Raw genomic sequence first — 110,632 nt, forward strand, 5'->3', positions numbered from 1 at the left:
CTCTTCAGTAACCTCCTTCAGAACTTTGGGATGTAGTCCATTTTGTTCAGGTGACTTGTCCACCTTAAGACCTTTCAGTTTGCCTAGCACTTTTTTCCTTTGTAATAGCAATGGCACTCACTCCTGCTCCCTGACACTCACAGACCTCTGGCACACTGCTCATGTCTTCTACAGTGAAGACTAATGCAAAGTACCCATTAAGTTCATCTGCCATTTCTTTGTCCCCATATTACCTCACCAGCACCATTTTCCAGTGGTCCAATATCAACTCTCAGCTCCCTTTTACTCTTTATATAACTGAAAAACTCCTAGTATCCTGCTTTATGTTACTGGCCATCTTGCCCTCATATTTCATCTTTTCCCTTCTTATGACTTTTTTTTAGTTGGAACTTAAAAACTTCCCAATCATTCAACTTCCCACTCAATTTTGCTACATTCAATGCCCTTTCCTTGGCTTTTATGCCATCCTCAATTTCCCTCGTCAGCCACAGTTGCCTACTCCTACCATTTGAGAACAACTTCTTTCGTGAGACATATCTATCCTGCGCCTTGTGAACTATTGCCAGAAACTTCAGCCATTGCTGCTCTGCTGACATCCCCACCAGAATCCCTCTCAAATCCACCTGGGCAAGATCCTCTCTCATACCTCTGTAATTCCCTTTATTGCACTGCGATACTGATACATGTGACTTACACTTCTGCCTCACAAATTGCAGTATGAATTTAATCACTTTATGATCACTGCCTCCCAGGGGTTCCTTTATCTTAAGCTCCCTAATGAAATCTGGATTACTACACAACACCCAATCTAAGATAGCCTTTCCCCGAGTAGGCTCAAGCACAAGCTGAATCTTGTAGGCATTCAACAAATTCCCTCTCTTGTGATCTGACACCAATCTGATTTTCCCAATCCCCCTGCATACTGAAGTCCCCCATTACAATTGTGACATTCCCCTTATTACATGCCCCTTCCAGCTCCCTCTGCGATCTCAACCCCACATCTTGGATACTATTTGGAGCCTAAAAATGATTCCCTTAATGGTTTTTTTTACCCTTGCAACTTCTTAACTCCACCCACAACAATTCAACATTCTCTGACTCTATGTCACCTCTTTCTAAAGACATAATTCCATCTCTTACCAACAGAGCCACACCAGTGCCTGTGCCTTCCTGCCAGTCCTTTTAATACTAGCAACACTTACAGTACGCTGGATGAACTCAGCAGGTCGGGCAGCATCAGTGGAAACGACGAGTCGACATTTCGGGCTGGAACCCTTCGTCCAGAAACGTCGACTCATTGTTTCCACTGATGCTGCCCGACCTGCTGAGTTCATCCAGCATACTGTAAGTGTTGCTTTGATCACAACATCTGCAGATTATTTTATGTTTACCTTTTAATACTAAGTATATCCTTTGATATTAAGCTCCCAACTATGTCCTTCTTTCAGCCATGTCTCAGTGATGCCCACTGAGGTCAGCACAACATCATGGGCCAAAGTGCTTGTACTTCCTTATGTTCGAACAAACGAACCTACAGATGCCTGAAATCTAATATGAAAGCAGGAAATGCTGGAAATACTCGGTAGGTCAGGCCACATTGAGGGAAGAGAAACAGGGTTAATGCTTCAGGTCTAAGAATCTTTGTCAGAACCGGGAAGGAGACAAACAGCTTGTTAAATTGCAAAAATTGCTGGAAGGAGATGTCTCTGATGGAGTAAAACTAGGTGACCATGGGGATAAACTGTAAACAAGGTTATCCTGTAAATGAACTAGAGAGTGAGAACATAAAACAGTGAAGTATACAGTGGCATGCAAAAGTTTGGGCACCCCTGGTCAAAATTTCTGTTACTGTGAATAGCTAAGTGAGTAAAAGATGACCTGATTTCCAAAAGGCATAAAATTAAAGGTGACACATTTCTTTAATATTTTAAGCAAGATTACTTTTTTTTATTTCCATCTTTTACAGTTTCAAAATAACAAAAAAGGAAAAGGGCCTGAAGCAAAAGTTTGGGCACCCTGCATGGGCAGTACTTAGTAACACCCCATTTTTGGCAAGTATCATAGCTTGTAAATGCTTTCTGTAGCCAGCCAAGAGTCTTCCAATTCTTGTTTGGGGGATTTTTGCCCAGTCTTCCTTGCAAAAGACTTCTAGTTCTGTGAGATTCTTGGGCCGTCTTGCATGGGCTGTTCTTTTGAGGTCTATCCACAGATTTTCGATGATATTTAGGTCGGGGGACTGTGAGGACCATGGAAAAACCTTCAGCTTGTGCCTCTTGAGGTAGTCCATTGTGGATTTTGAGGTGTGTTTAGGATCATTATCCTGTTGTAGAAGCCATCCTCTTTTCACCTTCGGCTTTTTTACAGACGGTGTGATGTTTGCTTCCAGAATTTGCTGGTATTTAATTGAATTCATTCTTCCCTCTACCAGTGAAATGTTCCCTGTGCCACTGGCTGCAACACAAGCCCAAAGCATGATCGATCCACCTCCACGCTTAACAATTGGAAAGGTGTACTTTTCATGAAATTCTGCACCGTTTTTTCTCCAAACATACCACAGATGTTGTCTGATCCACTGAGTATCTGTAGTCTCTTTGTCTCATTCCCAGATTTAACAAAGTCTCAACCTGGACCATTAAGTCTAGTTTCTCTTCCCACAGACATAGCCTGGCCTGCTGAATGTTTCCACCATATTCTGTTTTTATTTTTCTTACCTTGTGATCTTTATTTTACAATAAATTCCCCTTCAGTATTATACAGAGATGTTGATGGTTTACTCCTTTAGAGGAGGGCAGGAGCCCTAGGACACAGATTTAAGGCATTTAGGGAGACATGGGAAATGAGATTTTTTTTTTGAAAACACACCAATTACAATGATCTGATCCACTTCCCCGGAGTGTCTATCATTAGAGAATTAAAATGCATACTTAAAAACAAAGTAATTACAAGCCCTGGGGAAAGACTGAGGGGGACATAGAATGACCTTAACAGGGTTTTCTCAGTAGATATAATGGGCCAAATGGCCTCTTCTAATGAAGTACCATGGATCAATTAGTGAAAGCAGAGGAAGATTTTTACTGGAATGAAATGCTAGTAACTTCAAACATTAAGTGTTGATGAAGTGTGACATTATTTTCATACAACTGAATACTTGTATCATGTTGTTCATAAATAAAACAAGGTGATTACTCCTACTTAGCTCCAGCAATTATCACTTTTCCAGTGATGATTATTGCATGGTTACACATGGAGAAGATGAGATATGTAGAAAAGGAGATTAATTAGCACCTGCTCCTTTAAGATGTCACCTCACAAACCAGGGCAGGCATCGCTTGAAAGACTCCCCTGCCATTTTTGACGCAAGGCTCTCAAGACCCACATGAGTTATTACTAAGTAGCATCATGCTACAAGAAATGTAACCAATGAGTCATTACCAAATAGAATCATGCAAGATGAACGACTTCCTCTGCTCTCTCACATGCAATACAGAAGAACTTCCATTTTGGAGGTGTTTTCGTTCAGACAAGACATTAAACAAAGGCCCTGCCTCTTCTCACGAGTGCACATGAAAAGATCCCACAGCACTATTTTGCGAGAATGGGGAGATTCTTCCCAATATTGCAAATGTTTACTCCTTACACAGAAGGTACAAAACTTTGAGAACATGTACCCACCAGGCTCTAAGAGAGCTTCCATCCCAGTGTTATGAGTCTTGAATGGACCTCTTAAAAGAAAAAGTTGAACTCACAATCTATTTCATCATGGTCCTTGTGTGTTATTGTCTACCTGCACTGCATTTGCTCTGTAATTGTAACACTATATTCGGCATTCTCTATTGCCTTCCCCTTGAACTATCTTGATGTTGTAATGTGAATGGCATGAGAAATAGACTTTCAGTGTAAGTCAGTGTAACAAAAATAAAGCAATTACTCAGCTACAAGTACTTCCTTACCTGTTAAACTCTCTTGCACTGCCTGGAAGTGCAATATAAATGGAAGCACTTTTCTAATATTGTGGCTTCCTACTCTTGGAAACATGTTGGTTTCACTAGTGTTCCAGCTTCCCTAAATTGACTTGTTTTTTAAAAGAAAGAGGCAGAAAATAAAAGTTGTTTAGACAGAAACAGTGGGAGTTAAGAAGCTGGACTCAGGCAAGGCAGGTGTGAGAGGAACTTGTACAGGTAATCCACCACAGCATTGCAACACCAGCTGCATGCAGCACACCTGGTACCAGGGAGAACCTGCTCACAAAGGCACATGAACGACTCGAGGAATATCCTGATCAAAATCACAATCAGCAGATGTGCACATCAAGATCGGAGAGATGAGAACCCAGTGACTGATGAATGTATCGAACTGCCGAGTGGATGCCTGGAATGCCCTGGCAGAGGTGATGGTGGAAGCAGACACAATAGTGATGTCTAACAGCCATTTAGACAGTCATACAGGAACTGGAGGGATAGATCACATGCTGGCAGATAGATTTAGTTTAATTTGATATCACATTTGGGATAGACGTCATCGACCAAAGGGACTATTCCTAGGTTCAATGCTTCATTGGAACACTATTGGCCAAAGTCTGAAACTGAGCCACAAGCACTTGGATATACCAACAGGTTTCATGATGCATCTAAGAGCGATGCAAAGAAGCAGACATATTTAGGGAGGGAATTCCAGAGCTTAGAAGTTGGGTCGCTCATGACCTGGATGTCAAATTAGAATAAATTAAATTTAGGGATGATGAGAGCCCAGTACTGTGATAACAAAGATCTTGAGCAAAATTCATAATTTTGCTTGGCCTTAGTGAAGTTATTGAATTCTGTAACAATCCTAATGGCTACTGTCACAGGAGTAAATTGTCACAATCATCTCCCCCTCCTTTCCCACAGAAGAACATCGAGGATTACCTTGTATCAAAGTGATGCTAAAGATCCCATCGACGTGGCTTCGAGTATGTTTAATCAAAATTGCTGCTGCAATCATAGATATTGTTGAGATAATTACACACACCTGTGCATGCAGAAACACACACAGTATTCTGTAAGACAATCAAAATAAGCCCTAAACACAAATCTCTCTAAAACATTCTTGCTGAAAGAATTGAACAGGTGCATGTACTTTTTACATTTTAAGCTCTGGTGTGATTATTAACAAATGCACTTTGAGGTTTACAACCTGCTATCCAAACCATAAATGGTAGATGCAAATCCATTTGCAATTTTCAAGGAAGAGATATATATATATATATATATATATTCTACACATATAAATCATTTCTTCCCCAACAATAATAAATGCTGAATACACATCATGTTTATTTTGTCATGGAGAGCACTTTCTCTGTAAGCCAATTTAATCAACGAATATTCCAAGCAACAAATCAAAAATATTTTACATATCTTTACCAGACTTGAGTCTGTAAACACGCATCTTCCTCCTATGCCTATTAATTTGGAGTTATCTGAGGGCATTGTTACCTTGCTCTTTTTCTTTAAACTCACATTACTAAATGAGCAGGATAACATGTGCTCCAAATACAACTCTGTTTGTAATTTCTACTCAAACAATTTCAGCAGAATACTTGGAAATTTGCTTACCCAGTCTGGAAAGGTTTCTAGATTGTAAAGGGAGCAGAGTGATCCAGTTACAACTTTTACTTTGCTAAGAACTGGTATCGTTTAAATACTACACTTATATTAAATCATGCAACTGGGAAATCAGTCTGCTTTCTTTTTAAGACTGTTCTGAGATCATTCTTATGCATTATTACTAATCACATGGCAATGCCACCAACTTAGCAGTTCTTAAGTTCCTTTTATGGCATGGAACCAATAGCACAATGTTCCACAACTTTCAAAAAGTTCCTATGCTAGAAAATACTAAACACAAAAGTGAGAGTCAAGTTAGTAATAATGACCGTAATGTCTTTGTTAATTTTTATTCTTTAGCTAACATCACTCAAGAAATAGGACATTTTATTTAATACTTGTGGGAGCTTTGTGTATACAAGTAAGCTACTGCATTTTTCTATGTAACAATAATGGTCACATTTCAGAATTAATATATTGGTTGCAAATCTCTTTGGCTCATCCTGAGATTAAAACAGTTTAAACAATTTTTTTTTAATTTTAAGAACTACTTAATAAGGTTATTCGTTCCACAACGAAGGGACTTTGAAAAACACAAGGAGGATAACATTCTGATTTTTAGAGTTTATGTTCTTCCTTTAGAAACATGACATTCTAGATTTAAAGACCAGACTTTTAGCGCCAATGGGAAACATCTCGTCATCCCCTGCTTCACTCCTTCATACATCAAAACTCCAACCAAACTAAACAATAGTATTCAAACTCAGAAAAAAAGAAACAACAAATGCTGGGATCTAGAAAAACACAATGCAGGAAGAACTCAGTGGGTCAATCAGCATCTGTGGAGACAAATGGTGCAAGTCAACTCTTCAGGTTGATACTCTACATCAGGACCCCAGGACTGCATCAGATCCTAATGCATGGTCTTAACTCAAATGGTCAGCTTTTTGCCTCATCTAAGAAAGGATGTGCTGGCATTGGGGAGGAGTGGATGTTCCTGAAAATGATCCCGGGAAGGAAAGGGTTAACATATGAGGAGCGTTTGATGGTTCCCAGCCCGTACTCACTGAGGTTTAGAAGAATGAGCAGGGATCTCATTGAAATCTATCAAATATTGAAAGCCTAGATTGAATGGATGTTCCCTATAGTGGGGGAGTCCAGGACCAGAAAGCACATCCTCAGGAAAGAGGGACATCCATTTAGAACAAAGGTGAGAAGATATTTCTACAGCCAGAGGGTAGTGAATCTGTGCAATTCATTGCCACAGACGGCTGTGGAGTCCAAGTCATTTAGTATATTTAAAGTGAAGTTTGATAGTTTCTTGATTCTCAAAGACATCAAACGTTAGTGGGAGAAGGCAGGAGAATGGGGCTGAGGGGGACAGTAAATCAGCCATGATGGAATGGCCAAATTCTGCTCCTATATGATTTTATTGTCCATGAATGCTAATTTAAATGCTGAGTTCGTGTTCAAACTCATTCTGACTCAGAGCATAACATCACATTTGGAACAGGCTCCCAACATTCTCCATCCTAAAACATTTATTCGTATTAGCTATAGAACTTACGGCCACAATTGACCCTCTTGACTAGAAGGTTCTGGGTTCAGGTCATACTCCAGAGATTCCAACAAAATTCCTGGCAGACATCCAGATGAGCTGCTCAGCCAGATCTGCTTTCTCAGGTGAAGGGACAAATTCATATTGTAATATTTGTTAATGAGCAGGAGAACTGCCTTCTACCCTTGGCAATGCTGATCACTCAATCAAAAATAAAGACTGCATTGCTGTTTTATGGGAACTCCACGCTCACAAATGATCTGATATGTATCTTACAAGAGTAGTTTACTTCTAAACTACTTAACTAGTTGGAAATTGCTTTGGGATGAAAGGTGCTATTAAAATGTGAGTCTTTCCTTAGTGAAAGGCTTTGCTCTGTAGCGCAGAGGCTCGAAGGAAATTCCTGAGGCCAAGATCAAACATCAACAGCTGATCAATGTGCAGTACATCCCACCGGCATTTTGTGTCAAGTCTGAGAACAGACAGTCTCTGCAGGAGTTTGGCAAAACTTCCTTCGCTCTGTTTATGGTTTACTGAATTAGACCTCTATTCTAACTTTGGGTATGGGACATCTCTATATTAGCAGAAGTCTATTTATTTGTGTGTGTTTCTCCTTCCACAGATATTACCTGATCAACTGAGTGCTGGCAACATTTTCCATATTTACTTCAGATTTCAGACATCTGCAGTTTTTTGTTTATTTTGCCCTCTGAAAGTGTTGGGATCTTCATGAGCAAAGCACTCTCATTTTTGAATATTCCAGTACTGGGGATAAGCTACAAGTTTCAATAAAGATGAATTATTGAGGTGACCCAGGTTGAGTTGTTGACCCAGACAGACATATCCTGCTCAATTGACTTGTTGCTGGGCACAAATCCCTGAATGTTTGGGAAACCAGTGAGACATCCGCATTAACACTCCTGCAAGATGTGCTTTTTTTTTAAAAAAAGAAATAATATCATAAGAATAAAACTAGAAACAGGAGATGACCAAACAGTCCTCTGTTGTGCAATTTAATATAACAGGATTATTCCTCTGCTGCACTTTAATCATCCAATCATTTTACCTACTAATTCAGCTAGTGTTAAAAGAAATTATGTATTACATAAACTTAAAAATTAAGAAACCATGTCCCCCAGAGGTTGAGGATTTCAGAATTCTATACCCCAGAGGGATGTGAAGTTAGATTATTTGGGTTATTTAACAGGAAACATACAGAACATTTTTTTTAAAGCGTAAGATTAATAAATTGAAGACTCTTAAGTTATTGGCCCATAAAAGGAGATGGGGCTTGGAGCAGGTCAGCCTTGATCATACTAAAAGTGGTGGGGCAGACTTGAGGGGCCAGATGGCCTACTCCTGCTCGTATTTTCTGGTCATCCAAGTACAGTGCAAACCAGAACAAAGGGACCATAACGATGCACTGTGAAGGGGGATCACATGCTCTCCACCAGGAAATAACACTGATTGTGGCAACTGGTGTTTATCAAGTCACAAGTGCACGCATAAAGTCCAAGGCACAAGAGTTGCTTCCTGAAATAAACCCAATTTTAAACAATGCAAAAAAAAAAGCCACAACATTTACAAGTATATCATGACCAGCAAGAACAACATTAAAACTAGACACAAATCAACTGAAAATACAAAATACTGAGTCAGAGTGGGTGGGGCTTTAAGAGAGGCAAGAGGTAGCAACCCCATGGGACAAGTTCCAGTAGGTACTTTTCCCCAGGATGATACATAGCTGAGAACAGGTGGAATAATTCATCGCAGAGGGTTGACAATGGTATGTAGCCATCTAGTATGTTTGGGGTCAAGACTGATAAGATCTTTGGATGCTCAGAGCTTTACGGAAAATGCTTTTGAGCCTAGGAAGTGGAGTTAGGAGAAAGGGCCAGCCATGATCATAAAAGGAAGACAGAGCAAGCTCACCTACTCTTTGTTTTTTTTTCTGCTCTTACAGTTATATCCCATAGTGGGCAGTGGTGAGTCAATTTCAACTTTAATTCTACAGGACAACCATCCTCAGGCAGTCCTATTGAACATTTTTGTGAGATTGTGTTCCTCTTCTCCTGATTTCTTTGTCCCTCCTGTACTTCAAATGGATGCTCAGTCCTGTTTTAAGAGCTCTGGTTTCCCAAGGACTCTTGGTGCACAAGTCTTGACCATCTGGCTATGCTAGGCATCATTTTTCCCCCTTATTCACATGGATGGGCAGATTTTAAGCAGAGGCATAGACTCTAGGTTACACCAAGGGTCTGGAATCCCGTCTACCTAGGGATGCCACCATGCTTATTCCGATTCCCACCAAGACAGCTACCTTCCATGCTAAAAGCCCAGAAACTGAACTTAAAAATGAATAGGCTTTTTAAAAGAAACCATTTATTAACTTTCCAAAAACTGTTAGTTTAGAAACATCTTGCATTTGTAAATAACACCCAAAATGGTATTGCAATGTAGAACAAATCCAAAATTTTAAGATTTTATTTACAAAGCTTTTGACTTACATAAAGATCAATGCTATAACCTCTCTGTAACAGGCAGCCATTTTACAAACATGACTATCCAAATCACTTCATCTGTTCTTGTTGCTATGGTAATAGTCTTAGCAGGAAACCTAAGAAACCCCAACATCATAAAAGCACTGGACCAAATTCTACCCAGTTTTACTACTCCATGGAATATCGATTAACTGCATTATAAATACATGGAATGTCAAGACAGTGACAACTGCTGGCTCAGTGATATTCAGTGCTGTGACGATACCCAGCAATTGCCAATCTGGGGTAGGGCTCAAGAGGGGCAGGAAGGGCAGTAGAGCCCATTGAGTACTAAATAGTCTTTCAGGTCACTTGGATTCCTAATCATCATCTTCTTCCCCTTCATCGTCTGTGTCTCGTTTTCTTTTCTGCCCTTTTGCACATTCATCTTCATCTGTAAAATGACAGCAAATTATTTCAGCCATGAGTTTTAGGTCAATGTATTTTACTGAATACCTGCATAGCATTTTAACTGTATATTCTGTATTCTGATATTGCTTTCCCCTTGTTGGAACTTAGTGTACTGGTGCGATGAACTGATCTGTATGGATGGCATGCAAAACAGTTGTTCACTGTACCTCAGTGCATGTGACAATAATAAACCTATTTATCATTTGTCACAACATATCTCACAATATGGGGTGGCACGGTAGTGTAGTTGGGTTGCACAACACTTTACAGTACCAGCGACTCGGGTTCAATTCCCACCGCTCCCTGTAAGAAGTTTGTATGTTCTCCCCGTGACTGCTCGAGTTTCCTCCCACATTCCAAAGACATTCCGGCTCAGAGTTTAGTTGAGCACTGTAAATTGTCCTGCGTTGGGCTAGGATTAAAATCGGCGGTTGCTGGGCAGTACCAATTGAAGGGGAGGGAGGGAGGGAGGGAGACAGGGATGGATGAATATCTCAGCTTGCTGCTTCAAACAGCTATCTGTTGAAATGTGACTTAGCTACTTTCACAAAGCAAATGTTAGCCCTCAACTAGGTTATCATCACAGCACAGATCCTGGAATGGTGTCAGGGTCAAGACTTGGGGTAAAAGTTAAAATAAACTGAATGGTATCAGGGTTGAAAGGCTCAAGGGCAGCACATTGGTATGATCAGGAGGACTGCTGCCTCATTGAACGTATTCTGCCTACAGGTCCGTGAGCAGTGGTGCTCCACAGGTATCTGTTCTGGGTCTCCTACTCTTTATTATTTTATAAGATGACTTAGAAAATGGAAGGGTGAGTTAGAAAGTTTATGGATGACAAAGGCTGGTGGTACTGTACGTAGTGCAGAAAGTTGTCGTAGGCTGCAATAGGACATTGACAGGATGCAGGGCTGCATTGAGAAGTATCAAACGGTGTTCAATCTGGAAAAGTGTGAAGTGATACAGGCACTCTCTGGAAGGTCAAACTTGATGACAGAGCACAAAGTTTATGGAAGGATTCTTAACAGTGGGAAGGAACAGAGGGATATTGGGGTTCATGCCCATAGATCCTTCAGAGCTGCCGTACAAGTTGACAGAATAGTTAAGAAGGTCTTCGTTAGTCAGGGATTGAGTTCAAAAGCCATGAGGTAATGTTGCAGCTCCATAAAACCATGGTTAGTCCACACTTAGAATATTGTTTTCAGTTCTGGTTGCCTCATTATAGGACTGGGTGCTGAGGAGGTTCACTGGGATGCTGCATGGATTAGAGAGCATGGTTTATGAGGAAATGATGAGCGAGCTAGGGCTTTGCTCTTTGGAGTGAAGGAGGATGAGAAGTTTCTTGGTAAGATGATAAGAGGCATAGATTCTTGAATCTGAGGCTAAAACTGATAGAACTTTGAATTCAAATGCAAGTATTAGTTAGAAAGTGAACAAGGACGAAAATTACCCAAGAAGGGTGGAGTTGGCACAAGGAGACGTGATTGGATTTGGGAACCAGGTACAACATTAACATTCAGAGAGCTGGGGAATAACTGAGGAGAAGTCTGCAGGGTTACAATGGAAAAGAAAAGCAGGTGTGTTTGGACTAAGTGGAGAAATTCAACAAGAACTGACATAGTGGGGTGAATGACTTCCTTTTTGTTGTATATGGTCTACAGGTGAAGAAAAAGAAGTGTGGTCAATACCTTCATCCTCATCCTCCTCCTCTTCATCCTCCTCTTCATCAATTTCTCCATCTTGTCCATATCCCTCCTGCAAAACACACAGCAGTATTTCAATTACAAAGCGTCTCAGCTGGGCCTACAACGAGTAACCTTATGGGTCCCACCTTCAACCCTATCCAGTCCCTTCCTACTCCTTTGAACATGATACCCCCTGGACTTGGTTACTAAGAACAGGGAAGTCCTTCACTCTGCCTTGGTTCGTATCTTCTATAAAATTAGCATCAAAAGAGGTCATTGCCACATTGCTATATGCGAGACCACGCTGTGCATATATTAGTTTCCAAGCTGCAAAGTCCTTTACTGTCCAGAGTGCACGGGAACGCAAGAAATTTAACTCTCTCTCCTTTAAGGCTCTGGAAGCAGCAATAAGCACCAAATAATAATACAGCTTTGTTGTCTGGCAGTTCCTGAGCATTGTTTCAAACGTGCAAGGATGCTCAGCAATTAAATAAATCATCTCAGAGTAAAAAAAAACATACTGGCTCGCTGTGGATCAATTTCAAGATCTGGTTACCCAAAAACTACTCATGTTTGCTGATGACACCATTGTCGTAGGCTGAATCACAGATGGTGATGAATCAGCATATAGGAGGAGACTGAAAATTTTGCTGAGTGATGCATAACAACAGCTTCTTACTCAATGTCAGCAAGACCAAGGAGCTGATTATTGACTTCAGGAGGAAACCATAGGTCCATGAGCAAGTCCTTATTGGACGATCAGAGGTGGAGAGGGTCAGTAACTTTAAATTACTTGGTGTTATTATTTTGGAAAAGCTGTTCTAGGCCCAGCAAGTAAGTGCAATTACGATAAAGAATAGCAGTGCCTCTACTTTCTCAGGAGTTTCTGAATATTCAGTACGAGATCTAAAACTTCAGTAGGTGTGTAGTGGAGAGGATATTGACTGGTTGCATCACAACCTGGTATGGAAACACCAATGCCTTGAACAGAAAATCCTACAATAAGCAATGGATATAGCCTAGTCCATCACGGGTAAAGCCCTCCCCACCATTGCGTACATCTGCATGAAATACAGTCACAGGAAAGCAGCATCCATCGTCGGAGACCCTCACCACCCAGGTTATGTGGTTATGTTCTCTTCTCTCCGCTGCCATCAAGAAGGTGGTGCAGGAGCCTCGGGCCTCGCACTATCAGGGTCAAGAATAGTTATTGCCTCTCAACCATCAGGCTCTTGAACTAAAGGGGACAACTTCACTCACTCCATCACTGAAATGTTCCCACAACCTATGGGCTCAGTTTCAAAGACTCTTCATTTCACGTTCCTGGTATTTATAGCTTATTTATTTATTTAATTTATTATTTCTTTCTTTTTGTATTTGTACAGTTTGTTGTCTTTTGCAAACTGGTTGAACTCCCAAGTTGGGCGGTCTTTCATTGATTTTGTTATGGTTATTATTCTATGGATTTTTTGAGTATGCTCGTAGGGCAATTAATCTCAGGGCTGTATATGGTGACATACATGTACTTTGATAATAAATTTATTTTGAACTTTGCAGTTGGTGTGGAAACAATACTGAAATGTACAGGCTTCCCTCTCTCCAAAATTACTGAAGGAATTTTCCCTTTGAGCAGCCAAGCTCAGTAAATAATGTTGATTGAAAACACACACTGCTCAGATACATCCATGAGGTGGCCCTGTAGAAATAGCAGACATTCCACTCTGGGCCAAGGAATGTTTCTCTGCCCTGATTTACCAATAATATGGAATTGGTTTGCAATGTCTGAGACAATAAGGCCCACTACACATGTACCACCTACTGGTTATGCCTCTCTATTTCTGGGCAGCCGCAGATATTTTCTTCAACCCTCTGTTGGAGGTCAGTATGCTGTCTGCTCCCCAATGCCCTACCGGATCAGAACATCAGCTGTGCAAAACAGTTCTCAAAACTCTTGGTGGAGGGCATGTGGGTGAATGTCTCTTCCTCCTACCATTGGAGACACAATAACCCCATCTCCTCCCACTTTGGGAAAGACAGCAGCACTCTTATCTAGAGTACAGAGTTATTAGTAACAAGCAACAGGCAGATGGCAAAGGAAATTCCATAGCTGGCTATTGATCCTCACCAATTTTCACAAATGCACCATAGAAAGCACCCAATCTGAATGCACCACTGCTTACTATAGCAACTGCTCTGCCCAAGGCAGCAAGAAATTGCACAGTTGTGGACACAGGCCAGTCTGTCATGAAAACCAGCTGTCTCTCCATGGACCTTCTACTGGTTCATCCAACATAATCAAAGACACCCTCCACCCCAATCATTTCCTTTTCTTCCCACTTCCAGAGGGTAAAAGATTTTTAAAAATTGCTTGAAAACAAACACTTCCAGGTGCAAGGACAGCTTCCATCCCACCGTTGCAATTCACTTGAACGAACCTCTTCTATGATAAAGATGAATTCTCAATCGTTCAGTCTACTTTGTTGTGGCCTTGCACCTCGTCTATCTACACTGCATTTTCTTTGTAATTGCAACACTATATTTTGCTTGTTATTGCTTTCCCCTGTACTACTGTGATTTACTAATAACTGATCTGTTTGGATGGTATGAAAAAACATTTTCACTGTATTTTAACACATGTGGCAATAATAAACCAGTTATCAAAGTAAGAGTTGCAGCCACAAACTTATTCAAATGGTAGGGGCAATTGGGAGGGATCAAGTGGTCTACTTCTGGCTTCTGCTCATGTTCAACTTTATTGCTCACTACTGATTAGGAAGACTACTCAAACTCAGGAGGCTTCATCCACTTTTCCTTCAGCTAGCAAATAGATAACAGACTTCCCCAAAGTCCATTCCCTCAGTCTGCACGTAGATCCTTAAAAAGATCTCCTTGGCAATTCCGTGATAGACAGCTTGTTTGCAGTACTCATGCAAAAGAAAAAGCATTCTTCCTGCAAAATATGATTATTTAGGTCCAGCAACATCGGATCACCCAAGAGCTCTTTTCCACTTCACTCCCATTGCTGTACTGTATGTTAAATTAGTGGCATTTCCGACAGATGGAAGAGCACTGCTTGTATACGCCTTCAGGAGTTAGCTAAGAATGGTGAGATCTTCCAGCACTGCAATGATTGCAACACTGTCAGTTTCAGCAGATAATTACACAGGAAAGCCCAGCACACTGCTGATGAACTTTGCCATATGAATACATGTTATCTTCACAAACAGCATTAGAGTTACCCACAAAGCTGCTAAAAGAATAGTCTAGGCTGAGGAGTTTGGTCTTCTAAAACTTGGAAGTGCAAATGTTTACACTGATCTGTGGGATGTACTGGAAGTGGCACTTTGGAAAGATGCCTTCTCTGACCGTTTCTCTTTAACCACTAGCTGGTGTGCATTGGTTAAACTTCCAGTGACCAAAGTCATGGAAAGTGCAAAAGTTTCCTTTACTTCCAATAATTTTTGACAAGGTTTATTGGCTCGTTAAATGATAAAAACATTGAAAATACAATCAAACACTTGAGACTTTAAAAAAGCTATGATAACATAGAAAATACTAAAAGCCAAGCATATAGGAATCTGAATTTCACACTGTTGAATCCTTACCTCTTCCTCTGCACTGATTTCATCTTCGTCATCTTCCCCTTCTTCATCTTCATCCTCCTCATCATCAAGCTCTTCCTCTCCATCTTCCTCCTCATCGTCTTCCTCCTCTTCCTCACCTTCTGTAAACGATAATTTCAAAGCAAATTCCCTCAGGAATATTCCATGCAAACATTTATTTTGAACCTTGGGTCTTTCTAACCCATCCACAATAGGCAATGTATTCTTACTTCAACTTCCCTGAAAGTAGATTATCCAAAACATCTCATAGGCATTTTAATCCCTCCATTTTCACACAATGCTCGCCACTAGTTAGATTTGGAGAACGGAGAGGTCATCGAGAGAGGGAGAGGTACAGCATGGATTCAAGTCTTTTGGCCATCAAGTCGAAGCCAATCATCATCTATCCATGTTACTTGGAGCAGCAAAGATTAAACAGAAAGTACAACAGAGTTGTTTAAATTATGAAGCCCAACACAATCCAACACAAAGTATCCCATGTGAATTGGTGGAGTTTACTGATAGTCTAATTTCTGGGTGAAACTGTCAGGAAACAAAGAGCAGATCCTGCAAAAGAACGAAAGGGAATATTAAGAGAATTTTTTGTTAATAAAGAACCTTGTGATTTGGAACGCACTGTCTAAAAGGGCAACTGGTGCTAATTCGCTAAGATCTTTACCAAAGGGAGTTAGATTTTTTGAATTTGGAAAAAGAAGTGTTACAGGGAAAGGACAGGTGACATGGGACTAATTGAAAGCATTTTCAAAGAGGCAGCACAAGTACTGTGGGCTGAATAGCCTTACTATGTAATACTATTAAATAATCTTTTGGAAGTTTATTTCTGCATTAGATTTTCCCATCACAGTGTGGCTGCAGGATTTCCTCCCAGAAGAACAGCACCTCATAATGCACCTGGTAGTCTACGACCTAACAGCATGAACACTGAACTCTCCAATTTCAGTCCCACTGCTCTTTTTCTCTCTACTCCCAATTTACCCAGTAGGAACTGACCTACCGCAACGTGCCATTACTCTGTTTCTTTTCCCTCCTTCACCCATTTCATCTGCCCATTACATACATACCACTCCCTTAATCAGTTCCATGCTCCACCTTCCTTTCCCATCACCCCAGCTAAAATCTGTCAGCTTCTGTCAATACTTCCACTCTTGTCTCCTCCAACTGCCTATCACTCCGCGTGGCCTCGGTCACAGCAAAGACCAGGGCTCAAGCCACAGTGCTATCTTTATCAACCGCCCAGGGAGAGGAGTCCAGAGTCGGGCACTCCACCAGAGTATCGGTGGTGGGGTGGCATGGCATCCATGCTGGAGTCGGTGCTGCCCCCAGTGTTTGCTCAGCAGAAGACAGGCTGCATGGTGTTTGACTGCAGACTGCTGCAACATTCATGGATTCAGGGACTTTGACTATACTTTGTTTGTGTGAGACTGTATTTTGCTATCTTATTTACATGTGTTATATGTGCCTTGTGCTGTGTATGACTTTTGGTACTGTGTTTTGAACCTTAGCCCTGAAGTAAGGCTGTTTCGGTTGGCTGGATTCATGTATGGTTGAATGACAATTAAATTTGAACGTGACCTCTCCTCACCTGAATCCACCAGTTTTTGCTCCATCCTTTCTCCTCACCTCTTTAATACTGATCATCTCCCCTCTACTCTTTTAGTCCAGGTGAAGGGCCTCAACCCTCACTGTCAACTGCCCAATCCCTCCCATTTTTGCTGCCCAATGTCCATCACCTTGTCCGTTATTACCTTCATCATCCTCATCATCATCAACGCCATCTGCTTCCGCGTCAGAGTCAGGAGCCTCCCGGTCTTCCTGGTCGTATCCATCTAGGTACATGAGCTGTGGGAGGAGCTTGAATACACTCTCTCTGTAGTCATTTAGGTTCGTCACCTCACAGTTAAAAAGGTCTAGGCTCTTCAAACTTTCCAGCTTTTGCTGTAAATAAAACATTGTACTGTTTTATAGAGAATAGGAACATTCTGACCATCTCATTCATGTCAGTGTCGACCTCCTACCCCAACAGATATCCAGATTTCCTTATGATATAAAAGGAGCCCAACTGAACCATCGAGTTTACCTCGGCTCTCTGGGCAATCCCATTCACCCATTTCTATTCCCGTCTCCATCGTTTTTAATCAAACTTCCATCTCCTCTCCAATATCCCTTGTTACAACCACTCCTGAGGATAGTGAGTTCCACACTCTTATCCAGTTGTGGAGAACTTTCTCCCAAATTCCTCATTATGTTTACAGACTATTCTACATTCACAGACCTTGGGTTTGATTGCCCATTAAGTAAAACTTTTCCACCTAAAGGAGCCTGAAGTTGATAGGGTGGTATGTGGCATACTTGCATTTACTAGTTGAGGAAATGAGTTCAAGAGTCAAGAGGTTAAGTTGCAGCTTTATAAAACTCTGGTTACCCTGCATCTGGAGCATTGCATTCATTTCTGGTTGCCCTGTGATAGGAAGGACTTGAGGCTTTGGAGAGGGCACAGAAGAGGTTTACCAGGATGCCTTTTGGATTAGAGGGCACTTGCTATGAGGAGAGGTTGTACAAACGTTGGTTGTTTTCTCTGGAGTGGCAGAGACTGAGGAGAGACCTAAAATATATTTATAAGATAATGAGGGGCACAGATAGAACAGTCAGCAGGTATAATTTTCCCCAGATAAAAAATGTATAATTCTCGAGGACATCCACTTAAAGTGAGAGGAGAGAAATTCAAAGGAGACATACCAGGCAAGTTTTTGTTTAAACGGAGAGTGATGGGATGCACTACCAGGGGTGGCAGTGAAAGCAAATGTGACAGAGGAATTTAAGAGGCTCATGGATCGGATCATGAATATGTAGAGACATTATGGGATGGGGCCGGGACTAGTTTAGTTATGTTTTTCACTGCTTTTCAAACTAGTTTGGCAAACATTGTGGGCTGAAGGGTCTGTTTCTGTTTTGTACTGCTCCATAGTTTAACTCCTTCTAAACAAGATTTCTGTTGGGCCACTCTTCAGCCTTCTTTCTGCAGTTTATTTAACATGGCACTTGACTGATACGCAGTAGGAGACAGCTCAGAATATAGACAGTGATAGTACACTCTACGTGCACACAAGTCTTTGAAAGGATGCTCCAGCTGATATAAATACAACCCTGACTAATTCCAAAAGTGCTGAATGACCTCAACATTCCTTCACCTCACCGATCACATTCCAGTGCTGTCAAGTTAAACCAATAGTTCAAAAGATTCAAACAATGAGACTTTTTTTCCAACCTGTTAGCCTCTAGCTTGGTGACCTCTTCTACTTAAGTGAATTAATATGGATTTTAAAAAAGGCAGATGTAGAAACCAGCATAAAAATGACAGGTTTAAAACAAAAAGCAAAGCAGGAATGAGCCAACATGTAGAGGAACATAACTTATGTATGAGAAGCGAGATGGCACGGGGGAGGGGGGGAGGGAGAGAGGGGGGCAGGGGGAGGGGGGGAGGGGGGAGGGAGAGAGGGAGGCAGGGAGAGGGGGGGAGGGAGATGGGGGGAGGGAGAGAGGGGGAAGAAAGAGAAAAGAGAAAGAACTGCCGAGAGATGGACAACAGTTTAATCGATCGATTGGACAGAGGGATAGAAGGAACTTGAAATGACCCCGTGCTTTTTGGTATGTGCAGCAAGATCCCAGAAACAGCAGTCTGACATTGGGAAGATTATCTTTCAGTGATGTTGATTAAGGTTTAATATTGGTCAGGATAAAGGGTAGAATTCCCCCGCACATCATTAAAATAGCTTCATGGGATCTTTACAGGGCAGACTCCTCCATAGAAAAGCTTCTACTAATTCACCTTATCAAATCTATCAAAACATTAAACATTTCTCACCTCCCATGCTCAGCTTTTTTTCAACAATTTAGTTAACAATAGCATTTGACTGAAGCACACAGGTAGCAGCCCTGAATACGAGCAGTGAAGGCCTATATTTCATCACAAGACAGCAGCCCCCTCCTACTGAACCGAGTCAGCCTTCGTCATGGATTTGAGACTCTCAGGACCTCAGAGGAAGTGTGCTTTCAGCTTACAGTTAACTGAAAGTTATTCTCCCGTGGATTGGAAGTCTTCAAAGGGTGCAAAGTGAAATAAGCTAAATATGAATTACAGAGATTTGAAGGTTTACTACTAAGCAATATTTCCTCAATCTGATGATCTCAAGCAGTTTCTAGGGTAACAGAGCTGGGACGACATAGCACAGGAAACAGCCCATCAGCCCACCACCTCCACGCTGACTTTTTTGCCTATTTGGGAGACAAGCATACCGGAGTTGATAGCTAAGGTCACTGCCATCGATCCTCGCCATATTGGCTTTGACATGTACACGATTCTGTGACAGGTGATGTAGTGATAGTTAGTCATATTGTTCCTATGCCACTCAGCCACACTCACAAGGGAGGAGTTCACACACTGTACAAGCAGGGTTTAATCAATCAAGTCCAGTTCAGTATCCTGCATGCTGGCATCCTGGTGTGCTCTGCATTATCCCTCAATAACCAACACACCAGGTGATAAATCACTTTTATATCAACTTTGTTAGCACTCTCACCTTTGTAATCTGTATACGCTACAGCTAGTGACGGAGAGAGTAAATCAGAGAACGGGGCATTGGGTGCAATCAGGTGAACTGCTTTGTCCTGAGGTCATTAGTCATTTTGGAGCTGCATCCCACAGGCAAGTGGAGAAAATACCAACATGTTCCTGATTTTTTTTTTCCCCTTGTGGAGATTATTTACCATTCAGACATCCCAGGGGTTGAAATGATAACAGAGAAACTAAGGTAAAGTGCTACGAGTCAGTGATGCATGATCAGATTTTTTTGGACACAATGCATCTATATTTAGAACTGTGCAGGTAAAATATTTTGGGTGAACATTCATCAAAGACTTCACCAGTTTTCAAATTCTGCTGACCTTTTTTTAAAAAAAATAACACAGCAAGCTACAACGAATCCACAGGCAGCAAGTCCACGCATAAAAAACATGCTCATTGGGGTTAAACATTGCAAATGAGAAAAGGGCAAGGTACCAGAGGCTCCAATGTGCTGATGTCTTTCAGTTTATTTCCACTGAGATTTAGGTGTGTGAGATTTGGTAGTTTCTCCGCCAAGACGTCTAACCCTCCAGAAATCCTGTTGTCGCTTAGTTCGAGCTGAAATTTAAACAGAAATGATACACAACTTCAAAATTAATACTTAATAATTAATTAGCTGTCTTGGTGACTTCCTGCAAAATGTTTTGGGGAAATACCAAGCCACACATGGATAGGGCAACATGGGCAAAGAAGTTCCAAACGGCGGAAGGGAGAGAGATTTAGGAAGGCAGTTCCAGAGCTCAGGGGCTAGAAAGCAGAAGGGACAGCGGTTAATAGTAGAGGAATTAGGATCAAGGATGCACAAAAGGAGATTACTTGGAGTGTTAGGGGATGCTGTTGTAGAGCTGGATACATCCAAGAGACAGGATAGGGTGAGGAGAATATTAGAAAGAAAGGACCAGGATTTTTTTTAACCAAGTTATTACCAGACCAAGGGCAAGTGTGGGCCAGCAAGCACACAGTACTGGCCAATGGTACATTAAACAGGTTAGGATCTGGATAGTTAAGTTCTGAGAAACTTTATTTGATTGGGATGAAAGGTTGATACAAAAATAGAAACATGTTGGAAAGGACACTGAATCAGGAACTCAATTCAGGCTCCTGATAGTCTGCTTCATCATATACAGCAGGGGCTGGAAAGCAGAAGGGACAGCTTTACAATGGTGAGGTGCTCCTGCTGCAGCCTCCTCTACATTGGTGAGACCCTTTATAAATTGGGGGACCGCTTCTTCGAGCGTCTCCGCTCCATCCACCAAAGGCGGAACTCCCCGGTGGTTAAACATTTTAATTCCAATTCCCATTTGTGTTCTGACACTTATGTCCATGGGCTCCTCTTGTGAGGCAACCCTCAGAGTGGAGAAGCAACACCTTACATTCCGTCTGGGTAGCCTCCAACCTGATGACATGAACATCAATTTCTCCTTCCAGTAAAATGTTCCCCTACTCCTCTCCCCTTCTTTTGTTTCCCACTCTGGCTCCCTACCACCTCCCACATACCCATCACCTCCCCCAGGTTCCACCCTCCTTCCCTTTCTCCTATGGCCCACTCTCCTCTCCTATCAGATTCCTTTCTCTCCAGCCCTTTACTCTTCCTACCCACCTGGCTTCACCTCTAACCCTGCCTGCTATCCCCCTTCCCCTCCCCACTCCTTATTCTGGTGTCTTCTCCTTTCCACTCCAGTCCTGAGGAAGGGTCTCAGCCCGAAATGTTTCCACAGATGCTGCCTCAGCTGCTGAGCACCTACAGCATTGTGTGTTTTGAGAAGGAACAGGTGAAACGATGGAAGAATTAGGATCGAGGAGGCACAAGAGGCCAGGCCTTGGATTGTTTACAGATAGTGGATGCTGAGCAGCACGGAGGTAAACAAGAGCAGACAGGGAGGAAACATGCTTTTCTTCCTGACCTAGGCAGGTGGAAAATACTAGTCCACAAGGGGAAGATATGAACAGCTTGTTCAGCAAAAATATTATTCTCTATTCTTTTCTGAACGGTTTGGCGCATTGCCTTTAGAATTTGTCTCTTGCTTCAGAGCTCCACTGGATTCTAGTGACTGTTGACTTTGATCGAACCATTCAAATGAAAACACTTTCCACCTCTCAGCAGGAGCACATTGATCTGCTTTTAAAAAGGGAATGGTAGATGTTGAAAAGCAAAACATGGTACGCGTTAGAAATATGTAAGGAGATGGGAAATGCTGGAAATACTCAGTGGGTCAGGTAGCATCTGTGGAGAAAGAAACAGCATTTCAGGTTGATGATTTTCCAACAGTTCTGGCATCAGGATGTCAAACTGAATCACAGGGCTGGATTATACTGAGTACAACCTACTGTATGCATCCCGCACCAACCTCACGATCTCCAGCAACCTCAAGGCCTCTGTTCCACGGGCAGATCAGTGACAGACAGTGCTCTAGGGAGTGTATCCCAAGACCCCATTTCTATCAGGGTCCTAATGAGCACCTGAGGTAGATGTTGACTCTGAAGGCAACACACCAAGCCATACAGAAGCAAAATTTAAAAAAAACATTAAATAATTTCCATAATTTCCTCTCAATTTGAATTATTTCTCACCCTCACAAGGAAGGCTAAAAATTGCCAGTCTGTTGCACTGACTTTACTTGAACTGGTAGTCAGACATTCAGGAACAGTTGAAAACAATATAATAATTTTTTTTTAAAGTAACATTTTGAAAACTTTAAACTACTGTTAATTAAAAAAAAATATACTGTGAAACAAAGGAAAATAAGCAGCTTTGCAAAACTTACGTTTTTATTGAGAAACCCAGTGTAATGAATAGGACTGTGCAAGATAAGGAATGCCTCCCAACTGGGTGTTAAATCTATCTCCAGCACCTACTATACTTCAGCACTGCAATGTTCAGGCTTGCGAAGTCAAGGCTGCACGAACAATCTCCACAGAATAGTCAGCTTCAGGATAATCTCCCCGTTTCTCTCTTCATTAAGCCCATAAAATATAGAAATAGGATTAAGCCATCAAGTCTGCTCCTCTATTCGATCATGGCTGATTTAGTTTCGCACTCAAACCCATTCCCCTGCCTTTTCTCCATAAACTTTGATTCCCTTACTAATTTAAAAACCTATTAACCTCCACAGCTGTCAGTGACAGTGGTAAATCTGTGGAGTTCACTCCCTCCTCTTATCTGTTCTAAAGGCATGTCCTTCTGTTCTGAAGCTGTACCTTCTCATCCTAGACTATCCCACTACTTGAAACATCCTCTTCACATCCACTCTATCTCAGGCTTTTAACATTCAGTAAGTTTCATTGAGGACCCCCCCCCCCACACACAATTCTTCTAAGCTCCAGGAAGAACAGGCTCAGAGCCAAACACTCCTCTTATGTTAGCCCTTTAATTCCTGGGATCATTCTCCTCTCTACTTTCTCTGGAGCCTCTCCAAAGCCAGCATATTCTTTCTAAGATATGTGGCCCAAAAATTTTCACAATACTCTAAATATGGTCTGTAACCCTTGTTTTTATATTCTAGCCCTCTCAGAACGAATAACTCATTGCATTTGCCTTCCTTACCACTGGCTCAACCTGCAAGTTAATCTTTAAGAAATTCTGCACAAGGGCTCCCAAGTCCCTTTGTACCTCTGATTTTAAAATTTTGTCCCAGTTTAGAAAATAGTCTATACCTTTATTCCTTCTACCAGTGTACCATATTCTATTTGCCACTTTTTTGCCCTCTTGGAACGAATAACATTGCATTTGCCTTCCTTGACCAACCATTCCATCGGCAAGTTAACCTTTAGGAGATCCAGCACTAGGTCTCACATGTCCCTTTGCACTCCCGGTTTCTGAATTCACTCCCCATTTAAAAAGCAGTCTACTCCTTTATTCCTTCTACCAAAGTGCATGGCCATACACTTCCATCTGCCGTTTCTTTGCTCACTTACCTAATCTGTCCAAGCTCTTCTGCAACTCCCTACTTCCCCAACACTACCTGCCACTCCACCCATCTTCATATCGCCTGTAAACTTGAGTAATGAAGACAAACAGTATGGGAGGTAGAATAAAATAAATTAAATTAATATAGAACGGGAAATGATTAAATAGAAATGTGGCTCAGTTGGGATGAATAGTAGGTTTTGCGCTGAACAGTAATAGGCCAAGCTTAATGGCAATCAAAATCTGCATCATATAATTTCACTTTGAGGTTTAAGGGCCTAACTCAATATCAGGATTAAACACTTTTTTAAAAAAAATAGCCTACAACTTTCTGATCAGTTGTGGCTTTCCCTTCTTTTGACATATGCAGTCAGATTACTCATTATTTCTAGGGATGCTCAGATATTCAGGAAGAGTAATTCAACATGGTCTTTACCTGCTATTAAAATCCTACCACTATCATGGAGGAAATGCTGCATTTTGGGCTATTTCCAAAATCTGATGTCTTAATTACAACACAGAAGTAAGTGATCTATCAGCATAAAATTATACATTTGCAGCTTTTCCTTATGGGGCTTTCATATTTCCACAGTTCTGTGCTGATCAACTGGCTGGAGTATTCACTGAAATCTTTAACCTCTCTGTCTGGCAGTCTGAGGTACCCACATGGAGAGTAGCAACACTTCTGTAAAATTGGGAATGGCTTTGGGGAAAGGGAAAGTTGAAAATAAGACTTAGTTGGCAGTAGAGCAAGTGAGAGGTTTGTTTCCTCCAATTTTATTTGCTCCAGCACCTTTCTCTCGGCCCCATTCCCTCCATTCCACTGATGTAGCCATGTCATCGGCTGCTTCTACACTATACTGCTAAGCCTCCATCTCTCTAACATTTTTACCTACTTTATGATGTTCCTAGAAGTACAGGACAAAAGGCTGCACAGGTTAGGACTTGATTCCTTGAAACATCAAAGACTGAGGGGAGATTTGATAGAGGAATACAAAATTATGAGGCTATGGATAAGGTAAATGCAAGTAGGTTTTTTCCACTAAGGTTGGGTGGGACTACTAGATGTCATGGGTTGAGGGTGAAATGTGAAAAGTTTAAGAGAAACATGAGGGGAAACGTCTCCACTCAGAGGGTCATGAGAGTGTTGAACGAGCTGGCAGTGCTTTGTCTGCATTTAAGAGAAGTTGAATAAGCACATGGGTTTGAAAGGTTATGGTCCAGGTTCAGGTTGATGGGACCAAGCACCTTAAATAGCTTGGCATGGACTAGATGGGCCGAAGGGCCTGTTTCTGTGCTGAACACTATGACTTCCTTATGCAATTGGATCCTCAATTTCCTCATTTGTACACTCCAGTCAATTTGGATTGGCAACAACATCTCCTCCATCTCATCTGCACAGGGGTACCTCAAGGCTGGATGCTTAAAACCCCTGCTCTACTCCCTTTGTACTTAAAACTGTGAGGCTAAGCACAGCTCCATTGCCATATTTAAATTTGCCGATGACACCACTGTTGTTGCTGGATCAAAGGTGATGACGAATCAGCATAGAGGGAGATTGAAAATCTGGCTGAGCGATGCCACAACAGCAACCTCTCACTCAATGTCAGCAAGAGCAAGGAGCTGATTATTGGCTTCAGGATGAGGAAACCAGAGGTCCATGATCCAGTCCTCATCAGGGGATCAGAGGGGAGAGGGTCAGCAACTTTAAATTCCTCATTGATATCATTTTCGAGGACCTGTCCTGGGCCCAGTATTTAAGTGCAATTACAAAGAAAGCACAGCAGCAGCTCTACCTCCTTAGGAGCTTGCGAAGATTTGCAATGACATCTAAAACCTCGGCAAACTTTTATAGATGTAGGGTGGAGTACATTGACTGGTTGCATCACAGCCTGGTATGGAAACATCAATGCCCTTGAATGGAATGTCCTGCAAAAAGTTGTGGATTTGCCCAGTCCATCACAGGTGAAACTCCTCCTACCCTTGAGCACCTCTACACAGAGCGCTGTTGCAGGAAAGCAGCATCCATCATCTAGGATCACTACCACCTAGGCCATGCTCTCTTCTCACTGCTGCCATCAGGAAGGTGGTACAGGAGCATCAGGACTACACCACCAGGCTGAGGAGCAGTTATTACCCCTCAACCATCAGGCTTTTCAACCAGTGGGGATAACTTCACTCACCTCCATCACTGAACAGTTCCCATAAACTATGGTTTCACTTTCAATGACTCTTATTCTCATGATCATGATAACTATTACTTATTTGTTATTATTATTTCTTCTGATTTTTTTCTTTTGTGTTTGCAGTTTGTTATCTTTTGCACACTGGTTATTTGTCCATCTTGTTGGGTACGGTCTGTCATTGATTCTATTGTGTTTCCTAGATTTACTCTGTATGCTCGCAAGAAAACAAATTATCACTGTTGTATACGGTGACATAAATGTACCTTGATAATAAATTTACTTTGAACTTTCTTGTTTCAAATATTTATTTAGCAAAAAGCTTTTGACATATTGTTTCAGCCACCGTAAGAGAACGTTATCACCACTGTGATGTTTGAAGGCCTGCAGGCGGCATTGATATTGAACAACTGTCTAGGACGTGGTTCATAAAGATATTTGCTGTCATTGTCAATGTCCCATTAGTGCAGTGATCCTATCTAGTTTGAACATAGCTGTGAAGTAGCTGAATAAATCCCAGTTAGCTGACTGCAGGTTCACAGATGATGTGATTAACTGAGTAGTGCCTGTGCCAACCTTCTCTCATCCTACTCAGTATACGAGGAAAATTTCAAGGATTACAACAGAGTGGACCACACAGAATGGTCCGAGGGAGCCAAAACTGCGGTGGATTGAAGAAGCCCCAATGCACCAGCTGTGTAAAATCATCAAACAGTCTGGTCACTGCTTTGATGCAAAGGAGAGTATGACATTATGCAATTTAGTTCCAACACAACAATTCACATTTATGTAATATCTTTATACAATGCATCACAGGAAAAGCTGCAAATTGCAGACAAATCCACAAAAGGCATCTTGGAGTTTGGTAAATTAGAAGCTGCATCTTAAAGGAGGGAGACTAAGAGGCAGGAATGATTAGGGCTTTGACAGCCACACACTGAGACAAAAAGAAATAGGAGACCATCAATATCCAATCTCAGTGACCAAGAGTAGTTTCAAAAGTTGCACTGCAGTGGTCTAACATTTCCAATGACCCGAGCTTGACCTGGTACTGTTTGTGTTGTTTGCATGTTCTTCCTGTGAGCCTTCTCCTCCCAAATCCCAAATACATGTTGACTAGTAAGTGAATTAGCCACAAATTGACCCGATGCAGGTGGCTATTAGGAAAGTCAGGGGTGGAGAAGTATCTCAACAATACTTTGCAATTATATGTCACTGCTTCCTAGATAGATAAAAGGACTTGTACTTCCACAGCATCTTGTGCTTCATAACCAACATTCTGACCACTTTGTAATACAATGGACTTTTCCTTCGTTCTCTGTTCCTTCTTGTATAATTTATGATTAATTTACATTTTCCTTGAAAATGTTGGTATCAGATGTGATGTGCCTGTGGTGCTGTTGCATTGTTCTTGTGAATATGACAGCAGACTTGAATTTAGGACTTGGAGACAAGATTGGAAGGGAAGGAGGCTTCCAATCTGTCAACACAAGATTTCCACAAATAACAACAAGATATGATCAACCATATTGCTTTTAAGAAGGTGGCAGGACAGGCAACCAGAAATCTGATGAAAGTTCAAAGATCAAAGCAAACTTTATTACCAAAAAACATATATGCCACCAAATACTTTATACTTATATTTTATTGTCGCCAAACAATTGGTACTAGAATGTACAATCATCACAGCGATATTTCATTCTGCGCTTCCCACTCCCTGGATTACAATTATTAAATATTAAAAATATTTTAAATAGTTAAAATTAGTAAATATTAAAAATTTAAATTATACATCAAAAATAGAAAATAGAAAAATGAACCGAGAGGCAGGTCTGGATATTTGGAGGGTACGGCCCAGATCCGGGTCAGGATCCGTTCAGCAGTCTTATCACAGTTGGAAAGAAGCTGTTCCCAAATCTGGCCGTACGAGTCTTCAAGCTCCTGAACCTTCTCCCGGAGGGAAGAGGGGTGAAAAGTGTGTTGGCTGGGTGGGTCATGTCCTTGATTATCCTGGCAGCACTGCTCCGACAGTGTGCAGTGTAAAGTGAGTCCAAGGACGGAAGATTGGTTTGTGTGTTGTGCTGCACCATGTTCATGATCTTCTGCAGCTTCTTTCGATCTTGAACAGGAAAACTTCCATACCAGGTTGTGATGCACCCTAGAAGAATGCTTTCTACAGTGCATCTATAAAAATTACTGAGGGTTTTAGGGGACAGGCCAAATTTCTTTAGTTTTCTCAGGAAATAAATGCGCTGGTGGGCCTTCTTGGCAGTGAACTCTGCTTGGTTGGACCAAGTCAGGTCATTTGTGATATTGACCCCAAAGAACTTAAAGCTTTTGACCTGTTCCACTTGCGCACCACCGACGTAAATTGGGTCGTGCGGTCCGCTACTGCTTCTGAAGTCAACAACCAATTCCTTCATCTTGCTGACGTTGAGGGATAGGTTATTGTCTTCGCACCATACCACCAGGTTCTTATTTTCCTCTCTGTACTCAAACTCATCATTACCCGAGATAAGGCCTACAATCGTTGTGTCATCAGCAAACTTATATATTGAGTTTGATGGAAACTTGGCTACACAATCATGGGTATATAGGGAGTACAGCAGGGCACAGCCTTGTGGGGCACCGGTGCTCAGAGTGATTGTGGAGGAGAGCTTGTCCCCTATTTTTACAGCCTGGGTCCTGTCCGTGAGGAAGTTGAAGATCCAGCTGCAGATCTGAGTGCTGAGGCCCAGGTTCCGGAGCTTAGGAATCAGTTTGTTTGGAATGATGGTATTAAAGGCAGAGCTGTAGTCAATGAAAAGGAGCCTGAGATTAATTTTCCTGTGGGCAAACTCAACAAATCTATAGAATAGTAACTACAACAGGATCAATGAAAGATCAATCAGCGTGCAGAAGACAACAAATTGTGCAAATGCAAATATAAATAGCAATAAACAATGAGAACATGAGATATTGAGATAAGGAGTCCTTAAAGTGAATTCATTGGTAACAGGAACATTTCAATGATGGGGCAAGTATATAGAGTTATCCCCTTTTATTCGGGAGCCTGATAGTTGAAGGGTAGTAACTGTTCTTGAACCTGGTGGTGCTCTTGTAGCTTCTACCTAATGGCATCAATGAGAAGAAAGCATGACCTGGATGATGGGGATCTCTAATGATGGATGCTGCTTTCCTACAACAGCACTTCATGTCAATGAGCTCAATGGTTGGGAGGGCTTTACCTGTGATTCACTGGGCCAAATCCACTATTTTTTGTAGGAGTTTCCATTCAAAGGCATTGGTGTTTCCATACCAGGCCATGATGTAGCCGGTCAATACGCTCTCCACCACACATCTACAGAAGTTTGTGAAAGTTTTAGGTGTCATGCCAAATCTCCAGAAGTTTGTGACAGTTTTAGGTGTCATGCCAAATCTCCAGAAGTCTGTGACAGTTTTAGGTGTCATGCCAAATCTCCATCTACTCCAAAAGTAGTAGAAGTGTTGCCGTGCTTTCTTCACAATTGCACTTATGTGCCGAGTCTTCTTCCTAGGAACATCCTAAAGTAGGTAAAGATGTTAGAAAGGGGTAGTGGAGGTATAATTTGTCCTTCTGTGCTGATCACCCCACCCTTGACTAAGCTGTTCCACCATGAACACGATCTGTTATGAGTCAACATGATGCTTTCAGATCAGGTCATGCATAGCACATACCTCCGCCACACTGCTCAGGTGTGTTTCTGGACTAGCGACCCTTGTGCCTGTTATTTTTTTTTGTGTTCTATCGCTGAGCAGCAGTGAATCATCTGATTGGCCTGTCAGAGTTCTCTTTGGGAACTAGTTAACTTGATCAGCATTTCTGATCTGGCTATTGTTCACAGTTGCACTTAATAAAAACAAAAGATGGAGGTTTAGCAATATACTGCAGAAGCAGCCAATGACATGGCCAACATCGGTGGAATGAAGAAAATGGGTGTGAGAGAAAGGTGCAGGAGCAAATTAATTTGGAGGAAACGAACCTCTCACTTGCTCTACTGCCAACTAAAAGTCCTATTTTGAGCCTTCCCTTTCCCCAAAGCTATTGCCAATTTTACAACATTGTCCCTACTGTCTGTGCACTGGAAGGAGACAAAACTGTTCTCTCTCCTGGTTTCATACTGGAGGGGCTTTCCAGACTCTTACCCATCATGAAACACAGCAGCATCAATACATACACCAAATGGACAAATGATCAGCTTGAAATGTTGGCATTAATTCCCACTCCTGGCCCAGGATAACACTTTCAATGGAGTTCTACAGATATGCTGCATCAGTAGGTTTCCCGAATTTCACATTACTTGTTTCGACTTTTTACTGTGCCTATAAGCACCCACAGTGACCACACTTCCAAACTTGCTCAATGGAAGCATGAATGCTTCTTGCTATAAATGGAAGTCTTTATTTTCTGATGTGATTCTTTCTTTCCTTTCAAATCTTTTTATTATTATCCAAAATTAACAAGAGTACGTCAAAGTAGGCAACACTTAGAATGTCTCAAGAGAAAAAAAAAACATTGTTTTAAAGATTGAAAAAATCTTTCAATTTTTTTCTCACTTTGCTTTAGTAGGGTTTTTTTTCTCTGATGTGAGTCAATGAATGATTTTTGTAATATCTGGAGGCAAAGGTAAAATGCTCATTAGATACAAATGCATCATTCCTGAGTGTGGCGAGGTGGCCAAGATGCAACACAAAGGCAATTTCCCCACTTCTGTCCAAAGGCTGATGACTCACCTTTTTCAGTTTAGGAAGGCGAAGAAGGTTTGCAACAGATATCAGGCCAACATTTATCAAGCTGAGAAACTCCAGGTTTTCAAACTCTGCTGTCAGGCCTTCAATTTTACCCTCATTTGACCTGCAGTTGTCCAGAACAAGCTCTCGTACCTGGAACAGAACAATAATAAGTCAGCATTTGTGCTGTGAGAGCAAAAGCCAAACTGTAAACCGTCCCATGAGATTTTGCCTTAAGGGTCAAAAGTCAAGACATGAATTATGAAATATTAATTTCTATCTGCCTTTAGGTTGAATTTATACTATAGAAACAGGTCTTTCAGCTATCTTATCTGTGTTGATTCCCTAAAGTGATGGTTCAAATGCAGTCCCACTTTAGTAGGTAAACTGTATTGCTACTCTAAGGAAAATAATCCCAGTGTTAGCAGTTAATCCTACTTTTGGTATCATCTACATCACTTCCGTTAAGCAGTAGTCAGACAAACAGCACCACTGGTGCCATGAAAATAAGAACCATACAACACAGGTGAACATTCAGCCCATAGTGGCTCTTCCAGCTCATTGACAATGTTTGATAATTAGTCACACTCACCCATTCTGCCTCCCTAGGCATGTAATTTTCTTCCCCTTTTCAGGCGTATTGAATTTCTTTCAGTTTCTACAATTTCCTCTCAGACAATGCATAGCAGATTATAGCATTTAAAAAAAAACTTCTCATCTACCCACATGCCTGATCATTTTGGCTTCTGCATGAATGCTCTAATCTTTGGCCATCCCACAAAGGAAACATCCCACCACCCCTCAATCTTCTCCATCAAACCTCTTCATAATATGTATATCTACAGGTGTCCCCCGCTTTTCGAACGTTCGCTTTACGACACCTCGCTGTTACGAAACACCTACAGTAGTTACCTGTTTTCGCTAACAGAAGGTGTTTTCACTGTTACGAAAAAAGGCAGCGCGCGACCCAAGCAGCCAAGCTCCTCCCCCGGAATGGCATTCTAGCCGGCGTTGCTTAAACACGTGCCTGTGAGCATCTGTGCTTTATGTCCATTTATTTTGAGCATCCGTTAGCAAGATGAGTTCTACGGTATCAGAAAAGCCTAAAGGAGTTTGTAAAGGTGTTACACTTAGCATAAAACTGGACATAATTAAGCCTTTCGATTGTGGTGAATGAAGTAAGGGCAAAGTGAGTTTGGCTTGTGGAAGTTGACGAAGATGATGTTGAAGAGGATTTGGCATCCCATGACCAAGAACCAATAGATGAAGAGCTGATGCAATTGGAAGAGGAAAGGATAACAATCGAAACCAAATGTAGTAACGAACGGACCGAAAGTGAAGTCATCCAGGAACTGAACGTGAATCAACTGCGTGAGATTTTCGCTGCAATTGACAACAATGGTTGCAGAAAAATACAACTTTAATTTTGAATGGGTACGTAGGTTTAGGGCATATTTGCAGGATGGTTTGTGCGCTTACAAAGAACTGTATAATAGAAAAATGCGCGAGGCTAAGCAGTCAAGCATACTGTTGTTTTTCAAGCCTTCCACATCAGCCACAGCAGACAACGAACCTCAACCTTCGACATCGAGGCAGGCAGACATAGAAGATGACCAGCTTGCATTGATGGAAACAGATGACGATGAGATGACACCCCAGTGTCCCACCACCCCAACCTCCGACGACTCAGCCTAACACACAATCATCAGTGTGCTCGCTGTCTTCCCAATGCTGGTAAGTGATACTACACTGTACATACATAATTTCTACTCTATACAGGCTGTGTATTTTTATGTGTTATTTGGCATGATTTGGCAGCTTCATAGCTTAAAGGTTACTGGAGAGAGTGTTTCTGCCAAGGGCGCATGCACCGAGTGCTTCTGCCGAAAGCGCTTGCGTGAGATTTCTGCTACGGTGGACAATACAATGATTGCAGCAAAGAATTTCTACTTTATATAGGCTGTGTATTTATCATATCTTTCCTGCTTTTTTACTATATGTTACTCTTATTTTAGGTTTTATGTGTTGGCATCATTTGGTAGGTTATTTTTTGGGTCTGCAAATGCTCACAAATTTTTCCCATAGAAATAAATGGTAATTGCTTCTGCACTCTACCACATTCTGGCTTATGAACCGTTTCATAGGAACGCTCTATCTTTGGATGACGGGGGAAACCTGTATCTAATTCCAAAGCAAACACATCATGAAACGGCATCAAACAAGCCTTCCAAAATAAACCATTTTTATATGGGATTAGTTTTCTATTGAAAAACAGCAACAAATGACAGACCACACAGAACATAAAATAAAAGACAAAGAAGCATCCTCCAATCCTTCAGTCTCTGAGTTTGTGCTAAACTCTGGCACTCAGTAATTTGGCACCCTAACTCTCACCATTCACCTCTGTGCTCCCCAACACACATCACCTTGTTCCTGAGTCATTTTATCACTCCACCAATGAGAATTACTTGAGCCAGAAGCTCTGAAAGTCACTTCTTCTCCGACCTGCTACCAAGCACCCCTCAACCCTACCTTGAAAGTTTTAAATCACCCGTCCTAGTAAATCCTTACGTGACCAGGTAGCATTTTGTTTTACGGGACCTCCTTCCATTCCAATCACTCAAATGAAGCCCCTTGGGAAATTGTGTTTCATTAAAAGATTGTGTGCACTGTAAACCTGATAATTCAGCATGTTTAGCACGAAAGTGATGCTACACCAGCAGATTCTTCAGGTTACTGTATAACAGTCTTTGATTTCACTTTTGTTTGCAATGTGTTTGGTAGCATAATAAATTTTCCAGGGAACCTACAAGGTTAAAAGTAGCAGGAAACATACATGCCTTCTGGACCTTCATTCTGGCCACAGAACTACACACCTCTTGAACCCTCATCCTCCAACTGGTCTCCAGCCTCACCTGGTCAAAGTTCAGTTAAAATACAATGAATGTAGTCACTGGTCACTGCTGAAGAGTAGAAAAATTGCCAGAAAACGAACACTGTTTTAGTGATGTCTATTGTAGGATAATTATTGACCAGAATTCTGGATAACTCACAACACTCTTTTTTTGTGCACATTGGACATCAGTTTGAAATCTCATCCATGAAGTGGCATGTCCTACAATTCATCCATTGCTACTGCACCAGTGTCGGCCTAGGACTTTATCATTGAGTCATGGTGCATGGAATCAGGCCCATCACACCATCTAGTCTGCACCAGCCATCCAACACCCACTTACACTGATCTCCCCATTTTCCTCTAAACTGCTCCCAGATTCTGCCATTCGGCCATACACCAGGAACGATTCACAGTAGACAGCTCATCGACCACCTCACATGCTTTTGGGTTGTGGGAATAAAACTGGAAACCTACACAGACCCAGGGAAAACTCGGAAGCTCTACACAGAGAGCACCCAAGGCCAGGATTGTACCTGGGTCACTGGAGCTGTGAGCAAGCAGTTCAAACATCATGCTGCTCCTGTGACTTGCTTTGAAATCTCTTGGGACCTCCCGACTTGGGAAAAATTGAGCTACCTGAGCCAAGGTAGCTATCAAGTGCACTTTACAAACAAAAATGCTTTGCCATCAAGACAAGTACCAGCATGAATGGGTACTGGGAACTTAAACAGCATCTCCTTTCACTTCTTTTATGTCTTTTTATTTCAGATGTGGATCTGCGACTATTAGAGACTGTTATCTACACGATAGCGGTATGTTTTCAGGCCGACCAAGCAATCTGGCGCTTAGCTGTCTCCGAGAGAGTTCCGCGACTGATCTCTCTCTCGTTTGATGCTGTTGGAGGATGCTGCTCGGGCAAGGTTTAATCGAAGCAGTTTGTGGATTGTGGACTCTAATTCACGTTTATGATGTGTTCTAGTTTCTGGTCGTTCCTTTTTCTTTTGTTGCTACGTTTTGGGTGATTTTTGTATCAGGGTGGCCTGCATTTAGTGAACTGAACTGAAATATGCTTTTTGATTTTGTATTTTATATTCTGTGTTTTTGCTCCTTTTTGGGTGCCATTTGCATGATTTGTTTTTATTTTTGTGTATCGGGCTGGTGTTTTTTCTTTGAATGGCTTCCATGGTTCTTTGTTTCGTGAGTCTCTGCGGGGAAGACGAACTTCAGAGTTGTATGCTGCATACACACTTTGCTAATAAATGTACTTTGAACAGCTTCCTAACTAACTGGGTGGGCTGAAGACACCTTCAAAAGTATTTCCACAGGATTTAGTACACAATGGTTTATAAGAACATACTAGCATCTACACAGGAGAACCCGGAGAGTAATGTAAAGTAACACCATTAATTATTCCAGTTTCATCGATAATTAATCCGAAAAAAAAATGCACATCAGTCAAAAACATCCGAGCAAGAATGCAGTAATGAGGTTTGGCTTCAGGAATTTTTTTTTTTAAACATGTCTCCCTTCTTCTCAAGGAGGGTTGTGTGCAGGCTGCTTGTATTTAACCAAAGAACAGCAAGGAAAACAGTCTTGCTTTTATTCCTGCTATTTTGCACAAAATAAAGAATAATAAAGAGTGTCAGAGCTCAGGATCAGATGATTTCTCCCCTAGGCCTTGAACAGAAGTAGGTGAGGAAACAGTGAATACAATATTATAGCCATCCAAATTTTTCTTCAATGAGAAATTGTAAGCTACAGCTATCCAAAGTCCATGTTAGGCCACACCTGGAGTAGCGTGCACAGTTCTGACCAGCACACCTTAGGAAGGAGATCCAGAATTATACCTGGGTTATATTATGGCAATGCGATTAAAGATCTCATTAAAGCATCAGTGGTGGAGATGGGGTCAGTAACTTTAAATTCCTGGGTGCTACTATCTCAGAGGACCTATCCTAGACCCATCATATAAATGTAACTGCAAAGAAAGCATAACAGTGCCTCCAATTCCCTAAGTCTGTGGAGATTTGGCATGGCATCAAAAACTTTGACAAACTTCTACAGACGTGTAGCGGAAAGTGCGCTGACTGGCTATGTAACAACCTGGTATGGGAACACCAACACCTTTGAATGGAAAATCCTACTGAAGGTAGTGGTCTCAGCCCAGTACATCATGGATAAAGCCCTCCCAACCACTGAGCACATGTACATGAGATATTGTCAAAAGAAAACAGCATCCATCATCAAAGACCCTCACCACCCAGGCCATGCTCTTTTCTTGCTTCTGCGTAGAAGATACTAGAGCCTCAGGACTCACACCATCAGGTTCTTGAACAAAAGAGGATAACTACACTCATCTATTGAGATGTTCCCACAACCAATGATCTCACTTTAAGGACTCAATCTTGTTATGTCATACTTCATGCTCTCATCATTTATTGCTATTTGTTTATATTTGCATTTGCACAGTTTGTCTTTCATGCTCCACTTGTTCTTTCATTGATCCTGTTTATAGTTACTGTTCTTATAGTTTGCCGAGTATGCCCACAGAAAAAAAATCTCAGGGTTGTAGGTGGTGACATATATGTACCCTGATAATAAATTCTACTTTTGAACTTCGAAAGTACAGCTGTATTGCCAGCAAGCTAGGATACACATAGAACAGTACAGCAAATACAAGCCCTTTGGTCCACGATGATGTGCTGATATTTTAACCTACTCTAAGATCAAATTGACACTTGCCTCCATTTTTCTTTCATTCATGTGTCTCTCTGTGTGCCTTTAAATGTCTCCAACGTATCTGCCTCAAAACACCAACACCCCTGGCAGTGCATTCCACACCCCCACTAGTCTGTAATAGCCTACCTCTGATGTCCCTCCTTTATATTCCTCCAATCACCTTAAAATTAGCCCCTTTTGTATTAGCTATTTCCACCCTGGGAAAAAGTCACTGTCCACTCTGTCCATGCCTTCATCATCTCATCCGCCTCCATCACATCATCACTCATCCTCTTTTACTCCAGAGAAAAGCCCTAGCTCGCTCAACCTGCTCTCACAGGACATGCTTTCTAATCCAGGCAGCATCCTGGTAAATCTCCCCTGCACACTCTCTAAAGCTTCCTATAAAGAGGGGACCAGAAATGAACACTTCAAGTGTGGTGTGACCAAAGTTTTATAGAGCTGCAACATTACCTCACTGATCTTGAGCTTGTTCCCCCAACTAATGAAGGCCAAGATGCTAACCACCCTATCAACTTGAGCAGTGAAAGGGAGATTTGTTTGGGTTTTGGGTTATCAAGAGGAATTTTGTAACGGGAATAGAGGGAAATCGTTTCAGTTGGCAGGATCCAGAAAGTGACGAGACTAAGACTAGGGAGTATTGAACCCAAAGCCTTTCAGAAATGAGAGCAGAATTTGAAAGTGAAACAAGGGCCATTTCAACACAGAGATTTGAATCACTTCTACTAGTGCCAGTTGATGCTACATCAAATATTAATTTTAAATGATTGATAGACATTTGTTAACAACAGGTATTAAAGGATATGAAGCACCATAATCTCATTCAGGCTCCAAATCTTCAAAGACACTGTATGCTCAAGTGATAATTTCTTTCAAGTTCTGTGACATCTGTGAAACCCATATACACAGTAGGGAGGAACAGACACAAAATCTTTCAGAATATGTGACCTAAACAGTTTCTTTTGTTAGATGTTGACTTAGGACACTGATCAGGACCTGAAATCCAATTCTATATTCTCTTTTTTAATCCAACCAGTCTCACTGAACAGTGTGGCATACCTCCAGTACAGCCCTCTAAAATTAGACTTATTATTACTAACTTAGATGGCGTGGAATTTCTTGTTCATGGCAGCAGTACAGTGCAATTTATGATACTCAAGACAACTGTTCTGCCAAGTTAAACTAACTGTACCATCCCTCCATTTCTTGTTCATGTGCTCTTACTGCCTCTTCGATGATGACGTCGACTCAGGCCTGAGAGGCCAGCGTCAGACATTTTCATGCCTTACAAGGCGCGGAACGAGAGTCTGTGTGGGGCGCCACTCCTCGCACAGATATTTCGCAGTACAGTATTTTCTTTATTTTACAGAGGTCGAGTTGTGAGCTCAACACTCAACCCAGCACAGATGGAAAGTGTACTCGGGAAGATTGCTAAAATCTTCAACATTGTTAAAATACCTGTTTCCTTCACTTCTTCAGGCATCACATTCCAGGCACCCAAACTCTGAGTAAAAAATATATTTGTAAATCTCCTTTAAACTTCCCCCCATCACCTTAAAGCAATATCCTCTAACATTTGACATTTCTAACCAAGGAAAATGACTGTCTATCTCTTCTTTTTATTATTTTATATACTTCTACCAGGTTGTCTCTCAGCTTTCAACACTTCAGAGAAATAAAATCTTACCCAAGCTCTCTGCATAACTAATTTCTTGTCCAGCCAACATTGGGAAGAAAATGGCGCCAGCAAGCAATGCTACCAAAGGCAACATCCTCAAGACGATCATGAAGCAACTCCTGTCACGTCATCTATTTATTTCAGATATGGTTCTGCTTGTTTTTTTTGCACATGAGGAGGTGTTTGATGTTTCTCTGTAAACTGGTTCTGGTGGTTATCCTTTGTTTTGTGGCTGTCCGTGGGGAAGACGAACCTCAGGGTTGTATACTGCATACATACTTCGAATCCTTGAAAATCTCACTGAACCTCTTTAGCACCTTCCACAAGGTTTCCCATCCTTCCTGTAATGGGATGACCAGAATCCATGCAATATTCCAAGTGTTGCCTAACAAAAGTTTTATGTTGCAGACTCTTCAGAATCAGGATTATTACCATTGACTTAGATGACATGAAATTTGTTTTCCAGCAACATAGTGCAAAGACAAAATTATTATAAATTACAGAAATAAATAAAATGCACAATAAAAGAAATAAAGAGCTCGTGTTCATGAGTTCATAGATCGCTCAGGCATCTGATGGTGGAGAAGAAGCTGTTTCTGAATTATTGAGTGTAGGATTTCAGGCTCCTGGACTTCCTCCCCAATGGTAGGAGCGAGAAGGTGGCATGTCCCAGATGGTGAGTGTCCTTCCTGAGACACCACCTTTCTGGTGTCGTTGATGGTGAGGAGGCTTGTGCCCATGGAGCTGGCCGAGTCTGTAGTCTTCATGATGCTGCACTGGAGCCTCAACACCCAGCTGTGCTTTAGCCTGAGTGCTCGCCATTGTACACTTACCAAATTTGCACGAGTCTTTGGTGACATACCAAATCTCCTCAAACTCCAAATGCAGTAGAGCTGCTGGCATACCTTTGTTGTGATTGCATCAATGTATTAGACCAGGGATCGGCAAACTTTTTGCCTCTGTGGGCCAGATCGCGTATTAATGAGCGGACGGTGGGCCAGATAAATGCCATAAAAAACTTGAAATATGGGAATTATCCATTTAGGTACATCTAATAATGTTTTGCCTCAAATTAATGAATAATGCATGCTAGAAAATCATTTGTGCTTAAGGTTGCCTGCCCCTGTGTTAGACCCAGGAATGATCCTCTGAGATGTTGAGGGCCAGGAACCTAAAGCTGCTCATCCTTTCCACCTTCTTATACACAATGTCTAACCGATGAAGGTACAAGTTCCACATGCCTTCTTTCCTACCCCATTTTTTTGTGTTTCTACTTTCAGGGAGCCATAGACTTGGACCCCAAGATCCCTCTGTAGGTCAATGCTCCTAAGAGACTGAAGGCGGGGGTTCCATGTGGATCAGGGCCTAATGCCACAGGGTTGCCTGCTGCAGTCGCTCGAGGAGGAGACGCCAGAGGCGGTGTGGCACGGCGGGCGTCCATCCTGGGTTGGGGGGCTGGCCCCTCCAGTTAGTGCCGTCCTCCAGTGTTGGCTCGGTGGAAGAGCAGCTGGATTGCGTTCATCTGTGGCTACACTACCGCGTGATGATCGGACTGCCGCGGGCTCATTCTTGCTGACATCCCATGCACCATCACTCTACAGGACATGACAATCAGGGACTTGGGCAACATTATTATTTTTTGCGTGATTGTATGGTTACTGCCATCCTAATTTTATGTGCTATATGCGCCTTGTGCTGTGTGTGACTATTGGTACTATGTTTGGCACCTTAGCCCCGGAGGACACGGTTTTGTTTGGTTGTATAAATTGTACTTCATGTGTGATTTAATGCAGATTAAACTTGTACTTGAACAGCTGTCCCAGCACTAATTCTTGCAGAACACCACTAGTCACAGGTGCCCAGTCAAAGAAACACTGCTCCAACACCAACATCTATTTTTTTTTAAAAGGCCAAACCAGCTTTGAACCCAGTCTAGCAGATCAGCAAGGATTCCACTGCCTCAGTCTTCTTGATCAGAAGATCCTACCATGCTGGATCTTGTTGAATGCTTTAACTAAACTCCTTCATTCATCTTTGTCACTTCCTCAAAAAAACCTCAAAAAAAATTTACATGGTATGCCTTCCCCCCAGATAAAAACAATACTATCCCTAATAACTTCATGCTTTTCCAAAGGTGAGAAAATCTTACCTCCAATAATCGTTCCCAATAGTTTTCCCACCAATGATGCAAGTTTCAGCAGCTTAGAATTTCCGAGTTTGTCCCTACTGCCTTTCTCAAACACAGCAACAACACTGGGTATTCGCCAGTCCTCTGGGATCTCGCCTGTGGCTAAAGAGATTATAAAGGTCTCTATCAGGGCCCTAGGAATTTCCTCTGCTGCTTCTCTCAATAAACAGAATTAGATCCCAGCAGACCCCGGGGACTTATCCACCTTAATGTTCTTCAAAAGGCCCAGCAGTTCCTCCTTTTTGATATCAGCATGTCCTAATATCTACAGGAATGTGCAAAAGTCTTGGGCACATATATATATATATATATATATATAGCTAGGGTGCTTAAGACTTCTGCACAGTACTGTAGCAATTTTACATATTGCACTGTACTGCTACCGCAAAAAATCAAAACAAATTTAATAAATACGTGAGTGATGATAAACCTGATTCTGATATGGGTCTCTATTGTGGACATAGAGTGGGAAGGAGGCAGGGAGAAGGGAATTATGGTTGGGGAAAGGGGGAAGGAGCAGAAAGTACCAGAGAGACATTTTTTAATGATCAGTAAAACAGTTGCTTGGATTCAAATTACCTTGCCTGGTGCCTCAGGGCTGGGTGTGTTTGCACCCATGCCACCCCCTGCCCCCCACCCCTGGCACTTCTTCTCTGCCACCTGCCCCACACCCCTCCCGTGGTGCTCCGTCCTCACCATTCCCAAAATCCTTTGCTATTGCCAGGTTTATAAACTCACTCTCTGCTCCACGTTGACAAACAGTACCGTGCAAAGGTCTTCGGTATATACACACATATATTTTAGCTTTCAAAATCTTCCTTTCTCTTTATATCATCACTTGCAACATTTCTATTCATCCAAGGTTTCCTATCCTTGCAATCCTTGTCTTTCATCCTCACAGGATCATGTCAATCCTGAATTCTGATCAACTGGCCTTTAAATAATTCCCATGTCGGATGTGGACTTACCCAATAACAGCTGCTCCAATCTACTCTCTCCATTTCCTGTCTAATACTGTTGCAAACAGCCATCCCTCAATTTTGAACTTCTGCCCACCTCTGATAGCAGTACAGTGGATTCTGGTTAATGGGACAGTTGAGACAAGTACATTTTGGCCCCAATTAGTCAACGTTTCATGAAAATAGTTAAAAACGTAAATAAAAAACTGAGTGACAAATTATGTATTTAAATGAAACACAGAACAAATTAAAACACTACCAATGCTACTATAATACTATAAGACTGTGCATTAGTTCCTAATAGTTATCGGAGGAATTCATCCACAAAAAATGAGCATAGACACCTTCCTACAATGACTGCACTTTCCAAATCTTCATTTTCAACATAACATTCAATGTGATTGTCAACACCTTCAAATTCTTCATAGTTCCTAACTTGTTGAGGCAGTGCAATCATCTCATTTTCACTCCCGGTCATTTTTGGGGCAGCTGCTTATTTAGAACGACTCTTAAAAAACAACTAATCGATAAAATAGCTAGGATTTTCTTTGTTTATTTGAGACACAATGCCGCTTAATTGGGACAGAAGACGGCTGCTGAACAGTTTTTTAACTAGTGTCAGTCGTGTGCGCTTGTGTGGCCATTAGACAACACTGTGCTTCGAGCGAACAGTTTTAAAATAGCGTCAGTGCTTGTGTTTGCATTCAAAAAGCAATTATTTTTATCACTGATAGTTGGGAAGAAATAAACAGCAAGGTAATTCTGAATTATTTTGCTCAGTGGTTTCAAGCATTTAGGTTTGGAGATGCCAGAAACTCCCAGGAGTGAAAATGAGACGATTAAATGACTTCAAAAAGTTAGGAACTACAAAGAATTTGAAGGTATCAACAGTCATCTTGAATGTTGCAATGAAAACAAAGATTTGGAGCATGCAAGCATCAACAGCATTGTATGAAGGCAGTCCATTATGTGCTCAAGGTGTTTGCGCTGATTTTGTTCATTTACAGTCGAAAGAATGTGATGCAGATGAATTCTTTCATCTATGTTAGGAACTAGTACACAGTTTTATAGCACCACAGTAGTATTGGTAGTGTTCTTATTTGTTCTGTATTTCATTTAAATAGACAATTTGTTACACAGTTTGTTTATGTTTAAATACCTTTTTAACTACTTCCATGAAACTTTGGCTAATTGAGGCAGCCACTTAATTGGGCCAAAACGTATTGGTCTCGATATGTCCCAATTAATTGGAATCCAGTGTATATGAAATTGAGGGGCCAAGACAGGATAGTCAGGGACTACAGTATTTCCACTCCAAAGCAGAAATGCCAAATACAAGAGGGCGTAGACTTAAAGTGAGAAGGGAAAATATTAAGAGACTGAACAGGCAACTTTTTAAAGGAATGAATAGAGGGAGTGGCAGGTGCCTGGAATGGTGGTGGAAGCACATAAACAGCAATGTTCAACAGGCATTTGGAAAGCCATTTGAGAAGGCAGGTGGGAATAGCAACCTGGATGGCATAGAATCTTGGTTCAGAGGGCCTGTTCCTATGCTGTTCTATGAGGGGTGATTGATAAGTTCGTGGATTTTAGAAAACCCAGCACATTTATTTTTCAACATAGTCCCCTCCTACATGTACACACTTAGTCCAGCGGTCATGGAGCATACGGATCCCTTCTTTGTAGAAGTGGTCCACAGCAGGGGTGATTGATAAGTTTGTGGCCTAAGGTAGAAGGAGATGAGATATACAGCTCTTGTTACATGCACGTGCAGTTCAACTCTTTGAGTGAAAATGCAGAAAGTTTCAAGTTTCTCCTTATCTCCTTCTACCTTAGGCCACGAACTTATCAATCACCCCTGCTGTGGATCAGTTTCTGGAGGTGCAAGATGCCGACTTCTACGAAGAAGGGATCCGTATGCTTCATGACCACTGGACTAAGTGTGTAAATGTAGGAAAAATAAATGTGCTAGGTTTTCTAAAACTGACTCCTTCCACCTTAGGTCACAAACTTATCAATCACCCATCGTATGTCTCATGCCTGGTCTTACCTTTGTTCATAACTACTGTGAAATTTATAGTTATGATCACTGTTCCCAAAATGGTCTCCCATTGAAAATCTGATCACCTGGCTAGGGTCATTACCAAACACAAGGTCTAGTATGGCCACTTCCCTAGATGTACTATCTACATACGATGTCATGAAACCCTCTGGATGCACCTAACATCTAAGCCTCTGGCACAAAAGAAGTCCCAGTAAATAATGGGAAAATTAAATTATCCACTAAAACAACTCAGTTGATTTTACATCTTTCCATAATCCGAATACATATCTGTTTCTCCATCTCCTACAGTGTAACCCTATGGTGATTGTTGCATCTTTCTTACTTCTGAGCTCAATGCATATTGCCTCACTGGATGATCCTTCCAGAACATCATCTCCTTCTGCAGGTGACATTTTCCATGATCGGCAATTAAACTCTTTTATTGGATAGCTGGGTGGACATACGTCTCTACCAATGGGGGTATAAGGCACTCCTTCCTTCCGCTGGCCTGCAAGCCACCCTTGGACCAGGTGTACCACCTGCTTAGCCCCCTGGATCAGGGTCACATGAAGCCATTGCAGCAGCTGGTGGATGGTTGTATGAGCAGCTAGTGCACATCACAAGTCCTGGCAATGCAGCCACTGACGCCAGGCAGACTATCTCAGAAGAGTATTGATAACGGGTGGGGTCCCCCATCTTGTAAAGGCACTGCCCAGAAGGCGGCAATGGCAAACTGCTTCTGTAGAAAAATTTGTCAAGAACAATCATGGTCATGGAAAGACCATGATCGTCCACATTATACATAACAAACCAACCTCTTTTATATATCCCTATCACATCTGAAACATCCAACTCTTGGAAACATTGAGTACCAGTCCAGCTCTTACTCTCTGTAATGGTCACAACACCATAGTTTCATGCACTAATCCAGACTCTAGGTGCATGTGCCTCATCCATAATACTCTTGGCATTGAAATAAATATGCCTACCTTCCCCTCAATCCCTCGACTTGCTCATTGCTACTTTTCCCATCTCAGCTAATGGAGATTGGGGTCAAGTCTGGCGACTTATGACTCTGTTTTAAGATGCATTTGTCAAGCAGAGAGAATCTCCAAAAACTTAAACCCATCTATAAAATATAGGCTAAAGAATCATAAAATGTACAGCACAGGAATCAGGCCATCAACCCAAGCTGCTTCATATACCTTCTTACTGCAATTTATCAACATAACCTCTATTTCTTCTATTCATTTATTTATCTGGCATCCCCTTAATATTATTCACCTCAACCCAACCTTGTGCTATGTGTTCCACCTTCTCAAGAAATTACTGCTGAATTCCTGATTGAATTTATTAGCAATCACCTTGAGTTAAATACACTTTAACTTTGGTCTCATTCACAAATGAAAACATTTTTCCTTCAACTACTCTATTTCACATCTTCATGCAATTGAAGACCAGCTCCAGGCCACCTTGCACTCTTCTTTTTCAAGAGAAAGAAATAAATAAGAAAATAACACTCCACCTTTAGGCAGAAAACTGTGAAAGTTAATTATTACTGTCCTCTTGCTATAGGATTTGATTTGCTGTAATTGTATTGGTTTCCTCTCTTTTTCCAAGTCAAACCCACTAGATAATAGCTTCAGGCATCAATAAAAACAAATATGGAAGACACAGCAATTGTGAATTTTCTCCTGATTAAACCAAAATCTGCTGCTCACAATGAATTCAGAGCGAGTTCAAAGACAGTTACTATCCTTCAACTTGTTATAATCTTTTTTCTCCTTAAGGCTTATCCTGAACTCAGGCATTCATTTCCTCATTAGAGCTTCCAAAATACAAATGAACCTATTTGTTCCTTCATTCCCTCCTAGGACCTGAGGATTGAGAACAAGGTGGGCATTTATTTGTAAACACATTTCCATCTGAGAAAAGAGGCACTGAGCTGCCTTCATTACTGGCTGCATTCTTAGTGTCAAAGAAAGATACAAGGAAACAGACTCTGCAGCCCACTAAATCTGTGCCAAATATCAACCACGCATTTACACTAATCCTACAGTAATGCCATTATTTATTCTCCCCATGTTCATCATCAATTACCTTACTTACTTTGACCTATACACAATGCTCCAGATGTGATCACAGCAAGAGACACAAAAGAGTTCTGAAGCAACAAACTCTCTGCTGGTAGAACTTAGCAGACTGAGCCACATTTGCCTCAAAGTGTCAACAATTCCTCCTCACCCTCACTTAGCCTGGGAGTAACACCAACAGCAGATTATTTGTTGTTTCATATCCTTTTTTTGCTGTTCCTTTAGTTTTACGGGTGCTCCTTTTTTGTTGCTATTTGGCAGACTGGCTCTGCGGTCTGCAGTCAACAAACAACACAGCGCTCGATTGAACTGAGCTGAGCTGAGCTGAAACTTAACATTCTTGGACTGTTTTGTTGACTTTGTGGTTTGATGTTTTATATTCTGTGTTTATTGCTCATTTCTTTTTGCTGTTTGCGTGATTTGTTCTTTTTTTGCGCATTGGGGTTTGAACTTTTTCTTTGAACGGGTTCCATTGTTTATCTTTGTTTTGTGGCTGTCTACGGGAAGACAAATCTCAGAGTTGTATACTGCATACATACTTTGAATCTTTAAACCTTTGAATATCAACTCCCCCTGGATCTGCCATTCACCTATACACTAAGGACAACTTACTACCCACCAAACCACACTTCTCTGGTTTCTGGTAGGAAACCAGAATACCTGGAAGAAAGCCACATGGTCATAGCAAGCATGCTGAAACTGCATAACGGCAGCAGCTGAGGTCAGGTTTGAACTTAGTTCGCTCGTGTTGAGATAGCAACCCTACAAGCTGCTCCAAGGTATTGCCATCTGGGAAAGTTATTTCCACAGTGCTATGTAGTAGTAGGGCTTTGCAGGATTTTCACCCAGTGATGAAGGAACAGTGATGTATCCAGTGCCTTGGATTAGGACCGGAATTTCTGGTTTTCCAACGCAACCTCTGCTCCCATCCTTCTTCGTAACTGATACCACAAATTTCACAATTTATGAAGTGATATTAAACAGGAAGTCCAAGATGCTGCAAACTGGAGAAACACACAAAGCACTAGCGAAAGTCAGTGGTTCAGGCAGCACCTATGGAGAAAAATTTCGCTCGATCTCTCATGTCAAGACCCTTCATCAGGACTGCACTTCGGATGCAGGAATATACTTTCCCTACTCCTCTAAAAACACATCTTTGTTCTGTGTAAACTGTTGTGGAACATTAATTGGTTAAAATTTGTCAGAACTGTACACCACAGGAGGCTATTGACACCATCACTAACTTTTAAACAATACATTTACTCCCCCTCTTCACTTACTGATTCGTTCCCCATAACTGCATGTAATTTTCTTTTCAAGTACTTACCTTACCTTTAGTATCGACACTAAAATTAAAAATGAATGAATGCATCATTCCATTGATAACTCAGTGAATGCAGCTCCCCACACCCCATCTCTATCCATCCCAACAATGCCCTTGAAACATTTATCTACCATTCAATACTAAATCAAGTGAACCTTCTTCCCATCATATATTGTAAAGATCAGAGCTTCAATTTCCAAACCACTGACTCATCCCTTGCCCTACTGTTTGAAAATGATAAGCTTGGCGCCAGAGTCATGGAAAAGTACAGCACAGAAGCAGACCCTTTGGCCCATCTCATCTGTGCTGAGCCATTTAAATTGCCTACTCCCATCGACCTGCACCAGGACCATAGCTCTCCGTACCCCTACAACCTATGTACCTATCCAAACTTCTCTTAATTGAGCTCACATGATCACTTGCACTGTCAGCCCATTCCACCCTCTCACAAACCTCTGAGTGAAGAATTTTCCCTTCATGTTCCCCTTAAACTTTTCACCTTTCATCCTTAACCATGACTTCTAGTTGTGCTCCTACCCATACATCACTAAGAAATAGGTTTGGGAGCACACATCTGTTGGATCAATAATGCAATCTATTTTCACCACCACATCATCAGTTTGTGCCCCACCTTAGCTCTATCACGTTATCCTATGTGAAACCAGGAACACCAAAACCTACTTCATAAAACCAACAGATACAGGATGCAAAAAGGCCCTTTGACCACCAAGTCTATGCCAACCACTTGCACTGATCCAAGCTTAACATATTTTATTTGCTCCACATTGTCAAGAGCTCCCCCTTCAGATTCAACTAACAAGTCCAGAATCAGGTTTATTATCACTAATGTATGTCATGAAAGTGGTCGCTTTGCGTCAGCAGTACAGTGCAATACATAAAATATACTATCAATTATAATACGAAAAGATAGCGAGGTATTTGTTCATTGACTCATTGGCCATTTAGAAACCTAATGGGAGAGGGGAAGCAGCTATTCCGAAAACATGTGTGTCTTCGGGCTGCTGTACCTCATCCTTAGTGGTAGCATTGAGAAGAAGGCATGTAATGGGTGGTGGGAGATCATGCATCATCACCAAACCTGCTTATTTACAGCTTCACTTTCAAAATTCTCATCCTTGTTTTCAGATCCATTTGACCTCACCTCAACTGGGCCTCGCAACTTACTAACGTATCTGCCCCTTACATATTTGCAGGCAACCCCCCCCCCCAAGTTTCTCCACAATTGCACCACTGGTACCAAACCAGCAGCTGGCAAGCTCTAAATATTCTTGTCTGAACCTCTCCACCTCTTGCTTCTTTTAAGATGTTCTACAGAACTTATCACTTTGTCCAAATGATCAGTCATCTGCTTTCAAAACCAAGAGAAATCTCCAGCCTTAACATCTCAGTGTCCGATTCTGTATGAGTGTTCTTAAAATCATTTAAGTTGGAATACATTGAAGGTACAAAATAATTTCTCTCCAGAGCTCTTATACCTTTCTCCTCTTTTTTCATTGTTATATTTGACCAGGCCTTTGGCTCTCTTGCGTCACAGGCTCTTGGTGGCTTAAATCATTTGTTTTAATTTCACATCCATTTAGTGGTAATTGTAAACTTCCGCCATGTTATATGGCATAATATGAATCAAAGTTGGTGCTTCGTGGTCTTGAATATATTATGTTATCCAACTTCAACTGTATAGCCTTGAGAATGCTACAAATAAGCCTTAATGTAATCAGGCTAATAGCAGAAAACAACTGCTGGTCTACAGTAAAACAATGAACAACTGCCCTTGAGAAGGGATGTTGTTGACTTGCAGATCTTGCAACAAAGACAACTTAATTATTCTAAAGTTACAATCTTGCACGCCAACTGTTACGAAACAAGATTAGGACAGTAAAATGGTTTGAGGAGTGGGGGCAAGAATAAAAACTTGTGGATATTGTACAGAAAGATTTACAAGCAAATTCCAAACAGGTTCTTAACTTGTGGTTAAGCCAATAATAGCGGGCCATCACTGCTCACTCTCAATGGAAGCCAAGAACATGAGCGATTTAACCATAAATAATGCAACTGAAATGTGTAACATGTGATGTACAATGACGGAGAAACCAGTAGTAAGGGGCTGCAACAACAAACCAATGGAATAAGTTCTAAAGAGCCAAGTAACTGATGAGGAGCAATTGGCTATGATAGCAGCCATAGAGAAGGATTGCTGAAGGCAAATAGTTAAGCTACTGTAGATCTATTGACCCATTTTACTAAAGCTGCCCATCTTGGAGCACCTTTTAGCCAACTAAGTTGCATTCATTAAGCATAGTTATGTTTGTAATACAGAAAACATGGGAGGTAATTTGTACAGAGCCAGCAATTTTCTCCTTGCTGGTGCTACTTGAGGGATATATTTTAATTAAGGCAGTTTTGATAGTTTCCAAAGTGAGTTGGCCAACCCTGTTTAACATCCAAAGCAAGGTGCAAAATTCTGTCAGTACTGTGTTGCAGGGGTAGTCTGGAATTTTGGGTTCAAACTTCTGAGGATTGAAACTCTCTGAAGCAAAAGGAAAAGGGTACAATTCACTGAGCCATTATGTGCATGAGCACGGAAAAAAACCTAGTTTTAGAGAATACATATTCTCCAGTCTTGAGACCTATCATTTAGACTGCCTTGGCTGCTATTTCATCCCATTACCAAACCCTTTTACTAGTATTCTCTTGGCTTTTAATTCCCCTTAGCCAGCTGCATTCCATCCTTTCCTTTTTTCCACCAAATCTCATAAGGCACCATACTATCAAATGAAACATCAATTCTCTCTGACCCGCTGAGTACTTCTATTAATCGCAGGTAAACAACCGTGCCTGCTTATTTTCAATAACAACCGTGTGTAGAGAACCACAAGGGTGGCCAAACTGCATAATTTTTGCTTTCGTAAAAGTTTATTATGTCTGGACTCACAGGAATTCATGTTATTCAGCCTTCTGATTTCTTGCCAAATGAGAAGGAGCTCACCACCTTATTTCTTACAGCTTACCAGCTCTTGGTCTGTAGCCATCAAATTCTCCGTCGACTACATCTTTAAGACCATACCACCATAGGATACAGAAGCAGAGTTAGGCTACTCGGCCCATCGAGTCTTCACCGCCATTTCATCATGGCTGATCCATTTTCCCTCTCAGCCCCCATATCCTGCCTTCTCCCCATATCCCTTCATGCCCTGACTAATCAGGAATCTGTCAAACTCTGCCTTACATACCCAACGACCTAGCCTCTACAGTCACCAGTGGCAATTAATTCCACAGATTTCCCCACTTTCTGACTAAAGAAATCCTCATCTCCATTCTACCAGGATGTCCCTTTATTCTGAGGCTGTCCTCTGGTCTTTGACTCCACCATAGGAAACACCCTCTCCACATCCACTCTCTACATCCACTCTCTCAAGGCTTTTCCATATTCGCTGGATTTCAATGAGGTCACCCCTCGTACTTTTGAATTCCAGTGAGTAGAGGCGTGGAACCATCAAATGTTCCTCACATGTAAGTATGCTACAAGATTGAAGTTCCAAACTTACAGCACAAAGATGTACCTGAGGAAGAATTTGACAATTATATTCAGGCAATGTCTGAAATTTGCACTTTCTGAAGACAAAAATGAAACATCTCAACTCCTTGTTCAAATTACTTTAAAAATCTATGCATCCATAATCTACAGTAAGGGAATTAATTTTTTTTCTTATCCGTACCATCTCTGTCACTCATTATTGGATTTGCATTGATTAAATCTCCTCTTGGCCTGGTCTCTTTTAAAGTAAACAACCCCAGCCTAGTTAAATTGAAGGCACTGAGAAAATGGCCACCAATGGTGAATCGCGATTGCATTCAAGATTAAAGATGCTCACAAGGAGAGAATCTAAAGGTTCACTGAATGTTTAGGCTCATGCTCCCAATATGCAGGAGAGCCATGACATTAGATGGACTATTCCATGTGGTCATCCATCCTTCACTGGAGACATCTGAACTTGTACAACGCATTCTGTAGCAATACTCTGTACTCCAAAGACCAATGAGACAACAAATTGCATTTGAAACAAGTTTTCTTCTCAATAAATGTCAATACGAATGGTGCAAACATTCGCTTGCAAAATTCCATGTATTGTTCATGTCCCAAAACCTAAAGAGGGGCTTTCTAATTGGCAATGAACTTCATGCTCTGTGGGGTCCAAAAGTCTGTGAACAGTCAACAAACTGCATTCTAAAGTATTGTAACAGTTGCAATGTAGGAAACAATTGTAAAACTCTAATATCAGTTTAAGAATCAGTGCCAATACTGTGGCCAGCTCTTAGTAAAAGCTTTAATTTTCAAGCCCAAGACCACGTAACTGGCACTTCCAGTGAAAAACTGGAGAACTACGAAATCTTTTCAAGGGATGCCTGCCCTTAAATTGATTAAACCTTCTCTTTAACGTGAGCTCAGTGAGACCCTCTCACACTGCTGCCCTCTGACTTTTCAACCATGTAATCTCCCAGACCTGCTACCACAGCCACAGATACCTTTCCCCACCCACCTGGCTTCACCTATCACATTTTAGCTAGCTTCCTTCCCCTCCCCCCACCTTTTTTATTCTGGCATTTTCCCCCTTCCTTTTCAGTCCTGAAGAAGGATCTCACCCCAAAGCGTTGACTGTTTATTCCCTTCCATAGATGCCGCCTGATCTGCCGAGTTTTTCCAGCATCTTGCGTGTGTTGCCAAGGTACCAGCATTGTAGGTTTTCTGGGCAGATATCAAATCAAAGCCCCCTTAACTCTCTAAACTGAATGCCAAAGATGAACAGTGTTCTTCTCAAAGTCCAGGTCAATATTTAGCCCTCAATCAACACTAATTAAACAGATTTTCTGATGATTATCACATTACTATCTGTGAGAACTGACAGCTGCTCAGTTTCTCATTTAAACAGTAACTACAAGTCAAAGGTACAGCATTTGTTGTAAAGAACTGTATAAAAACAGACACAGAACCACCTTATACAAATAGAACCTCGGTTTCCTCTTCTGAACATACAAAATAAACGCTGTTAATACACATCCAAAAGATCAGCACCACCTAGTGGTCACTTGTAGAACAATACTGTTCAAGGGTGCCTGACCAGTTAAGGAAAGATTAAAGCAGAAGGGGGAAGGGACTAACAAGAGAGAATCTGAAGATGCTGGAAATCCAAGCAACACACAAAGAAGAAAGAACTATGTGTGAAAACAAAATAATTGTTTCAGGTGCTAAAAGATGTTAATGCAAGACATGGATAATGAATTGCAGAGAATGCAATACAGTTGCTTTGTTTTATAAAATACAAATAGCTGCATAGAAGACAAGAAAAGTCAAATTTCAAAGTCGTCGTTTGCATTCAGTTCCACAATAAACGCAGATGCAGATCATAACAGAAGTTGCAGTAAATCTGAACAAATCACTGATTAACCCCTTTTGAGATCACTGCTTCCAAATCTGGCCATCACACACTAGGAAGGACATCAAGGGGAAAATGTAGCTAGGTTGATAAACAAGTTTGTAGACAACATGTGTATTAGCAGAGGTTATCAAACAATTCAGTAAGATATAGATCAGCTGGAAATATGGATGGTTCACAAGGATGATTCCAGGAATGAAAGGGTTATAATGCGAGGAACGTTTGATGGCCCTGGGTCTGTACTCGCTGGAATTCAGAAGGATGAGGGGGGATCTCATTGAAACCTTTGAATATTGAAAGGCCTAGACAGAGTAGATGTGGAAAGGATGTTTCCCAAGGTGGGAGAGTCTAGGACAAGAGGGCACAGCCTCAGGACAGAGGGGCGCCCTTTCAAAACAGAGATGCGGAGAGATTTCTTTAGCCAAAGGGTGGTGAATTTGTGGAATTTGTTGCTACATGCAGCTGTGGAGGCCAGGTCATTGGGTGTATTTAAGGCAGAGATTGATAAGTTCTTGACTGGACATGGCATCAAAGTTACCGGGAGAAGGCCAGGAACTGAGGTTGAGGAAGAAGTAGAGAAAAAGGATCAGCCATGATTGAATGGCGGAACAGACTCGATGGGCCAGATGGCCTAATTCTGCTCCTGTGTCTTATGGCCTAAGAAACAGAAGATGAAGTTAAGTTGTTGCACTTTGGGAGGTCAAATATATGAGTGAAATATACAGTAGGTGACAGAAACAAATGTGCAGAGGGATCTTAGGGTGAAGATTCATACTGTAGCTCTCTGTAGGTAGGTGGGTTGGTAAAGGAGGCACTGTGGCTTTAATATTACACAGAATGTGGTCGGTGCTGATGTGGAAGCGGGCAGTGGCAGGTAGAAACAATATGTCAGTGTTTCAGAAGCTTTGAGATAAACATATGAACAGGCAGGGAATGGAGGGATATGCAACACTTGTAAAGAGATGGGATTAGTTTAATTTGATATTCTGGTTAGCACAAACATTGCGGGCCAAAGGGCCTCCTCCTGTGCTGTGCACCTTTCCATGTTCTAAAGCTGTAGATAAAGTGGGGAAGGGGAAGATTTCTCAGAGGGTTCCTAGGATGAGTGGCTTCAGTTATGTGAGAACAAGGGAGAAGCTGGGGCTGTTCTCATCTCAGAAGATAGAGGGGAGATCTAATACAGACATTCAAGATGTTTTTTTTTTAAACTAACAAAGAGAGATTTGTTTCTGCTTGCAAAAAGTCCAGAATTATGTTAAATGAAGCAATTCAAACACACCATGAAGAAATTGGGGAGAATCTAGCTTGTGCAGCAAGGTGGAATTTGAAATGTACTGCCTTCAAGGATAGTGGAATCAATACTGACATTCAAGGGCTAAATGTTTGAAGAGCAAATTGGTCCAGGGCTATACTGGGCAGTGTGCCGCGATAAATAAGCAAACAATTCTTTAGAAGAGCTGGTACTGGCATGATGGGCTGCATGGCCTTCAGGCTTTCAGTATGTGGCTTCAGTGCAATGCAGAATAGCGCTGTTACACTCTGTATAATCCTTAAGACGAAATGGTGCAGTCAATTTAGCCTTCTGCCTGCTCAAAAGCTGTCATATTGAGAGCTGTGGGACCCAACATTACTCCTTAAAATTAGGCCACCAACATTTACAACAATTGAATTTCATTTTGGTGGGATCACCTGCACAACGAACAGCTGCTCCACTGGGACCAGCAGAAAGTAAGTGATGAGCAAGCCAGGATTTCAGGAAAATACTTTGACGTACAGTCACTATTATATCACAGGAAAAGCAGGAGCCATTTTATTGTCAGAAAAATTCCACAAATATCTTCATAATGACTAGATCATCTGTTTTGGTAAGGATAAAGGAAACTCATAGTGCTAATTCAATAACAAGGAAGGCAGGAGTCATTTCAAAGCATCCTGGAGTAAGGGTAATACAGTATTCAAGTTTTAGTTCAGAGACCCAATATTAAAATCTATCCAAAGTTCTACTGTAATACTGACTTGTGGGTCTTCATATTGGTTTAAAGACATTAAAACTGTGGAATATGACACCCACCCTATGCTGCTTGTGAAAACTGCACGAAGAGCAGGAGTTTTCACGGATACCCGGAACACTGTAGCTTGATCTCCCTCTGTAAGTTTCAAACACAGCTCCTTATTGATCTATGGCAACACGGATACAGCTGCCAGGCGCACCTCTAAAGCCAGTTTCTTAAAGGGACACCACACCACTATGCATGTAACAACCTTCCAGCTGTAGGGGAGAGAGCTATTGAGTGGCTAGATGTTTTATTAATGGCCAGGGATGGAAGAGTATTCCCACAGATCTGAACAGACCAGAGAAGAAAACCCTCTCCTTCCCCATCTGCCCCGTCAGACACTCACACAGATCCACCCATCATCTGCCCTTGCTCCACTCCTTCCCTCCATCTTTCAATGCTGGCCATCTCCCCTCAATCTGCCAATCCAGATGAAGGGTCTCAATCCGAAACATCAACTGTTCATTTCCCTCCTGACCTGCTGAGTTCTTCAGGTTTTCTGTGTGTTGCTCTAGGTTCCAGAACCTGCAGTCTTGGGTGTCTCTGGTGAACAAAACTGCCTGCAGAACGTACAACAGTACAGCGAAGTACAGGCCCTTCGGCTCACAATGTCAGCCCAACCCTTCCCTCCCACATAAACTTCCATTTTATTTCCATTCTACTGTATGTGCTTACCTCGGAGACTCTTAAATGTCCCGAATGCATCTGCCTTTATCGCCACCTCTCGCAGTGCATTCTATACACTTACCACTCTCCGTGTAAAAAAACCTACCTCTGACTTTTCTCCAATCACCATAAAAGTGTCTCCTCTCTATCAGCCATTGCTGCCCTGGAATAAAGGAGTGAATCCTGTCTAGTCTATGCCTCTTAATCATCATCGACCTCTCTGTCAAGTCTCATTCTCCTTTGATCCAAAGTGAAAAGCTCTAGCTCCCGTCTCCTTTCTTCATAACACATGCTGTCTAACCCATACAGCATCCTGGTAAACCTCTGCGTTCTCTCTGAAGTTTCCACATCCTTCCTATGATGAGGTCATCAGATCGGAACACAATACTCCTAGTGTGCTCTAACCAGGATTTTATGGAGCTACATTACCTCATGGCTCCTGAACTCAATCTCCCCGACTAATGAAAATCAACACACCATACGCCTTCTTAAACACCCTATCTATCAACTCATGCAGCAAGTTTGAGGGATCTATGGGCTTGCGCCCCATGATCCTTCCGTTCCTCAACACTGCTAACAATCCTGCCATTAACTTTGTATTCTGCCATCAAGGTCGACCTTCTAAAGTGTATAACTTCACACTTTTCTGGATGAAACTCCATCTGCCCTGAATCCTAACCATGTCACATTGTAACTTATTACAACCTTCTACACTACCACAAACCCCCAACCTTCACGTCATCTGCAAACATACTAACCCATCCTTCTACCTTCACATCTAAATTATTTATAAAACACTCAAGAGCAGGGGTCCCAGAACAGACATCTGTGCAACACCACAGATCTCCAGGCAGAATATGCTCCATTTACTACCACCATCTGCCTTCTGTAGGCAAGCCAATTCCAGAAAAGTTTCCCTGGATCCCATGCTTGAGAACTTCCTGAATGAGCCTACAATGGGGATCACCTTAAATATAATCCATATACAAACGTTAAAAGATTCATTTTATTCTTAAAGTATGCATGTACAATACAACTCTGATATTCGTCTTCTCCAGATAGTCACGAAATGCAGAAAAACAATGGGAGTTGTTGAAAGAAAAGACATCAACCCCACCCTGGCACAAAAAGGAGAAACAAAAACTCACAAAACCCAAACCCCTGCACCCCCTCTCTTGTACAAAAAACTAACAGATCGCCCACATGGAAAACGGCAGCAGTAACATCAAAACCCCAACCACCCAACCCCTCCCTCAGAAAAAAACCAGCCATATTGACAAACCCTCAACCCTCTCCCTCGCAGAAAAGAACAGCGACAATAGCATCAAACCCCCAACCCCTCTCTCACACACAAAAAACTAATAGATACACCACATCCATCACTCTATCTTCAATTTGTTTTGTCACTTCAGGCAATTAGGCTCATAAGGCATGTCTTGTCCCTCATAAGGTCATGCTGACTATCCCTAGTCAGACTATGCTTCTCCAAATCCTACCTCTAAGAATACTCTCCAATAGTTTGCCCACAAGTCTCACTGGTCTATAATCCCCAGGATTATCCCTGTTACCTTTCATGAACGAAGGAATAACATTTGACACCATCCAATCTTCTGATAGTACTCCTGCGGCCAGTGAGGACACAAAAGATCATCACCAACGAAGCAGCAATCTCTCCCCTCACTTCCATCCAGCCCTGGGGAATTATCTATCCTAATGTTTTTCAAAATGGGAATTAGTGTACATGGGGAAACCTGTGCTTGCACTGCCAGCTGCTGTGGGTTAAACGAAATGTAGATCAAGTCTTCTCTCCCTGAGTACAGAGCTTGTGTGACCTTCCTTATGCAGCACTGAACAAAGCAGTGAGAGATCTGGCAGAGATCAGCAGCAGCAGATTGGAATAATTCTGAGACTGAGGATTTGAGAGTCACCATGACCATGCCATCTAGAAGCCAAGAGGCTCAGGTCGTCAGAAACCTCAGTGGAACATGCTGAACGTTGGCCCTTGTAACTGTAAATTTTCATGAGGAACTTAGCAGAGAACTTGCTTGTTCTACAAGTAAATGAGAACCTACTTCCCCCAGGAGGAAATTCTGTCCATCACACTTCACAGGAAACAAATTCACAACTCCTTGGCTGAGGCAAGAATGTGACTAACTGGTGAACATAAATAGGAGGGCTATTATACTTTATAAGGCATTGGTCAGGCCGCACTTTAAGAGTATTGTGAGTAGTTTTAGGCCCCTTTTCTAAGAAAGAATTTGTTGGCATTGGAAAGGGTCCAGAGGAAGTTCATGAAAATGCTCCCAGGAACGAAAGGGTTAATGTATCAGAAGCATTTGATGGTTCTGGGGTTGCACTCACTGGTGTTTACAAGAATGGGCGGGGGGGGGGAGGTCTCATTGAAACGTATTGACTATTTAAAGTGTATGTGCAGAGGACATTTCCTACAGTGGGGGCATCTAGGACCAGAGGACACAGACTTGGAATACAAGGATGTCCCTTTAGAACAGAGATGAGGAAGAAATTCTTTAGCTAGAGGGTGATGAGTCTGTGGAATTCATTGCCACAGATGGCTATGGAGGCCACGTAAATGGGTATATTTAAAGTGGAGGCTTGATAATTTCTTGATTAGTAAGGGTGTCAACGTTTACAGGAAGAAGGCAGGAGGTTGAGAGGGATGATAAAATCAGCCATGATGGAATGGTGGGCCATATGGCCTAATTCTACTCTAGCTTCCCAGTGAGTGCACAGACAACAAGATGTGCTCTCAATGCCGATCAATCTTTAGCCAGAGTAATGACTTAAGATGTACAAGGAAACTCTTAGCCCAATCTCTCTGATATGAGTCATTAAAAATAAGATTGCCATCAGAAGGGTGTAAGCAGATTCCCTTTTACCATGTCAAGGAGCCCCACTCTCCTGGGCAATAGCTAGTATACATTATTCAGAGACCTGTTCATTAGGCACAGGACTGGAACCCAGTATGGTCTTGTGCTGCAATAGCCCATCTACTTCAAGGTCTGACATGTTGTGTGTTCAGAGATGCTCTTCTGCACACCACTATTGTAACATATGGTTATTCGCGTTACTGTCACCTTCCTGTCAGTTTGAATCAGTCTGACCCTTCCCCTTTGACCTCCCTCATTAGCAAGGCACTTTTGCCCACAGAACTACTGCTCACTGGATGATTTTTTGTTCATTTTTCGCACCATCTCCTGTAAACTGTAGACTGTTGTGCTCGAAAACCCCAGAAGATCAGCAGTTTCTGAGATACTCAAACAACCATGTGTGGCACCAACAATCATTCCACAAAGTCATTTAGATCACATCTCTTCCCCATACTGAAATTTCTGATAATGTTTGCTCTGCATGCTTATGTATATTTAGTTGCTTCCATATAATTGACTGATTATATGGGTGTACCTAATAAACTGGCCACTGAGTGTATAAGGGTTCTGTGTATTCTAATAGCAACAATGAACATCTCATAGCTATCAAGTTGTTTACAGGAGCTCTCTGTAAAAAGGTTCCAGGTTTTCAACATTACATAGACAACAGAGCAAAAATGTTTCATTACAAACACAACAAAGTCTGTGTATGCTGGAAATCCAAAGCAACGCACACAAAATGCTGGAGGAACTCAGCAGGCCAGGCAGCATCTATGGAGATGAATAAACAGTCGGCTGTTTCATGCCGAGACCCTTCTTCAGGACAGTATGTTTCATTAGTCGGAATATGCTTTGGGTCATTCCAAAAGGGGCACAGAAGGTACTAAATAAATGCTCTTCTTTCTTTCCCAACTTCACGTGACAAACTTTTGAGGTATCTTTCATTTACAGATCCTCAGTCCTTTGTTAATCTTAATCTTTTACATACAAAATTCAGTTTGTAGACGGTTTTGCAAGCAGCAAGTAAATTGTAAACCTCAAAACCACACTTAGCACAGGGCACATATAAGGGACGTTCGTGGCACTGGTCCAGTTATGCAGAATGCTGTGCACCAGCAAAAATAAATCAAGTTGCAGCAGTACCACACCTAATGATATAAAGAATTAAACAGGAGTATGCCACCCAACAGATCTGGAACATAGGAATTTGGCAAGTGCAATCAGAACAATTTAGTATCAAAATCATTACCAATTTGCATCTCTTAATAAGTGTATTATCATAACAACCCCAGCGAAGAAAACCACCTTTTGAGACAACAGGGCATGCCAAAGAGCTTTACGGCCAATTAACCCATAGTTGTACGTAAGAAACGTGGCAGCCAAATAGCAAACAGCAAGCTCTCACAATTAATGGTTTGAATGATAAGCAAGGGATACGTTTTGGTCAAGAAGCAAGGTTAATCATAAACAAGAGAAAATCTGCAGATACTTGAAATCCAAGCAACACACACAAAATGCTGGAGGAACTCAGCAAGCCAGGCAGCATCTATGAAAAAGAGTACAGTCAGCGTTTCCGGCCGAGACACTTCATCAGGACATTTGTGCTTCCTTCAAAACAATGCTCTTGAGCCGAGAGCACCAGAGGGCAGGGAAGGTTCAGTTTAAGTGCTTCAATCGAAAGACAGGCCCTCCAGCAGAACAGCACACCTTCAGTACTGCAAAGGACTGTCAACCTTATTTTATGCACATTGTCAGACTGAGATTCCAGACCAAGAGGCTGGAGGTGGCGCTCAAACAGGAAAGCTTTTAGTTACACAAGTAATTAAGTGTCAATTTTATGCTGCACCGCAATCAGAAGGTAAGAGCCTCTGTACAGTTGTATAGCTCCGGCTGTGTTTAAGACAAACCATGACAAGGATCACCCCTAAAAATGGAATACATTTTGCATTGTGGAACCTCTCCTTCCCACACTACTGTGCAGAAGTCTTGGGCATGTATATATAGCTAGATAGATAGATAGAGCTAGGGTGCCTAAGAGTTTTACACAGTACTGTAGTAAGTTTATGTATTGCACTGTACTGCTGTTGAGGCAAAACAAAAAGCAAATTTCATGACATATGCAAGTGATGATCTGGTTCTGCTACGGATCACTACTGTGTCGTGAAAGTGGGAGGAGGCAGGGAGAGGAGCAGGAAGCATCCATAAACCAACTGTTTGGAATAAAAATGATCTTGCCTGGTGTCATAGGGCTGGGTGTGTCTACACCCCTTGTCGTCCCCTGCCCCTGGCATTCCTTCTCTGCCACATGTCTCACACCCCTCCCGCGACACTCCACTCTAGCCATTCCAAACATCCCTTGCTCCTGCCAAGTTTACGATCACCCTCTGCTCTACGTTGACAAACCCTAGTTATATACATGTGCCCAAGACTTTTGCACAGTACTCTACTATTGAGTTGTATCACATCCACCAACTTCAAGCAACCAGAAAACAAATAATTTTGACTACAAAATCTGTGTTAACAATGACTTTGTACAGTTGGTTAAAAAGGCCTAAAGCTGGAATACCAATAACAGCATAAATGGGGCTCAAGATATCAAAAACATCTTAAAAATCAGCAGCAGTCACACTAATGTGGGGGTGGAGTGAGGAAAGGGAATCAAACTCGTTTAAATAGCACCCTTCATGTTGTAATACACTAAGTGTTGTTATCAAACAAAATTTGGCAAAATGTTAAAAACAATGCATACTGAGGCAGCTGATCAAAAATTTGCCCTTCAAATCAGATATAATTGAACCTCTAAAAAATGGAAAGCTGGAGTGGGTGTGGGAAAATTCCAGAAGCTGTGCCCTAAAACAGCTACAGGCATGCCCACCACTGGTGATGTGATTCATATCCAGAGAGAAAAACAGAAAGGACGTCAGGCAACAACAGTAGAGAGGAAAATGTACTTAATGTTTCAGCTAGAAAGTGTATGAAAGGCTACAGATCAGATGTAGGTAAATAGGCTTAGTAGAAGTAAGAACAATGGTCCCTATGAACATGGTGGTCCAAAGGGAGCCTGTTACTCTGTTGCACAACTCTACAACACTTCATAAAAAAAATCCAATGTGAAAGCTTAAAGTCCAACTGCTTAAAATTAGCTTAAAATGTTAAGCATTAACTATTACATTTTTTCTTTACAAAGAAGCTCTCTGATCTGCCTTTTCCACCTTTTTTATATTTTATTTCAATTTTCTATCAGCTGCAGGATTTTATTTGTGAACTAAAATCTGTTAATACTCATAAGGAGGAAAGATCTGAGCACCACCGGGATATTTTGGTCACATAGGGTAATCAGTCGTATTTTCTTGTGAATTATGTCTTAACCCGATATCTATAGCCATCCCAGGCTGTTCAATATGCACTGCAAAGGAAACATCAACTATGACATGGACGGGAGAGGAAGGATCTTTGCCAAGAAGAGGCATGAAATCATGTGGTGAAAACAAGAGCCACAGGACTAATCAACTTTTTTATTGGAGCAGGACAGAGGACTCTGGCAAGCTGCTGTCGGTGGCCTATATCTCAGTAGGAACGATGGGCTGAGAAAGAAAGTTTACTCCCCCTTATCAGACACTGTCTGATCCTGCTATGTACTTCCTTTCTTCCTTTACTTTCTTCACATACTCTGTTCATTTACTTTCAATTTCGTGCAAACTTCATATTTGTGTTGGGGAGCGGGTTGTTTAAGAGAACGAAAGGGGCACAAAAGGGGGCAATTTATCAAACAGCAGCTTCTACCTCGCCTACCCTAGTGGTGGGTGCGCTGTCCAATGACGTCAGTCCTTTCTCTCCCCCACTTCCTTTAATGCTAAGAACACGACGACATTAGCAGAATGGATACATTTCGCTCCAGGGATACTTTGGCGGCGCTTTTGAAGGTTCCATTTCGGAACGTGATGTAGCAAAAGAGCCAGCGATGCGTTCCGGCAATAATTGGTGGTGGGGGCGAAATTGATCAGTGCCCGGATTACAACGTAGCGCGAGTCGTTCGCCTGTTTCAAAAGGCACCTGGAGCCGGGTTGCCTCGGCAGACAGTTCCAGACCGGCTCAAGAGCGCACAGACAAGCATTTTCGCAACAGCAACGTATAAATTGTTCTAAAGCTATACATCTCCTTCTCTTCTAACAAGGCACATTGGATTCCAGGAAACCTCTGCAGAAGTAATTTGTTGATATACCTTTTTTTTAAAAAAAAAGTATATATATATATATAAATGATTGTCTTTAAAGTGCTGCTCGGTTAGAAAACGTGCCACCAACATGGCGAACTCTCGCAAGTATCGAGCTGGAGGATCTTTCACCCAACACCCACCTACCCACCCACATCGGGTCATTTCGCAAACCGAATCTTTGGCCAAAAAGAAAGAAATTAATGACAGCCCTCGAGTTAGCTCTGAAGTCGGATTTCGGTGAAGATAAAATTTCCTCTCCCCCAGCCAAACACCTTCGGAAAACCAATAACGCGCGTGGCGGGAAGCATCCGAACCGTGTTCCTTATACCCAAAGGAAACGATACAATTCTTCCTCGCGCCCCCTCCAAAAAGTTTACTGAATATATTTATCTTTTGCAAATTAATTTGACTCAAATTGGTTAAACCAAATCACAAACTTGTCGCCATCCCTACAGTCGCGCGATATTGGATTGTAGCACATTATCCCTACGTAAACACAAACCGAAGCTGCATATTTAATATTTGACCCTTGTCACAAACATCAAAAAGAGTGAAGGTGCCTACGTGGTGATCGTAAGTAAGATTGATAGTGTAATTTGATCCAGAAAATGCACCAGGCACCACTGTCTTGCCAAATAAATAAAATAAAAATATAACTCCATGGAGATTAACCCCCTCCCCATGCTCTCTTTAAAAGGGCGCCTTGACTGTATGTTACAAATATGGCTTCCAGTGCCTTACAAAAAAAATCCAGGGAGAGAGACGATGTCTCCTTCATCCCTCCACGTCCTGAAAGGAGATACGCCCCCCACTACAGCAGAAAGTTCCCATTAATTCTGCTCCTCCAAAAACAAAACCAGCTTTCAAACAGTTAAATTGCAACACAGCAGCAACTCTCCGCCTCACTCTTTCGATACTTTTATATAAATTTATAAATACACCATATAATATATATACAGCAATGTATATTTTGTTTAAAATCTTCCCTCCTCCTTTATAAACTCGCTTCTCTAAATTTATAGTCCCACTACAAAAGAAATGAAATGTAAACCATGTGGTCACCAAAGGGTCACGACTACCTTAATATTGTTAAAGTAACGCCAACAAAACTAACACCCCAAAAAAATGTTAGTTACAAAATTACAGTGAGGTAGAGGGAGGGAGCTTACATCAGACGGCGTTCTGTTCCGCAGTTCCAAATGGATTCTCTTTTTCATGTCCATTTTTTTTATTTTAAATAGTCTAAGATGATGAATTTGTTAATCCAAACAAGAAGTCAGTCTTGACGATCTACACTCAGTGTGTCGGTAATGTGAGCAAAAGCCAGTTTCTCTGCCCGCGCCAACCAGCAAGCAGTGCTTAGATCGAGCGAGAGCACCATGGGTGGAAATGGAAACACAGAATACTCACTGCTGCCACCGATGGATAACAAGCAAAGCTGCCACATCTCGCACTGTTAAAGGAGCATGCCCTTCTGAAAGCCAGCCACAGCATTAAAAGTTAATGCTGCAATAACATGCTCCTCGGTATCAAATCCCGCCAATATCTTTAAACATGGTTTTATCCCCTTACCAACTTTATAGGGTCGGGATTAGGAAGAGTTATCACGGTCCAGAACTGGTTTTATTTTGCACCCCTTCGGTTTATTCGCAATTCCGCTTCGCGATCTTATAAACTGCATCCTACTCAACTAAATTTACATCTTTAACCACTTATTCTCATGCGACCAAAATATATATTTTAAAATAAGAAAGAGCAGCATTTCTGTTGCAACTCCCATGTCCCAGAGTTCGTTATAACCAGTGAAGTAGGTTTGAAGGGCAGTCACTGTTGCAACGTGGGGTCAATTAATTGTTCTCACAAGCAAGGTGGTAATGACCTTGATAACTGTGGATGGAGAGGTAAATCCTGGACGGGGATAAATCTTCTATCCAAAATAGCACCACTGGATCTCTTATGTTAACCTTTCATCCTTAAGATGGAATCTCCAACAACAGAATACCTACTTGTCAAGAGTGTCAGCCTGAATTGTTGAGTTCTACTCTCTGGAACAGACCATGTGTGATCAACTTTACCCAGTTAATAAGGGAACGACCTCTAAACCACTACAACTGTATTCCACTCTGGTTCAACCACAAAGCTGATAGGTAATCCCCAGCAAGTACATCTTGGAAGAACAATATTAATTGGCAGTGCCCTCATCTTAGACATGGAACACTACCTACAGCTCTCAGTGTCAGGTCGAATATCTTGCCCCAGAGGTCAGAGGAGGAATTTTGGTTTAAGTTAAACTCAAATAAGGCTAAAGTCCTCAAATATGACATGGAATGATAAAGGAGGTTTAGTGATGATCTAGATGGGAGTCCTTGTGCAAGATTCCCTAAAAGTTAACTTGCAGGTTGAGTCAGTGGTGAGGAAGGCCATTGCAATGCATTCATTTCAAAAGGATTAGAATATAGAAGCAAGGAAGTAACGTTGAGGATTTATAAAACACTGGTGAGGCCTCACTTGGAGTATTGTGAGCAGTTTGGGGCTCCTTATCTTAGAAAGGATGTGCTGAAACTGGAGGTTCACAAAAATCATTCCAGGATTGAATGGTCTGTCATATGAAGAATGTTTGATGGCTCTGAGCCTGTTTTCACTGGAATTCAGAAGAATGAGAAGTGACCTAATTGAAACCTAGTTAAGGCCTTGATGGAGTGGATGTGGAGATGATGTTTCCCATGATGGGAGAGTCTAGGACCAGAGGACACAGCCTGGAATAGAGGGGTGTCCTTTTAGAACGGAGATAAGGAGAAATTTCTTTAGCCAGAGAGTGGTGAATCTGTGGAGTTCTTTGCCACAGGCGGTTCTGGAGGCCAAGTCTTTATGTATAATTAAGACAGTAATTGATAGATTCTGGGTTGGTCGGGTCATGAAGGGATACATGGAGAAGGCAGGAGACTGGGGCTGAAAGTTAAAATGGATCAGCCATGATGAAATGGTGGAGCAGACTCGCTGGGCCAAGTGGCCTAATTCTGCTCCTATATCTTATGGCCTTATGGTTTAAAATACATTCCCCCCTTCCCCCAGTTAATTACACAGAACCTTGGTTGCCTAAAACTCACACTTGACAACTTTAGATACTACACTCTTGCAATCTGTTGTCCAACCTTAAAGCCAGTGAATTGGACAGACTAGAACTCTGCATTTTATTTATCTTTTGAAACATGAGTAACAATTGCAGAGTTGAAATGTAGTTTTGGTAGGTCACATGTGAATGTCACTTACAAGTTAGAGTATTTGCAAATTTGTGCATGTGGGAGCCAATGCAAAAAAAGGCAAAATGTTTTTTCTATAAGAGGAAAGATTATTGTTTCCCTTTCCTTTTCAATGTCAGCCAATCCTAGTCAGAGTTGATGCAAAATAAGACAATCTCACTTCATTCACCACTGACCTTCTAACTTTACAGATGTGACATTTCCAAGGCTCCAAAGGTTAACAAAGCTTCCTGTAGATTGCTTGATCTATACCTTTATCACTAATCTTCAATTTATATTTAACATCATTGCATAGGAAACAGAGGCTAGCGGAGACCATTCAGCCCTTCATGTATGTTCTGACATTCTTTAAGATCAGAGCTCATTGTTTTACCTCGTGTCACTTTCCTGCACTAAACCGTTGGTCCCTCAAACTCCATTTTTGAGTCTCTTTCTTTAATATACTAATCCACTGAGCTTCCATCACCGTGTTGGATAGAGAATTCCAAAATTTCACCATTCCTTGGTTTAAGAATTTTCTTCTCGCACCTATCTTCAACAGAGGATATACTATGTCTCATCGTTCTTAACACTACAGCCAGGTGAAATTATCTTGTTCCAATTAAAATCCATCACTCTTTTGAATTTTCTTTTAATATACAGTACTACATCAACATAGTATTTACAAAGTCAACATTTTTTAATCAACATTGCCTGGTTTTCTAAGGAAGTTTGTTCATTTTGCATTGAGAACCTTTTTGCAAGCTCAAGGCATGCTTTTTCTTTGGTAAACATTGACAGAACTGGAAAAAAATAGAATTTGATCAGTTAAAGATATGAAAGACTGAGAATCTAACGTTCTCTGTGCTGTGTGTAAGTGCACTTTGGTGGCAGAAATAAATGTGCAGACTATTTTCTAAATGGGGAGAAAATCCAAAACTCTGAGATGCAAAGGGACTTGGGAGTCCTTGTGCAGAACACCCTGAAGGTTAACTTGTAAGCTTAGTCGGTGGTGAGGAAGGTAGATGCAATGTTTAAATTCATTTCAAGATGTCCAGAAAACAAGTGCAGGGATGTGATGCTGAGGCTCTATAGTCATAGTCATACTTTATTGATCCCGGGGGAACTGCTGAGGCCTCACCTTGAATATTGTGAACAGTTTTGGGCTCCTCATCTCAGAAAAGATGTGGTGGCATTGGAGAGGGTCCAGAGGAGGTTCACAAGGATGATTCTGAGAATGAAAGTGTTATCATACAAGGAACGTTTGAGAGCTCTGAGTCTGTACTCGCTAGAATTTAGAAGGACGAGGGGGGAATCTCATTGAAACCTTTTGAATGTTGAAAGGCCTGGACAGAGTTGATGTGGAAAGGATGTTTCCCATGGTGGGGGAGTCTAGGACAAGAGTGCACAGCCTCAGGATAGAGGGGCATCCATTTAAAATAGAGATGGAGAGAAATTTCTTTCGCCTGAAGATGGTGAATTTTGGAATTTGCTACCACAGGCAGCTGTGGAGGCCAGGTTGTTGGGTGTATTTAAGGCATAGATTGATAGGTTCTTGATTGTACATGGCATCAAAAATTATGGGGACAAGGCCGGGGAGTGAGGTTAATGAGGGGGGGAAGGGATCAGCCATGACTGAATGGCAGAGCAGACTCGATGGGCCAAATAGCCTAATCCTACTCCTATGTCTTATGGTCTTATTATATTAGTTAAAGATATCTGTCCGTTTTTGAAATACATTCTTCTGATTACTGTTGCTGTGCTTCCTCTATTTATATGTAGAGCAGAATGTGCTGGATGTAAATATTTATATAGATGGCAGCAATGTTGTTCCTTCATCAAGTAACAAGGAATATGTTACTGAAACATAGACCCGGCTCCGTTAATGCTGGAAAAAGGGATTTCAGCTGCAAGGTTAGATTGGCGAAGTAGTTTCCTTTGGATGATTGATCGAGAGGAACTTTGACAAAGGTGCAAGAGATCACAATGGCTTTGGATGAGAAAAACAGAGCAAAGCTGGTCTCAATAATACGAGAAATAGTTGTACAATAGGATAAAAATAATGCTGGTTGTGAGGATTTATTTTACCAAGAGGGATGATAAAGGTTGGCTGAAACAGTCAATGTGTGCTTTAAAAGAAAATAACTTACAGGGAAAGGATAAGGAAATAGGGTTGATTAGATTGCTCTACAAAGACACAAACACAATAGGGTGAATAGCTGCCTTCAATGTGTAACAATCCTATGAAGCATTACATTGCTTATTGTAATGAACCCAACCAAGAACTGGCAACACTTCCTTAATTGCGCAGCAGATCTGATTACTGATTCCAATCCTTTTCCCAGTTGGCCATGAGTAAGTCTACTACTCTACCAATAAAACTCCTAAACTACTCGTTCACAAATTTCAGCGGCCCACCCGCCCTACATTGTTTTAGTAATTGTTTTCAGATAATTTGCTACAAATTCAACTGCCTTTATTTCCAAGGCTTTCAGGAAAATTAATATAATAATTTAGTGGTGGTTTAATTGATTTAATCCACTTTTAATTATTGATGAAATAAGCACTGGTTCCAAAACAAAATAGTTAGTTTCATTGTGTCTAATGACAATCATAATCCTAATGATTTGATTATTTTAAATACCTTGATAGTAAATGTACATTTTATTTTTTTAAATATTAATAATACATTCATACAGATAGGAAGCTTCTTACTAATCATTTTAAAGAGAAAAACATTTAATCATTTTGACAATTTTTAATGTACAAACATATCAATATGGTTACAAGTTCATTTCCCTGTATTTCCACTGCTGCTTACTGCAGTGGTTATATTCAATTAATATTTGGAGCTGACTAGATCCTAATGCTCACTTAGAAGTATTTAGAATTTTTCTTTTCATTTTCTATGAAAATGTTTAATTATCTTAATTATTCTTTCACTTCAGCCCACTCACCATCTGTTCTTTCCACCTGCGGGGAGAGACTCAGGGCCATGTAAACACTAACATGGCTACAGTTAGAACAGCTAGCAGTGCTACAAAAAAAAACAACCATCAGCATTATGCTGACTTAATAATTAGCATGAGGGGTGCAGTATGAGAGTGAACAGTATCTTTCTTCCCTCGGTAAGGTATCATACCACCATAAAACACTTGACCCATACATTGTAACCTGTTAAAGGTGAGTACAACACAAGTTGATTGCAGATTCATTCAGAACCAAAATAAAGTTCAGTGATTTCAAAGCAAACAAGTTAACATTTGACAGTGAATCTACTTGGACCTGCAAATATTTTATGATTTTATTAAGCTTAATAAATAATGGTTTTTAAGCAGTTGGTACAACAACCAGTACAATTGACATTGGTACAAATCTCTCAGCATGTATTGTTCAGGGTTGAGGGGGGTGGTAACAACAGAATCCGCCACTTTATTATAGTAAAAAGTAATTGCTTAAGACAACATGATGTAATGTGAATTTAATGTGCATGACTAAACTGCAGGTTCCGTACATTTGGAGTGAATGGGTTGATGATGCTTGATACCATTTCCCTGCAATTAGAATTATCAAGGTGAACTCGGCTTTCCCACCGTCTGGAAGGAGGTCCACGACTGTTTCGATTGCTATGAGAATGGGGAATGGGGAATAGGGAATGGGGAATGGGAGGAATGCAGAATTTCCGGTGCAACGTTAAGCTGTAGCAGTTTATAATGTTAAAAAGGGAAAGGGCCTTCATTTGATTTGATTACGAAGATTTCACAACGGAGTGAACTGGGAGCGATGTAATCCAACAAAAACAGAACTGGTGGATGAGTAGGGGTGTGGTAAAAGGTCCCACGGTTTCGGATGACCTGCAGTTTAGAGGTTGGAGTTTAGTGGTCAAAAGAAAAAAAAACTGACATCGTTGAATGTTGCTGACAAAGGCGTGAATGTGGATTTTAGGGCAATAATTAACAACGTTAAGAAAATGACCTACTTTCCCCAAAGCTTCGCAGCCGCCATCTCCTGGTGCATACATAGAAATGCACACGTTGCTCGCTAGGACCAGCAACCTTGAGTGTCTCGTTCGAAGCCCTTCCCGCACAAACAGCGTAATTTTTTTTGTGACCACTCGAGGAACCAGGGTAGTCAGTTAAAATCCAGCACTTATATTAAGATTTATAAAACAAATTAATCGAACAGAAAACGCTTCCTCGAACATTTTAAAATACTTATTTAATAATACATCGCACTTGCACGTTAGCAAAGTAGCGAACTACGTAGTGTATTATAGACAGTGAAAATCGCAAACGGCGGATTGGTAAATAATTCTATAGATGGCTAAATATGTGCGCTCAATGAAATTCAGTCCTGGGTAAAGTCCGTGAATAAACAGGGAAAACATCCTTAATTTTAAAGTAACATGCCTTCAATAGATGTGCAGCATAATATGCCGCCCAGTGACAGGGGAAGAAAACTGCCATAACTATAAAACAGGAGACCCACCTCCTCCACCTTCGAACTGCCCTTTTCTTGCTAAAGCTACTCTCTTTAGAAAGTATGATTACAGTTCTACAAACAAGGAAATATGGATGCTCTTTCGGGCGAAGGGGAAGACTCCATTAATTATGCAGGTCATACAGATTATAGTACTTGAGAGGATGTTGTTTTCAACCATCTCAGGGGAGTTTGTTCCGCTGCTTTTCTTAACTAGACAGAAATTATTAGCATGGAATTGAACTAAAGGTTTTTCCCCCACCGAAATCCACATGTGATGTGTTTTATGTCATTTATGGAAAATTAACATAGTTGTGTAATGAATGATATTGATTCAGACTAGGTTTGCATCAGTGGACAAAATCTAATATAAATCCACGCACTCAACAATAAAAAAAGCTCTACTACTTTTCCACTGTAATACGATGAGTTCAGCCGATACAAATCATTTGCAGTATTTGGTCAATGTTCAATTTTCGTCTGTAAACATTTATTTCAATAAATGAGTTGGGTTACAAAAGAAAACGTAGTTTTGAAGAGGAAATACGCGCCGGTTAAGGCAGAACGCCTAATGCCTGTCAATCACAAACACATGACCATCACGCGCCATTTTACAGAATTTTATTAGCATGCACAATATCTAATATATAACATTTCAACTGATGCATACGAAAATAGACTGCACGAATCATACGTTAATCTATTTAGAAAATAAAATATTTTAATATAAATTGTTACGAATACCAGTGCACCATGAATCAAATAAAATCGATTTTTGTATCTCCTTGCGATCATTGCATGTGAACCACAGCCTTCTGTAACAAGCGTATCGCCAGGCTTTGGCCATTAGGTATTCCGTTTCGCAAACCATTTCTTCTCCGTGTTTTTTTTTGCTGCATGGTGCGTTTTTTAAAAAATCTCCTCGTTTGGCCGGTGCACACTTCGTGTAACAATGCTATTCTACGGCTTTGCAAATAAACAATCAACAGATCTCATCTCGCTTTCCCTTGCCGACTGCCATGTTTTGCAGCCGCTCTGCAGTGCTTGCGTTCTCGCTCTTTCACTATGCAAATACAATCGTCAGCAATCCTTCGAGCGAACTCCCTCTAGGGTAAGCGATAGTACTGGCATGACAAAATTTATGAAGGGCAAAAGAGGAACTTGGCCTACTTCGGGAGGAGATTGTAATTGGCTGGTTTATCTGAAGACTGGATTGCTACAATATCATTAACGTTTATTTAAAATCCCACATTAAAGAACGCCTCTCTCCGTTTCAGTAAAGGGGGTTTATTGTTAACTGTGGCGTTGCGGATTTTCAGCAGTTTGAGAGGGAACGTCAGAGCGAATGATATCTAGGCTGATACTCTGTTTAGTACTTTGGAAGTACGGTATACTCTTTTTGTGAACAATGACTGACTTTTCTATGAACGATTGGACCCGTCCAGCACCATTTTCCCACTGCCTTTCCATGTCCCACGACTCCCTCAGAGTTTAAATTGCTTGTCAATCCTCCAGCAGAATATTTTCAGTAATTGTCTGTACAGTTAACTCCAAAGACTCATAACCCTCTGAGAGAAAAGTCGTCCTCATTTCAGTCTTAAACAATGGACCCTATTTCTACAGGGGGGTGACACTACAGAACTACTGCCTCACAGAGCCAGAGAGCTGGGTTCAAAGCCAACCTCGGGTTCTTGTCTATGTGGCATTTACAGGTTTTCTCTGTGACTGTGTACTCTGCTTTCCTCCCATGTCCCAGAGATGTAAAGATTATTGTTAGATTAATTGGCCACTGTAAATTGCTCCAAGCGTGTAGACAACTGATAGAATCTGGTGGGCGGAAATGTGGATTAATATAGGATTGGTGTACAATTCCCGCCCGGATTCCTGAGAGCTGTTTGTGACTCCAGCAGTTTGCAATATGGAAGTGTGGCCACAAACCGAGTTCCCACACAAGAGATGCCTACAGCCCCACAGCAGCCAGCAAATCTGTCCTGGACGGACCAAGTAACAAAACTGCTGGAAGGATCTGGCAGGTCGGGCAGCATTTGTGGAAGAAAATGGACAGTCAACATTTTGGGGTTAAGACCCTTAATCTGACCTGTATTTTGCTCCAGATTCCAACATCTGTGTCTCCTGTTGAAAAACATATCCCATTGATTTCCCAAACATACTTTGTGTGAACAGCTGGAAAATGACTGCGATTTTGTGAGTTGGTTAGAGGGTACAGGAGCCTCAGGACTCACACCACCAGGTTCAAGAACAGTTACTACCCCTCAACCATCAGGCTCTTGAACAAAAGGAGATAACTACACTCATTTAAAGACTCTGTCATGCTAGTTATATCTGCATTTGCACAGTTTGTTTACAGTTAACAGTTCCTGCTAGTTACAGCTTACAGTTACTGTTCTATAGATTTGCTAAGTATGCTTGCAAAGAACCTCAGGGTTGTATGTGGTGACATGCATGTACTCTGATAATAAATTTTACTTTGAACTTTGATCTTTTGGGAAGGAGCTAGGTTTGAATGGTGGATGATCAGCATGGACTTGGAGCTAACTATTTCTGAGCTGTTACCTCTCTATGACTCTATAACACCACTCCAGGAAACACCCTCCAACCAGCATTTAACCTAGCAAATCCCTTTCAGAATCTGACATACATTAATAACACAAACAAAATGCTGGCGGAAATCAGTAGATCAGGAAGTATCTATGGAAATGAATAGATAGTCGGCATTTCAGGCCGAGACCCTTCCTCAGGGCTGAGAAGGAAGGGGACAGCCGCCAGAATAAAGAGCTGGGGGTGGGGGAAGAGGCTAGCTGGAGGGTGATAGACAGTGGGAAAGGTGAAGGGCTTGAGAAGAAGGAATCTGATAGGGAAGGAGAGTGGACCATAGGACAAAGAGGGTAGGAGGAGGGGACCCAGGGAAAAGTAATAGGCAGATGAGAAGTGGTAAAAGGTCAGTGGGGGAGGGGCGGGGATTAGTTTGCTGGAAGGAAAAATTGATTTTTATGCCATCAGGTTGGAGGCTATCCAGTTGGAATACAACACGTTGTTCCTCCACCCTGAGGGTTAATGTTGGCAGCTAGAGAGTGATAATGTTGTGAAATTTGGGGTGTTAGGATCTGCCCAGCCGGCCAGGATAGAGAAAATATGAGTCAATGTCACAGGTAAATGGCCTGCAGCAGAAATTGTCAGTTCTGATACAGACAGAGAAAGCATGTTATCTGTAGTTGCAAAATCCAGAGAGCTGCAATGCACAGGGATAGTGGATGCTGTGCTGCTCCTCAATCTTGTGAACAGTCTCTCTATAACAGTGTGAGAGATCAGAGAGAGGAAGAGCAGAGAAGGGACAGGATGAACAACTAAAATGGCAGGTAACAAGCAGCCCAGTGTTGTCTCTGTAGACTCAACACAGAGTTTTACATAAAGTGTGCTTATTTTCTTCATTGCAGAGATTACTTAGTGAATAGTGAATGCAGTTCAAAAGATTGGAAGAAGTGCAAGTGAATCACTACTGAGCCTGGAAGGACTGTTTGAATCCCTGGCAAAAGGCCAGGCTGGAACTGGAATTGGTTTATTATTGCTTCATGTACTAAGGTATAGTGAAAAGTTGGTCTTGCATACTGTTCAAACTGATCAAACCATTGTATCGTGCCTTGGGGTAGTTACAGGGTAAAGCAATAACAATACAGAATAAAGTGCAACAGCTATAGAGAAAGTGCAGTGAGCTAGACAATAAAATGCAAGACCGCGACACAATACAGTAGATTGTGAGGTCAAGAATCCGTCTTCTTGTACTGGAGAACCACTTCAAATAACAGTGGACGTTTCCAGCTGAGACTCTTCTTCGGGACTGAGAAGGAAGGGATAAGATGCCAAAATAAAAAGAATCGGGGGAGGGAGAGGAAGGCTACATAGAAGATGATAGGTGAAGCCAAGTGCTTGAGGAAGGTTAAGGTCTGGAGAAGAAGGAATCTGATAGGAGAGGAGAGTCAATAGCTGGAGGAAGGGAAGGAGGAGGGGACCCAAGGGGAAGTGATAGGCAGGTAAGAAGAGGTAAAAGGTCAGAATGGGAAGAGGGGAAGGGGGGAAATCTTATCACTGTGGGGTAGAAATTGTCTTTGAGCCAGGTGGTGCATGTGTTCAGGCTTTTGTATCTTCTGCTTGGTGGGAGAGGGGAGAAGAGAGAATATTCAGGGTGGGTGGAGTCTCTGATTGTGCTGGCTGCTTTATTGAGGCAGCAAGAAGTGTAGACAGAGTCCATGGAGGGGGGGCTGATTTCTGTGGAGTGCTGATTTGTGTCCACAACTCTCTGCAGTTTCTTGAGGCCACAGGCAGAGCAACTGCCATACTAAGCCATGATGTTTCCAGATAGTATGCTGTGTTATACTGAATTTTGTAAAATATTGGATGAACGTCTGAATAGTTCAAAATGACAATTTCATTCTTTGAGCTCACAGCATGTAGAGTGTCTGTCAGGTCATATCTGCAGCTGGATTCTTTCTTAGTCTCAGTCACCATTAACACGAGGATGTCTATTAATGACTTAACTGTTGGTCACTTTGACAGCTAGGTTGATTGATTCTTTCTTAGCGTCTGTCAAATTGTCTTGATGGATTTTATTTTGCTTTTGGGTTTATCGCTTATATGTAATATTATTGTTCTTTTGTAGCTAAAAGAATGTTAAGTCCAAAACATTGGTGGACTGATGGATAAGGAGTAACTTTGGAGTCTAATTGATTTTAACAATATGTTGAATGTAGTTAATGAACATATGAGTTGTTTGAATGAAAGAAACTGGGCTGAGTTAGTGGTATGAGAACAAAAGATCAAAGTGTTTGTCCATCTCTGTGTGTCTCTCTATGCTTCTAGAACTCATATCTATTGGGGTACCTTTCTCTTGGTTCATCAGACTTTGCCTAGATTGGGAATGGCAATCAGTGTCTAGGACCCAGGGTGGTTCATGAGTGAGTTGGAACTCAGAGGTCCTCCAACAACAATGGCAATTGAGCCTCAAAGCCATTAAAGGCATTATTATTATAAATGATAGATTGTGTTGACTTTTCACAGAGGTGTGAAAAGGCCTCCAGAAGGGTTTTCCAGGGATGAGAAGACAAATCCCAATCCAAAGGGACAGAGTAGTGTGCACAGACAGCTTGCATGACCACTGCCCAGTGAGCCCTGAAATCTTTGTGACTTACTATTTCGTATTTTGTGTGGTTTATTTGTGCTTTCTATTTTATGATAAAAAAATTTAGGCATAAGTTACTTCATTGAGCTTGTACACTTATTACCTCATCTCCTGGACACTTGAGTTGTTGGGTCGGATTAACCAGCCCATTACAGTCTGGCGCTGCGAGCAGGGTCCAGGAAAATGTGGAGGTGGACTAGCAAATCAAGCAATACCATACCTGAGACTTATCAGGTCCTCGGATGGACGGATAACTCTGAAGGTTTTGGATCATTGGCTAATGTTCCGAGTAAATGGGGTCATCCCAGATGTTGGGAGAAAGTATTTGCTGAATTACCTGAGGTTAAGCTTCAGTGTGTAATATCACAATGCCTTAAGCATATAGCTTTTCCTTTAAGAGAGATTCTCTTCCTCAAGTAAGGTGGATTTTTATGACTGAGCTGCGACAATTAAATTCTGAGTTGGCCTCTTTAAGTTCCCAGAATACTACTTTAAGCGAAATGGCACCTGCAGCATGAGAATGGGCTGAGCGTTCTGAAGTTAAACAAGTTGTTGTGACCTGTAGATTGGCTACCGTAATGCAAAAGCACCATATATGGTGCAGCTGCATGATGGTGGATCCTGTGAGCATCCAATCTATGGTCCTGCAGGAGGATTGGGATCCAAATACCTAGGACAGGGATATCTGGAATAATGATTCGGACAGGGATGAGAACAATGTAATCGAGGTATGCCCCCTTGGACATGTAAAAGTTAAAGAGGAACACTGAAATGCTGATGAGCAAAGTCAAGTGTCTGCGGCTGCCCTGCCACCACTGAGAGCACAATCGTAACTATACCACCACCGAGTTTTAGGATTTAGCTCAAAGGCTGTGTCGGTGGCCAGGAGAATCCTTGCCCAGCTGGCTTACCCGCCTATTGGATTTAGGAACCTCCCAATTGTTTTTTAATATGCATGAATTGAGTCAGTTAGGGTCAATTATGATGGACCCATTGGTCCTGGCTCATTTTCGGGCTGGTCAGGCTGACGGAGCTGAATGCTCCCTGTGGGCAGTGGTCATACAAGCTGTCCGTGCTCACGACCCTTCCCTTTGGATTGGGATGTGTCTTCTCTTTCCTGAAGACCTTTTCACAAGCCTGTGACATGGCAACACTATCTGTCATTGATAACAATTATGCCTTTAATGGCCCTTTTCCCCTTGGTATGCACATCCGATTGAGAAGCATCTTGCTGGCTCTGTTTGGGCCAGCTGAGGGTCAGACTGTTGCAGAGACTAGCAGTCTATTGGCCAATCTCGAAGAGTCAGATGCAGATTAGGAACGAGTGCAGGTTAAGGCCGCTTTTATATCCTGGCAGCAGCAGGGGCAATCTGAGCTCGTGATGGATGGAGCTGAGAACGCCCCAAAGCAGCCAATGACTGTGCCTCAGCAGTAGGTATCAAAGAGCCCTTCTTAATGTCTTTGCAGAAAGAAATGTTTCTGTCCCTGCTAAGGGCAGTGTTGGTTAAGGAAAGAATTAACGGAGTACCTTCTTGTGTTCTTCATTGTGTTATACCGTGAGCCAGGTGGGTGGTATTCAATAGCCCCGACAAAGGGAACGGTCCCTACACCGAACGGTAATGTTAATCCCAAAAAGCAGGATGTTCCCCAGTTCTATCCAGACACGGGTGGATTGGACCCTCGCTGGCGAGTTACTCAGCCTGTCGCTTAAGGGCATGGCCAAGGCTCCAGGCTGCCATTGTTGCTGTGGAAACTCATATTTCTGGCATCCTAGAGGGAGACCTGAGGCCCTATGTACCTGTTACCCTTTGGGGTCACATGGCAACAAACAGAGGCAAATCACCCTGCTGGACACTGGGGCTGAGGACACTCTGTTACAGGGGAATCAGCATCTGTATGCAGGGGAGTGAGTGCGTACTGAGGGATATGGGTGATCGGTTATGGTTGCTGTGCGGATACAAGTCCTTCTCACTGTTGGTGAGAAACCTCCTCGGTCTGCCCCATGTTCATCTCCCAGGTAGCTAAAACATTTTGGGAATTGATTTGTTAATGGGAACTCCCATCACAACATGCTTTGGCAAATTTGCTTTTGGTTAGGAAGATGTCTATTCCACTTGGAAAGGCCAATTGGGAACCTGTCTTTATACTCTTGCCGTCACAAATAGGAATTTCCAAGCAATATCGTCTCCCGAGAGGACATAAGGAAATCGATGAAGCAGTCAAGGCCCTTTTAAATCTGAGGGTTCTTCATCCTGCCTTATCCCCTTATAATGGCCCTAGATGGTCATTTTGGAAACCTGATGGTTCATTGCACATGACCATTGATTATTACCAGTTAAATCTGTTTGCCCCTCCGCTGGTCACAGCTGTTTCAGACATTGTGACCCTGACTGAGGACCTCTCCAGCAGTACTGACAATTACTATGCTGTTATTGATTTAGCTAATGCTTTCCTCTCCATCCCTATTGCTGAGTAGTCCCAAGATCAGTTTGCTTTAACATGGAATGGCCTTCAGTACGCCTTTACACGTCTTCCATAGGGATATCCACAGTCCTATTATATGCCATAGTGTGGTGACACGCTATTTACATGAATATGTCCTGTTCCCTAGCATTAAAGTAGCTTACCTTGGAGATGATGTGGTATTGCGGGGATTTCTGAAGAGGAGGTTTCCGAAGCCCTTAGTACTTTCATTGATCACGTGATTGAGAGGGATGGGAATCTAACCCTGATAAAGTACAAGGCCCAGCCAGGCCTGTTCATTTTTTGAGAATAAAATGGACTAGGGGCGATAGGAGCATTCCCGATAAGGTCAGAAATAAGATCCTAGACATAGCACCCCTATGACAAAACAAGAAGCCCAGTGCTTTGTTGGCCTTCTGGAATACTGGCGGTGGCACATGTTCCATGTGACTATGCTCCGTCGACCCTTGTACACTGTGACCAGAAAGAAAGTTAGTTTTGTATGGGGCCTGGAGCACCAACCAGCCTTTGAGGCTGCAAAGGAGGCCATTGCTACAGCCTTACCCCTATCTCCTCGTCGAGAGGGCTTCCTGTTTGAACTGAAAGTTTCCGTTAAAGATGATGTGGCTGTCTGGAGCCTGTGGCAAAAGAATGGAGGAAAGAATATGCCTCAAGGTTTCTGGTCCCAAAAGCTTCCTGATGCTGCTGCCAGATGCACTGCGTTTGAGAAATGGTTTCTTGGGCTTTAGCAGAGATTGAAACACAGATGGGGGATTTTTTTCGTCTCCCTCCACCCTGACCTTCCTACGGTGGGTGGGTATTGTCTGACACACTCACCCACAATGTAGGGTGTGCACAACAGAGTTCAATCGTCAACTGGAAGTGGTCTGTTTCCAAATGAGCGTCAAAGGGACAGGACGGAATTAATAAAATGCATGAACTGGTTGCTGAGTCCCCTCAGGCTATGTCACCTGTAACTGAAGCTACTCCTGTAGGAATCTCGCCTGTTGCATGGGGCGTTCCGTGTGATCTTCTGACTCCTGTTCAGCAACAGCACACTTGGTTCATCAATGGCTCTGCGATATGGAGGAATGGTGGTTGTAGTTGGAAGGTTGCTGCCGTTAGCTCCTCACCCAACAAGTTCTGAAGAAGGAAGGCTCTGATGGGTCAAGTCAATATGCAGAGCTTGTAGCAGTGCATACTCTCATTGTGCAGGAAATGAAGAATCTAATATTTAAACCGATTCTTGGGCTGTTGCTAATGAACTTGCTATCTGGTTGTCCCGTGGAACCAACAGTCTTATACTGTTATGGGAGAGCGAAGTTATGGAAAGACATTTGGAAACAATCATCACATAGTCAGCGTAACAGTTTGTCATGTTGAAGTCCATTTGAAAGGTGATTCTCCGATGACAAGATTTAGATTATGAAGACACACAGTCCTCTTTTATTGTCATTTAATAATGCATGCATTAAGAAATGATACAATATTTCCTCCGGTGTGATATCACAAAACACAGGACAGACCAAGACTGAAAAAAAACTAACAAAACCACATAATTATAACATATAGTTACAACAGTGCAACAATACCATAACTTGATGAAGAAGTCCATGAGCACAGTAAAAGTTCAAAGTCTGTCAAATGTCCCACATCTCACACAGACGGGAGAAGGAAGAAAAACTCTCCCTGCCATACCCGACCATGATCCGACTCTGAGTCATCCGAAAACTTCGAGCTCTGATCAGCTCTTCAACACCAAGTACTGAACACCATCTCTATCCGAACGATTCGACCTCCATCTCAGTTGCCAACAGCAGGCAAAGCCGGGGATTTTGAGGCCCTCCCTCCTAAAGATTTCCAACCGCGCAGTAACGACAGCAGCAAATGAGCGTTTCAGAAATTTTTCCAGATGTTCCTCTGTGCTTTCACGTCCATCTCCATCAAATTGGAATTGTCCACGGCCCCTATTTAACGGATATGATATCATTTTTCACCAGAGGGCTGCGCACGCGCAGACGCGCTGCTTTCTCTCCAACCCTTGCTGACAAACTAGCTTGTGTTGACACAGGGATATCTACCCTCAACATCAGATACCTTTAATTCCATTTGCTGTGTGGGCCTAAGAGTCTTCTGGTCATTTGAGGTGATCTAGGTGTCAAGGATTATTCCTTCCCACTGAGATAGCCCACACAACAGTATCTCCTCACTATGGTACACACTTATTCTGGTCTTTTGATGGCAATCCCTACTGTTAAAGCTAATCAGGCAGGTGTAAAAGTTTGGAGATCGTTTGAGTGTTCCAGTGCTCTGCAATCTCTGAGAGGATTCCAGGTGGCAGAGGTAGCGTGCAGGAACCTCATAGTGAGCAGGCTGCAGGACCTGATGTTTGGCTCCATTTCGCTGATTATTGCTTCCGTTGTTCGCCAATTAAAGAGACGAGGCAGATTGAAGCCTCAAAGCTAATGCAGAGGATAAGTGCCGGCTGCTTGTCTTTTGATCAGTTACTCTGTACCAAAGAAGGGAGAGCCTGCCACTGTGCCTGGAGAGTGTTGCCCAGGTTTTTCTGTGTTTTGGATGTGGATGTGGACTATAGACTCTTTTTTACAGTCTTATACTTTTTATATTCTGTGTTTTTCCACTCGATCTTCTTGGTTTTTTTTTGTGTGCAGGGATGGGGATTTGGGGGTCAACGTGCCTGATCTGTTTTGTTCATTTTTTTTGTGTGGGAGGAAGGATTTGAGGGTTGATATGCCTGTACCATTTTGTTCAGTTTTTGTGCGCAGAGATGGAATTTAGGGTTTGATAATCTTGCTGCCTTTCTTTTCTTTCACGGTTTCATGGCTCCCCAGAAAATTTCGGAGTTGTATACTTTGATGAGCCTGGAAAAGAGGAAACTCAGCTGGCATGACATCTGGGAGGTGGAGGGATCTCGGCTAAGTTTTGTCATTAGAGCCACTTATGACCTCTTACCCACACCCCAGAACCTGAACCAGTGGTGGGGAGAAGACCCCACTTGCTTTCTTTGTCAAGCACCTGCATCACTAAGGCACATTTTAACAGGATGCACCACGAGCCTCACCCAGGGGCAGTACACTTGGCAGCATAACCAAGTTCTCAGACAGCTGGCATCAATCTTGGAACAGAGGCGAATCATCACAAATGCTCTCCCACAAACATCGGCAAGAAATGTCCACATCACACGATTTGTACCAGCAGGCCAACCTCCAGAGCACCATATAACATCAAAAGATGTAAGCATTCTGCAGGTTGCTTGGGATTAGAAAATGGATGTGGACTTGGAAAAAAAGCTTGTGTTTCCCCCGGACATTGTGGCTACAGCACTCCGGCCAGATATGGTCCTGTGGTCCACAACAGCCAAGCTGGCATATGTTGTGGAATTGACAGTACCATGGGAAGATGGTGTCGAAGAAGCTTATGAGAGGAAAAAGACCAAGTAGTCTGAACTGGCAACTGAAGCTGCCCAGAATGGCTGGAAGACCAAGATTTTCCCTGTAGAAGTGGGATGCGTGGGATTCGTTGCTACATCTCGACCAGTCTATTGAAGAAGATGGCGGTGAGGGGTCACTCCCTCCAACAAGCAGTCAAGGCCTTGTCAAATGCAGCAGAAGAAAGCAGCAATTGGATTTGGATTAAAAGGAAAGACAACAACTGGGCTGCAAGATGAAGACAGGAGGGTATGGAACTGAGGGGGGTGTATCTGGGATGCCAGGTAGCGCCGTTGAGCCCTCTGGAGATATTGTGGGCTTATCAATGAAACGTCAAAGAAGGAGGGTGCCCACCTGATGACCTCGATGACGTACTTACCCTCCTTGTCATCACTCCAAGCCCACTGCCAACATTGAGAGTGCCAATTTACCATAGGGATTGAAACATCGAGTCCTAGTAGCTCTACTTTGATAATAAAGGGACCTTTGGACCTTTGACAGTACCCTTCAGGGATTAGAACATTGTTTTTCTGCATACAACTATCCCCTTGAAATTCAATCTGATAATGGTTCACACTTTCTGGGTTCTAGGGTACAAGACTGGGCTGTCTCTAATGATGTATGGTGGGTCTTCCATATCACCTATTATCCTCAGGCCAGTGGTCTGATTAAACAAATGAATGGCCTACTACAACAGCAAATTTGTTTACTTACTCCTGCCCATACCTTATCTAGATGGTTATCTGCCCTTTCCCCATGCTTTGTATCATTTGAATAATTTCTCTTGAAAGGAGGCACCCCTTTCTGTTAATGAAAGGATAATCTATTCCTTTTGTTTCTGATAGCACAACTGAATGCATTGATAAAGAGCCAATTAATTCCGTTCTGCAAGGGGGATAAAGTGTTTGTGACATACATCTTCCCCTCTAATGGAAGGTGAGATTATTGCCAACGGACAAGGAAATACATATCGGGTGATGGTACGAGGACAGATCCATCCTGTGTGTGTGGAGAAGGTTAAAATGATGAAGGAAAATGTAAACATTTCTAACTATCTCTCTGCTTTTGTTTTTAAAGCTTCCTGCTGGAATGATGCTTTGCTCTGCTTAAATGCTTACCTTGTGTTTTGTTGGATGTTGGACTTCTGTTGCGATCCAACAAGTCACTGATAACCGTGACATTTGTGAAAAAGATACAATTGTTTCGGGAAAAGATGAGCATTATGTGATATGTGCTAATTGGAGGCCTATAGGTGTGAGAGGATGTTGTAAACCTAGAGAGACTGGCCTCATACGACTTCTTCCTGTGAAACAAGTAAAGTGCCAAATTTATGGTAATTTGACTCTTGCATCCTGATCTCAGTGTAGTGTTTGTAAATTTTCCTCATTCTCTTCGAATTAAACAAGATGTTTTTACCGCCCCCTAGGGATGATATATATTTTAATGTGAATATTGAGGTTAATCATTGGATCTGTATAAATTTTCATATTTTAATAATTGTAATAATATTAGTTTTAATCATCCAAGGGATATTAATATGTATTGTTATATTAATACAAACCAGATCACCAGCTATGGGTAAATAGCCCCACTGCCTTTTGGGCAGACTCAGCTACAGGAGTAAACCCAGACAGAAAATCCGGAGTGGAGCTCATAAGGTGGCTGAATGTCACTGAACATCCTTCTAGCAGCTCCGACAGCCAGTCTAGTGCCAAACGCATTGTTTCGCTTTCACTTGGACTTTCCTTGGGGCCGAGATGAGGATCTTAATGACTGGGCATCCCAAGACCTCTATACCTTACGACCAGGCTTGTGCCCTGGAGAGGTCACTCCAGTACTGTTGTTCGTTCTATTGTCCTTCGAGTCAGATGAATGCCATCATCATCATCTTCATTTTAAGCATAAGGAAGAGTTCAATGAGTCTTAATTCTGTCCAGACATTCAAAGGCTGAAATGTATTATATTGAATTTTGTCAAGTATTGGATGAATGTCTGAACAGTTCAAAATGACAATTTAGTGTTTTGTGAGCTTGCAGCATGTAATGTAGAGTGTCTGTACAAGATAAACACTGTAGGGCTGTTAAGGTCTGCGGGTGGATTTTTCTTAGTCTCAGTTACCATTAACATCAGTGTAATATCCTGGTTTAAGAACATGCTTTATTGTATTAATACAGTTATGCTGTTGGGTATTTTATTTTCTGAAGATTTTCGCAAAATGCAATGTGTTCCTTTAATTACATTATACAATTTTTTTTCTGTTTAAAATAATAATTCAGTTGATTAAGTTAAGATTGCTGTAATAGCCAATGAGATTTAGCTTGTCAACATTTTGTGCAATAAGGTGCCCCAGAATATTCTAGAGAGATTTGGGGGTAGCCATTTTTTGGAGAGAGTGCAGGAGTTTTGGAAGAAGAAGATGAAGGAGAAAGAAGGAAAATGAAAATGGACAACAAACATAACAGAAGAACATGAACTCATTTGGAAGGACAGATACTGCTGTCAAAAAATCCTCTTGCAGATAGACAATGGTCTCACAGAGAATGTGCAGATAATTAGCTATTTATCACACAACTTCGGAGAAAGTTCAATGCCTTAGACATTGCTTGGATGTTTATTTATGTTTAGTTTGGACTATCTTTGACATCAGGAGGCTCCACGCAACCACCAAACTCCACAGAGAGCGGGTCCTGGAGCTGCAGTATGCAGACAACTGTGCTCACACTCCGGAGGATCTTCAGACTGTCCTTGCTGTGGCGGTGAGAGCGTACAGCAGAATGGGGCTGACTGTCAATACCACCAAGACAGAAGTGGTTTGCCAATGTAGTACCAGTGTCCCACCCACTCTACCTGCCTTCACAGTTGGTGATGAAAAGCTGTCAGTAGTGCCATCTTTCAAATATGTGGGGAGCATTCTCTCTGAGGATAGCAGCACTGACAGTGACATCCAGAGCCATATTAAACAGGCAACAGCTGCCTTTGGGAGACTTTGGTGTAGAGTCTTTCAGAATAGGAGCCTTCGTCCCTCCACAAAGGTCGCCGTATACCAAGCGGTCTGTGGCACCACCCTCCTTTATAGCTGTGAAGCTTGGGTAACCTACAGCCGTCACATCAAGTCCTTGGAGCGCTTCCACATAAGCTGCCTCCAGCACATCCTGGGAATTACCTGGTGTGAGCGGGTGCCTCACACTGAAATATTTGTAAAGACCAACTGCAGGAGTATTGAGGCCATGATCACCCAGTGTCAGCTGCAGTGGCTGGGGCACGTGATGAGGATGCCCCCATGTCGACTACCCCGCAGAGTGTTATACGCCCAGCTACATCATGGTCGACGCTCAGCTGGAAGGCTGAAGAAACGCTATAAGGATCAGATGAAGACTGCTTTAAGGAAGTGCAAGATCAGACCTGAGGACCTGGAGGATGTTGCTGCTGACCGTACCACGTGGCGACAGCTGTGTAGGGACGGGGTTCGTATTCTGGAGATGGAAAGAACAACCAGAAGATTGCAGAAGAGATCCAGGAGAAATGCAGCCATGGCTGCCACCACTACCGCCACCACTACTACATATACATGTCCCACCTGCAATAGAGATGTGGGTCCAGGATAGGACTGTATAGTCATCAAAGATCTCACCGTTAAAGGAGTGGACGTCGTCATCGGATTTCGATGGACAACCGAAGAGAGTGAGAGAAGATGTTTTCAGGCAGAATTGTTTGGTACCGTGAGCAAATGAAGTGAAGCAAACAGGATTGATTACACATCAATGAGCTCCAATGATTATGTGCACACTATAGGCTATTAATATATGTGTAATGGGACTTTTTCTTTATTGTGTTTGTTATAGTTTAAAATGTTTTATCAAAACAACTTTAATCTAAGCTTATACTGGTGTGGGTTAAATTATTGCTTCCTGGCTAACAGTATATATACATGGGTATGTCAGTATTCATCCAAATAACAGTCCAACTTTCCCTTAAAGGAGCATTCAAACTTTTATGTTAGTCTGCATTCACAGTACTAGCTAATTCATTATGAGCCTCTAGTGAGATGGTTACATGAGGATGTCTGTTAATGACTAAATGTCTGTTGTTGGCCATTTTGACAGCTAGGTTGATGGATTCTTTCTTAGTGTCTGTCAAACTGGCTTGAAGGATTTATTTTTGCATTTGGGCTTATCGCTGATATGTAATATTAATGTTCTTTTGTAACTAAATGAACGTTAAGTCCAAAATATTGATGGAAGGGTGGATAAGGAATGACCATTAAAGTGTCTAATTGATTTTAAGGGTATGCTGAACACTGTGGTAGTACATGAGTTGCTTGAATGAAAGAAACCATGCTGAGTTAATGGCATGAGAACAAAAGATCAAAGAGTTTGTATGTCTCTCTACGCCTCTGTAACTCACGTTTATTGGGGTACCTTTCTCTCGGTTCATCAGACTTCATCTAGACCAGGAATCGCGATCTAGGACCCAAGGTGGTTTCATGAGTGAGTGGGAATTTGGAGTTCCCTCGACAACGGTAACAATCAGTGGTGACTAAGAATCTTGAGCCCTGAAATCTTTGTACTTATTATGGAATATTTTCTGTGGTTCATTTGTGATAATCAATTAGGCTTGTTTCTTCATTGTGCTTCTGCACTTATTACCACATCTCCTGGACACTCAAATTGTTTCGGTCTAGTCAACCCCAATCATTACAGATGCTTTTGATAAGGCATCAATAAAAATTGGTAAGGGTTGATGGGGTTATGCCAAATTCCTTTGGTCTCCTGAGGAAGTAGAGGCAGCCACTGAGCTTTCTTGGCTGTGACACCCACGTGGTTGGCCCAACAAAGGCTATTGGTCATGTTCACTTCTAGGCTCTTAAATCTCCCTCTTGGCCTCAGCAGCCTTGATGAAGACAGGAGCATGTGCACCACCCCCTTTCTTAAGTCAACAAGCATCTATTTTGCTTTCAACGAAGATTTTGCATTTTCAATAAATTTACCTGTAGGTAACCAGCTGTTCCAGTTCTGATGAAAGGTTACCATCCTGAAATATTGACTGTAATTATATAAATAGATCATTATTGGTTTTTATGAATATTAGATAAAATTTACTGTCTTTACATGCGCTATCAGATCTGCTGAGGAATTCCTGTATTCTCTACTTCCATTTCAGATTTTCAGCATCTGCATTGTTTGCTTTGCACAATTCTGGTACCCTATCTTTCTTTCGCCTTCTGTTCTATGCTCTATGTTCTCTTTTTTCATTAATGTCACATTTAGACTTCCTCCTATTAACTGTGATTATGGAGCCATTTAAGACCCTGTCTCAGCTGAAACCGCTGCCACTCATGTCATTCAGTCTCAGCTGATCTCTACCTCATGCTCTTTGTTTTCTTTCTCCAGCCCTCTCCCTCTTCCTCAAATGCTGCCTGACCTGTAGTAATCCCGAGCATTCCCTTGCTTTTATTTCAGATTTCTGGCATCTGTAAGCTTTTGGTTTTGGGCAACAACAACAACATGAACATGCAGGGTTGGTGACTGACTACGTAGGAAAATTCATAGAGGACGTTGCCATGATTAAATGCTACACTGTCAGGGCAAACCAAAAACCATAGCTAACTGCAGAGGTGCATGACCTGCTCAGGAATTGGGACTGCCTTTAGATCCGCACTCTCCCGTACCATCAGGAAGTCAAAATGTGAGTAATCACATAAAATTCAGACACGTTCATTATGCTGGGAACATGCAGCACACATGGCAAGGTATACAAGCAATAACCGATTACAAGTCCACCTTGTGAGTCAAGTACAGCGATGCTTCTGTCCCTGATAAGCTGAATGCTTTCTATTGATGATTTGACGAATTAAAGGATGTGACACTGAGGAAAGCCCCCTCTCCTCCTGAGGAACAGGCACCCTAACTGGCCACAGCAGAGGAGAGCAGGATCCTAGTCAGGGTAAACCCACGCAAAGCTGCAGGGCCGGACAACATTCCTAGTCAGATGCTGAGGAACTGTGCGGCCCAGCTAACAGCGATTCTAACAAATATCTTTGCAGGCTTCAAGGCACCCATCATCATTCTGGTGCCCAAGAAAGCAGTGGTAACTGGCCTAAATGATTACCGCCCAGTGGTACTGACTTCGACAATCATGAAGTGGTTTGACCAGTTGGTAATGGATCATATAAAATCGCACCTTCCAGCTACATTGGACCCTTTCCAGTCACCTACTGTTCAAACCGGTCCACTGATGATGCTATAACCTGGACCTTTCACTCCGTCCTGACCCCCTTAGAAAATGACGCCCCATACACCATGATGTTGCTCAGCTCAGCATTTAAGATAGCCATTCCTCAGAGGCTGCTGAGTAAACTGTCCTCATTGGGACTCAACACTCCTCTCTGTAACTGGATCTTGGACTTCTTTATGGGAAGACCCCAGTCAGTTCGAGTTGGCAGCAACAGCTCAAGCTCCATCACATTCAGCACCGGTGGGCCCCCACACCCCCCACACCCCCAGGGTTGTGTGCTCAGTCAGCTGCTGTTCACGCTGCTGACTCACAACTGCACTGCCAGAGTCAACTCAAACTGTATCATCAAGTTCACTGATAATACTACAGTGGCTGGGCTCATCAGCAACAATGATGAGCTGGCACACAGAGAGGCTTGTCAAATGGTGTGAGAATAGCAACCTTGGCCTCAGCATGGACAAGACAAAAGAGATGATTGTGAGCTTCAGGAAGGCATAGGTCGACCTCTCTCCATTGCACATCAATAGCTGTACTGTGGAGAGAGTGAAGAGCAAAAGTTCCTTGGTATGGACATAATGGACAATCTAACCTGGACCCACTATACTGCTTCTGGAGATGAAGGCACAGCTGGGCCTAAACTTTCTGGGGAGAATGAGGTGTGCAAGACTCCCTGCCCGCATTCTACAGGAGCACCATCAAGAGTGTCCTGTCCAGTTGTATCATTGTGTGGTACAGATGCTGCAAGGCATCGGACTGCCAGACACTTGCAAGGACAGTAAAAATTGCCACGAGTGTCATCAGGTTCTCCCTCCTATCTATTTGTGGCATATACTGATGAAGAGCCCAGTGCAGTGTTGAGGACCCGTACCACCCATCCTGCAATCTCTTTGACCCACTACAGTCAGGAAGAAGGTTCAGAAGCATCAGGTCTAGGACTGTCAGACTGGGTAACAGCTTCTTTCCTCAGGCTGTGAGACTAATGAATGCCCTCCACCACTGAGTTCTCATCACTAGGACTGCAAGCTGTTTACTGTTTACCTGTGCTGTGCTTTACTACATGCATTTTGAATTGTACGTCATTAACTTATTTATAGTATAATATTCTGGTTTATGTGCAGTGTGTGATGTACATTGTGTGGGTGCACCGTAGTCTGGAGGAATGTTATTTCATTTGGTTGTATACATGTCCAGTCAGATGATATTGAACTTGAACTGAACAAAAGCAGGTGGCAAGTATCCAAAAGTAGTTCATAAGAATATTAACACTAAATCTTTACTTCTTACTATGTAAGAAGACATTTGGGCAATTAACCAAAACACTTTGGTGGCTGGAATCATGTCTCCCACAAAGAAAAATGGGCATAATTGTAGGAATTCAATCATACAGCCCCAGGACATCACTGCAGGAGTTCCTCAGAGTGAAGCTATAGGCCTGAACACCATCTGCTGCTTCTCCGTGATGTTTCTCCACGCTGAGGTCGGAAGAGGAGATATTCACAAATGTTTGCACAATGTTCAATTCCATTCCCAATTCCTGAGCAAATAAAGCATTCAACAAGACTTGGACCAGCATTCTGGTATGGGTTAATGGTTTCTGCCACAGAAGTCCCAAACACAAGAAAGTCTAACCATTTACTCTTAACATTCAATGGCAATCCCATCACCAAGTCTCCACCATCAACTTTCTGGGGTAATTGTTAACTGAAACTGGACCAAATAAATATTGTGGCTACAAAAGCAGACCAGAGGCTGGAAATCCTGGGGGAAATAACAGACATCCTGACATCCCAAAGCATTTCCACCACCTACAAAGCACAAGCCAGGAATACTTTCCATTCAGCTAGAAGAGTGCAGCTCCAGCAGTTCTCATTAAGTTATTGGAGCTGCATTATCCCAGGCAAAGCAGCCCTTTAGATCGACAACCCATTAACTATGCTAAAAATGTGATCCTTTCACTATTGGTGGCAACTATGTTATACCTACCAATTACAAAAAGCACTACAGTTAATTTATAGACTGCACCTCCAAAGAAACCTTGACCTTTATCACCAAGATGGACAAGGATCATAAGAACGCCATTACCATCCTCCCCCCACCACCCCCCCCCCACCTTTTAAGTGACACTCCATAGTTTGTAACTATATGATTGGTCCCTCACCTCTGGATCTTCCTTTCTCATAGCACTGCGTGAGTACGTTCACGAGAAGAATTGCAATAGTTCAAGATAGATAAAATGTAACACCTTTTCATGCCCAATTCTGGATAGACAATCAAACTGGGCTTGCCAATGATACCTAACAATTAAAAAAAACATTGCTGCTGGTCCTAATGTCATCACAAGCTAACAATTCTGACCATGGGCTCAAAAGACAAAGGTTTTGTCTCCAGACAAAATTGAATTAAAGACATGGAATTGATGAAGCCACACGATGCTATCTAGACTTTGAGGTGAAAACTAGCACCTTAATCTACTGACAAGGCCGCACCCACTGAACCAAGGCAGACACCAGAGGCCACAATGATACTGGATGAGTGTTCCATTTCCATCCTTGAACTGATTTCTTTCCATTAAGTTTTTGGTCAACTATCAGAATACTGTAATGCTTCCTCACAAGGTTCCATGGAATTTTCCCCCTCGAATATACCAATATGATATGGATTGGTATGTTTTTAGAATTTTAAAGTCTCTGTATAATTAGAAGTAATTTTATTGTTGATTAGTTACACAATTAGGAAAACCATAAAATAAGCATTCTCTTCACTGCCTGTGTTGTGTGTAGAGATCTTAGCAAATACAGGTTTGTAAACATAGCATTTACAATGGTGTCATAGTGTTTTTAAACTGATATCAAGATGATGTTACAAAAGTTATAGTTACTTTTAACATAAGAAAATCTTCATAAGAGAACATTTTGTTCCAGATAGAAAATGTGTTTCCACTCAGTCTTTCCTCTTCATGAAATCAATGGCTTCAGATATGGCTATTAACACATTGATATTGCTTTGAGTATCAATAGAATATGATAACCTCCAAGAGGACCACAACCTTTTAGTGGTTTGGAGGCTGATGTTCCCCAATGACCCAGAGAGCTACGTTGGCCGGAGTCAGGGCTTTATGCTTTGGCTTTTGCCTAGGTCACCTATGCCAAACAGGTCGAAGGGTAGAGGCCAAAGTAAGAGTTGTCCACCAGTCCTCCAGTTCAGGGATTCAGCTCAGGGCTAATAACATTGACGGGTAAAACAAAATTGTTATGGAAACAGAAATGAAGAATCCTTCTACATCTGTGTGAGATGGTATTCCTGAGTCTCCACCTGGGACTTGTATGACTGACGGAGTGAAAACCGAGAGGAAGCTGCTGACATGATGAAGGAAGCCCTGAGCACCACCAGAGATAGAGGACCTTCATTGCTGCCCGAAACACCAGTGACGTAACGGGCAGTAAGTAAGAAAATAATAAATAATTTGTATTTTACTAGTATCTTTAACACCAATGAACTTTCCAAAGGGCTTTGCAAGAGCAAAGTATCTATTGCCTAGCAAAAACAGTTAATTTAGTCACAAATTCCTTTATATAGCATAATGTTTTTCTGCGCTAGATTATATTTAGAAAACTAATCACAAAGCATATTTCAAGGATTTATTGGTTCTCTGATATCCACGTATTTTGTTTCTCTGAGTGTTTATCACACTGCCAGATGCATTAGCATTTGGATATGTACAATGCTGTACAATGTACTGGATGTAACTTTCATAATTTTTATTGATACATGCTTCATGTATGAATCGATGAATCCAATGAACGAGTGTGCAGTTGGGCCTCACATTCTGTATGTTTGCTGCAGGCAATTTGCATAAAAGCAAAACAAAACAATACATCTACAATTGGCTTGGTGCAAATTTGCTGATGATACAACCATTGCTGGCAGGATTTCAGATGGTGATGAGAGGGTGTACAGGAGCGAGATATACCAGCTAGTTGAGTGGTGTCGCAGCAACAACCTTGCACTCAACGGTAGCAAGACCAAAGGGTAATTGTGGATTTCAGATAGGGGAAGATGAGGGAACACACTCCAATCTTCTTAGAGAGATCAGAAGTGGAGAGAGTGAGCAGTTTCACGTTCCTGGGTGTCAGTATCTCTGAGGACCTAACCTGGACGCAGCACATTGATGCGGCTATAAAGAAGACAAGACAGTGGCTATATTTCATTCGGAATTGGAGGAGATTTGGTTTGTCAACCAAAACATTCGAAAACTTCTACAAATGTACCGTGGAGAGCATTCTATCTGGCTGCATCACTGTTTGGTATGGGCGGGGGCTATGCACAAGATTGAAATTAGTTGCAGAAACTTGTAAAATTAGTCTGGGTGTTTTTTGCGCTACTTATTTTAGCTATTTAATAAATATATATATACTTACTGTAATTCAGTATTTTTCATCTATATTTATTTATCATGTATGTCACTGTTCTGCTGCCGTAAAGTTAACAAATTTCGTGACGTATGCTGGTGATGTTAAACCTGATTCTGCGTTAAAAGAGACTCTGCCTGTGTCCAGCAGTAGCAAATGGCTTCAGGCAAATCCAATAGACCCTACCCGCTCTTTGGTTTGTTCATAACACTGACTGCTTCACAACTCTGCACTCCGCACCCCAAACCATCCCCAAGTGACTATCATGTAAACCCAGAGTAGATGAACAACATAGATTCTGCAGATGCTAGAATTCCAGAGCAACACACATATAATGCTGGAGGAACTCAGCAGGTCAGGCAGCAACTATAGAGACAAATAAATAGTTGGCTTTTCAGACTGAGACCCTTCATTGGCCCTGTTTATTCCTCTCCACAGATGCTGCTTGCTGAGTTCCTCCAGCACTTAGTAAGTAAATGCAGCTTTGCCTACCAATTTTTTGATCCATTTTGTGTCAGTTCTTTTCCCTGATTCTAAACCTTCCCTAACTATCTCTCTCCATGTGAATCAGATATTAAATTATCAATTTTAATTAACTATGTTCACAATGTGTTTCATTGTACATATTGCCTAGGGCCTTATGTATAAAAATGTGTTACTACGAAAACATGCCATGTACTGCTTGTTTAATGGACCCTTCCAGACATGAATGAATTTCTTGACCAGAATCTGTTTAAACAGCAGAGAAACAGAACTTATTACAGAAGCTGCAACAGCTCTCATGACATAAGGATAATTTATACAGAAAAATCCAATGATTTATTTACAAATTACTGTATAGGCATGAAATTAATCTCAGTCATTTGCAGCTGTCCTGATTGAAAGGGAAATTAACACTATCATTTCATTTGTGCCAGGGACCAGTATCAATTTCAAATTCAAAGTTCAAAGTACATTTAGTATCAAAGTATACAGAACAGGTGTTAAAACCTTGAGATTCATCACCTGACAGTTGGCCACAAAACAAAGAAACCCGAAAGAACACTGTCAAACACCCAGTGTGCAGACGGAATAAAGCACACATTCGAATGCTGTTCATAGACTTCAGTTCAGCATTCAACACAATCATTCCTCAGAAACCCATTGGAAAGCTGAGCCTACTGGGCCTGAACACCTCCCTCTGCATCTGGATCCTAGACTTCCTGACTGGGAGACCTCAGTCAGTCTGGATTGGAAACAGCGTCTCCAACACCATCACACTGAGCACGGGGGCCCCCCAGGGCTGTGTGCTCAGTCCACTGCTGCTCACTCTGCTGACCCACAACTGTGCTGCAACACACAGCTCGAACCACATCATCAAGTTCGCCGATGACACAACCGTGGTGAATCTCATCAGCAAGAACGATGAGTCAGCATACAGAGAGGAGGTGCAGCGGCTAATGGACTGGTGCAGAGCCAACAATCTGTATCTGAATGTGAACAAAACAAAACAGATGGTTGTTGACTTCAGGAGAACACGGAGCGACCACTCTCCACTGAACATCGACGACTCCTCCGTAGAGATCGTTAAGAGCACCAAATTTCTTGGTGTTCACCTGGCGGAGAATCTCACCTGGTCCCTCAACACCAGCTCCATAGCTAAGAAAGCCCAGCAGCATCTCTGCTTTCTGCGAAGGCTGAGAAAAGTCCATCTCCCACCCCCCCATCCTCACCACATTCTACAGAGAATGTATTGAGAGCATCCTGAGCAGCTGCATCACTGCCTGGTTTGGGAATTGCACCATCTCAGATCGCAAGACCCTGCAGCGGATAGTGAGGTCAGCTGAGATCATTGGGGTCTCTCTTCCCGCCATTACAGATATTTACACCACACGCTGCATCCGCATAGCAAACAGCATTATGAAGGACCCCACGCACCCCTCATACAAACTCTTCTCCCTCCTGCCATCTGGAAAAAGGCACCGAAACATTCGGGCTCTCACGACCAGACTATGTAACAGTTTCTTCCCCCAAGCCATCAGACTCCTCAATACCCAGAGCCTGGACTGACACCACCCTACCGCCCTCTACTGTGTATATTGTCTTGTTTATTATTTATTGTAATGCCTGCACTGTTTTGTGCATTTTATGCAGTCCTGGATAGGTCTGTAGTCTAATGTAGTTTTTGTGTTGTTTCATGTAGTACCATGGTCCTGAAAAACTTTGTCTCGTTTTTACTGTGTACTGTACCAGCAGTTATGGTCGAAATGACAATAAAAAGTGACTTGACTTGACTTAACATCATAGAAACAATAAAAGCAAGCAAATAGACCACAGACTCAGAGACTTAGTTGGGTGTAGAGCGAAGCAGTGAGCTGAACTGGCCCATCGCTCACCCTGGCTCCCTGTTCTTTTCAATCTGGCTGGACAACTAAATCGCCATCCAAACATCGGGTTCAGTCGCTTCGATGCACTCTGGGGCCTGGACCCCGCCGCCTCTATTTGGCCTGTACCCAGCCTTTTCAATAGGGCCCAGCACTTAAATTATCATCCAAATGTTAGAGTTCAGTCGATTGGATATATGCTGGGGCCTGGACCCCTCCATCTCAACTCGGCCTGTACCCAACCTTTCCGATTTGGCCTAGTGCTTAAACCGATCGAACCTTGAGGCTTTCCTCGCACTTGGCGACAGGCTCTCAGCCTTGCCTTGCCTTGGTTCTGCCACATCGAATTGATCATAACTCTAGGATTTCAAAATGGAAACACAAGAAAGGCAGCAGACACTGGAATGGAGAAACACATGAAAAAAAAATGCTGGAGGAACTCAGGATGAAGAGTCTTGGCCCAAAACACTGATTGTTAATTTCCCTCTATAGCTGCTCCCTAACCTTCTAAGCTCCTCCAGCGTGTTGTTATTTTTTACTGTGCGTTACTCCAGGATTCATGGCACTGTCACAAGTGACCTAAAGTCTAGAGAGAAAAAGAAATATAACATCCTATTGATAGGGTGAAATAAGATGGGAGTCAACTCGCATAGAGTTAACTGTTCTCGCCTGTAAATTTTAAATATGAAAATAATGATAATGGTTAAGAGCTCATTTTCCTGTCTATTTTAGCACATTTTGAAATATTTCTGTTCTGGGCATAATGGGACTAACATGATTGAATGATGTCAGTAGGTGATACGAGGTACAGTATCTCACTTTAAAATGTGATTTAGGACTGTATAACAATGTACCAACTCAAATTCCTATTTAGAGCATGTTATCTAGTAGCCTGAAGTGACTGTAATCAATTGTATACCAAGTTGGTAGCACGTCTACACTTAATATTATTTGCATCTTTTCCAGTCTTCCTTTATCAGTAAAACAATTTCTTCCCCTCATGGTTAAGTATCAACAAAAAAGTAAACCATCATTTATGGATTCATTTTGCCACAGTCAACAAAGTATCATAAATTCCCCATGATACAAACTACAGTAAATTATTATAATAACTGTTCAATATCTACCTCTCTCACCTCTGAATCAGAAGGTTCTGTTTTCAAATCTAGCTTCAACACCTGTGGAGAAACATCAAGGTTTCCATTCTATTGTAGTGCTGATGCTAGCCTGTCAAGAAATGCATTATTTATATTTGTACAATTAAATCCAGATGTCTATCTATCCTTTCAGGTGGACATACAGTGGCATGCAAAGGTTTGGGCACCCCTGGTCGAAATTTCTGTTACTGTGAATAGCTAAGCGAATAAAAGATGTCCTGATTTCCAAAAGGCATAAAGTTAAAGATGACACATTTCTTTAATATTTTAAGCAAGATAACTTTTTTATTTCCATCTTCTACAGTTTCAAAATAACAAAAAGGACAAGGGCCAGAAGCAAGAGTTTGGGCACCCTGCATGGCAGTACTTAGTAACACCCCCTTTGGCAAGTATCACAGCTTGTAAACACTTTTTGCAGCCAGCTAAGAGTCTTCCAATTCTTGTTTGGGGGATTTTCACCCATTCCTCCTTGCAAAAGGCTTCTAGTCCTGTGAGATTCTTGGGCCGTCTTGCATGCACTGCTCTTTTGAGGTCTATCCACAGATTTTCGATGATGTTTAGGTCGGGGGACTGCGAGGGTCATGGCAAAACCTTCAGCTTGCGCTCCTGAGGTAGTCCATTGTGGATTTTGAGGTGTGTTTAGGATCATAATCCTGTTGTAGAAGCCATCCTCTTTTCATCTTCAGCTGTTTTACAGACGGTGTGATGTTTGCTTCCAGAATTTGCTGGTACTTAATTGGATTCATTCTTCCCTCTACCAGTGAAATGTTCCGAATGCCACCGGCTGCAACACAAGCCCAAAGCATGATCGATCCACCCCCGTGCTTAACAGTTGGAGAGGTGTTCCTTTCATGAAATTGTCCACCCTTTTTTTCTTCGAGCATACCTTTGTTCATTGCGGCCAAAAGGTTCTATTTTAACTTCATCAGTCCACAGGACTTGTTTCTAGAATGCATCAGGCTTGTTTAGATATTCCTTTGCAAACTTCTGACGCTGAATTTTGTGGTTAGGACACAGGAAAGGTTTTCTTCTGATGACTCTTCCATGAAGGTCATATTTGTGCAGGTGTCGCTGCACAGTAGAACAGTGCACCACCACTCCAGAGTCTGCTAAATATTCCTGAAGGTCTTTTGCAGTCAAACGGGGGTTCTGATTTGCCTTTCTAGCAATCCTACGAGCAGTTCTCTCGGAAAGTTTTCTTGGTCTTCCAGTCCTCAACTTGACCTCCACCGTTCCTGTTAACTACCATTTCTTAATTACATTATGAACCGAGGAAACAGCTACCTGAAAACCTTTTGCTATCTTCTTATAGCATTCTCATGTTTTGTGAGCATCATTTATTTTAATTTTCAGAGTGCTAGGCAGCTGCTTAGAGGAGCCCATGGCTGCTGATTGTTGGGACAAGGTTTGAGGAGTCAGGGTATTTATAAAGCTTTGAAATTTGCATCACCTGGCCTTTCCTAACAAAGATTGTGAACCAGCCATAGCCCTAACAAGCTAATTAAGGTCTGAGACCTTGGTAAAAGTTATCTGACAGCTCAAATCTCTTGAGGTGCCCAAAGTTTTGCATGGTGCTCCTTTCCTTTTTTTTATTCTAAAATTGTACAAAACAAAAATAATACACTAATCTTGCTTAAAATATTGAAAAGAATGTTTCATCTTTAACTTTATGACTTTTGGAGATCAGTTCATCTTCTACTCACTTAACTATTCACACACAAAATTTTGACGGGGGTGCCAAAACTTTTGTATGCCATTGTATAATGTCCCATGGTATCATAAAGACCAAGAGGAAGCCAGTGTTCTGGCCAAATTTACCATCAACAGATGTCTTTAAAAAACAGGAAATTCTGGAAGCGTTCAGAAGGCCAGGCAATGTCTGTGAAAAGGGAGAAACGAAGTTAACATTTCAGGTCCTTGACATTTAAACTTATAGATATTCCACAAAGCTCTCTGATCATATCCAGCTTTTGGAAAGATGTTGGAGTGCATTATTAAGGCTGAGGTTTTGGGGTACTTGGAAGTATATATACAGTAGGCTGAAGACAGCATGGTTTCCCTAAGAAATCTTGTCAGATATACCTGTTGAAATTATTTGAGGAAATACAGACAGGATAGATAAAGGAGAGTCAGTGGATGTTGTTCACTTGGATTTTCAGAAGGCCTTTGACAACATGCTGCATGTGAGGCTGTTTAACAAGATAAGAGCCCATGATATTACAGGAAAGATACTCATTCAACATCAGCAAAACCAAGAAGCTGATTATAAACTACAGGAGGAAGAATCGTGATGCTCATGAGCCAGTCCTGTTAGGAAATCAGAGGTGGAGGAGTTCACTAATTTTAAATTCCTTGGCGTTATCATATCAGAGGATCTGTCCTGGAACCCGCATGTAAATGCCATCACAAAGAAGGCACAGCAGCACTTCTAATTTCTTAGAAGTTTGTGTAGATTTGGTATGTCATCTAAAACTTTGACAAACTTTTATAGATGCACAGTAGAGAGTGGTGATTACAGCCCAGTCCATCAAAGGGACACCGCGCACTCCAAACCCTACCCAGACACCACACGACTCTCCCATACCGGGCACGACGCACATGCATGAGGGATTACCAACGCCTAACGTGCTGGCACCTGAAGTCAGGCCGGAGCCAGCACAACCGCCATCGCCGGTGCAATCACCGCCGGTGCTACGTAGATCACAGCGACGGACTCGACCGCCTGATAGACTTAACCTGTAAATATACTTGTTGTAAATATAGTCAGTCACTTCACCCCACTGGACTCTTTTTTAAAAAGGAGGGGTGAATGTGGTAAACCATATATATATGTTGTAACTGGGTTAACTGTCTGGACATGCCCCTCTGCTGACTGCCCCTGTGGCTCCTCCCACAGAGTCCTGTATAAAGGTGTTTCGCCTTGCCCTTCCCTCAGTCCAGGGGCAGACACTCACCGTGGAGGTCGTATTGTACAGCGAATAAAAGCCTTTCAGTATTTTACTAAACCTCAGTCTTTTAGAGTTATTGAAAGTGCTTCACCCCTCTATGGCAAGAATATCTTTCCTCAGATTAGGGGACCAAAACTGCACACAATACTCCAGGTGTGGTCTGACCAAGGCCTTGTACAACTGCAGTACTACCTCCCTGCTCCTGTACTTGAATCCTCTTGCTATGAATGCCAGCATACCATCTGCCTTTTTCACCGCCTGCTGTACCTGCATGCTCACTTTCAATGACTGGTGTACACTGACACCCAGGTCTCGTTGCACCTCCCCTTTTCCTAATCGGCCACCATTCAGATAATAATCTGTTTTCCTGTTCTTGCCACTAAAGTGGATAACCTCACATTTATCCACATTAAATTGCATCTGCCATGAATTTGCCCACTCACCTAACCTATCCAAGTCACCCTGCATCCTCTTAGCATCCTCCTCACAGCTAACACTGCCGCCCAGCTTCGTGCCATCCGCAACCTCGGAGATGCTGCATTTAATTCCCTCATCTAAGTCATTAATATGTATTGTAAACAACTGGGGTCCCAGCACTGAGCCTTGAGGTACCCCACTAGTCACTGCCTGCTATTCTGAAAAGGTCTCATTTATTCCCACTCTTTGCTTCCTGTCTGCCAACCAATTCTCTATCCACATCATTACCATATCCCCAATACCGTGTGCTTTAAGTTTGCACACTAATCTCCTGTGTGGGACCATGTCAAAAGCCTTTTGAAAATCCAAATATACCACATCCACTGGTTCTCCCCAATCCACTCTACTAGTTACATCCTCAAAAAATTCTATGAGATTCGTCAGACATGATTTTCCTTTCACAAAGCCATGCTGACTTTGTCCAATGATTTCACCTCTTTCCAAATGTGCTGTTATCACATCTTTGATAACTGACTCTAGCATTTTCCCCACCACCGATGTCAGGCTTACCGGTCTATAATTCCCCGGTTTCTCTCTCCCTCCTTTTTTAAAGAGCGGGGTTACATTAGCCACCCTCCAATCCTCAGGAACTAATCCAGAATCTAAAGAGTTTTGAAAAATTATCAGTAATGCGTCCGCTATTTCTTGGGCTTCTTCCTTAAGCACTCTGGGATGCAGACCATCTGGCTCTGGGGATTTATCTGCCTTTAATCCCTTCAATTTACACCACTTCCCTACTAACATGTATTTCCCTCAGTTCCTCCATCTCACTAGACCCTCGGTCCCCTACTATTTCCAGAAGATTATTTATGTCCTCCTTAGTGAAGACAGAACCAAAGTAGTTATTCAATTGGTCTGCCATCTCCCTGTTCCCCATGATCAATTCACCTGTTTCTGACTGTAAGGGACCTACATTTGTCTTAACCAATCTTTTTCTTTTCACATATACAATATTTTTCTTTTCACATTGTTACGTACCCCGTAACTGGGTTGCCAAACCAGCAGAAATGGATCACTCAGTTGGAGTCTGGATTACTAGAACTAAGAAAGTTTTATTAAAGAAACAAGCAACACAGTACTCTAATCAAAAGGATAATGAATGCAACAGTTCAGCAATGATAAACATACATGTACACAGAATTCAGATAACAGGATCAATCAAGCTCTATCGTTGTCTAGGGGTATATGACCAGTTTCAAAGTGACGCAAAGTTCAGTTCAATTTAGTTCAGTTCAGTTCGCAGTAATCGCTGCCGTGGGAGATGGACAGCGGGGGGAAGGAGAGAGAGAGCAATAACGAATGAATATTCAAGGCTTCCACACACAGACCTTCGCAGTCAGCTTTCGGGCGAGTCCTTTGTGATGTCATCTGAGGTCACCGACCGTGACCCCTCCGTTTCCAGATACGATCGCTTCTCTGCGGTGAACCCAGCACCCAGGCAAGGGTGGACACACACCAGGTTCCCGCCGACCGTGCCTTTCCACCCTGTGCATTTATGGCCCGGTACTTCCCACCGACTTGTGAGAGATGCACCGCTTCCAGGGTCTTGTTACCTCGGGTGTCGTGTGTGACCTGCCTTAGCAAACCTGTCCCTTTTTATCCCCCTGCTGGGGTATCGCCTGTCCATCACTTCAAACAGTTCAGGGTTCAAAGGGGGAGCCGCTCTTGACAGCTCTCCTTCCTTCATTAACATCTCCGCATGCTGCTCCATTGTTTTCCTTATCTCTCTCTCTCCTGAAGACAGGTGGCAGACCAACTGCTGATTCCACAGGACAGCTAACATCTTAATCTATGTGTATTCTTGTCACACTTCCCCCCTTTAAGGATTTTTACCGGGGGGTAAAAATTACAAACATGAATATATTATTTGATACACACACACAAATATACATCTTTATCAGCTATTTGGCTAATACAGCGAGTTTGAAGTTGTCAACACCTGACAGACAGTCAGCCATCACATTTTCTGTTCCTTTTATATGTGTTATTAATAATCCCTTAGACCAGGCTCCAACTTAGCAAACTTCATAGTGGCCAAAAACACTGATGAATTGCGATCAATGTAACCTCTCATTTGGTTTTGTCCCGGACCACAATAACAAGGGTCGTCCCATTCCGACTTAGTTTTCTCTCGCAAGGGCTTAGTAGGAGAGGGAGGGGTAGTGACCGCAGAGTTATTGCAAAACTTCCTACAGTACCCCACCATCTCCAAGAGCCTTCTGAGGGCCCTCTTGTCTGTCGGGGTTGGGATGTCAGCGATAGCCTGCACTGTAGCTTGCATCGCTGCCAGCTGCCCCTGTGTCACCACAATTCCCAGGTAAGTGACCCTCGTGTGGCCGAATTCATTTTTTTCGAGGATCACTATCAAGCTGGCTTCAGACAGCCGTATTATATTGCCAATACACACCTCTGTGTTCATCAGCCCTTTAGTCACTGAATTACTCATTATATATGGATATTGCTTGCTAGGCTGACCTAGTGTAACAGATACCACCCAACGTCCCAGTTCTTTGCATCTCCTCGGGACAATCAAACACACGGGTGCGAGTCGTTTAATTACTTCTCCTAAAGAGTTGCTTTGTTCGGGGATTAAGGGAGAGACCTTATCAGCAGATCTGGCCAAAACAATAGCCTTCTCCCATCTGGTCGATACCATACTCATCTTTTCAAAATGTTTTTTTTCTCTTATCAGGGGGCCCCTAGCTTCATTGATTTCCGCGCTAACATCGACTAGGTTTGTTAGCATATCAAAAGCCTGTGACCGTCTCAGTTCGCGTCGGCCATAATCAATAACATCCTTCCTCCGGTGCAGCCGGTAAACCTCTGTCATGATTCCATGTACCTTGTGGGCCAGGTTAAAAATCTCATCCCCATAACTCTTTTGCACCACCCCTCCATTCCTCATCTGTGGGTACTGTACTTGGTTTCCCTTTCTTCCTTAGCACTTCCTCCTCCACACAATAGCCTACTGGTTCCCTTGTTAAGTCTGTGTCAGAGAGAGCTGTCTCTGCCAAAACCATCAGCCCCTCGTCTCGCTCCTGCACCTGCACAAACTCTTTCCTGGCTAATGCTAAGTCTGTCTCAGCTCCCTCACTACCTCTTGTTTCACTACACTCCTTCTTTTCACTTTCTACCCCCGTCTCGTACAAGGCTGGCAGAAACGTCTCAGCTAAATTCACTACCGCGGTCCCGTGATGAACCTGTGAGTCCATGGGCGGGGCCTCAACGCTGGCAGGCTGACCTGTCAATCTCACTGCTGGGAACACGATTCCCCCGGCAACGTCATTACCGAGCAAGACTTCCACGCCTTTCATCAGTAATTTGGACCTCACCCCAATCGTGACTAGTCCAGAGATCAGGTTGCTTTGTAAGTGTACCTGGTGCAAAGGGACTGTCTCTGTCCCTTCCCCAATATCTTTGACCTTGACCTCCCCAGTCTGGGTCTCTGAGCTAAACTCTAATATACTCTTCAGTATTAGTGACTGACACGCTCCCGTGTCTCTCCAGATCCGCACTGGAACTGGTTTTAACCCCTCCTTCACTGACACCAATCCGGCCGAGATAAACTTCTCGCGCCCTTCCTGAACTTTGGCAGACCTGTCCTTCCCTAGCAGTTCGTTTACCAGCTTGATACAGCCAGTCAAAATCGCCATTTTTCCTTTTCCCATCTCCTTCTTTGGGGCAAAGCACCTGGATGCAAAGTGTCCGACTTTCCCGCAATTATAACAGACGACCCCAGGAGACTTCCTACCAGACTGCTCCCGGTCTACCTTATCCTTCTCACTAGTCCCCGGCTTATTTTCTGACTTTTCCAGCGGACTCTCCCCGCCGTCCTGACTACCCTTCTGGTAGCCTTTACTCGGGGCAAACTTCATTTTATGCGTCAACGCATACTCATCCACTAACTTAGCAGTTGCGGCTAACGTGGCTGCCTTTCTCATCTAGGTAGGGTCTCATACCCTCAGGGACACAACCTTTAAACTGCTCAATCAGGATCAGCCGTAGCAGTCTGTCATAATCCCCCTCTACCCCCTTTGAGGCGCACCAACGCTCACAATATGTCTGCATCTCACGGGCAAACTCCAAATACGTGCGGTCCCACTGCTTCCTCGCATTCCGGAACCTCTGCCGGTATGCCTCCGGGACCAACTCATAAACCCTGAGGATGGCCTCTTTCACCACCTCATACCTCTGGGCATCTTCCGCAGACAAAGCTGAGTAAGCTTGTTGGGCTTTCCCTTTCAGTACACTCTGAAGCAAAACAGCCCACTTATCCCTCGGCCAGTCCTGACTGGTAGCAACTTTTTCGAAGTGGAGAAAGTACCGATCCACGTCGGTACCGTCAAATGGGGGAACCAGCCTAACCTCCTGGGTCGCCCGGAACCCTCCACCTTGGTTCGGCACAGGCCCCTACTCTACCCTTATCTTTAACTTCTCCAGCTCGAATTCCCTTTCCCTCTGTTTCTCCTCTCGCTACAGCTGTCACTCTCTCTCTCTCTCCTGCCTTTCTAACTCTCTCTCTTTCTCCCGCCTTTCTAACTGCTTCTCTTCGTGTTCTAACTGTCGTACCCGGAACTCGTGCTTGAGTCTCAGTTTTTCAAGCTGCACCTGTACCGCGTCTCCAGCAGGTTTTTCAATAGACACCACCCCCGAGCTCGCCTTGGGGAAACACACCTTTAGATACATAGTGCTCTACGATAGCTCTGTGTATCTCCTCTCTCCTCATTGTCGACTTCCCCTTAGCAAGATTCAACAGTTTGGCCACAGCTACCAATTCCGATTTCCTGGCATCCTCTAATGCCTCCAAGGTCAGCGCCTTTATAAATTCCTCAGCCTCCATTTCTGCTGTTTGTCTTTTCTTTCTTTCGGGAATTTTGACCCAATCAATTTACTCCGTCCCAAATTTAGTGTTCAAAATCGCGGACGAGAACCCCACTTATGTTACATACCCCGTAACTGGGTTGCCAAACCAGCAGAAATGGATCACTCAGTTGGAGTCTGGATTACTAGAACTAAGAAAGTTTTGTTAAAGAAACAAGCAACACGGTACTCTAATCAAAAGGATAATGAATGCAACAGTTCAGCAATGATAAACATACATGTACACAGAATTCAGATAACAGGATCAATCAAGCTCTATCGTTGTCTAGGGGTAAATGACCAGGTTCAAAGTGACGCAAAGTTCAGTTCAATTCAGTTCAGTTCGCAGTAATCGCTGCCGTGGGAGATGGACAGTGTGGGGGAAGGAGAGAGAGAGCAAAACAAATGAATATTCAAGGCTTCCACACAGACCTTCGCAGTCAGCTTTCGGGCGAGTCCTTTGTGATGTCATCTGAGGTCACCGACCGTGACCCCTCCGTTTCCAGATACGATCGCTTCTCTGCGGTGAACCCAGCACCCAGGCAAGGGTGGACACACACCAGGTTCCCGCCGACCGTGCCTTTCCACCCTGTGCGTTTATGGCCCGGTACTTCCCACCGACTTGTGAGAGATGCACCGCTTCCAGGGTCTTGTTACCTCGGGTGTCGTGTGTGACCTGCCTTAGCAAACCTGTCCCTTTTTATCCCCCTGCTGGGGTATCGCCTGTCCATCACTTCAAACAGTTCAGGGTTCAAAGGGGGAGCCGCTCTTGACAGCTCTCCTTCCTTCATTAACATCTCCGCATGCTGCTCCATTGTTTTCCTTATCTCTCTCTCTCCTGAAGACAGGTGGCAGACCAACTGCTGATTCCACAGGACAGCTAACATCTTAATCTATGTGTATTCTTGTCACAACATAGTGCCTCTGCACCCTTGGGAATAGCCTGCATTACCCTGGCAGAGGATTCGTGTATCTTTGGTCAGATCATTCATGGGTAGAAATTTATTGGTAGTAGTGGATGCAGCTACAAAGTGGCCAGATGTGTTCTCAATAACCTCCTCTATAGCCTTAATGTGCTGAGAAGCCTTTTCTCAAGGACTGGTATTCAAGAACACTAAGTGACGCTGGACGTAGGCTTGTTGGGGGAATAATTTCAGTCATTGCTGAAAATTGTTGGAATAGGGCCCATGACATCTGCACTGTACCACCCAGCTGAAAGTGACTTGGCGGAAAGGTTTGCCCAGAATATAAGGACCACATGACAAGTAATGTTGGCAGAACACACGTCACTCACCCTGCATCGGAAGCTTGCCAATCTCCTCCTTGAATATCCCAATAAAGCACACTTCACTGCCACTGCCAACAACTCAGCTGCTGTGCATTCCTGAATCATCCCGTGTGCTCTGGCTTCCATCTCCTCAAACCCAATCTCAGAAGGAGTACACATGACAAAGAGTTGAGATAAATTGAAGGCTTCTCACCCTGAGGTTGTTTCACAGCCACAAGTCTCTCCTGCCAAGCAGAGTAACTCCTCCCCACTGCTCCCGTCAGGAAAGGTGTTATCCCACAAGAGTAAGAAATCCTCTGCAGTCATTAAATCTTTAGGCCTGAATGGGACAATTTAAAATTTACTATACTGTGGAAGTCTGTATAGTAGTTGTATAGTATCCAGTATATGCGTATATAATATGAGATGTATTCTACATTGAGTTGGAGTTTATATAGGGAGGAGCATTGTGAATTTAATATTTCAGTAATATTTGAGTAATATTGTAAATACGTTGTTTGATTAAGCATCCTTTGTTTACATATTTCATTATGGATTATATGTAAATGTACATGAATGACATAGAAACATAGAAACATAGAAAATAGGTGCAGGAGTAGGCCATTCGGCCCTTCGAGCCTGCACCGCCATTCAGTATGATCATGGCTGATCATCCAACTCAGAACCCTGTACCTGCTTTCTCTCCATACCCACTGATCCCTTTAGCCACAAGGGCCATAACTAACTCCCACTTAAGTATAGCCAATAAACTGGCCTGAACTGTTTCCTTTGGCAGAGAATTCCACAGATTCACCACTCTGTGTGAAGAAGTTTTTCCTCATCTCGGTCCTAAAAGGCTTTCCCTTTATCCTCAAACTGTGACCCCTCGTTCTGGACTTCCCCAACATCGGGAACAATCTTCCTGCGTCTAGCCTGTCCAATTCCTTTAGAATTTTATATGTTTCAATCAGATCCCTCCTCAATCTTCTAAATTCCAGACAGTACAAGCCTAGTCGATCCAGTCTTTCATCATATGAAAGTCCTGCCATCCCAGGAATATTCTGGTGAACTTTCTTTGTACTCCCTCTATGGCAAGAATGTCTTTCCTCAGATTAGGGGACCAAAACTGCACACAATACTCCAGGTGTGGTCTCACCAAGGCCTTTTACAACTGCAGTAGTACCTCCCTGCTGCTGTACTTGAATCCTCTTGCAATGAATGCCAGCATACCATTCGCCTTTTTCACCGCCTGCAGTACCTGCATGCCCACTTTCAATGACTGGTGTACAATGACACCCAGGTCCTGTTGCACCTCCCCCTTTCCTAATCGGCCACCATTCAGATACTAATCTGTTTTCCTGTTCTTGCCACCAAAGTGGATAACCTCGCATTTATCCACATTAAATTGCATCTGCCATGAATTTGCCCACTCACCTAACCTATCCAAGTCACCCTGCATCCTCTTAGCATCCTCCTCACAGCTAACACTGCCGCCCAGCTTCGTGTCATCTGCAAACTTGGAGATGCTGCATTTAATTCCCTCGTCTAAGTCATTAATATATATTGTAAACAACTGGGGTTCCAGTAGCGAGCCTTGCGGTACCCCATTAGTCACTGCCTGCTATTCTGGAAAGGTCCCATTTATCCCCACTCTTTGCTTCCTGTCTGCCAACCAATTCTCTATCCACATCAATACAATATCCCCAATACCGTGTGCTTTAAGTTTGCACACTAATCTCCTGTGTGGGACCATGTCAAAAACCATTTGAAAATCCAAATATACCACATCCACTGGTTCTCCCCAATCCACTCTACTAGTTACATCCTCAAAAAATTCTATGAGATTCGTCAGACATGATTTTCCTTTCACAAATCCATGCTGACTTTGTCCAACGATTTCACCTCTTTCCAAATGTGCTGTTATCACATCTTTGATAACTGACTCTAGCATTTTCCCCACCACTGATGTCAGGCTTACTGGTCTATAATTCCCTGGTTTCTCTCTCCCTCCTTTTTTAAAAAGCGCGGTTACATTAGCCACCCTCCAATCCTCAGGAACTAATCCAGAATCTAAAGAGTTTTGAATAATTATCACTAATGCATCCACTATTTCTTGGGCTACTTCCTTAAGCACTCTGGGATGCAGACCATCTGGCCCTGGGGATTTATCCGCCTTTAATCCCTTCAATTTACCTAACACCACTTCCCTACTAACATGTATTTCGCTCAGTTCCTCCATCTCACTAGACCCTTGGTCCCCTACTATTTCCGGAAGATTATTTATGTCCTCCTTAGTGAAGACAGAAGTAAAGTACTTATTCAATTTGGTCTGCCATCTCCTTGTTCCCCATGATCAATTCACCTGTTTCTGACTGTAAGGGACCTACATTTGTCTTTACCAATCTTTTCCTTTTCACATATCTGTAAAAGCTTTTACAGTCAGTTTTTATGTTCCCTGCCAGCTTTCTCCATAATCTTTTTTCCCCTTCCTAATTAAGCCCTTTGTCCTCCTCTGCTGGACTCTGAATTTCTCCCAGTCCTCAGGTGTGCTGCTTTTTCTGGCTAATTTGTATGTTTCTTCTTTGGAATTGATACTATCGCTAATTTCCCTCGTCAGCCACGGGTGCACCACCTTCGCTGGTTTATTCTTTTGCCAAACATACGTCATCACGCCACCCATCATGAGGATGTGCCTCATTAAAGTAAAAACAAAACTGGAGTACGCTTGTTATCCCTAGCTCCATGTTTTTTTTTTCAATTTGTTTTATGTTTTGGAGTTACAAAACATAACGGTGAATGCCATCTTTTCCAAGGTTTTTGAGTCCTTCTCAAGCCAACCTAATATTCCTCAATCAGTAAATATCTTATTCTTCTCTCCACAGTTTTAATCTCCCAATCTTTTTAGCCACTCAACTTTTTGTTCTGAATTCTTCTCCTTATGCCAGAGTCAGTGAGGGCCTGGTTGCTGTCTAGTTCCTTGAGTTCAGTTGGGGAAGGTGGGTAGGGAGTATAGCAGGTGGTACATTTCTTTCATTATTTTCTGTGGGCTTCCACATGCTCCCAATAAAGAGTCTCAAGGTTCCCTGCCTTGCTTAATGCTACTTTTCCATTCTGATTGTTCATCTGCAGGGATTTGTATAGATTGATAAGGATGTTTTATTTCTTCCAGTGGAGGACTTTTATTTTGCAGATGTTTAGTGTAAGGTCTAAGTTCTTGGATGTTCCAAACGAACTAGTAATTTCTTGCAAACTTAGAGGTCAGAATGTTGTGCCTGTTGTCGGGTATATAAACAATGTTCCCAGCAGAGCTTGCTGACTTTAATTTGAGCTGGGATATTTGATAATGCCTAAATAATGACACATTTTTCTTTTGTTAAACAACTTTACTTTCAACGTCTACCTTTACATCCCACAACTCTCCTCCCTCCACACATGTGCATACCAGAGTGCACGTGTGTACTCAATACTTACACAGTCCAAATGAACAGAACTCAACAATCTCCCATCGCTTTTATGTATATACAGTATCAAAAAAAAATACATTTGAAAAAATTGAAAAACAATTCAAATGTCCATTAGGATATGGGGATTAGTTCTAACCCTTGAAGTTAATACAATTCTTAGGGTACTAAGTGCCTTCACTACGTGCCTTTAACAGCACAAGAGCTGGAGCTCCCTTCTTTGTGAGACAGTCAGCTAGTTGTTCCTTTATAGTTGACCATTACACATGATGAATTTCTCGTTTTGGACAAGTTCTTTGATGCTGCGTATCTCTAGACGAGGCCTCTTTTCTGTAACTGACTTGGTGGATTTGATGGCATCAACCTAAGAGTAGTGGTCTGTGACATAATATATGTAGAGTGGACAGTTCTTCTTTGGGTCACCTTGGAAAAGCTCAGAATAGAGCATGGCCAGAAAAACAGCATTGTCAATTCCTTCAGACATTGCAAGGGTTTCTCCTGCCAGCGTACTCCATACAACTCTACAGATCCTTAGATTGTCAATAGAGAGGTAAAAATCTTCCCTCTTCTCCCATCAGTACAATAAAATGCCCCCTTCAGTACCTGAATCAGGAAGATTTCCAAGTGAGGCATCACCGAAGACAGTGAGCCTCAGTGGGCTATCTTTTCCAAGCTGCTGAAACTTCAAGAATATTTTTCAGATTGAATTCTGTGCACTATCTTGCTTACCTCATGTAAAGTTTGCAATATGGCATTTTTTATGCTGGATGCCAAGTTGCGGGCATCAAACATCATGTCAGGTATGCTCTGCCTTGCCACCCATAGAATCTGACTTATCTTTGACCTACGTTGCCCCGCTTCAGCTGCACTGAGGGGTGCATCCTGTAGTGTGGCACATGAAGATTCCATGTGGATTGTCTGAAGATTCGTGACATTGCTTTCTTGGTGCAGTTGTACTGTTTTGTCAACAGCAAAGATGTTCATCCCTACGTAGCAAAATCTGTCATGCTTCACCCGAGCAACCTAAAAGGCTGACTTTAGCTGAGGGATAACTGTTGTGGCAAAGTTTTTTGAGTCTCCCTACATGACAGGCAAGTACAGTCGACCCTCCTTATGGGTGAGGGATTGGTTCTGGGTCCCCTCACAGATACCAAAAAATGCGGATGCTCAAGTCCCTTATTCAACTTGGCTCAATACGATGGACCTTAGGACCCAGCGGAACCCCGGACCTTATTTATCCCGTCTCAGTGCGGTGGGCATTAGGACCCGGTGGCGGAGCTCTGAATCCGCAGTGTTTCTGTTCACGAAAATAATCACCATCGCGATTTAAAATAAAGTGGAAATAATAAAATGATCAGAAAGAGGTGAAACGCCATTGGTCATTGGAAAAGCGTTAGCAGACATCCCACCTCTCCCGGAAGTTCCGGGAGTCTCCAGCATATTGATGGCAGCTCCCTGACACCTGCAAATTATATACAATATCACGGAAATTGATTTTTTTTGAAGAGGGAGAGCGCGAGTATCCTGATTGGTCTCTCTTTGTGCTAAGTAGACCTATCAGTTTTCTCTGTGGGCGGGCTTTACAGTCGACCTCTGTCTCTCCATCAGGTCAGTTTAGTGTCCTGCACCGCCATGGCAGAGTGTTTCAAAAAGAATATAAAACGCATTTCACCCCAGACTACACTAAAGTGTACTTCTGCCTAATAGGGGTCAAAAATAATGACAGTGTTGCTCGCAGCACTGTTTGCAACAGTGACTTTTCTATTGCCCAAATGACTGTAAAAGACATGTTGAGGTGAGTTTAACATGTGTCATTCGTTCATTAGCATAGCTAACATTATTTAAACTAGCTGGCTAGCTGCTAAGGAGCCACTCTATTGGTGTCCTACGTGATGAGGCCAAACTCCCTGTATACTTGCTTAAAGTTGTAATAGAATGAAAAAACGACTCCATGATAAAGATAGTGGAGTCAAGGGATATGGGGAGAAGGCAGGAGCGGGGTATTGATTGTGGATGATTAGCCATGATCACAGTGAATGTCGGTGCTGGCTCGAAGGGCCAAATGGCCTACTCCTGCACCTATTGTCTATTGATAATGTACTACAATATAAGGACAGAAATAGCAAAAAACTATGCCTGCTTATCAACCAAGACAGCAGAAATTGTGAACATGGCACTGGAACCTGAATGTTCAGAGGATCTGTACAAGTTCATCCAGACAGAAAAAAGACCATACAGTATCTTGGTTGATGAAAGCAACGATATCATGTGTGAGAAGGAATGTGCCATTTTAGCCAGGTACTAGAATGAAACACAGGATTAGCTAACAGTTGGATTTATAGACATGCTAGTGTGCAATGATGCCAAAGCTGAAATCATAGTCAACTGCATTGCATCATCCATGCACGACAAAGGCAATGGTCTAATTGTGTGGGATTTAGCAGTGACAACTGCAATGTGATGATTGGCAAAAACAACTCTGTCTTATCAAGAGTGAAAGCACGGGCCCCTCATATTTACAGCGTTGGCTGTCCAAGTCACCTGGTCAACATTTGTGCCGAAACTGCTGCTA

At 42.3% G+C, this 110,632-nt stretch overlaps 1 protein-coding gene across 3 annotated transcripts; it reads right to left on the reverse strand.

Moving 5' to 3' along the window:
* Positions 1 to 4,945: 4,945 nt before the first annotated feature.
* On the reverse strand, positions 4,946 to 70,849 carry anp32b (acidic (leucine-rich) nuclear phosphoprotein 32 family, member B). Of its 3 annotated transcripts, none has more exons than XM_063049101.1 (7): positions 70,523 to 70,849; positions 30,866 to 31,015; positions 20,459 to 20,581; positions 17,148 to 17,337; positions 15,385 to 15,503; positions 11,783 to 11,849; positions 4,946 to 10,077 (listed from the first exon to the last, which is right to left on the reverse strand). In XM_063049101.1, exons 1-7 carry the CDS (start codon positions 70,571 to 70,573, stop codon positions 10,004 to 10,006), a joined length of 774 nt encoding a protein of 257 aa, XP_062905171.1. In that variant the 5' UTR covers positions 70,574 to 70,849; the 3' UTR covers positions 4,946 to 10,003. The 3 variants fall into 3 exon arrangements, with proteins under 3 accessions (XP_062905171.1, XP_062905172.1, XP_062905170.1); XM_063049102.1 differs by lacking the exon at positions 70,523 to 70,849 and adding an exon at positions 69,279 to 69,335; XM_063049100.1 differs by lacking the exon at positions 70,523 to 70,849 and adding an exon at positions 63,230 to 63,432.
* Between the last annotated feature and the right edge of the window lie 39,783 nt (positions 70,850 to 110,632).

This window comes from Mobula hypostoma, chromosome 5 (genome assembly GCF_963921235.1).
Source record: "Mobula hypostoma chromosome 5, sMobHyp1.1, whole genome shotgun sequence".
NCBI classification, from domain to species: Eukaryota; Metazoa; Chordata; class Chondrichthyes; order Myliobatiformes; family Myliobatidae; genus Mobula; species Mobula hypostoma.

What these genes read in the sequence shown, in the direction of transcription:
- anp32b (XM_063049100.1), bottom strand. Translation starts at nt 63,283, where the DNA reads ATGGACATGAAAAAGAGAATCCATTTGGAACTGCGGAACAGAACGCCG. An exon ending in TGATGATGAGGATGATGAAG is followed by an intron (nt 15,504 to 17,147) that starts GTAATAACGGAC and finishes TATCGTTTACAG; the next exon opens with AAGGTGAGGAAGAGGAGGAA. An exon ending in GGAGGAGGATGAGGATGAAG is followed by an intron (nt 10,078 to 11,782) that starts GTATTGACCACA and finishes GTCATTTTACAG; the next exon opens with ATGAAGATGAATGTGCAAAA.